This window comes from Equus quagga, chromosome 13 (assembly GCF_021613505.1).
Source record: "Equus quagga isolate Etosha38 chromosome 13, UCLA_HA_Equagga_1.0, whole genome shotgun sequence".
In the NCBI taxonomy this organism is placed as follows: Eukaryota; Metazoa; Chordata; class Mammalia; order Perissodactyla; family Equidae; genus Equus; species Equus quagga.
Window position 1 is genome coordinate 27370000 of NC_060279.1, and position 144179 is coordinate 27514178.

At 45.9% G+C, this 144179-nt stretch overlaps 1 protein-coding gene across 2 annotated transcripts; it reads left to right on the forward strand.

Annotated features, from left to right (window-relative positions):
* The first annotated feature begins 40289 nt into the window (after positions 1 to 40289).
* Positions 40290 to 63071, forward strand: CD34 (CD34 molecule). 2 transcript variants are annotated; one of them, XM_046683289.1, is made up of 8 exons: positions 40290 to 40447; positions 50261 to 50431; positions 51076 to 51329; positions 52369 to 52449; positions 59867 to 60017; positions 60267 to 60319; positions 60657 to 60821; positions 61525 to 63071. In XM_046683289.1, the coding sequence occupies exons 1-8, from the start codon at positions 40369 to 40371 to the stop codon at positions 61708 to 61710; spliced, it is 1140 nt and encodes a 379-aa protein (XP_046539245.1). In that variant the 5' UTR covers positions 40290 to 40368; the 3' UTR covers positions 61711 to 63071. The 2 variants fall into 2 exon arrangements, with proteins under 2 accessions (XP_046539245.1, XP_046539246.1); XM_046683290.1 differs by having other exon boundaries at positions 61380 to 61667.
* The last annotated feature ends 81108 nt before the right edge of the window (positions 63072 to 144179 follow it).

Here is a 144179-nt window from a genome sequence, read left to right on the forward strand (position 1 = left end):
ATGCAGCACATGACTGTAATGAGACTAGACTCTCACTGGAATACACAAGCAGAAACAAAAGTCCACTTGGGCATCAGGAGGAGTCAAAAGGAGGCCATTTGGAATCCAACAATTCCAAGAGTTGGATTGTCTTGTCTCCCACATCTGTCTCGGGAGTTCCCAGTTCCACCACTACTGTGGCTTTGTTTCTCTCTTCCTGTCTGCTCCTTTTCTGTGTCTGCTGTTTTCTCTTTCTACCAACTAGCTGGTACTCTCTGTAACTTCCAGTTCAAGTTTTCAGGAATGAGAACCTGATTGGCCTAGTTAACTCCCACAGCTTCTGATAGAGAAGAGCTCCTCATGCCAGGCCACCTCATGGGTGGCTGGTCAGTCTATGGATTGGCTGTCCTTGTCTAATCAGCCATGCTAAGGAGGGTGGATACGGAACATGGCCAGCCTCACTCAGACTGAGGAGAGGCCGTGGGCTGGGCACACTCCCTTAGAAGGAAACAATGCTCTTGCCAGGTACTGAGACTGACTTGCCAGCACGGCCTTCATGGCCACCCATGGGTGCTGAGCCACCCAGGATCAGAGCAAAGGAACCCACTCCCATCGCACTCCCTCTCTGCTGTAGATCTGTCGCACACCCGAGAGTAAGGGGTACTTGGCCAGCGTGTGTGCCTGGGTGCCTAGATCCGCCCCAAACACCCAGTCTTACTGCTCAGAAAATATCCCCACCCAGGAGCACCCACCCATGTGTCCACACAGGAAGCAGACACACGGCTGGCTGCTGTCCAAAATGCTCACAGCACACATGATTTTTCCATATGGCACCTTAATGGCTGCTGTTTAAAGAGTTGTTTTGTTGTTTCAGTCACTGTGAAGCCCTCACGGCAGAGCATTGTGCTGGGGTGTGCGAGCAGCAGCCACCCTGACGGAACTGGAAGCAGCCGTGACGGCACCGACCGCAGCAGAATGTTTCCTAAATGAAAGCTGGAGAAAACAAGTGTGATACAAGCAAGAGGAGCCGAAGTGTGAGAAAGCGACACGGCTTCCACGGCTTTCACTGTGTCGTGGCATTCTGATCGTACGTGTGTTATTCTTTCCTTAAGAACAAGGAATCACAGCGGTGGAGGAGGTGCAACCTGAGGTGTTTCTGTCACTTATTCGTTCTGTTCCCTTAGGCAAATTGTTTGAACTTCCCGAGCCTCACTGTCTTCACTGGTAAAATGTGTCTAATAGTACTTGCCTTGTAGGATTGCTGTAATCCTTATATACAGTAAGGCGCCTGAGAAAATGCTGAGCACATAATATTATAACATTTAAGAGCTGTCATTCTAAAAGACCCCTTCCCTGGGGCAAGTGGGCTATTGGATTATTCTGGAAGAATGGTAGTCTGAAGCTCCAGACCGTGGTATTGACTGGGTCCTGTGGTGTTGTCACCCAGCTCAACAAATGAGCTTGAAATTCAATCTGGTCATCAGATCAGAAATGAGAAATGGCTGAAAGGTGCCAAGTGGGTGGTAGGATATTGGCAAGAAGACACTTTCATGAATGTTAATCTCACTAGGAAATGGAGAGGAAGCCAGAGTAGCTTCCAGAGCTGAGCCCAGGTGTAACTCATCATTTTATGCTACATGAGGAGTGGAATAGGACTCAGACCTGATACTGGCTGTGACCCTGGGGGAAGAAGCTCGGAGGCACTGTTATCAGTCGGTGAATGATGCTGACGCAAGTCACCCAGGGCACTAAGAGATGGGTCAGGAATGAAAATGGGATTTTCAGGATTTGGGAGCCAAAGGGAGGTGGTAAAAGGTATTTAGGAATTCTTGGGACTAGAGTCTGGGAAGTGCTATTAAACATCTGAAGGCACTCAGAAGTCAGGTATAGCTGACTGAGGCCACACTAGGAAAAGAAATCAACAATTAGTGTTGGAGACGTTTTAGGGATCCCCAAAGGCCTCACAACAGGAGTACCACCCAGACTGTGGTGTTATTTAAGATGGTGGGGAGGAAAAGGGCCTGTGTGCTTGGAAAACAATATTTTTTCCAGAAAGCAGGATTCTAAGATTTTTTATCCCCTTGGTGTACACATCCTGCATCATCCTCAGAACTGTGAAGAGGATGGATTTTACTGCTGTCATTAGGTTGTGTTAAACGGCACAGTTGGCCTTAAGATAGGAAGATTATCCAGATGGGCCCAACCTAATCAGATGAGGCTTTTCAAAGCAAAGAGCTTCCTCCAGCTGGTGCCAGAGAGGAAGATGGGGATATGAAGCAGGAAAAGGATTCGAGGCAACATTGCGGGCTAGACGATGGAGGGGGCCACTTGTTATAAAATTTGGGTGGCCTCTAGATTCTTCACAAGAACCTCCAGATAAAAGCCCAGCCTGGTCACCACCTTGATTTTGGCCTTGTAATACCCTGAACGCAAACCTAGCCACTCACCAGATTCACGACCTGAATTGTGAGATAGTAAGTGGATGCTGTAAGCCGCTAAATGTGTGATGATTTCTTATGAAGCGATAGAAAACTAATACAGACCAGTGAAGAGATGTGTGATTCAGACTTAGGACTTAGAACTGTGTCCATCTTCATCTGATTTATACTTTGGTTCTTCCCATCTTTCTTTTTTGTTTTCCATTAGCTTCTTTATGATTTTTTTTTTTTGAAAATTCACAATCCGATTACTAGGAACCACAAAGAATTTGACTATACCTAAGGACTGATAAAATATTTTAAAAATATGAGAAAAATGTAAAGTCTGCATCCTGCTTCTGCCCCTTAGTTTGTGAGGCTTGGGGAAAGTTTCTTAACCTTCTTACATCTTAGTTTCTCATCTATAAAATAGGGGTTATAGTGCTTACTTATTGCCGTTAAGTCACATAATGTATTCCAATGTGCTTTATGAAACATAAAACTGTATACAAATGTGAGCTACTATTTTTATGAAGCCAGAACAACCAGCAGCCTGCCTGGGGCAGCCAGATGTGCCAGCGACAGAGAGAGTCCCGGCTAGAAAATCTAGAAACCTAACAGAGAGGAGAAAATTAATAAGGAGAGCCCCTTGGAAAAGGCATTGGGGCATAGCTGCAAGGGCTATTTCTCCTCTTGAGCGTGCTTTCATTATGCAAGTAAAAACAGCAGACTGAGAAACACACTAGCCTAATTCTCAGTATCACCAAGAACAGGGTTTTAAATCCTAGGTAGAAAAAAAGGAATATGACCCCAAAAATGGCCAACCAAGTTGCTTAGAGAGCTAAAGAAAAAAGGAAGCTACGCTGCAATACATTATGTAATGAGGATATTAAACAGAACAAATGAATGAAATCAAAGACCTGTAAAGCAGAGGAGAAGCAGAAGGAAATTTCTTGGAGGAAATGTTATCATTGGCTAAAGCCAGAACACGCCTGTGCTTAACAATGGTGTGCGAAACATCTAACACAGGAAAGAGATTGCTGGAAAGAAAGGCTACCAGCACTGTGCAGCAGCACGTGGAAATTCAATCTGTAAGAAGGAAAATCAGACAAGAGATGGGTGATAAGCACGCCCAAGAAGGACAAAAAGACAGATGTGAAATCAGATGAGTTCTCCCAGGGACTCACAGCATCCGAGCAGCAGAATGTTTACTGAGGGTCAGATTACAGTAGTCTTCCAGAGAAACACTTTGGAGAAGATTCGGAAAAGGAAAAGCTATATTTACCCAACAATAACAACAGAATGTTTTGTTTCCTGCCTATTCCATTGTTCATTGACAATGAAGCCGCCTATGAAAAAAATACACAAAAACCGTAAATGCCTGATAAATTTAAAGAAGTAATTAAAAGCTTTCACAGGCACACAAAATTTTATACTCAGTTGACAGATGGACAAAGCTGAGAACCATTTCCAGGAAGTAAATCCAGGTAACCCCACGCCACAGAGAAGATCCATGTTTAGGATCTTGAGTTCAAAGCTCAGCTCTACCATGTATCATTTGTGAGATGCTGAGCATATTATTTAGCCTATCTGAGCATTAGTTTCTTATCTGTAAAACTAAGATAATAAACAGTTTATAGGGGTTTGGAGAGGGCTAGATGGAATGATATATATAAACTGGCTGGCACCTAGTCAGTGCTCAAAAATGGTAACTAATTTTTAAACTACTAATGTCTCCCCAGCTGTAAAGGAAGGGAGCTAACTAAATACACTTGGGGATGCTGTCCACCTTAAAAGTCTTAAGGATACTACCATTGTACACTGTTGGTGGGAATATAAAATAGTGCAGTCACTGTGGAAAATAGTTTGGGAGTTCAGATAGCTAAATACAGAATCATCATGCAACCCAGCAGTTCCACTCCCAGGTATTTACTCAAAAGAAATTGGAAGTGGGAACTTAAAACAGAGACTTGTACACCAACGTTCATTACAGCATTATTTACAGTAGCCAAAAGGTGGAAACAACTCAAGTGTCCATCAGCAAATGAGTGGATAAAATGTGTTGTGTATATACAATAGAATATTATTCAGCCACAAAAAGGAATGAAGTTCTGATACATGTTACAACATGGATGAAACAAAGATCTTGTGTTAGGTGAAATAAGCCAGGCACAAAAAGCACAAATATTCTATGATTCCATTTATTTAAAATATATAGAACAGAAAATTTCATGGCGACAGAAAGTAGAGATTACCTTTGGCTGGGGGAAAGGAGAAGGACAAGTTATTGCTTAAAGAGTACTGAGTTTCTACTGGGATGATGGAAATGTTTTGGAAAAAGATCGTGGTAATGGTTGCACAACAGTATGAAATGTAATTGATGCCACTGAATTGTACACTTAAAAGTGGTAAAGTGGCGGGGCTGGCCCTGTGGCCGAGTGGTCAAGTTCGCGCACTCTGCTGCAGGCGGCCCAGTGTTTCGTTGGTTCGAATCCTGGGCACGGACATGGCACTGCTCATCAAGCCACGCTGAGGCAGCATCCCACATGCTACAACTAGAAGGACACACAGCGAAGAATATACAACTATATACCAGGGGGCTTTGGGGAGAAAAAGGGAAAAATAAAATAAAATCTTTAAAAAAATGGTAAAGTGGCATATTTTATGTTATATAAATATTTTTCCCACAAAACAGTATGGTTATATCTTTTAGAATCTTCTCCTGTGATATAGTAACATCCAAATGAGAGAAATGAATGCTACCTGCATTTTCATATTCCTTATAGTCATGAACGTGGGCTTTAGAGTCACTTTGCCTGGGTTCGAATCCTCCTTCTGTCACTTACCACCTGTGCCATCTGGGGCAAAGTACTCAAATTTTTTGAACTTCAGTTTCCTCATCTGTATAATGGAGATAAAAATAATCCTTACCTCATAGGGTTGTTAATGAGGAAACTGTGACGTGCTTACATAGTGCCTTGTCTGAAGAAGGTGTTTAAGAAATAGAAGTTCTTATTATTCCTTGAGAAGCACCACTAAAGTGGTGGCGGAAGGTAGAGAGAGTCAGAGAGGGGAGTGCCCAGTGGTGCTGGGGCAGAAGCTCTTGACGCCCTCGATTCTGATTTCCCAAGATGCTCCCCATTGAGGTGGGAACTGAAGGGCTCGCTGCCCTTGGCTCTCATCCCCACAACGATCGGAAGACAACAAACTCCTCCTTGAAGCTCTGCTTCAAGCCTGCTCTTTCCTTCCCACTTTAGGCAGAGAGCTTGTTCTAACCCTTTGATAATAGCACCTCACTACTCTTAGAATCCAGTGGAAACTCTTGAATAAGGCTTACAAGGTGCCTCACAGTCTAGCCCGTTTAATTCCTCTTTCTCAACTCTCACCATACCTCACCTCACCCTTATGTTCCAACCATGTTGATCTGCTTACAGCTCTGCCCAATTGCTCCCCACCTCACCACCTCACCTGACTCTCCTCCCCATCCTTCTGGTCTACACTTGGACATCATCTCTTCCAGGCGAGTTTCTCTGACTCACCAAGGTTGAATTAGATGCTTCTCCTGTGAGCTCACATAATGCTCTTTCCTCTACTCCTGCCATTGCATACTCATTCTGATGTTACTGCCTTTTTTCTTATTGCCTCTCCAGTAAGACTATAAGCTTCCCGTGCTATTAACCTTTTCATCCCTAGTACCAAACACAGTGCATACAGTGCTGGGCTCTTAGAAACACTTGCTAGTTGAATACATGAATGAACTTGAGTGAATGGAAGAATAGATGGATGACCTGACATTGGTTCTATAAGATGCATCGGGTTGTAAGACGGCAACGTCAGGTCCTATATGTCTTTTGCCTCTTTCAGACCTTTATCAGACTGTTATGGACCCTTGACATTGTATCACTATTAATGGGAAAGAGTAAGTGACAGCGCAGGTCCCAAACAAGGGAGGTGGATTGACTATTAGTTTTTTAGAACCTTCACTGGCCCTGACCATCCAACTTCCAATAGATTTCTATGTGTGATCCCTGTCCCTTTACCATCCAAAGCTACCTGGTTCTTAACTTTCCTACTTCTGCTGATGGTGGCACCATCTTCTGAGCTACTAAAACTTAAAATCCTTGTCATCTTTGACTCATAGCCTCTTAAATCTCTACAGTCCCTCAGTCTACCAATTCGACCTTCCTTCTACTCCCACTTTCCCAGTCCTATTATGACTATAAAAAATGCTTTATAGAAGAACAAAGCTCTATTAAAGAATAAGTTTTCCTCCACACGGTGAAATCATCAAGGACACCTGGGCAACTCAACATCCTTTAGTACATACCACAAACTTCAGGCTAACCTCTGCTTCTCTAGCACCTCTAAAAAAACAGCACTATTAAAATAGTTAGATTCTCATGGCAGATACAGTACCAGTTTTAAATGGCGTCAAATGGGGCAATGACCTAGCACTGCTCCTTTTTCACTCTTTATAATACTAGGAAAATTAGGTGCATATCTCTCTGCCATAGGAAACAGGAAGTCTAGCCTTTCTCCTTCGAACCAATGGCATTGTTTTATTGTCTTTGACTGGGAAAGGTCTTGAGCAGCAATTGAATTCGCAGTTTAGCTTCAGCCAGAAGGAACATTAATCAATATTAATTACACCACATTGAAATCACAGAAACAAGTAAGCATGCATCAGAATTTAAAAGAGCAATTTTATACAATCTTCTCCAACTGGTTAAATTGAATCATCTTGCTATTTACGTTGCTTTTTCACACTCTTATGTATTTGTCGCACCCAATAGACGTCTTCTTCAGAAAAAAGTACAGAATAATAGAGAAGTTTGTTTTGAGAAGGCGTAGACAGATGATAACGTCCAGCCTAATCACTTGTCAAGCTAAAGTCTTGTTTTCCCAAGTAGTATGGACTAGGGTTCTTAAGTCTCTTGGATCAGAATTGCACTCTGAGAGCAGAGTTTCCACAGTCAAAGATGCTTATATCTGATCTTTGATTTCTCTGAGCCTCAGTTTCCTCATCTGAAGAATGTAAATAATAGTATTAGGCAGCCTGTCTGAGAGCCTGTCCAGCTCTGAATATTGCAACATAGGATGACACATTTCTTTCTTTCCCATCTTATGTCTAAAGTTATAGCTCTCATTTTAATAAACAGTTAAGAAAAATCTATGTTGTTTAGAGGATGTGGTCCTTATTTATAGGTACTTGGCATGTGCCCAGATATTGTTTAGGCATCTGGTATTGAGGAGAGTCAGAGCATATAAATCCCCCATCAGGGATTCTCTGAGTTCTAATCATGTTATGTTAGCCCTGCAGGAAGCACAGCATCACATTTTTTCAGCCTATGGAGATGCTTTAACAAGTAAAGGTTAATAGGTAAGGGCGTCTGCTCTTATTTAAAAACAATATGACAACCAGCTACCTGAATGACTCTTCTGTGTCTCATAAAACCAAGGTTAGATATCTTCCACGTTGCTGCCTAATTCCCTTCATTTCAAGGCTCATACGTTCATTCCTACTTGAGTTGTCTGCAGCTGAATTTTATTCTTCTTACTGTAAGGAAACGAAAACTATGCCATCTAATGTCTTTAGCTTTTGCTTTTGCTGCCAGAAAGCTTATAGCCAGCTTATTGCCTGTGTGTGCCAATCAGATCAATGTAAAAGCCTAATTGTCTGCTTTCTCTGCCTCCCTCAAGTGTACTCTGCAGGACTTTACTGTTAGTTATCTTGTTTTGCACTATTTTTTAATCTTGAGTCCTTTCTGAAATAAAAGGCAGTACAATATTCAACCTTAAATGAAAAAAATTAAATAGTTCATCCAATTCAACAATAGCAATATCAGCAAAAATACTGGGTAGGTATTATAAGGAAATGTGAGTAAATCACATATAGATATTTAAGATTCTGTTCCAAAAGGATTAAATAGAAGTGATAAGTAAAAAAAAAAACATTAGGGATGTTTTATATAGATACATATCATATATATAGATATATATCATAGATATAGACACATCATATATATGTCATATGTATCATATATATTTTTATATAGAAACATATTATATATATATGTGTGTGTGTGTGAAAAGATGTCAAATTCTGGAGTCAGACTCTCTAGGTTTGAATCCTAGCTTCACCTGTTACCAGCTTTGTGTTCTTGAGCCAGTTATTTATCATCTCATTGCCTCAGGTTCGTCATCTCAAATTTGCAGGTAAAAACAGTTCCAACTAATGTTGCTTGGAAGATTAATGAAATACTTAGGATATGGCAAGCTCTCGATAAATACTAGCTTTTACTCTTACAACTCCTCTTTTCTAATTTATGATAACAACATTCCTGACAATGTTTGAAAGTCCAATATTCAGAAGCTTACATGTTTTAAGGCCAGATGGGATATGTCCCTAAAATGCTAAAGATTGGAAAGTTCTTAATTTTGCTTCCCGGAGACATTGCCTCACTCAGACTCCAGTAATCTAGGACTTATGAAAACCTTTAACAGGCACAACTGGCCAGGGCAGAAGCAGCTGTGACTGTGGGAGGGGGGCTCAAGGCTTGGTAACCCATAGGACCAGCACAGTAAAGCCAGGCAGCCCCATCCTTGACCCCTCTGCAGGACATTCGGGATACACAAGGACCAGGGTGGGGGAAGGGAGATGTCTTTCCTTGCTTCCAAAACAATAGCTGAATGAAAGCTTGGTCTGCTGTGTCCCACAAGCCCTTCTTTGAATCAGGTCCTCCACTCGCGGCCAGCCATCCCTGTACAGGTGGTCAGAGAGGAGGGAGCCTAGCAAGATACTAGCTTGAGATGACGAGTTCATGCGGTGAGCAAGGTCCACATCCTGGGTGTCAGGGATGGGGTCACCAGTTGGGGAAGGGGATGGTGTGAGGACAGCTGCTCCCTTAGAAGCCCAGCCACAGCATCCAACCATCACCCTTGGCCCTGCCCCCACCCCCAGCAGCAGCAGCAAATGGACAACAGCACCAAACTCCTTGGGCTCAAAATCATCAGCAATCAGATGACTCAGGGAAAAAAAAACCAAGGGTATCACTTATTATGCTCCAGAAATTGTGTTAAATAGTTTACATGGAATATCCTATTTAATATAATATGTAATTAAGAAAAATGTGGAACATGTGAAAGCTAGATTTCTGAAAGTTGAGATTTTTTTATTCTTAATTTATATTTTTATTTCATTATGTCCTTATTTAGAAGAGTCACAATGAATTGTAGCATAATCATATTTTTAAAATATCTGTGAATGTGTTTTTAAATATTCACTTAAGGAGATGGAATCAAAAATCCCTTTATGGAGGTTTTTAGATTCAGCTAGGTGTCTACCGGGTCTACTTACTACCTAATCTGAGGCTGCACTATTCAAAACAGTAACCAGGAGCCACATATGGCCACTGAGCGCTTGAAATGTGGCTAGTGCTACTGTTGCACTGCATTTTTTATTTTACTGAATTGTAATAATTTACATTTAAAAACCAAAGTAATGTAAAATATTTTTCCAATAACACAACTTGATCATTCAGTTAGGACTACACTTCACCTTAGCCGTTTCTCACTGTATTGTATTATGGTATACTTGTCAAGCATGTACACTATTTCTAGTATTACGTGTAAACTGATCTAGTTGATGGCCAAATATTGATTCAGTTCAAATGATTTTTTTTCTATACACCAATATAACATTATAATGTGTTTATTTGAATATTTTATAGAGTTACAATGATAGCTATATAAATCATAATTGGTAATTAAAATTATTGTTTTAATTACAACAATTAAATTATTTTTCTAGTTTAAAAAAATGAGTATGGACAAATTTTTATTTTTTCTTATTGAGGAAGATTAGCCCTGAGCTAACTACTGCCAATCCTCCTCTTTTTGCTGAGGAAGCCTGGCCCTGAGCTAACCTCCATGCCCATCCTCTACTTTATACGTGGGACGCCTGCCACAGCATGGCTTTTGCCAAGCAGTGCCGTGTCTGCACCCGGGATCCGAACCGGCGAACCCTGGGCCGCCGAGAAGCGGAACGTGGGAACTTAACCACTGCGCCCCAGCGCTGGCCGCTGGACAAATTTTTAAATTCAAAATGAAGGCATACTATTGATGCAGAATTGTGTACAGGCGCAAAAGCTAGTACAGTGATGGGAACACTAAAAGACGGAGATTGGAAAAGACGTTGTAAATTTCACATGAATGGCAATTGCAATTTGCTGAAGTGGAGCAAAATCAGGAAGCTGCTTGTTGTATAAAAAGTTTTTAAAGATAAAGTGTACAATATTAAGAGACATTTTCAGCAAATGCATTGTGAATTTGATAAATTTCCTCTCAATGCTCAAAGAAGAATTGATGAAATTAGTTACCCCAAATCAGAATTAAATATCTAAAAAAAAAGGCTTTTTCCCCTTTGCAGACAATCTATTTTCTTTTTCAAAGCTTTATTGAAGTACAATTGAAACTTTAGAAGCCGCACATAATGTGTACACTTTGATGACTTTAGACATATGCATACACCTGTGATACTAACACTACAGTCAAGGTAGTAAACATATATATCACCTCCAAAAGTTTCCTTGTATCCCTTTGCTCTATGTGTGTGTGTGGGCGTGTGTGTGTTAAAAACACTTAACATGAGACCTACCCTCTTAACAATTTTGTGTGTGTTTGTGAGGAAGATTGGCCCTGAGCTAACGTCTGTGCCAATCTTCCTCTATTTTATGCAGGGTGCCGCCTCAGCATGGCTTGACGAGAAGTGCCAGGTCTGCACCCAGGATCCGAACCTGCAAACCCTGAGCTTCTGAAGCTGAGCGCACCAACTTAACCACTCTGCCACCGGGCCAGCTCCCTTAACAATTTTCTAAGTGCACCATACAATATGGTTAACTATAAGCACTATATGGTGCAGCGGATCTTTAGAACTTATTCATCTGGTATAACTGTAACTTTATACCCATTGAACAACTCCCCATTCCCCCCCCCCCCAGCAACAGACATTCTACTTTCTGCTTCTGTAAGTTTGACTAGTTTAGATACATCATATAAGTGGAGTCATGCAGCAGTTGCCCTTATATGACTGACTTATTTCACTCAACATAACGTCCTCTAGGTCCACCCATGTTGTCAAAAAATGTCAAGACTTTTAATAGGATCTGAGTTTGTCACTTTGGCCAGATATAAAATTGCTTTGATTCTCACATACAAACACAGACACATGTGTTTATAAATGGAGAGATGGTAAAAGAAACTATTATCTCAGCTATAGAAATTTTGTTAGAAAATTATGAGGAAAATACTAAAAGAAAGATATTTCACAAAAAATAAGAACTTCAATTAAGTGACCAAACAATCACTTATAAAATACAAGATATTTTTTTCACAATGTCAAAGATCAATTGATTCAAAATCTGAAAAATGGCAAGGCTCTTTTTTTTGTTTTTTGGGGGCTTTTTGGCTTTAAATGAGTCACAAGATATAAAAGATGCTGCCCAATTAGTGCTTTATGTTTTGACTCCAAAGACTTCTTAATTTACGGAGAAATATTGCCCATTCATGGCTTAAAATATCAAAATTGTGGCAGAGGTATTTTTCAATATTTTATATCTGTCAGAAAAGAATTTTGGCTAGATATTTAAAAAATTAGTTTCTAACACAACAAACAGTTTTCCAGCTATGTTAGGTTGAAAACCCAGATTAAAAACTGGAAGTTTTTAAAAGGAAGCTATGTTTCCTTTATATTTTTGTTTCACTGTATGATACATCTTACAAATATTTATACTCAGTTTTCTGAAGCAGACTCCATGAAATTTGTCCTGGATACAGTTGTTAAAATCTTTCAGAGTACATACGCAAATGCAGTGAATCATCACAAATGAATAAAACTGTTGAAAGCAATAGAAGACAGTGAATTTAATGGCCTCATGACTACTTTGCCAATGCTCTTTGGTTGAATTATGGAAGGGTTTTACAAAGATTTACTGTACTGTTAACTCCAATCCAAGATTTTCTTGAAAATAAAAGAATATTTGCCAAATATCCAATAGTCAAAGACCAAAAAATGGCAGTGTGGTTTACATTTTCACAACAATATCACACTTCATATGAATGAGCTAAATTTGAAGCTCCAAGGAAAGGAAAAGCTTACCAGGGACCTAGTTAGACAGATACAAGATTTTAAGTTGAAACTGAACCTTTTCATAATATATTCAGCAATAATGATTTTTACAGTATTCTTACATGAGTCAATATGCGGAAGATTTTAATTGTAATTGATAGCATTATGTAAAGTGGCTGCAAAAACTACAAGAAAATGCTAATGTGAAGAACTCGATACTGATAAAGCTTTTCAATCTGCCAATACCACATTAAGTTAAATGTAAATAATACTGAGTTCACACAAGAGTTAATAAATTTACTTAGACAGATGTAGATTGGAAACTAACATCTTTTGCTTTAAAGTTTAAGCAATTATTTTTAAAAAGATGAGTCAGTTTTGTCAATGAGGAAGCAGAGATTAAAGGAGAATGATTTTTTAGTTATGTGAAACCTTTTAGGTATGTTGGGAGCACCTTAGGTATGTAAATACACTTTTGCAACTGTAATTTATAGAAAATCATACACTTCAACTATTCCCCCATAAAAACTGAGCATCCGAATTTGGTGTGCTGTTAAGTGTAATAGTAAGAAGAAAAGAACCTAAAATATCTCATTAATATTTTTTGTATTGGTTTATGTTGAAAGATAATATTTTGAGTGCATTATATTATATAAAGTGTATTATTAAAATTAATATACCTATTTATTTTCTTAATGTGGCTGCAACAGAGTTTTAAATGCCTTAAGTGACTTACAATATATTTCTATCAGACAATGCTGGCCCAGGGTGGGGATGCAGGGGGAGGTAGTCTGTGCAAACTGCCTCCTCAATAAATTCTGCACTTAGGTGCTTTGAAGAGCAAGGAGGGGAGGAAGTCAGCCTGGGTGAGTGACAGAGAACTTTTTGCCCTGTTGGGTATGTAAGTGTTTGTCAGTGCTTGCCATTGTCTTCCTGCTCTTTCCTCTTCTAACCACAGAAAGAAAAGAAAGAGGAAAGTCACTTCTGGAAGCTTAAAGCCAGATTTCCTCTGGACATCTAGCTGGCTGGTTAAAATACATCAGAGTCTACTCAGAGAACCAACGAGTGAAATAGAATGCCCTTTCTCTAGTAAGTCTAAGTAAATAACTACAGGCTTTTGACCCCAGAACCATCAGAAGCCCTGAGGCAGAGAAATGGAGAAACTCTGAGCTACTGGAACCTTTGGAAGGGCTAGGATATTTTGACACGGGAAACTTCATCTAAGAAAGTAAAAGGTTGTTTTTACAAAATAAGAAAAGCAGAGTTAAGGAAGAAGTGATTGGGGCTAAAAGTAGAAGTCTAACAGGAGAAAGATTTAATTTGCCCTCATGTATTTTCATTTCTTTCTATTTTTTTCTCTAAAACATACAAGAATCACACACAATGGTTAGGAAATAATCATGATCTAATAATTCATGCTCTTACTTTAATAATCACATTTTGAAGGAATATCAGTATCAACAATTGGATCGTTTGGTACCTTGGCTTGCTGGTGTTGGTTATGGAAAGGTTTTGTTTGTTTGAGGAGGTGGGGTGCTATGGAGATATAACCCATTTACCTGGTGGCAGATACATGGAATCCAGACATGGAAACTGGGAAGAAACAAACACTTTCTGGAGCAAGCTTACAAACCCAGCTGAGGTGCTCGGTCTGTGTCATAAGCAGCTCTCTGCCTGGCGCAGTGCCTGCCACCACGTAGGCGGCCAGCATCATTTATTGGATTGAATTGTAAAATGAGGTCATTTCCACACAGAGATTTGTTGTCTAATCAGAAGATGGAATGCAAACCACAAGAAATTAAATATAGTTGGTTTTATTTTGTGTGTTTTTGTATTTATTTTTGCTAATGATACAAATGTTTTTCCAGTTTTTTTTTTTTTTTTTTTTTTTTTTAGAGAGAAGACAGGGATACACAGGACACCACAATATAGATATTGAATTTACTTCCTGAATTCTCTCTCTCCAAATATTCCCTGTAATGACTTGGAACCATTTTTACCCCACATGCATTACACTAATTGAAATCCTGCTATAAAGTATCTGCATGCCGGGGCCAGTGAAGATTCTTCATTTGAACGCAAGTCTGGGCAAGAGGATGAAGGGCACCCTGCTGTCTGTCTTAGCTATTTCCTCTGCGAGATGGCTTCTCTCTTGCTTGCACTGTTGATTGCATTGTTTAAACGTGTGTGTTATTGCCGTTATCTTCCTCACATTGTTAAGTGAAAATACCTTCTAAGAAAGTGTAGAAGCCTGTGGAAAAGTACCAAAGAGGCCTAGAAAAACTCAATCACTCAAAAGAGAGTTGAGAGTGACAAAGCACTTTGAGAGAGGAAAATGAGTAAAAAACACAAGCAGGTAGAAAGGACAACATAATTTGTGTTGGATACTGGACAACATGGTTGTACAGAGTTCTTGTCTGTGCTCACTAATGAGTTCATTCAATGCAATTAATTGGTGTTTTAAATCCTTTGTACTTCTCAGAAACCCTCCGAGGATTATTGTATGGATTTCTAAGAGGGTTTTAGTGATGTATGGGGAGATTGGTTGGGGTTTTAAGAAACGCTTTTTTCATTTTTCTCACTTAAAATAATGAAGTATGCCTCAAGCTGTTTGAAATTTTAATATCCAAAATATTTTCAGGAATAAATTGGACTTATACAACACAGGATGCCTGAGGTCACAAAGTGAAAGCAGAATTAGGTGGTGTTATGAACAAATCTGTTTTAGAGTTTCCATATCTAGAAAGGCCTTTAAACTACAAAGAACTTCATATTTTTATGTTACTTACAGATATTTGGTAAACATATGACTCTAGATAATGTTTCCTAACAAGAACTTCAAAGCAGCCGTGTGATGTTGAAATAAAGCTGGAATCCCAAATCAAAATTAAAACCAAAAAACAACTGAAATTTTTGAGATCTTGTAAACTCTTCTTGCCCCAAAAAAGAAAAAAAAATTAAGGGTGGAGCCATAGTCACTCCATGTTCCTAGCTGTTTTCTTTCTCTCTAGTCATCCTTAACCCTCCCTGTCCAGGAGTCAGCACTAAGCTCTCTCTGGTGAAACACACTATTGAATCTTAATAGCTTCTGGTTCTCATTTCTTTTTGTGTCAGATGGAAATGTCTCCCTCCCGTGATCAAGTTCTCCCCACGTTACCCAGCCTCCTTCAACAGTCAGCATTGCTCTGTCAGCTTGCCCTCTTTTGTATGTTCCTTTGTGGTTCTTCCAAACCTCCCAGGTTGGCAGACCCTCTTGTGCTCAGTTACGGACACAGCTCAGAACCGCTTTGTTCTGTTCAGTTCTCTACTCCTCTTGGGCACAAGTACAACAGAGACATATTCCCACGTAGCTTCAAGCACAGGCTAAAGTTTGTTAAAGGAAAGAATGAATATGACATTATCTGCTTAAGAAACCATCGCCAGTCTTGAGAGATTAAGAATCTAAAGGAGAATTCCACCTTTAATCATAGGGTGGACTGGATATCCTGAAATTGGTCCTGCTGTAAACAAACTAAAATATAATTGACATTGCTTTAAATGCAAAGCTTAGCTCACAAGAAAGTAAGAGAAATCCCTAAAGGAACAAGAAAACAGAGTCATAAACCTGTGTGCATCCCAACCTCTGGTCAAGCAGAGGTTTGGGTTAAAGGACCATATGGAAGAGAAGAAATAAGGCCCATTCCACATGGGACCTGGAACCAAAACCTCTGGAGATACTATTGGTGAAACCATAAAGGCTATTCACTTGGTGAACGAGGATCAGAAAAAAATGTACTGTACTCCCAGATATATGTGGAGGATGAACACATCATTTACTGCCGCCCTTTCTGAAGCCCCACTAAAATCAGAGCAGAGAGAATTTTTAATGAACAAACCACAAGAACAAAGAGTAAAGGAGAGAATTTGTAAGGGTAAAATATTGGAAGCTTGAAAACATACGGAAGACTGATAACTGACTCAGAAGATCCTTAGAAGACTGAATCCTAAACGTGCAGTTGGAAAAGATGAGAAACAACAGAATTTTTACTGCAAAATCCCCCCAAAAGCTCAGAATTGGCCTGAGAATGCAAGGGGCAAAGTTGAGGTTAAAAATGAAATGATTGCTTGAAGGTCAGTTTGGTGGAAGCAGTTAATCCTCAAATTTTCACCCTGCCTCCCCTTGTCCCATCCTGCCATACCATGGGTGACCGCCCCTTCTAAATCACAGCGAGATGACTGGAGACTTCGTGTCTGAAGGATATACAACAAAGAGTCTTTAGACGGTCAGACAGCCCTTGCTTAGGACAGGTGCATCATTCTGAAAACAGAGGCACAAATTGAATGCCAGGATTCCCAGACCACTTCTCCCACTAGCTCCCAGGTTACGGGCAACCAGGACTAAACACTCTAGGCTGGAGAGTGGAAAACCTTCTGGGGCCTCTGGAAAGCACAAGAGGAAAGATCTAAACGTACTGATGCCAGTGGCTCCCCAAAGATATATCCCAGCCAGAACACCCAACAGTGGAGACCACAGTTGACAAGCCAAACCCTCTCTCTGGGAGCTTCCGTTCAGCTTGCTAGTGCCCGACTCATATATACCAAGAGTCATCAGATGTCAAAGAAAGCCTCTATCAGGAAAGACATAGACCCAAACAAAAAAGCAAATAAACAGAAAGAAAGAAAGCAACATTGACGAAATGGAGACTGTACAGGAAGAAGAAAATTTTTTTAAAAGAAGGAAGAATAATTACCAATATCCTCAGAGAGACAAGGGAAGATATTATGTCCATAAAACAAAAACAGAATGCCAAAAAAATACAGAAAAGAAACAACTTAACATTTAGAAAACAAATTAACAAGCACTCTGGAAATAAAAAATATTCTAGTAGAAATTAAAAATGCAATAAAAGAGTCAAAAATCACCCAGAATGGAATAGAAACACAAGATGGATAATATTATTGAAAAGATCAAGCCAGAGGACGAGTTCAGAAAGTCCAACATCCAAACAACAAAATAACTCAAGATATTTTCCCTAAATGGGCAGATACGTGTTTCCAGAGAGAAAGAACTTATTGAGTGCCCAGCGTTACAGATGAGCATAACCCACACCAAGGCACATAACGGCTTCTCCGAATACTGAGGTACAAAGGAAATATCCTACAGGTTTCCAGAGAGAGGCAAACATATCACATCCAAAGATCAGGAATTAGAATAGCTTTGGACCTCCTAAGAGCAACAGTAGGCCGTAAAAGGCAATGGAGCAATGCTTTCAAAATTATAAAAGCAATTAGTTTATAATCAAGAATTCTATTCTTAGCTGTACTAAGTGTGAGAGTGGAATAAAGACAATTTCAAACATATAAGGTACGAAAAAGTTTGCCTCTCGAACATTGATCCTCAGAAAGCCAGTGAAGGATGTGCTTGTCGCAAGTGAGGGAGTAAGCTAAGAAAGAGGAAGACTGAGTACAGGAAACAGGGAATCCAACACAGGAGAGAAACAAAGAGAATCTCTGGGATGAGGGTAAAAGGGGAGCCCAGGGTGAGAACTGTGCTTCAGGCATAGAGGGCAGCTGGTCCAGACTGGAGCAGGTTCGAAGGCTCTAAGATATTTCTTTAAAAAGATGAAATTGATAGAATGACTGGTGTATCCGAATGTCTTGGAGAGTTTAAGACTGAATCCGTGATGAATGCACAGGAACCTAAGTAAATACAACTTAAGACTATGGTTATTTCCAGGGAAGATAAAAAGATAGGAAAGGAAAAAAATTTAAAAGTTATTTGGTTCACCTATAAATAGAGTTTGTATAGTTACAAAATAGCTAGCGCAGAATATAGATCACATAGGCCAACACTAGGATATAACTATGCAAAATGAGCCACTTACTGTCTTTCCTGGAGTTCACCTTGTGGGGACACTGAGAGTGAATGGAATGATGGAGGAGGTGAAGGGAAAGTCAACCGCGTCACCTGCCAACCTCGGGAATTTATGTGTGATGACTTAAATGAAAAATCTGGAGGTAGTAATGTAAACGTGTCACTTAGAAGTATGGAGGTAAATACCAAAAGAATTAGCTAAAAGAGAGGAAAGTGGCTGATCTGGAGAGGGGAAATAAGAGAAAAGGTATGCCTTTTTTTTTCTTTTTGTTCTTTTTTCTTTTCTGTCAATAAGCCCTATGAAATAACAGGAATCTTTAAACTATGTTGAGACGTATTTTGATAATATCTGTGTGTGTTTGTATATACATATATTATATACGTATATTTATAAATTTGTGTATGTGTGTGCAGTATAACTGATCTATTTTGACTTCTATTTCTATCAGCTTATATACAAAGGTAAATCATAAGTGGAATTTTATTATTTTTGCCTGGACTTTGGGTCTTGTAGGGGTGGAGGTAGGAGGGACCAAAATAAAGGTCCCCTAGAACTCTTAACTACAGGCCTGTCTTCATAAAGGTGTGAGATAAGAATTCTTATTTTGGAAAATTTTGCTTACTGATGTATCCCACACTACTAGCACACTGTTGTCACATATTAAGCACTCAATAAAAATTTGCTGAGTGAATGGATAAATGTACGAAGATAGAATTAAATTAGTGGACTATAATAACATGTAAGACAAAAGGGGAAATTCTTGTATGTAGACTTTGTCAAAATTAATATACTTGTTAAAAGTTTAAGGTTAACCTCTAAAATAATTGAAATAGAATGTAAAACTTCCAAATTAGTATAAGAAAAAAATTATGAGTCATGAAAAATGACCTATCTAAAAGAATTTTTAAAAAAGGAAAAAGAATACACAATGTAGGACCAAAAGAAAATGTGAAATTAGATGGTAGAAACAAATCCAAATGGATAAGTAATCACAGTAAATGCAAATGGACTGAAAACTTATTAATTAAAGGACAGAGATTATTAAAATGGATTTTAGAAAATTCAGCTTTATACTGTTTACAAAAGATCCATCTTAAATGTAAGCACACAGAATTGTCAAAAGTAAGAGGATGAAAAATGATATTTCAGGCAAATACTAATAGAAAGAAAGCTCATGTAACTATATTAATGTGAAACAAAATACGCTTTAGCGCAAAGGCATTACTAAAGATTGAAAAGATCATTAAATATTGATAAGTTTTCATTCACTGTGAAAATATAACAATTATTTTTCCATATCTACCAATACAGTTTCAAACATATAAAGCAAAAATTGATAGAACTACAAAAAGAAAATAGCAAAATCCACCTAGTCAGTGGAAGACTTTAATATAATTCCCTCCAAATATGATAGATCAAACAGGCAAAAAATTAGCTAGAAATAGAAGATTTGAATGACATAATTAACATACTTATTCCATTGGCTGTATAGGGAACTCTGAAACCAACAATTGGCAAGTACACATTGTGCTCAAGCACACATGGAACTCTTATGAAAATGAAACGTGTGTTATTAGGCCATTAAGCAAGTCTCTGTAAGTGGGAAAGCTGTCACATCATAGAACTGTCTTTTCTGACCAAAATGGAATTATGTTTTTTTAAAATAACATAACAAACCCAATAGGTTTGAAAATTTTAAAACATACTTCTAGAAAACCCGTGGATCAAAAAATAAATCAAGCGGGCCAGCTCCATGGCTTAGTGGTTAAGTTTGGCACACTCCACTTCAGTAGCCTGGGTTCAGTTCCTGGGTGCATACCTACACCACTCGGTGGCAGCCATGATGTGGTGATGACCCACATACAAATAGAGGAAAATTGACACTGATGTTAACTCAGGGAGAATCTTCCTCAGCAAAAAACAAAAAATACATCAATCAATCAATTGATCAATTAATCAATCAAGGTAGAAATTGGAAAATACATAAACCTGAAGGATAATAAAATAGTACTATCAAAATATGTGTGAAGAACAAAGGTGATATTAGTGGGAATTTTACAGACTTAAGTGTTTATGTCAGAAAATAAGAAGAATGGAAATTAATAAGGTAAATGTCTTTTAAAAATTACAGAAAGAACAACAGAATGCACACAAAGAACACAGCCAAAAGTTGATGTTTTGAAAATCTTAAAACTGATATCTTTGACTAGATTGATTTTTTTAAAAAGAAAGAAGGAAAGGGGCTGGCCCCGTGGCCGAGTGGTTAAGTTTGCGCGCTCCGCTGCAGGCGGCCCAGTGTTTCGTCAGTTCGAATCCTGGGCGCGGACATGGCACTGCTCATCAGACCACGCTGAGGCAGCGTCTCACATGCCACAACTAGAAGGACCCACAACAAAGAATATACAACTATGTACCAGGGGGCTTTGGGGAGAAAAAGGAAAAAATAAATAAATAAATAAAATCTTTAAAAAAAAAAAAAGAAGGAAAATAATATTAGGATTTAAAAATCATTCATAACTATAGATATAGGAGATCTTTTTAAATATTAAGAGAATAGTATGAACAATTGTATACATTTAAATTAAAAAACTTAGAAGAAAGGGAAAATATTACACACCAAAACTGACTCAAGAAGAAGTAGAAAATCTGAATATTACTATAACTATGAAAAAAATTGAATGAGTAGTTAAAAATTGACCCACACACATACTCACTCTCACCCAAGACTCAGACTTCCTAGCAGTTAGTTCTGTAAAACAGTCAAGGAACAAATAATTCCAATTTTATACCAACACTTCCAGATAACAGACAAAGAGGAAATACTAACCAACTCAACTTTACCAAGCTAATATAACTTTAAAGCAAAAGTACATTAAGACAGCAAGAGAAATAAAAATACATATCAACCTATTAATAAATAGAAGTACAAAATTCAAGACAAAATACTAGCAAACCAAAGCCAGCAATGTATTAAAACACACTCACACACACATACACACAGAAAAAATCTATTAACATCATTTTCTATATTAAACAATTAAAGAAAAAAAACAATATGATCACCTCAATAGATGCCATACATAATTTAATAAAAGTCAATACAGGTGCATGATGAAAAAACATGTGAATGATCTCAATCTAAAAAAGAGTATTGTATTAATTAGGATTAGAATCATCTGCACATAACACAAACCTGCCAAAATATCAAGAGAGAAGACAATTTCTCTCTTATGTAGATGACATTCAGAGACAAACACTACTGACGGTATGGCGGCTCTATGGGGTCACAAGGGACCTAGGCTTCTTTCTGCTTTGCCATCACAGTGCTTGGCTTCAACTTCATGGTCCAATGTGACCACCATGGTTCTGCCATTACATCTGCCTTGCATCCCTCCTGTCGCATTTTGTATATTCCTAAAATGGCCACAGCAATCCCAGATGCTCTTTTGCAATATGACCTTTCCACCCACCCCCCCACCCATCCCTCCAACACCAAAGAGTGGAGTTATTTCTCCACCCTCTTGAACATGGAAGGGTCCTATTACTGCTTTGACCAAGAGAATATGGCAGAAATAACACTGCCAGTTCCAGGCATATCCATTAACAGAACTGGCGACTGCTGCTTCCTGCCTCTTTTCTGAGACCACTATGCTATGATAGTCCCAAGCCATGTAGAAACGCCCTGGAGGAAGAGACGCCATGTGAAGAGACCAAGGAGCACAGGGATACCAGACAACGAGTGAAGACGCCATTTTGAAAGTGGACTCTCCAGCTCTAGCTAGGAAAACCACCCAGCCACACTCTTCCTGAATTCCTGACCCCAAAATTGTGAACAAAATAAAATGTTTGCATTATCCCACTACATTTGTGTGGGTTGCTTCACAGCAATATATAACCTGAACACCTCTCTTTTAAAGAGTCTTCCCAGACATCTCACACAACGCTTGGCTTTACACTCGTTGGCCCAAACTTAGTCGCATGGCCACGCCTAGCTTTAAGGAACTCTGGGAATTGTAGTCTTTTGGCTGGGCTGCAATGTTCACAACTAAAAATCAGAGTTCTGTTACTAAGGAGAAAGAGGGAAAAAAAATCACAGGATCGAAAATAGCAATCTCCGAAAAAAATTATGTCTAAACCAGTGATTCTCAGTGCCGTCCCTGGACAGCAGCCTCAGTATCACCCGGGAACTTGTTAGAAATGCAGATGCTCAGATGCCACCCCAGGCCGCCGGAATCAGAAACGCTGGGGATGGGGCCCAGCAATCTGTGATTACTATAATTGCTCCAGGCAATTCTGAAACACACTCAAGGTTGAGAACCATTGGTCTAAACGTAAAGAAAATGATTCTTACTCGTGAAATGTCAGAAGTATTTCCTTTAAAATCAGAAACAGAACCAAGATGTCCAGTATCACTGCTTCTGTTGAACATTGTACTTCCTGTTCTGGCCTGCATAGCAAGGAAAGAAAAAGAATTAAATATTATAAGAAATTTAAAGAAAGAGCTAAAACTGTCATATTCACAGTTGATATGATTGTTTATATAAAAAATATATATAATAAAAAACCCCAAAGGGTTTTTCTGGATAAGTGATTCTAAAATTCATATGGAAGAATGAAAGTTCAATAATAGTCAAGATGTTTTTTAAGAAAAAGAATGAGCTGAAGAGGATTAGCCCTACCATCTCTATATCAAAATTTATTTTGAAGCTATAGTAATTGAGGCAGTAATTAGGTAATTAAGGTAGTGGCACAAGGATAGAAATATAAGCGAATGGGATTGATTGAGAGCACAGAAATACACTTATACATACATGGAAAATATGTCTGAGGTTGAAATGGCATTCAAAATTGGTGAGGAAAAGATGAGACTATTAATTGATTAATTCTGGATCAGTTAACCTCATGCAAAATAACAATACTGGATCCCAATATCACTCCAATGCCAATATCAATTCCAATTGGATTAAAGACTCAATTTGAAAAGTAAAACAAGACTTTTGGACAAGGTCATAGAAAGATTTCTTTAAGGCTATAATGGAAGGAAGAATTTCTTATATAAGGTATAAAAGGCACAAATCATAAAGGAAAAGATAGATATGTTCAACTACATTAAAATTAAAACTTCTATACAACAAAAGAAACTATTAAAAAAAAAGACAAGTCACAGACTGGGAGAAGATGCTACAACATATGAGTAATAAATATTTAATATCCTGAAAAATAAAGATCTCTGGAAGCAATCCAATAGTTTTGTATTTTACAACATAAAAATAAAAGATTGAAATTTTCAAATGTACAAATCTATATAATTTTAATTGTATATATAATTTTAATTTTAATATATAAATCCATATCTATAGGATTTAAAATAAGATGCAACTAAAGAGAAAATTAGCGAAATTAGTTGAATGGTAAAATACAAATGAAGAAATTATCTAAAATGCAGCTCAGATGCTCAAAGAGGTAGAAAATATGAAAGAGAAATTAAGAGATATAGAGGATAGATTGAGAAGTTCTGATAAGTATCTAATCAAAGCTCCAGAAAGAAAGAACTGACCATTTGAGGCAGAGGACACATTTGAAGAGATAATAGCTGAGAGCTTCCCAGAACTGACTAATAAGAACAACCACAGTAGAAAAAATTTTGTCAATATTTACTAAAATTGAGCGTATTCGTTTCCCAATAATCCAGTAATCTTACCCCTAGGTATGTACGTACCATAAATAATTTCTTGCACATGTGTACAAGTTAACATGTACAAGAATGTTTATTATGTCAGTGTTTCTATTTGGAAAATACCGAAAATATTCATCAATAGCAGAGAAGAGAAATAAATTATGATACATCCATATAATGGAATGCCCTGCATCACTAAAAGTTAATAACCTGGAGCCACATGTATCAACACAAATCTCACAAAAATATTGAGGGATAAAATCAAGTTACAGAATACATGTGGTGTGATGCCATTTATTTAAAACATACAAATGTGTAAAACAATATATATCACTTAGAACTCAGTACAGGTGCATTGTAAGTATGAAGAAATGCTCAACAATAGTAAACAGCAAGCCCAGGATGACGATTTCCTTTGGAGGGAGCAGGGAGGGGAGGAGTTGTGATCAGAAAGGGGGTACAAAGGGGTCTTCAGCTGTATCGATAGTGTTGTGTTTCCTAACGTAAGTAGAAGGCTCACAAGTTTCTTACATTACACTTTATAATCTTTTTTTATGCCTGAAATGTTTCAAAATATATTTTTTAAGCAGCTGAAAGCCCTTTGCAATGGAACTGAGGATGTCCAAGAGTTGAGCTATTTTAAACTGAAATGTTAATATAATAGTTTCTGGAGACATTTGACGACTCATAAAATACAGTTTATCCACGTGTTTTTCTTGACTCTTAATCTTCCTTTCTCCTCTGGAATACACTGAATTTCCTCTGGGCTAGCAATATAATATATCTTCAATGGCATGTATGTTCTACTGTTTCCTCTCAACTTTCACCATCTCCCCAGCTTATAAACACACACAAGTCTCTACTATGTCTAATAAATAAGTAAGGAACTCCTGCTGCTTATACCTGCTGTGAATTCCTTGCCTCCCCCCTCGCCCAGAATTCTCGGGGGAGCAGCCCCTACTTTCCACCTCTAACCCATCACTTCCCCTCATTCTGTAAACCACTACAATCTGGTTCCTGTCTACTCTGCCGGAAGAGCTCACACTTAGGTCTCAACGACCACTTGAAAGTCAAATTCAAAGTAACTTTTCTGTTTAATAGACATCTGCTATATTTGATGCTGTTGGTCTTGCCCACCTTCCTGAAGCTCTTCCGTCCCTTGGTTCTATGGTACTCTTCCTTCCTTGTTCTCCTCACACCCCTCTACTATTCGTCTTCTGTAGTCTCCACAATCTCTGAGTTGTCACCTTTGTCATAAATCAGGTGACCAAATGCAGGTGGGTGTATTTCTGAACTTTCTATTCTGTCCTGGTCATCAGTTTGTCTATCCTTGTTCGAAAACTACGCTATCTTAATTACTATATTTTTATAATTGATCTTGATATAGAATAAGATAAGATCACCAGCTTTGTTTCTCTTCAAGATTGTCTTGGCTATTATTGGCTCTTTGAATTTACATAAACATTTTACAAAATTGCTTTTTTGAAGTCTTTTTTCCCCCTTAGATCTGTCCCCAAATTTTTTTGGAAATTTTTGAAATTCTACAGTCTGAGAATATCTAACCTAGTTATTCTCACTCTTTTTTTTCTTTTTTTTGAGGAAGATTAGCCCTGAGCTAACGACTGCCAATCTTTCCTTTTTTGCTGAGGAAGACTGGCCCTGAGCTAACATCCATGCCCATCTCCCTCTACCTTTATACACGGACGCCTGCCACAGCATGGCTTTTGCCAAGTGGTACCGTGTCCACACCCGGGATCCGAGCTGGGGAATCCCAGGCCTCCAAGAAACGGAACGTGCGAACTTAACCACTGTGCCACCCGCCTGGCCCCTCTTCTCACTCATTTAGAAGATGAACTTAGTGGAGACCTTCTTCAGAAACTTTCCCATCTTCCCCACCACAGCCATTTTATATGCACTTGTAATTCTCGGTGCACATTTTTCTCCAGAGATCTTTTCAGAAATAATAACAATAACTATTATTTATGTGGCATAATTATTTTTATTCAATGCCTCCATGGCCCCTATTCAGTAGATATTATTCTCTCATTTAATAGATTAGAAAACTGAGATATAGAAAAGTAAACCTACTTGCCTTTCACACAACCGGTAAGTTTTAAAGTTGGAATTCAAACCTGGGTCTGTGATTCCAAAGCCTGATTTTTTTTTTCACCATTTACTCTTCTTCTTCTAAAGATATAATATTTAATCATTTAAATTTAATTTTAGTTTGTTAAATTTAAATTTAATTTAAATTTAATTTGCTAGAGATTTGGTGTTTACTTTTTAGAGCCTAATGGATTATTAACTTTATAACAAATGATATTGACTATCTGTAAATAAGGGTTCAAGATAAATTTTAATTTTTGAGGTACCATATCCATATTTTCTTATTCTAAATTAAAAATGTTGCTTATGTTTGAATTATTTATTGCTGAGTAACAAATTGCCCGGAACGTATTGGCATAAAACAACAAGCATTTCATGAATTCTGTGCGTCAGGGCCCAGCAGGAAGGGCTTGTCTGCTCCCCCACGTCTGGGACCTCAGCTGGAAAACTGTAATGGCTGGAGGCCCCTTCACTTGATGCCTGGTGCCTGATCTGGGATGACTAAAAGGCTGGGCTCGGCTGAGGCTGTCAACCAAGTGCCTAGTGGGGCCTCTCCATGTGGCAGCTGGGTTCCAAGAGACGGGGCACGTCAGGAGAGTAAGCATTCCAAGAAAAACAGGAGGAAGCTGCAAGGCCTCTTCTGATCTAGTCTCTGAAGTCACACAGCAGCACTTCTGTCATACTCTGTTAGTCAAGGCAGTCACAACCTAGCTCAGATTTAAGGGGAAGGGAGATAGAGTCTGCTTCTCAATTGTAGGGGTATCGACAAATTTGGGACCATATCTTAAAACCACCAAAGTTTATAAAAATATCTAGACTTTCATCATGTTTTTGATAGCTGCACCCTTGTTTCTCTCTTTACTGTTAGCATTGGGTCTGAGAGCGATGCCTTCATGAGATCTTTAGTTAGACATACTCTGCGGGAGAGACGTGACATTTCAACAAGACGTCCCATCACACATCACATCAGGAGGATTTTTGGGTGGTATTAGAAACATGTTCTAAATTTTCCATTCCTCTGTTCTGGAATTTTCCCATTGTCATGGACTTTGAAAAGGAATGGCCTCGTGTGGTACCCAAGAGATGTAACAAGGAGTGTTTCTCTGACTTAAAAGTTTTCTCCTACATTATGATAGTAATATATGGGGAGATAATTAAATGAAAGTTTTAATATTTTGTTTAAATAGCAACAGGGTACATTTATTGAGCACTTGACTCACCATGTGTCAGCAGGGTGATCAGCACTAATTTGGGATCTTTTAACATGCTGTCCCCTTGTTACTCAAAGTGTGGTCCTCAGACCAGCAGCATGAACATCATCTGGGAGATTTTAAAAATGCAGAATTTTGGGCCCCAGCCCAGACGTCTTGAATCAGAATCTGCATTTTAACAAGATGCCCAGGTGATTCGTGTGCACATTAAATTTTAGACATACTGCTTTACGAAGTAGGCACTATGACTATCTGCCTTAAGAAATTTGCTGAAGAATGCACAATTTGTGAGTTCACAGAGCCAGGATCCAAATCCAGGTCTGACTGATTCCAAAACCTACACTCCTAAGAAATAGTCCAGAATGCCTCTCAGGAAATTTCATCATCATTTTAGCAAGGGTTTTGCTGTATGGACAACTGTCTTCTGTTTAAAGGGAGGTTGTGAAAGCCTTCAATGATTCTGGAAAATGAGGCCCCGGAACAGGTTTCTCCGCCAAAGCAGCATTGCTCCATCACTCCGCAAATTGTTTAGTCTGTTTCCCCTGCTAGACTGAGAGTTGCTGAAGAGGTGGGACCGTTGCCCCATTTGTTTTCACATCTCCAGAAATTAACACAGAAGCTGGCACCGTAACATACTATCTGTTCCTTACATGCTCATTCATGAATCAACAATGGACCTCTTTGTTCAAGCAAGCTGTATAGATTGTGGACAGTTAACTGGGAGCTGATGTTATTTTGCAATAAAAGAAGGTACAGGGGTTCTCTCTGGGGTTTGCAACAAGCCCAGGATTCCAGCTGCAGAAAACCAATGAAACGAAGCTGCTGCTCTTGGCTTGTCAGCGTAGCTTATCTCTCCATCCAGGCAGCCCCCACACCCCAGACAAGCAAAGGAACTTCCTGAGAAAGTTCTCCTTTCTTTCCCAGCCCTGGAGCACAACGCTTCTGTGGCTATAATTAACCTCCACTCGATTTATGGACAGGACCTGTGAAACGCAGGGCAGCTTAATCATAATCCCCAGATTTCTGTAGTGCCTCAATTTCTAAAGCTCGTTTTTATCTATCACATCTTATCTCTTCTTTTTTTCTTTCAAACAGAAGCAACAAGGTGCTTTGTTTTTCCTTTTTTTGAAGATTGGCCCTGAGCTAGCATCCATTGCCAATCTTTTTTCTTCTTCTTCTCCCCAGAGCCCCCCAGTACACAGTTGTATATTCTAGTTGTAGGTCCTTCTGGTTGTGTTACGTGGGGCACTGCCTCAGCATGGCCTGATGAGCGGTGCTAGGTGCGTGCCCAGGATCCCAACCAGTGAATCCCTGGGCCACCGAAGCCAAATGCAGGAACTGAACCACTCAGCCACGGGGCCAGCCCCTCATCTCTTCTTTTTGAGATATCTAGGGAGAGAGAAACCTGGACACCCAGCAATACTAAATGTTTAGAACAACCAGACGTCCTGATTTTCCCGAGACAATCTCCGTTTACGCCTGCTGCCCTGGCATCGTTATTAACGATGTCCTCTTTCACTGTCAAAAACATCCATTTGGACGATAATTATATGGTCACCCTAGTCACTGGGGCCTAGTGATAGTCCTAAAGCCACCTCAGGAGCCAGAATGGGGCCAGTCGCCTGCAAGGATCTACCTTCTGCACTGCTAAATCATCCATCATCTCTTGTTTCTTAAGGTCCACTGCTTCAGGCAGCTGTGGTGCGGGGCAGGTAACCACGCGGGTGCTCACGCCCCACCTTGCTCCTACCCCATCAGAACCAGGAGCTTCTTTTCCCTCAAGGCCTTACTCTGACACTCTCAGCTGTAACCTTAGCTTACTTTGAAGAGCCCTGGTAACCTTCTCTTCCCCCAAGCACACATCCTCCCAACCCTTGGCACCCAGAATCGTTAGTTTTCAGTTTCCAGGCTTCCAGCTTCCCACTACCTTTCAGCGGGGGACTGAATGCCACCCTTCCCCACACACCGTAGCGCTATTATTAGCGGTAGCGCCAGAAACCAGAACTGCCATCCCTGGTGGCCCTTTGATCCCCAGAGCGGAGGAGAGAATCGCCGGAAGGGCCAGCCCAGCCAGAGGTTAGACAGTCCAGCTCTCTTTCCTCTGGGCTCTGGAGGACTGCAGGCCAGCAGGAAGGAGCTGAGTTATTCTTAGCCAAGATGTGGGAGCCTGGCAGAAGCTGCAGGCACTGCCCCAAGGGTCAGAGACGGGAATTGGCCACCCACTCTGGCTGCTTCCCCTCTCTCCCTTGGCTGCTCCTCACATGAGGAAATGACCACCACACTCCCCTGACCCAGCAGCAGCTTATGGCTCAGACCATGGGCTACCCCCCTCGGTCCCCTCGGCAGTAAGCAGGGCTCTGCCTCCCTCTTACATATCAGTTTGTAGGTGCAGTTAGAGCTGGGAGTCACCTTAGCAACCGTCTCAGCTTCTTCCTAGAAGCCTATCGTTCTATAGACACAAGGACGGAACCCCAGGGAGGGCAGGGGATCTGTCTAGGTCCACCAGGATGGTTAGGGTCTGACTCAGAACTCTAACCAGTGCAGGGTGGGCTCATAGATTACAGGAGCTGTAAGACGGGGCTAAGGTTTCCAAGAGCCAGTGAGAGGACACGGGCTACCTCTGGCCACCTTTTCACAAGTCCTCAGTAAAATGAAGAGAATTAGGAGCTCTCCAATTGTGCTTTTGTGGAAATTGCTTTCTTCTGAGTTTATGCTCTTCTTACCCTAAGGTTGTAAAAATCTCCTTGTTTCTGTGAAATTGCTACAATAGTATATGATAATCCTATGTCAATCCCTAACATTAAAACATTTTCTTTTACTGATGAGTGAAAAATAAAAAAATAAAAGGAACCAACAGAATGGTGAATCCTCAAAAGAAAATAAAGACACAGTTCATGGCTTCATTCAGTAAATATTCAGAGTGTCTATTATTGGCCTGCACTGTGCCCGGGCACAAAAGACACAGCTTCTGTCCTCAAGTTACTTACAGCCAAAGGAAAACGACAAGGTAACAAACAAATGAATGTATGGCTGTAAAGTGTGATCTGCGCCATGAATGAGTTTTTCCAAGGCGGGTGCTGTGAGACAGAACAGAAGGGACTGGGGGAAGACCAGACCAGGAGGAGCCAGTTTACAGAAAGTGAGCAGGGGAGAAGAGGAGTCAGGCAAAGGGCCAGCTTGAGGAAAGACCTGAGGTTGTAAAAGACCTGGGCAAGTCTTGGGAACCTCAAACAGCCAGCATGGTGGAGAGACTGGGCAGGGAGGCGAGTCTAAGAGAGAAGGTCGAGAGGCCAGCTGGAGTCCAGCCCCTTCAGGTCGTGTGGGCCATGGCGAGGAGTTTGGATTTTATTGTGATAGAAAGGGAAGTCATCGAAGGGTTTTCAGCAGGGGAATGGAGTGGCCCAGTTGTAACTTGAAATACATTATCTCTGCCTGCTGTGAGAAGAATGAAAAGGAGAACCTCAAGAATGGTCATAGGGAGACCAGATTAGAGGCCACTGATGCCAGGTGAAAAATGCAGGCACAGAGCAGTGGAGATGCAGGGGAGGGGTGGAGTCAACCTCCCTGGAGAAAGCTATGTTCTACTTGTCAAGCAAACACACACACACACGAAATGAGTCAGGTTCTCTGGCAAATGTAGTAAAGTCATTTGTTTGGACACTGGTTTTTGGAGAGAAGAGCTGAGAACATTCCAGGAGCTTCCTACTCCCTCTCCAGTTCTACCCCTCTGGCTTTACTCTGGGGTCTTCAGATGATCACCGTGCTTGCTCTGCTTCCCTAGGTCAATACATCATCAGAGGAATCTCCCAGGCCCTGTCCCTACTGTCCCCAGTCAATCCTTCTAAAGCTCCCTGGTTTGGATGTGGCCATCTCTGGAGAAAACACACATCTGGGAAGCAGCTGCCTGGCCACTCTCACAAAATCATCTCCAACTAATCCAATTGAAGCTGGAGTGGAGAGGAGGCGTGGAGGACTAAGGAAAAATGTGAAGTCTGTCCAAGATGGGATCTGGGTAGAATGTTAGGGGCACCACCCCAAATCTTTGGAGACATGCCTCCAGGGTACCCACTGGGATTTCAACTGGCCTTTGTGCCTTCCTCTGATCCTTGCAAGAGCAGATGTGTCCCACAGCTGTGTACCATCTGCTACCCTCTACCCCAAAAGAAGCTGTAGTTTGAAGGTTAAAGAAGTGAGGGGGAAGAGAGCAACTCTTCCTTGGCTCTGGAGGGTGAGTTATGGGAATAAGGAGTCTAGACTTCCCATGAAGTAGGCAAATGGCGTGGCATCCATCTGCACGGTGGCTCCCCCAAAACTCTCCTGGCATGGGGAAAATTTTCAAAAGAATTCAGTGTTCTGGGATTTCCAAACTCCTCCCCTACTAAATGTTTCACAGACTCTAGCTTAGCAGCCTCATCTTTCCCAGCTACTCTACTCCCTGCCCCTCTCTCTTCCTCTACACCCCAAACACTTGCACCCTGAGTTCCCATCCTGAATCATCATGAATCTAATAGCATCTACTCCAGCTGACATCTACTCCTCCCCAAAGAAAGAGAACTGTACTCCCATCCAACAGATGATGTTATCGGCCCCCTCCCTGAGCTCAGAAGTTTGGTGCAGCCCAGACATATGGATCTTTTTAGAGACTCATGCAATTTGGCAACTTTGTTTCACACCCTCCAAACCCTGCAGCTCTGACACTGCTCTGCCGCAACTGCACCAGGAGAAGGAATGAGTGAATGCATGCAGGCTCTTTTATTCTTCTTTCCGTGTCATTTCTCCTGGCAACTCTCTACTCAATCTGGAAAACAAAAATTGTTTCTCTTCTGGCCCAATCTTTGGCTGAAAGCAGGAAGGAGTTAAGAAATATGCAGAGAGAGAAAGGGAGGGAGAGAAATAAGAGGAAAAAAGAACACAGAACTATTCCAGTGAGTTTTCCAAGACAAAGACTGGGAGCCCCTCAACCAACTACACATTCTGTCTTGCTCCTCCTCCTCTTCTCCACCTGTAGCCACTCCAGAGAGATCTATTTACATCCCCAAAGGCTGTGTGAATGGTGCTCCTGGATCTGTGCAGTGCACAGCCTGAGCACAATCTGCTGCAACCCTGCCTCCTCCATCAGTTAATCCATCTTGAGCCACTGATAGGGAAATTCAGTCTCACTCTGTATGGTTGGAGAGTATGGAGAATGCTTCTTCTAAGGCAAAAAGATGTCTCTGAAACTTTGCAGGCTCACACTTGCCCCCTTTTTTTTCCAGCCAGACACGTAGGAGACCAGCATGTCTTGTAGGAAAGGGAATTTCTTGCTGTCCCTAAAAGAAAGAAGGACTTCTCTGCTCAGAGACCAGCAGCCAAAACGGCCAAGGAAAGCGTTCTAGCACTCAAGGGTCTTATTCTTCCAGCATGAGATCTCTGGCGACCCCCAAGTGGAGAGTCTGCAAAATTAGAACCACAAAGGGCGGGGCCATCTTGGATGAAGATGCTAAACTAGGAGGGGTCCAAAAACTTCATACGTCTTGGGCTGTCCTTGAGCCATTCTCCCACCCTCTGCCTCCGAGGTGGTCTCTTCCAGGCTGTAGGCCTAACTCAGAAGATGAGAAGTAGAAGTGAGAAGTGAGGAATGCTTTTCCTTTTCCTTCCAGAACCAGGCCTGGATCAACCACCTTCCTTTATTTTTGATGGTTTCATGACAGAAAATACCTCTGTATATATAAAGTGCAAGAGTCAATAGCTTGGGACAGATGTTTCCTTTCCAGCCACGTTTTCCTACCCCAAGTTAAAAATAGCTACTCTCTTTGCTTTGGCTTCCATAAAATGTATGTCATTAAAGCACTCCCTTTGGGTTTCCAGAGACAAAAACTGATAGGCCCCTGGATTTTACAGCCTGTTGGCCCATGAACTAGATGTCGGATTGGGTGCAAGATGATCTAGCTCCGTAAGGTGGATTCCTGGACCCTCTAGTGAGGGAAATCACTTCCCTAACACCTACCTTTAGACAGCACCAGACCAAGAATTTCCAAGTGAGGAAGGACAGTTTGCCAAGTAGTTCCACTTTTGTTTCTCTGAATAAATCCTTCATCTTGGAATTTTCTTGAGTCAGTTACACCCCTCTCCCCCAGGGTAACCTGGCCCCCTTTGATAGTCTGGCTTTAATGGAAATATATATGCTGTCTGGTAGCACTCATAAGCAATGCTGAGATACGCCTGTGCCATCAGGAAGATTTATGGAAAGCCTAGTAAAGACACAAGGGAAATGAGCAGAGACAGTGTCCAAAGTACAGACACACTCATGTTCACAAACAATGAATTTCTGACCTATTCTCAGAGAGCCACTTCCCAGGGCTTAAAGGTTCTTTACCCAAGTTGCCCTCATCACTGACATATTTAGCCAAGCTATTTTTAGCAATCACATAGCTGCTCCTATAGACAACCCAAGTCCTGACAAATCCAAAGAAAAGAACTATAATAATTAATAATCACTGCACCTTATTCCTTTTCAAAATGAAAATAGCTCTATTTATCATTTCTGTTTGTAAAAGTGACACACAGTTATTATAAAGAACAAATGTAGATGCTGCATATAGAAGTAAAGAAGAGGAGCCGGCCCCGCGGCCGAGTGGTGACGTTTGCCCGCTCCACTTTGGCAGTCTGGAGTTCACCAGTTCGGATCCTAGGCACAGATCTACACACCCCTCATCAAGCCATGCTATGGCAGCATTCCCACATGGAAGAACCAGAATGACCTACAACTAGAATATACAACTAGGTACTGGGGCTTTGGGGAGAAGAAAAAAAAAAGAAGAAGATTGGCAACAGATGTTAGCTCAGGGGCAATCTCCATCACCGAAAACAAAAAGATGTTTATTAAAAAAAGTGAAGAAAATGAAATTTACCCATAACACCACCACCCAGAGATAATAATCATGTATGTATCTGATGCATATTATCACTTCATGCGTCCACCTTTTCCCCCTCCCATAACAAAATAGCATCAACTGTGACACACTTTTTTCCCACTTACATGTCATAGCACTAGCTCTTAATAGCTGTAGCAATGCACAGAAAAGCTGTGGATTATGTGTACGTCTAGCTGAAACGCCACATCCTTCTCTCTTACTCAGAAGCTTGTCCCTTCGGAGGCAAAACTGGGATGGGAGCCCTACGCCAATGCTTGCAAGGGAGGGGGTAAATGAGGCATTGCATTTTACGCCTGTTTTCTGAAAATTGTTACATTTTTCTTTTAATGATATCTCCAGGGGCCTATGAAAGATGCCAACAGATTATCTCTGGCGTCTGCTCTGGTTATCAGCCCAAGTTCACTCCTTTCTAAGGAACAGCCCCACCCACTCAAGCGGAAGAGAGGGATGTCATCCCAACACATGAATAATCTCCAACCCACTTGATGTCTATACATGTCTATTTTAATATATGTATATATACATATATATCTATAAGAAATTTGAAAACTTTTGTAACAAATATTTGTAACAAATTAAGACAAATTATTCACAAACAAGTAATGATATGGACGAAAAAAGGGACATACTCCAGATAAAACACAGATTAATGAGATTAAAGGAATGTTAACAACAATTTGAAAACTTTGATAAGTACATAATTTCCTAGGAAAATAACAAAATACACAAGAGGAAATTTTTTTTAAACTGTGAACTCTTAACAATTACAGAAGTGGAAAACAGTATTTTAAAATAGTCCCACACTAAATACTAAACCCAAATGATTCACAGGCAAGTCCTAACAAATCTTTAAGGAAGTGATCATCCCAATCTTATAAAAACTCTTGTTGAGAACAGAAAAAAAGGAAACACTCTCCAACTCATTTTATAAGGACTTCATAACCCCAATACTAAAATCAGACAATGACATAATGATGAAGGAAAAAATACAGGCTCATTTCATCTATGAATATAGAAGCAAAAATGACAAATAGAAGATGGTATTAGCAAATTAAATTCTACAGTGTATAAAAATGATAAAAAAATGACAAAGTCGAGTTTAATGCAAAGTTGGTTTAATGTTAGAAAAATCATAAATGTAATTCACTACACTGCCATATTAAAAGACAAAAACCATATATCATTTCAATAGGTATAGATATGACATTTTAAAACTCATTATAAGTTCATTATTAAAGAAAGAAATCTTTTAGTAAATTAGGAATAAAACAGAATTTCTTTAGCATGATAAAAAGCACATATAAAAAAATTAAGCAAATGTGGTCCTAAATGGGGAAATATTATAACATTACCCTTTAAAATCCAGAATGAGGCAACGCTCTCCACATCTTTCATCCTTGTAGTGGATGTTCTTGCCAGTACATTAACTTAAAAAAAACAATTCAGAGGGAGAAGGATTGGAAAGAAAAAACAAAATTATCACTATTGTGTAGTTGACATGATCATTTACATAGAAAATCCAAAAGAATCTACAAACACTTAGAAATAATAAGACAATTTAACAAAGTAGCTCATAGAAAATTAATATAAAACAATGACCTGTATTATCATACGCCAGCAACAAAAATAATTAAAAAGAAGATACCGTTTACCATAGTATTAGAGGACATCAATTACCTAGGAATAAATCTAATACAAGGTGAATTAAAACCACTACAGGGAAAACCATAAACTTTCAAGAAGACCCAAATAATGGAGAGCTATGCCAAGTTCACTGAATGAAAGATTTAATTCTCTCCAAATTAATCTACAGAGAAATTTTGATCAAAATCCAAAAGGCTATTTTGGGGAGGAAGCTGATAAGAAGATTCTAGTATATACTGAAGACAAAAGAGCTAAGAATAGTCAGGCCACTTTTCTGAAGAAAGTTAGAGTCTTTACTTGGCCTGCCCATATCAGGACTTATTTGAAGCTGAAGTAAATAAGGCCCTGGGATACACATGGTGACCAACGGACAGAGAGCTCTGAAACAGGCCCAACATACACGAAATATTGGCCTATGACAGAAACGGTATTTCATATCAGTAGGGAAAGGAGAGACTACTCAGCAAACAGAGCTAGGAAAGTGGTCATCTGTGTGAAAAATATGTGAAACCAGATTAATACCAGTGATTTACCCTGCCTCTCTCAGTCCCGACCCCATGCTTCTGTACCCTTCTCTGTAATGCTAGGTATAATGCGTCTTTTGCTCTATTATGTGAGAATATTCAGTTCAGCTACAGAGGACAAGAAAAGAAAACAGGATGGGTGATACTCATCAGATGCATTAAGTAAGCAAGTAGCTTGGGAGACATAGGCAGAACTCAGATGTGCTAAAAATAGGTAGCAAGTTTGTAATCTGTAAGACATGTAAAAATAGAATGAATGGAATATATTATAAAAAGAATGGAACAAACAAGAGTGTTGCTTACAGACAAAAAGGTAAAGTCATCAGTCACTAGGTATAGAGGATGCCACCTTGGGGCTGACAGCCAGGTCATCCCTGAGTTGTCTACCTATAGCGACCCCATCCTGGCCTCTGTTGACTCTTCCCCAGAAATGCTGACAAAAGGGATGGCTGCCCAGAACATTAACGAGTAGTGTGAGTAAACCTGTGGCCAGGCCTGCTTGCCCTTGCATCTCTGAACAGAGCCAGTATACATTGATTCCAAGCATCTTCCATCTACTGATCCTTTACTTAACCTCAGTTCTGGTCCTCATAACTACACTATCAGAGTATAACACAATATTCAGAGAGTGTGGTCCTTTCACCCTGCTTGCACCCTGTCCCAAGTGGGTTAACCTACCCCAGCTCTTTCCTCTTGGTTCTGGCTGAATGTTTGAAATAGATTCAATAACCTCTGAGATTTGTTCATCAGAATTTGGTCTGAGCCTTCTTCATCTGTGGCCCCTGTAGCCTGCCTATAGTGTACTTGAAGGCTACCACTGCATGGAGCTAATTTCCCACAGGACACTGTGGGGCACTGGGGCTGGGAATCTACAGGCCACATTTCCCAGGCTCCCTTGTCAGCTGATTTCTGCTTAGATTCTGCCAAGATTGGAAGGCAGGAAGAGGAAAGAAGAGACTCACTTCTAACTTTAGGTTCTCGTCGTCTCTCTCTAGCATCTGAACACCTCCACCACCAAGGATCCCTTCCTTCCAAACTGGGACCCAAACCTTGAGAGTCTTCAAAGACCCAAAACAAGTGTGCACCATGGGAGAAAAAGCCTCAGTTCCAAAATATGAAATTGGAAAATCAAAATGGACAAAAGTTTTATTATTTATTATTAAATACTTATAAAAGGTAAACAGTCATGTAAACTGCAATTCAACAGTTTTATAGAAATGTAATAAGGTTTGAATTATAAGAACAAAATGAAGAATATGTTTTAAAGCAAAAAATTTTAAAACCATTTCCTTTTTTTTTTTTTACGTCAAAGAAGTTATATTTAACGTGGCATGAGGGACTGTTTTAAATTGAGTGGTATGACATGTGTGTGTTTTGGGGCTGGAGTAGGGGGATGTTCAATGGTAAGGGTGGTCATGACCTAGAAGTCTAAAAAGGACCTGACAGAGCGTCTCCCTCTATTTCTGTTGCACGCTCCACTATGTACAGTATAGTGAACATCCTCTTCTAGTAACAGCTTATGTGATGCAGTAGGGGAGCAGGGATGCTGAAGAGCAGTGAAGGAAAGCTAGAGCTTTGAAGAGACTTGATAACTCAACTCTATACAGGCTGTGAAGAAACACAGAGCTGAGGTCCCAGGGTGAACGTGTGTTCAGTGGCCAGAACCTGAGTTTGTGGGTGGAGGGGGCAAGCTTGTGTGCGCTTGGAGTGAGTCTCAGTGACCCTGGAACATAGGGAGAGCAGCTGGTTATCATCTAGTATCATAGTTCTGGTACCATCTACAGCCTTGCAGGCCAGAGAAGAAACAGCTCTGGTTTCTCAGAGGAAGGAATTTGTCAGCCTCCCACGCCCCCTAGTCCTATCTTCCCTCCCTGCAGTCTGACATCCACTTTGTACCTAGCATGTCTTCTCTCCAAACTGGGGTTTCTTAAACTTTAGTGTGTATAAGAGTCACACAGAATGCCTATGAAAAGTAGAAAGCACCCATGATTCCGTGTAGACCATGCTTTGAGAAGCTCTGCTCCATAGCATTATTCCCTCTCCCCTCCGGCCCCAAAGCTAGTTAAGAAGTTCAGGTGCTAGAGACAAATTCTTTCTTGTTTCCCATGGTCCAGCTAAGGGAGACAAATGGCATTTGAAGTAACCGGAAGAAATTATTGGGAAGGAAGAGCCAAGTGGGTCAAATTGGTTCTCGTATCTAGCAAGGATTGCAACCCCACATTTTGTTCACAGCCTCTCACTGGGTGTGAAGCAGACCCAGCTCCTGGAGCTGAGAGAGTTGGGGTGGAGGTGGGAGGAGCTATCTCCTTTGTTAATTGGGAGTCCCAAAGACAAAAGCCTGATTTAAATATGTATTTTGTAGCCCTTTCTGTCCTCAGCTGCAGGCCCTTGAGATCACATTGTGGTCAGATCAATCACCATTTGCACTTTGGAACAGATTCATACCATACAGTGTGTTTTATCAAATTTGCATCTTAAGCCTTTGGTTTTATTATGTGATGAAAGGCTTTGTTTCCTATTTAAAGGAAAGTTAGACAACAAGATCAGAAGAGGGAGTTTGGGGGTTTGTTTTTAGACCTGGACACCCTTCTCTTGTGCAAACCAAACTTATAGTAGGTCAGAGAAGGGCCATAAAGATAAACCTATATTCATAATGCTAGAGGGTCTGCAGAGAAGTAAATCAGAAAGGATCAGAGGGTGCTGGTCTGACCTTCCTCTCCCTCTCTGAGCTACGTGGCACAGACGTCATGGAAGAGCTGGGCCTGGGTATTCGCCATCCTGTGATTCCACCGAAGATCTCAGTGCATCTTCTCCCAGATTGCACCTTATCTTATCGCCTCCCTGGTGCCGTCATCGTCTCCTCCTGGCTCCTCTCTCCTCCAGTCTCTACCTCCCCAATTCAGTCTGTGAGCAGGCTGACTGCCCAGCTCAGAATCTCTGCAGTCAGTTTACCAACATCCAGAACAACCGGTGAGGACTAGGAGTTCCAGGATCCATCAGGTAGTTCAGGGTGGAGTCAGGAGAAGCCCTTTTTCTGATGGCGGGGGGGGGGGGGGGGGGCAAGATGAAGCCCTGAGAATCTCAGATTCAGGGCTGGAGAGAGCATGGCCGGAGAGAAGGCATCCCAGGAGCTGGGGGAGTCCTTTGTCTTATGATGATGGTGACAACTAGGATCAAACTATGTGGGAAAATGGGGATGGTCACAGGAAAAACCCCTCCAAATTAACACAAATTGACAGATCTTGCCAGAAAAAAAGTGAAAAGAAAAATCGACAAGGATGCTTAGGACGGGTGAAATGAATAATTACAGCCATTTATGTGTCCTGCTCACTCTTTATGCTTCATTAACATGCAGCACAATCTCTGTATGACTCGAATTAAATGCATCCGATTGGACACGTGGTAAGTTTCACCTGAGTAGCAAAATGCTCACACTTGTAAACTCAGGTCCTCACGGTAGATTTCTGTTTCAAACTTAAAAATCAAGAAAAACAAAAAGGAAAGGACAGGGAAAAAAAAATCAGAGGAATCTTGCCCCTGCCTTGGCGACCAGCAAGGCTGACACAAAGAGGTTAAAAGTTAAGTGGAAGTTGAACTCGAAGAAGTAAGATGGGGCCTCAATTATAAAGTTGAACAAGATGTCTGGGACCGCACAAACCTCCACCTTTTTTGGCCTCGACGGCGGCAACCCCAGCCTCCCTCCGAACGTCCTCCGCCTTTGGGACTAAACGGGGAAGCTCACGTTAGTCGCAGCCAAGAAGAGGGGCCGGCCTTGCCAGGACTAGAGAGGGAGGGGTGGGGAAAAAGCAAGAATCGCCCACCCTGCTCCCGGGCGGAGGGGCGGGAGCAGCGCGTCCCGCTCGGGCGGAGCAGAGTCTTGGGCTTGTGCATCTCTTCGGGAGCAGCTCGAGAAGGATGCTGGTCCGCAGGGGCGCGCGCGTGGGGCGCGGGATGCCGCGGGGCTGGACCGCGCTCTGCTTGCTGAGTTTGCTGCGTGAGTATCGGCCGCGCGTCGCGGCCCGCCCCACCGGCAGCGGGGAGGGTCGACGCTCTCCCCGAGACGTAGCGCGCAGAGCAGAATTACGCGGAGGGAAGGGACCCCTGCCCCAACCCACGCCCCCACGCCCACGACTGCTCCTGGCTTTGGTGGGACGAGGGCCGTTTGAACCGAGCCCAACTGGGACCAGCGCCTCACCTGGGAATCGGTGGGGGTGGGACGGAAAGGGAAGGCGACCACGCTGTGAGAGGGAGCCAGCCGTGGTGTCAGCCAGGCAGCGCGACTTCGGCTTCCCAGAGTCGGACAGGGCGACTCGCTCGAGTTGTTTCTAAAATAAAGTGCTTTGAAGATGCCAGTGTCTCTTCGCGTTGCCAAAGGTGCGGAGCGCAAAGTTGGAGTTTGAACCAGGAGAGAGGAGAGGAGAGAAGCAGGAAAGTTTTGCGGCTGATGGTTGATTCAGAAAGCTGTGGCCTGAAGGGTTGCTGGGAAAAGAGCACAGGCGCCCACCGACCACCAAGACAGGGGGAGCCAGAACTGGACATTTAAGAAATGAGAGTGAAGCCAACCTGGGACAGGGCCCCAGGTCCAATGCCCAGGAGGCCGGCTGAGTCAGGTGACCAGGGGAGTTTAGACTGAAGAACAGTCCGTGAGAAAGTTATTTCATTTAAGATGGGAAAGCTAAGTTACATCTCCCTCTTCCGACATCCACACTCATTCCACTGGAGAGAAAGTGGTGGTAGATGCAGTTCACTCTGCGCCCTGCCTCCCATTCCCCACCACAACCCCTCACCCTGGCACAAACTCAAACTTGTTACATTTGGGAGTTTTCTTCCCCTACCCCTGTCCAAGTTCTAAAACTAGTAGACAGGTCAGCAGACTAGTGGACTCTCTCCTCCACTCATCTGCACATGCCCTTACTTCTTAAGCTCTTGCTCTCACTTTGGTAAAAAAAAAAAAAAAAAAAGGCATTCAATAAATATTTATTCTTAATTGCTTTCATTTGGGTATAACCTTCTCCATCTCATTTCATTGCAGTTAGAAGGTTTCAAACATTGTAAGTTGTTCTCCCTTTTGCTCAAAATTCTGCTTCCAGCTCTAGGGCTCCCAAATCCTTGCTCTTACTACATCCTAAAGGCCACCCACCATGGCCCCACAAAGTGACCTGAGCCAGCCAGCTTGGCCTCTTTGCTCTCAGTCTCCTCTGCTATCCCACTTTGGGTCCACCCAGTTGGAGAGGGACCCCCAGCTGGAGGAAGCTCTAAGTTAGGCTCTGGATGGACCTGTTTGGCGACCCCAGACATGCCCTTGGAGGCAGGGAAAAAGCTGTTGCTGGAGGTGTTGAAGCCCTAGTCTAGAAAACTCCCCTGGGTGCTAGATTGCACCCTCATAACAGGGGTGAGTTGCCCAGCGGCTCAGATTTCCATCAGATGCTCCACTCTCCTTTGGCTACACAACTTGGTGATGACCTGGTCCTGGGCCCAGTGAGGCCCACCCTTTTCTTATTTCCTTAGCTGGCCAGTCTCAGTCTCGCCTTGGCTGCAGTACTGGGGGTGAGGGAAGCAACTTAACCTCTGCAAAACCTTGGGCTGATAGGCTGAGAATGTCAGTGTCTCAGCTTTGGGGGTGAGGGGTGGAGCATGGGTCCCTATTCTCAATCTTGCCAGACTACTTGGGCCAATTTGTAGCTTTATGCCTTCCCTGAGAGCTTTCTAGGGTTTTTGTTTTTTGTTTTGGTTTTTAATATTAGGAGTCATTTTCTGTCCTGCAATACACTGTGGGATAAATGAAATGAGTGACCGTATCTTGAAATGCTAACAAAGGGACTTTGCAGAAATTCTGTGCTATTGTTACTGTGAAAATTTAGGGCAGAGGGGGATTCCATGGTTCTCTCATCACTTACCCCGACAAAGAACTTTGTTCTGGGAAGGTCCTTTTTCTGTCCCTGTGAGAAGTTGTCACGGGGATGGGCACAGCAGCCAACCAAAAGTTGACTCTCTTTGTTGGAGATGGAGTGCCTTTGGGTGGTGACCAGAGTCAGGGTGGGGGCTAAGAGGTCATCAGGGAGCACTGCCACACCACCAGCTGGGAAGAGAAGCCTTCGAGGTCATTAGGGAACCCCATTTGTCAGGCCCAGGGTATCTGTTTCTTCCAAGCTCTCCCTTGCCTGTCCTTGCGCTCTCCATGGCAACACCCCTAGTCCCGCCTCTTCACATTCCTCTTCTTCCTTTGGGTCCTTCGTGCCTGCTGACCCCACACCCATATCCTGTCTGGGGCTCCATATAAGAGGGGAAAATAAAATAGAAAAGGGAAAAGAATTTTATCAGATATTTTCCAGAGGAGAGAGGACTCCACCCTTTGAATCTCTGCCACATGGCGACCGAGGAGGAGCAGCCTTGGGGACCTCTGACTAATTCAGTGGTCCCCAGTGCTCCCCCTTGTAAGGCCTACCCAGCTGGCACAACCTTTGCAAATGCAAGCCTTCAGCAGCATTCCTGTTTGACTGATAAAACACAAACACGCCTGGGCGTCTTTTTCTTATCCCTTTGGCTCCACCTCCTGGGCCTCCTCATTCACTTGTCCTCCTTCCTTCTGAGTTTTTGTCTCCAAAAGCTGAGGGCAAGAAGTGCCAAACTGCAGCAGATAAACCCAGGCGCAGAGTCTTACAAAAACAAAAAGGAGGAACCGATTCCACTTCTTAAGGTCTCACTGCCCGATTTCCTTTAGACCCTGGGCTGGAGCGCCTGGGCTTAGTTTCAGGGCTGCATTGATTACCCAGCTCCACCCTCAGGGTGCCCGGCCTCCCCTTCTCCTTGCATTTGCTTGATCTAATTAAATAGCCCCGAGTGTGGAGAAAATGTGAAGGTATGGAAAACAAACTAAAACACCGCCCTCCAAAAGAAAGTGTTCAGAGTTGCCAGAGCAGAATTTCCCTATTTTTCTGGGCTTTGACTTCTCTATTGAGAACAATCTCTTCCCTTCTCAGCTAAGAAGTAAAAACATATTATCTGTGATTTTTAGTCCCAAGGGCTGCTGACTTTGCTCAGGAGGAGGATGCTTGCTTCTTGGGAGAAGGAGATACAAACGGATGGGGATGTCTATCAGGTGTACTTGCCAGGACCTACACTCCGGAGCCCACCAGGGAATGAATCACTTCCCTTTGGACTAAAGGAAAAGGCCTTTTAGCTTGATTGGGAAGTCTGTTCCTTCCTGATTCAAGGGGGAAAAAAACCAACCGGGAACCCACAACTGGTACCTTCTAGGGGAGGGGCATCTTTAGGTAGCTTGTTCCATTGTTTACAAAAAGGCCTTGATGAGTCTTTGGGTGAGAAAGCCTAGACCCCTGGACAAGCCTCAGCTGTGCAGAGGCAGAGAGGAGGGTGAATTGCTGAGCATGATAAAACAAAGTGAAACTTTATATTTGATGGGCCCAAGAAACAAAAGGCTAAAGGACTCCAGAGCCTAGAAAGAGTCTGGAGAGAGGAGGGAAGGTATCTGGAGCAATAGAGGAACAGTGGTGAGTGGAGGGTGGACAAGACGTGGCTAGGAGACATTCCTTGTGGTACGGCATGATGTTTAGCACAGTAATGTCTAGAATTCAAGGTTATGCTGTTGTCTTCTCTGGGACGTGCTGTAATCTCATTCCATGTTCTCAAACCTGCAGTAAACACAGGCTAGCCTTATGTTAGTGGTGCTCTGGTGGGGATAAAGGAACGGGGGCCTGGCTAGCCCAGGGTGAAGTAGTGCAGAATGAGAAGTGCTGCAGCCTGAGGACAGGGAGGCACAGAGCTGCAAAACAGGAGTCAGTGGCAATTAGGAAAATGGAAGGAAGAGGTGACTGGGAGAAACGCAGGCCCCCAGAGAAAGCTCAGGATACTGGGGTTCGCCATAAGTGGTGCTGTTTGAGTATGAAAGGGAAGTGTCAGTACGCGGGGAACTCTCAGGCCACAGACACCTGGTTTGTGCTCACACCTCAGCTGAGCCTCTGAAGCGTGGGAAAGCATCAGCCGAGTTCTTTGTTCTAGTCCAGCAGGGCCCACACTCACGGCGACGCATAACAAGGATGCTTCCTGAATGCTCCCAGGAAAGTTGGGTGGTTCACTATCTCGCAGAATAGTTCATTCCATTAAAAAAAAAACTCCATTATTCTAAACTTTGTTTGTAATGCTGTGAAATTAGCCTTCCTGTAACTTCTCATCATTAATTCTAATTCTATTCTTTGAGCTGTCACAGAGTTAATCTGATCATTCTTCCTGAACAATTCTTAATGACCTTTCTAGTCAGCCCCGCTAGATTATAAACTCCTGGAGGACAGGGATTTATTGAAATTCAGATGACACTAACACCTAAGGAATCTTCTCTTCTCTTGTAGTCCGCACAGCGCTGAGCACCATCCTTTGCACATCACTGGTGCTTGTGAAAAATAAGAATGCATAAATAAGTGAAATGAATCTTGAAGAAAGTCATTTATTTTCCCTCCCCCAAGTTCTTCTTTTCTGCGTCAGAGGTCAGCAAGCTTTTACTGTAAAGGGCCAGATAGTAAATATTTTAGGCTCTGGAGGCCCTATGTGGTCTCTGATACATATTCTACTGTGTTTTATTTTACAACAGTTTAAACATGTAAAAGCCATTCTTAGCTCACTGGCCATACAACAAACAGCCCATGGGTGGGATTTGGTTCACCAGCTGTAGTTGACAACCCTTAATCTAGATGAAATAATACTAGGCCCTCAACCATACGACTTGGTTTCTAGAACTCTCCTAATTCTGATTTTCCTCCCATAGACACTCCTAATGTAATAAATTCCCTTTTAAAATATAGCATTGAATGAGACCATCCACCTGGAGGTGGTTGGTGTGAACCCACCTGACACGGTGGTCATTTTCTCCAAGTGCTTACTCTGACCTCAGGCAATTATGCTAAGCATTCTGAGTAAAACAAATGAGTATGACAGATGGCTCTGGCATTCAAGGCATTTATAATGTAACTGAGGTGACAAGAGCTGTACTCAGGAAACAGTGTGTGTGATTTTGTGCCAGATAAGTGATGGAAATACGTATCTTAAGGTCTCCGAGAAGCAGAAGGAAGGGGGCCTATACTAAAGATAACCACTGTTTCTTGAGCATTTACCAGACACGCTAACTGCTTTAAATTTCTTATGTCCTTTCTTCCTCCAAACAACTAGGAGCCATTTTTATCCCCATTTTACAGATGAGGTTTAGAGAGTTGACAAAGTATCCCCAGGCCACACAGCCAGAACATGGTAGAGAAGCCTTCGAGCATGGTCTGATGGCAGAGCCCAAGCTCTTGGTTTTGAGGCTCTGCTGTCTTCTCATCAATGCAGGCTGTGAGCTCCAGCAGAGGCCAGCGTGTCCCTTCCTCCTAGTACTGTATCTCGATGGGCTGAAACATGCAGGAACTCCTCCAAGAAACTCCTCTTGGGCCAGGTGCTAGAATTTGAAAGGTTGGGCAGAATGGGGCTGGCCGGCTAGGAGATCAGGAAAGAGCACCAGCAAAAACCTGAAACTAAGAGGGTCTGTGAAAAACAATACCAAGTACAGGAAAACACAGTCTCCTAAAGTACGAGAATTTAGTTATTTAGGTAGCAGAGCTTTCTGGATCTCTGAGAATTTGTAACCTCCCTTTAAAGACTAACAGAATCTTCAACTTACTAATTGTAGGTAGAAATCTTTTTTGAATGTGTTATATTGACCTCTGCTTCCTTAGTGTACCAAAAAAGAGGACTTAACCTTCATGGATTCAGCTGTATCATGAAAATAATTTGGTTATGGTGCAACTAAGTGACATTGTTAACGCTTATTAAGATGTATATATTTATTTACTCCTACCATAAATGATTCCAGACTAGTGTGGGTTTTGATACTTATGTCTGTTTCTCATTTATTTGTTTCTTCATTTTTAGCTGTTGTTTCTCCTTATTTTTTGCTTCTAATAGTCTCTTTCTAATTTTTAGCTTTAGCTAGGATATCAGATAACCAAGCTTGTTAGAATTGTGTATAAAACAAGAATAATTGCCTCTGAATAAGTTCCTGTAAGTTAAATGCATGACTTTTACTACGTGAATTCTGTGACATCTATTTGGCTTCTCAGAATCTTCATTTAGCTAATTTCCTAACACCTTGTCTCCTCCTCTTGTTCCCAGTTCTTGAGTTGAGATTAAAAAGAGACCTAGGGTCAAATAGGGTACTTAGGGAGACAGTTAATAAAGATGGAATGAGAAGTAAACAACAGAAGACAGCCTTTCAGTCTGTTTTAAATTGCACTATAATCCTCTGCTGGGTTGGGTGTAAGGACTATTCCTTCAGTCTAGAGTGGAATGCAGTGGAGGCTTCATTAATTGTCTCAGAATCTGACTGGTAAGCTGCTATTACTCCCATACAGAGTTGGGGATCAGAAGCTCCGATAAAGAAAGGTCAGCATTTGATGGTTTAATGCCATGGCTATGTGTGTGGGAAGACAGGATAAAAAGAGACATGTGGTCAGCCTTGATTCTTACAAATGTCCTTCCTCCAAGACCCAGTCTCTTCATGGGAGCTCCATAAAGGGAGCCCTAGAGCCTGTGACACTGAGACTCGCTCACTGATGGTCCCTGCACTGCAGCACCTAGGTTAGGATTGGCACCCAGGGTCCTCCCGAGGTGTCCCTTGCTCTACGGTGGCTCATCATACCCCATTGCTCAGCCTTGCCTTTCTGCCCTCCCTCTTTGTCCTGTTTCTCCAGGGTCTCAGAGGCTTCCCTGCCCACCCTAGGTTCAGGGACGTGAATCTGAGGTTGGGGTCCCATCCTCATTTGCAGATGGACCCTGCTACCTGTTCCTCAGTGCTTGGCCCAGTGGTGGGTGGGAGGAGGCTGCTGCAGCCAGGAGCCCAGTCTCAGTGGGTCGGTAGCTGGCCTGGGTCCAGGGTTGCTTCATTCATCTGGCACAGGCACCTCTTTTCTCAGAACTAGCAGCAGGTCTCTCTTCACATCTGGAAAAGTTCAAAACTGTTTGTCTGGGTGAAGGAGGCTCTTGGGGAGGGGGTTCAAAAGCATGACATCACCTCAGCCAGGCCCAGTTTCCTTTGCGGAGAGAAAAGGGCTAGGCTAGGTTAAGCCAGATGGGATTCCCAGAAGTTGGTTTATTGGGGGAAGAACAGGAAAGGATGGGCAGGAAGAGCAATGCCAAGGGGGAGTTCCAGTGGCACTTTGGAACGATACCTTGAGAGGATTGATCCTTCATGTCAGTGTCGAAATGTTCCTGCCACCTGCCCCCTACAATGAACTCATACCTTAGGGCCAGATTGCTCAGAGGGGTCTATTTAAGCACACAAAAAGACTAGATATGCTTCCCCATCTATTTTATTTTGATAAATGCACCCCCCCACCTAAGCCAGACAGGGGTGCATCCTTTTGTCTGCAGAGGTGCGGAGATTGCATCCTGATCCTTAGCAGTTTAGACCCCCTAACCCTTTTGCTACTCTTTTTTTTTTTGAGAATGATTAGCCCTGAGCTAACATCTGCCGCCAATCCTCCTCTCCTTTGCTAACATCCATGCCCTTCTTCCTCTGCTTTATACGTGGGACGCCTGTCACAGCATGGCTTGCCAAGTGATGCCATGTCCACCCCCAGGATCGGGACCAGTGAACCCCGTGCTGCTGAAGCGGAACGTGCGAACTTAACCACTACGCCACCGGGCCAGCCCCACTTTTGCTACTTTTACACAAGAGTCTGCTCAACCTCAGTGACCTCATTGCTTCTTGCCCCCACATGAACTATGGCCTTCCCTCTTGGCCAAAACCTTGGTAATTCAAGTTCTCATCTCTCAAAGGGAGATAGTAATATCACTTTTTCCTCCTGCTCATTTGCCACATAATATTAAGATATGATTGTTGTGCTCACCATTAACATCAGTCTACTTGCAGAAGGTTAGGGAGGGAGACAGACGTGGGAGAGTGAGACTTGTCACTACCTTCAAGGGAGACATTCCTGGCCCAGGTTAATTGCCTTGAAACTAAAGCCTAACTTCCCTCTTGATGCTGAATGAAAGAAGAGGTGTCATTCTACATTGCTGTTTACCTGGAAATCTTTGAAAAATACAGAGCTATATTTCAATCAGGACAATTTATAGATAAGCTTTAGGGTGGCCTGGGTCTAACATTTATAGGACCCAAGCCAGGAGCATGATAGACACCCACATACTATATGTCTAAATACTTCAGAGTTATAAATGAGGCCAACTAACTGATAAATAAAATATCTTCTATCCTCTTACCTTGAAGATCATACCTTCATGGCCACCTGGAAAGCCAGGTGTGAATTTGAGATTCTGATAGTCTTGGAATTCAGTGCCACAATGTGGCTAAGCGGGAAGAGACAGCCCTTGGTCCCAGCCCACCCGTCCTGTCTTACCCATGAACTGGCCCACACTGTAGGGAATCTTGCATGCATGTAAGGGACAGCCCCCCGCCCCCGCCATGCTTAAGTTCTAACGCTTCTCCCTACAAACAGCCACCCTTTGACCACTGTTAGGGCTTAGAGGTGCACACCCTGGTGTTGCCATTCACCCTCATAAGGATGGACTGGGAGAAAAGGCCCCTGCGGGTCCTCAAGTGAGGAAAGAGCCATTTGTGCAAGTTCTAGGACTTCTGGTCTCCAAAGTATGATCTAGAAGAGAAGGTATATCCCTGTTGGCCCCATGGACTCCTCATGGTTTGGGGAAGGGCAGGGCAGGAGAAGGAACACAGTGTGGGCTCTGAAGCGCAGGGTCCAGACAGGAAGCTTCTCCTCCCTGGGTCTAAGGATGGCACTGCTGGGAATCCCAGGAAACATGGAAGGGCGAGGACCCTCAGGAAGATCTTCAGAGAATAACTAGATCCAGTAACATTATACTATAGCAATTTAGCATTTCTCATCTCCTTGATTCTCCCAACAATCCATGTAAGGTAAATAGGAAAGACCTTCACTTTAGAGATTAGTAAACTCACACACACACACACACATTAAATTACAGAGTTGTGGCAGAGCCAGAACTAAGCTCTCTATCTTCCTGCTACATTTGGCGAGAAACCAGGCCTCATGTTCTTTAGTCCACCAGTTGGATTCCTAGGTCAGAGCTCCCTAAAAGAAATCTTGGGGTTGTTTGCTGCAGTTCCTCAGCCAGAGGAAGGGAGAATTGATTTGAAGGCCATGAGGGAAAGAATGAGGGGAGTTTGAGAATGGGGAACTCTGGGAAGGATAGAAGATTTTTAAGGAGACCACATAGAGATGGCGTGAATCTAGCAATGATTCCAAGAGTGAATATATTGGATGGAGAGTGACAAAAAGAGAGAAAGGGTACATTAAAAAGGAAATAGAGGCTGATCCTCCCTCACATTTTAGATCTTTGCAATATTTATTCAGGTGTAATTTTATATTTTAATGTTTTACTTAACATATTATGAACATTGTCTCATATTCTCATGTTGCTATAGTTTTCATAGTTTTTTATTTGTAATGATTATGGTGCATTAAGTGCATATGACATTTATCCTACTGTAGTTCATTTAGTTGCTCCAAGTTATCCCTCCTATAAATAATACTATACCAGATACTTGGTGCATACAAGCTTTTCCTTCTCTATTTCCCTAGGAAAAATCTAGTAGTGGGAAATTAGTCGTCTGCACACAAGGATGTTCTTTTTGCTGCTACATTGCCAGGGGCAGCAAGGGATTGTTCCAGATGGATTCTGCCTGAAGTCAAGAAATTGAATCAGGTGATGTCATGAGACTCCAGGACAATTTAGGCTCTGACTTTCCCTCCTTGTTTCCCTATAGCCTCTGGATTCACAGAGGAAAACTCGACTGCTGTTGCCACAAGGTCACCTGCTATTTCAGTTGTTCATACGAATGCATCCACCCAGGAAACCATAACAACAAGTACTCTTGGAAGTACAAGTGTCCACCCTTCCTCTCAGGACAGCAGTGGGACCACAGCAGCCATCTCAGGTAGAGTGTTTGTCTCAGGCCCCAGAAGGATGTTGCTGGTGCTTGGGGAGAGCATTAGAATGTTTGCAGACTACTACCCCTCACTTCCCCCAAAGATGGAAACATACGAGCCCCTTGTATTAATGGCATCATGCTTAGGGTACACTGAAGTAAGTTCTAGATAATTCTCCCTATAGTGACAGCTTCCTCAGGCCAAACGCCATGGCAGCTGATCCTGATCAGTAATACTCCTTGTCCTCTGCTCTCATGCTGAGTTCAGCTTAGTAATAAAATAAGGATCATATGAGGACTCTCTAGAGATCTCTGATCTATTCTAAGTGAAGGAGGTTGCGCATGGGTTCTAATTGAGGTTCTTCGACTTCTCTAGTGCAGACCAGCATCCAGCTCAGTCTTGAAATCTTGAGGGCACCTCTAATACATTCTAGATTATAGCAATGGTTCCAACAGCTGGCTTGAAGTGAGTTTGATAAGGGTTAGGACATGAAGTAACTCTTACTACCCCAAATTCCCTTTTCTGGCTTGAAGTCCATGCCTATGTCATTATTTATAAGGTCTTCATTCAAGACAGTGAACTGAGATGTGTGTGTGTATGTGTGTTTATGCAAACGTGCACACATGCACACTTGTGTTTTGGTCTATTCCAGAGTCAACAGTCAACTTCACATCTACCTCTGCGATCACTTCAGTCCCTGAAACCATGACCTCTTCGATCCAGTCACAGAGCTCTTTAACCATCACAGTGTCTTCCACTCCATTCACCTTTTCAACTTCAGTGATGACATCGAAGACCAGCATGTCACCTGGAAATGTTTCAGATCCCCTAGACAATAGCACCAGCCCCGTGTCATACTCCACTAAACCCTCTACATCATTTTCTCCTACCCAAACTAAAATCAAGGTGGGTGAATTGGGCCAAAAATGGCAGATTGCCCCCTCATTTCATATGTATTCAAGCTCTGTCTTCCCCTCAACCTCTCTTCATCCCAACCAATGAGATTTGGATCATGGAGGAATTAGCATGGAAAATATGTAGTTTAATATTGCTGGAAGGGATAGAAAGGGGAGGAGGAGTCAGGTGGCAAGGCTGATCTGTGCCATGGGTATTGCATTTCTAGGGAGTGGATAGTAAAAGGGATCCTTGGAGATCCATCCAATCCTCTGTGGTTCTTTCTAGCACCTCTTGGTCTGGGCTTTGATTAGAGTCATTCTTCTTTGGGCATATTTGGAAACCATCCTCCACTTAATGGGGCTACTTTTCCCAAAATGTTTAAGATAAATACCATTTCCTCTATGTGAGAGGGTTTGGCAGTTGTGCCAGGCATAGAGAGGCAGTGAGGAACTGAGTAGACCAGGGAGGTGAGGTCAACCTGCACTTCTCAGCCTTGGGGCCTGTGGCTGTCAAGAGCTTTCAACAAACACGAAGAAGGCATGGAAGCTGGGGGCAGGCATGGTGGGGGCGGGGGGAGCTGCCTGGTTTCTGTTTTTATAAGAGCCAGAATAGGATCTGGAATATCCTAGGGGCCAGGAGGAAAATGAATGTCACCGGCATCTGCCTGGCCATCTCATTATCTATTTGCCTGTATAGCCTTACTGCAAGTTTATAATTCACTGGAGGGAAAACAGCCCAAATGGGTAAAGATCCTCCTCTTTTCCACTTCTGCATCATCCAAGCCAACGTTTACCAAGATTGCAAATAGCTACTTGCCTATAGGTCCAGGCTAGTAACAAAAGTTTCAAGTATCTGAGAGGGATAGAGGATGAGATGGAGGAACAGAGCGTGATTATTATAAACTTCTAGTCCCCTAACAAATTTTAAATTTTCTTTTCTCTAAAACCTCTTAAAAGAGTAGCTTACAGAAATCAAACTGAAAAAGAGGCGGAGGAGAAATGAGGAGCAAAGACACTGGCTTATTTACTTTGTTTTTGTTTTAATACAGGGAGAAATCAAATGTTTAACCGTCACAGACGTGAAATTGACTCAAGGTATCTGCCTGCTGCGGAATGAGACCTCCAGCTGTGTAAGTGAAACGCCTACCCCGCCCCCCAATTCCTTCCCCTCCCTCTCCTCCCACAATCCCTTCTGAACATCCTTAAGCCGTCTTGGACTGGACCGGACTTTGGTGGCGGTGAGGGGAGCTTGGCATAGTCTGGCTACTTCCAATACTGAGCTTTCGGTTTATGGAGTAAGAGGCCCCATCTGGTGGACACACAAGGCAAAGACAATTTTATTTAAATTTAGTTTTTACTTTTTCCCTTCTCTACAGTACATTTAATACATATGGTCAGATTTAAGTTTGCTGCTATGTTAAGAAAGTTCTTTGAGAAATATAAACTAGCCACCTAAAATACCAATTCATTTATTATTGTTATTTACATGTAACTCTTTAATCTATATAGAATTTCTATTGCTGTAATTCTGTATATTCAATATAACCTTTTTTCCTAACATTATTCATTGAATGACCCCCTCCTTTGTTGACTGGAATGCTTCCTTTAGCTTATATTAAGTTTTCATATATCCCAAGTCATATTCTTCAGAGATATTGTACTCGTTCAGTTTGTCTTTTTTTGCCCGTTTTAAATTTTTAAAAATTATTATACTTCTACGTTACAGTACTTTTAGTGTCCAACCAGACAGGTCTTTGCTTATTGCAATGTAAAAATGGAAAGCATTTTCATCTATTCTTTTAGAAAAACTTTAGAAACATCTTGTCAAGATCAAAAAAAAAAAAGCCATTAAAATTTTAATTAAAACTGCTCTGAAATCCCTCTAATTTTTCTGGTCTTTTCTTCAGCATCTTGTTTTTTAGTTTAAAAATTTTTTTCCTGTAGGTTTTTTGGATTTCCTAAGATTATTTATAGTACAGATTTTCCATTATATATTCCAACTGATTATTTCTGGTCTATTAGAAAGTTAATTGAGTTTTGAATGTTTATCTTGGGTTTAGCCATTTTCTTTAACTTGCTTATTAATTCCAGGAGTTTTTTAGTTGATTCTTTTTTTTGTTTTTAAGGTAAGCTAGCGTGTTATCTACTACCATGTATTGTTTTTCTCCTTTTTAGTAGTTATGCCTCTTGTTTCAGTGTCATGTCTTATTGCATTGGTAAGACTGTACAGCAGAGTGTTAATTTTTAATGATGATAGCAGACCTCCTTGCTTTGTTTCAGTAAATCCAATTTCCTCACAGCAACAAGGCTCCGGATGAAGGATGGGATGACAGGAAGAGCGATATTTACTTATAGAAAAAAACATTTTCCTACAAGTTGTGAATCTATTTAAGGGAACTATAAATGTGATGTGTGACATATGTAGATTGGGAAGGGCCTGGGTAAACACTGTGGTCTGTAGAGGGGATTAAGTCACTTATTTTGTCCATTCTGACTACCGATATCTTACCTGTGATTATAGTTGGGTCGCTCTGACTTACAGATCTTTTAAAATTATACCTAAGAGAATTATTTAACTCAGCATTTGTAAAGACAACAGGAATTGTGAACACATAAGTTTACACAATGGAATAACTAGATGCAATTTGCAAAACAGTTAACTTAAACATGAATATACAGTATACTAGTAACACTCTGTGTGTTTCTAGTGCTGGATTTTCTAGATTTCCAATTCTATTCATTAAAAAAAAAAATTACCAAGCCCTTTGCTGATTATAGCTAGGGAAAAGGACCATCTCCTTTTTTTTTTTCCTATCGTCTTGATTGAGCACTCATTTTCCTATCATCACACAGGTCTGTGCCAGAATGCTAATTCTTTGTACCAACAATTTAGAAATAACTGGAGAGCGTTCTGTCTGCCCGTTGCTCTTCAAAGTTCACATCTAACTGGGGTCATCATACAAGACAAGTGCCAGAAACTTGCTGCTACTCCAGAAATAACTCCTCTTACTGTGCTGTGGTCACTTTCTCTCTCTTATCTGTTTTGTGCCCCAGCTGAGAAGGCCTGCCTCCCCCCCCCCAGATTTGGGGAGTATCTGTGAGTAGCAATGTGGAAAGAGAGCAGCCCCTCCAATATCCTAAGAAGGCTCTGTACTGCCCGCCATGAATCCACTCTGTGGTAACACCTAGGTAGTGCTCTTGTTTCCCTAGTCTTTCTACCCCTGTTGATTTCCTTTTCTTCCTGAGGGCTTCTCTTCCCCAGCCCCCAAGCAGCAGTGCCTCCCCAAGGTAATTTTTCCTCAGTCAGCAATCCTCATTCCAGAATTTTTAGCCACAGCTTCTGAATGTGTCCCAGATTCCTTTTCCTTGAGTCTTATTGCATGCTTGTCTGATAATCAAGCTGTTCCAAAGGCTGGGAGGAGTGTAGAGCCTGCTAATTTTCCTTAAATTGCATTTGTACTTTTGGTATCAGAGGGCCTTAAGGTACTGGTTCTAACCGTGGGAAACTCAGGCCCTACTCACAGCCTAATGAGAAGCATGAAGGATTTAGATTCCCCTAACATCACATCCTTGAGTACTTATGTTACTTAGCATACTCCTGCATCTAGTATATTCCCATAACAGATATTCGCATGCACTGTTAGCTCTCCAGACACTTGTTCTGCGCTGCTACCTACTGAGCATCCAACATGTTAGCTCTCGCTATGTGGATTATTTTGGCCTCCCTTCTGTACGTGCATTCTGTAGACATTTATATCCCAACCCCTCTCCTTTTGCTTTCCATCCTTGACCTCTAGGCAGAAATTCCCTGTATCAGCAAGGAGGAGGGAAGGTGATCCCACACTCTTCTCAAGCACCTGTTACGACATCTCTGAACCCTCATTAGCAGAACCAATCACTCCAAGTTTGACTTTTCTTCTCTCTGCTGCAGTGTCAGGTTAATTTACTTTTTTTGATTATGGTTTCCCAAATAATTTCCAAAATGTGAGATCACTTTACTCTCTAATGCTATACCCATCTGTCTAGGGGAATCCACCAAAAATAAAAATTTTTTAAATGGCAGTAAAATACATGTAACAGAAAATTTATCACCTTAACCATTTTTAAGTGTACAGTTTGGTAGTATTAAGTGCATTCATATTATTGGGCAACAAATCTCCAGAACACTTTTCATCTTCTAAAACTGAAACTCTACATCCACTAAACAATTGCCCATTCCTCCGTCCTCCCAGCCCTTGGCAACCACAATTCTGCTTTCTGTCTCTATGAATTTGACTACTCTAGGTATCTCATATAAGTAGAATCATACAGTATTTATCTTTTTGTGTCCGGCTTATATCGCTTAGCATAAAGCATTCAAGGTCCATCCAGGTTGTAGCGTGTGTCAGAATTTCCTTCCTTTTCAAGGCCAAATAATCTTCCATTGTATGTATATAACCCGTTTTGTTTTTCCATTCTTCCATGGATGGTCACTTGGGCTGCTTCTACCTCTTGGTTGTTGTGAATAATGCTGTTATGAATGTGGGTATACAAGTCTCTCTTCAACACTCTGATTTCATTTCTTTTCGGTATGTACCCACAAGCTGGATCATATGGTAATTCTATTTTAAATTTTTGAGGAAGCACCATACTGTTTTCCATAGTGGCTGCCCCATTTTGTATTCCCAACACTGCACAAGGGCTCCAATTTCTCGATGTCCTTACCAATACTTGTTATTTTCTGGGTTTTTTGATAGTAGCCATCCTAATGGGCATGAGGTGGTTTCTCATGGTTTTGATTGGTATTTACTAATTATTAGTGATGTTGAACATCTTTTCGTGTGTTTATTGGCCATTTGTGTATCTTTTTTGGAGAAATTTCTGTTCAAGTCCTTTGCCCGCCAATTTTTCTTTTAGAACTACCTTTCTTTAGAGCCACATGTGTTTATATGCAGAGGTTGTGTTTACTCAGCTAGCTCCCATCACCGTTATTCTGTCACACTGACTTCGTTTGAGACAGACTGCCTCCCGCCTCCTGATCATATCCCCAGCCCACAGCTTCCTTGCCCTCTGCGCAAACACTAAAGGTCAGTTTCCATGCAGAAAAAAATAGCTTACAGATGGAGGACTGATGAGGACAATATGTCTCCTGGAAAGATCCTGAGATCTAGAGTCAGCCTAACTTCTTGTCCTTGGTCAGCTGCCCACTTGTTGTGTGACTTGTAGCAAGTTCTTTAACTACTCTAGTCTTTCTATGAAATTAGGGGTTTTACCTGCACTGTCAAACTCACACCCAAAAAGTAAATAAAATTATTGAGAGAGAGAGGTGATTGGTCCTAGAATCTCAGCATGGGAAATATCTTAAAGTTCATTTAGAAAAATACCTGTTCCCCTCAACGCTCCAATGCTTACATGCTTCTTTAATGTGCAAAGAGTCTTTGCAAAGTTTGAAGATGCTATTCTAGAAAGGTTAGTTGGTTTTATTATTGTGGTTATTATTTTTGTAAAGTAACATGTGTGAGCACATGTAGTTAGGGGCTCGCAAGTCTGATTCTCATGAGCAAAATGGCCAGGCTGTGGCTTCCTCCTGCCCACTCTCCCATGATGTCTGCCCACAGCCTCTCTTGGGGGAGGATGTTTATTTCAAGCATCCGGAGAAGCATTGTGCTTTGTTCAGGATCCACCTGCTCCTCTCCAGGCCGAAACACAATTCACCGATGCTGTTAGATTCCAGAGTGGGAGGTTGGCTGCTGTTATTCCCTTGAATTTAGTCCAAGAAACTAAGCAAGGGGTGGAGGGACCCTGTGTGGAGGACAAACCAGTTGGGATGTTAAGTAGAACAACAGTTCAAGGAGTTCTTTTGTTTCTTTGGTACTATGCTTAGCGTAGTCTGGGTTTAAAATTATGTAAATTACACCTGCTTCTCACACTAAGGAGTCTTACGGTCTAGTCAGAGAGAAATGACAATAACAGCAAGGCAGAATATGGTGAAACATCAAAAAGTGGATTCTAGATGATATAGTTTATAAGGCATTTCAATTATTAACAGTAATAGTAATAGCTGCCATTTATCCAGTGCCCATGAGGTTCCAAACACCTTGCTGGGCACTCCTCATACAACACCTCTTTAATCACCGCAGTAACTCAGTCATCAGCTGAGGAACCTGGCGTTCAGACTAGTTGCACAACATGCAAAGAATCTAGTAAATAGCAGAGCAAAGGTCGCTGCCCAATCTGATGGCAGATAAGACTGGCTTCATTGAGGAGGTTAGATTTGAGTTGAGTGTTGAAGGATAGGGAATCCAAAGGAGAAGGTGGTGTTCTTCATTGTCTTTGCAACCAGGGTTGTGAAAGTCACGTGCTCTCACATGCCTGGGCTCCCTCAGGGTGGTACCTCCGGTCCAAAGGCCTTTCCCCACGAGCTTCTCCTGCACACATTGTACCCATTCTTCTAGGCCTATTTTGGGATGTTTCTGAAAACCCCAAACCGGATGTGCACTCACTCCTTTGAATGTCTAAAGCACTTTAATTGTACCTTTCTTTGATACTTACCATGTAACTAACTCTGTGACCTCTTTGTCTCTGTGCCTCAGTTTCTTCATCTATAAAATAGGAAGGATAATAATACCTAGCTCATAGGGCTGTGTGAGGCCTAAGTGAGTCAATAGGTGGAAAGCAGTTAGAACAGTGCCTAAGACATAGGAAGTGTCATTTCTTTTAATTGCCATGCATCCAAACTGAGAGCTTTGACCATGTAGAATTCATGGCTACCTCACATCCCCCCGCCCCACCACACACACACACCCATGACATATGCAGAGAGGTTTTCACGCAGTGTCTTATAGTCAGGGCTTGATAAATGTCAGAACAGCTGAATCTGGTTGAAGTGCAGCTTCTTAGGATCAGCAGGTTGAGGAGGGTGCCGTTTTGTTTGGCTCATTTAGTTACGCAGGAGCCCTGTCTCTCCCCCTCTCTTAGAAAGGAGATATATTTCAACCAGAGATACTTCGGAAGCCCGGAGCCATCCAGGCAGGGACTGCCCTCCTCCTCATCCAGAAGGCACGGTGCTAGGGAGGGTGTGGTGCCCAGGAGGAAACCATGTAAGGCTGTCTGAAGAGGAGTGGGCCAAGAGAGGAAGGAGACTGCTGATCAGATCCAATGTGGTACCCAGATTACCTACAGCAAATGCTGTTTTAAAGTGCCAGATTTTTCCAGAAGCAAAGTCTCTATCCAAGGACTTACTGGGAGACCTACAAAATTGATCCTTTTCCTGAGAGGTGAAACAGCAGTGGCCTGAGAATTCATTTCACTGTGACCTTGACTCTTGGTGGCCTTCTGAGGCTGCTGTTGGACTCATCTCTCTGTGACCTGGAGGTTAGCTAGCCCTGCTCTCCCGGCCTCACCCAAGCCCAGTGAGTTTCACTGAGCTCCTTCAAATTCCAACTGATAGAAGAAAGCTGGGGCCTGAGGCCAGTCTTGACCTTGCCTTGTGCAGGAGCAAAGGAGCCTGGGTTTTCCTGCCTTAAAGCAGTAGGAAAATACCCAGGCTGCTTTCCAAGCTGGGAGGGCCCTCTGGCCTTGCCATGAGGAGCAGTCCTGCCCCACAAACAGGAAGCTTTCTCCTCCACAGAGGCTCAGTTCTGATGGCCCTCACACGCCCCAGCAGTTTTCTCCTAACAAGAAGGTTGTCAGAGCTGTTCAGGCATTTCCTCCTCCACCATCTGCCATCCGGACAGAGGAGAGAGTCTTGGTTTCACTTCCTTTCCTGTGCAGGGGAGGCCTCTCCGATCGGAGGCTGCTGGAACAAATTCTGGGGGGTACAAGAACAGGATGTTGGAAGGGCACAGCCAGCGCTTCCAATTCATCCCTTTCGTGGAACTCATCTTGTTGAAGAATTATCAGAATTTATCTTCTGAGTCTGAGTTCCGGATTCCTATGGGCCAGTCACCATCCTGGGGAAAGATCTATGAGCCTCATGTAAAACTGAGTTTCATGGTTTTAATGGGAAAGGGGTATGGAAAACTAGACAGAAACACCATTTCAGTTTGAGCTATGCTCTCTGTGGGACCCCTTTGAAAGTAAGAGGGAAGGGACTGAGGATCCCGTTGTGTGTATAGTCATAGATTTGGTCTCCTCTCCTTGCTTCTCTGGGCTTTTCCTCCAAGGGGCCATTGTAACCTTGAAACAAAGAATTTTCCTCTTCCTTATTATTGCAATATTACTATTTTCTGTTATTGGCAATTTCTTTTGAATTTAATTTGAATAGTATGTGTGTACATAGACAATCCTTAAATAAGATGATGTTTCTTAAATTTGTTCTCTGACATCTTACAGTGCAACCTAAGACACTGGTAGATATATGTTTGGGTACTGGGAAATTTTTGAGTTTTTTCTTATTGTGTTTTTGCACATATATAGTTCTCAGTATTTTTTTTTCCAGTTGGAATTTTAGGGAAAAAGAGGATCTCTTTGGTTTAGAGGGTAATAGTGTGACTTGAATCAGAATTATTGCCTGAGACTCTAGATGCAGTTCAGGAAATCCTAGTAATTTCATCTCTCTCTTCCCAGGAGGACTTTAAAAAGGACCATGACGAGGCACTGATTCGAATCCTCTGTGAGAAAGAACAGGCTGAGAATGGGACTAGGGTGTGCTCCTTGCTCCTTGCCCAGTCTGAGGTTACGCCTCGCTGCCTGCTGCTGTTCTTGGCCAACAAAACAGGTGAGGGGCACGTCTGTCTCGGAGGCTAGGGAGGGAGCGGGGCCGAGGTGAGAGGAGCCTGGGTAGAAATCAGGCATCTCAGCTCAGAGAGTGCAGATGCTGGAGAGAAGGGCAGGGCTGACTTTGGGAGAGGCTCTCCCGAGATGGACCACCCTGGTCATCAGAGCATCTTCTGGAATAGTGTAGGAGGGTAGAGCAGGATGAGTTGGTCCAGCTTCTAGATTCAGCAACCCCTGTTTCTAATTCTAGAAATTCCCAGCAAGCTCCAGCTTTTGGAAAAGCACAAGTCTGACCTGAGCAGGGTAAGTTGTCTGAGATGGTGAGTCTCAGAGGGAGTACTGGGTCAAGGGAGTATTATAATTAGAGTAGGGAGAAAGTAATTATATTCTCCAGACCTGCACTTCCTATCTATCCATCCTTTGATGTCTTCACCTTTCTATGCTTGAACCAAAATTTCACAGTATGGCTTAATTGAGAGATATCAGTTTTCAATCCTGTTTAGAAAATCCCTGAGGTGAATGTCTTCTTGTGTTTATTCACTATTGGGTCCCACATAGGGGTCTAGTGTGGGCTGGGCTTCTCTTTTAGAACCCACGTTCCACAAGTAGCAGGCTGTCTTTTCTGCATCTTCTCTTCAAGATGGGGATCCAGAACTTCACTGAACAACATATTGGGAGCCACCAGCACTATTCCCGCAAGACCCTGATTGCACTGGTCACCTCGGGGATCCTGCTGGCTGTCTTGGGCCTCATTTGCTATTTCCTGATGAATCGCCGTAGTTGGAGCCCCACAGGAGAAAGGCTGGTCAGTTCTGGGGTCCAGGGCAAAGGAAATGAGGAAGACAGTGGTCCTCTGGGAGGTCCATGAATGTTATGGAGGGGGAGGAAAAATACCAGAAAAGGCACTTCTGTGCTCTTACACAGTGATATGTGTGCATGCACATATTGTACCCATGCAAGAGTCAAAACAATATATAGCAGGTTGGGGAAAGGGCACTAACTAGGCCCAGACCACCTGCTCACTGTGGTAGCAGATGGTTCATGTCATCTATTTATTATTTTCCCTGGGATAGTTCAGCTGGGTACAACCAGAACAGGCTGCTAAATCAGCCACTTATTTGCAAGCATATTAAACACTCACAGTGCCAACTTCCTCACAAGAAGAGGACATGTGGAAGGAAAATCTGGTCTTGAAGTGATCTTGATAAGAAAGGACAAGGCTGGGGTTTAACTCTTGGCCTCTGGCCTATTACCCGCTCTAGGGACTAGTTTCACCCTGGGGTCTGCCTGGTTTCGTGTGGGAGCTGGCTATGGAGCTGCAATGGCATGGTGTGGTTCCTCTCCTCTGTCCTTTCTCCTCTAGGAGCTGGAGCCCTGACCACTCTTCAGGAAGAAAGGAGTCTGCACATGCAGCTGCAACGCCCTATCTCCCTCCTCCTTTCCTTCCCCCACTAGTGTCTCACTCCCCTGCTTACCAGATAATGCTCCTTTATTTATGCACTGTCTAGGGGGAAGAGCCTTGTTACACGGAGAACGGTGGAGGCCAGGGCTATAGCTCAGGCCCTGGGGCCTCCTCTGAGGCTCAGGGAAAGGCCAATGTGAACCGAGGGGCTCAGGAGAACGGGACCGGCCAGGCCACATCCAGAAACGGCCATTCAGCGAGACAACCCGTGGTGGCTGATACAGAATTGTGACTCGGCTGGGTGGGGCAAGGCTGGGCAATGTCCAGGGAAGCAGCCCCTCCTTGCATCTGACCACGTGCTGCCTCCATCCCGGAGGTGCCATCTCTTACCTTCTACCCTTTCCCACTGCACACACCCTCCGAGGCCATTCCTGGGGCCCTGCACTGCACCAGGCTGAGGGGTTCTCTTCACCTTGGGAAGAGGCAGATCACCCCTGCCCTTTACACACTCAGCTTCCTGAACCCAGACTCCGGGTCTTCTTTGAGTAGAGGAGTGATAGGGAAAAGGCAAGATGCAGAGAAGCTCCCGGTGGGGGTGGGGGGGGGGGGGTTTGATGATCTTGCAGCATTCGCACATGGGCCCCTTCCTCTCCCTCCTCCTCTGCCTCTCTGCAGGAACTCCCAGGGGAAAGCATGGGCTTTTCTGGGCTACAATTTCCTCCCAGGAGGCTTTGCCTTTTTACTGCCTCTTCCTTGTATTTTCTTTTTCTACTCAAGGGAAGCCAAAGCAACCTTTTATACATGCTCCCTTGTAATGATATAGCCAGAAGAACTTGTTGTCTTAAACGTCCTCCCTTACCCCTCCTCCAAGTCACTGTGGATTCCGTTTCCAGCTTCCCTCCTGCCCTCTGAGTTCCTGGAACGCCTCATATCATCGTCTCCAGTCCCCGCCCCCACTCCCCCATCTGTGTACAGAGGCCTGCACAGTTTTCTGGCTGTTTCTGGAACTGGGCTCCAAGTTTCAGAACAATGTCCTGTGTCTGTGTGTGCGGGAGACAGGGTGGGGATGCGTGGACACACCTGTCCCCACATGTGGGGGCCGACGGGTGAGAGCAAACAGCTCAGTCAGTCCTGGTCTCTCTGGGGCTGCATAAGTCCTCTGCTTGGGCTCTTGTTTCTCCATGTGGGTCAGAGTGGACAGGACTGTGGGACCAGATCTTTGAGCTAAGCCTCTTGACCTGTCTGCTTCTGAGGAATCCCCTTGCTCTCACGTTAAGACCTGGCCAGACTGGGCCTTATCCTCAGCTCTCAATGGCTTCCACCTCCCTCCCCTGACTCCTGGGTTGAGCTGTGGCCTCAGTCCCCCAGCAGACTGCTTTCTGTCTCATCCTCCCCCCCCCTGCCCCCCTTCACTGCTCTGTACCCCCATCTGGTCAGGACTCTCCAGAGGACCCTCACCACAAGCCACCTCCTCTGTGAGTGACCTAGGTCCTTGTTTTTATTTTTGTTTTTTTTTCAGAGGGGTGAGCAAGGATCCTGATTTCAATGACGGTTGGAAAGAGAGCTTTCCAGAGATAGGAAGATTGGGTGGATTTTTTTCTTAATAAAAAATGGTGTGTGTAAATACTGTAATTAAAGTGATACCAAAACACATCTGTTCTGTGGCTCTGTCCCAGCTGGGTGTGTCTGAATGCCAGAGGGGTCTCCACATCAGACGTGGCTGGACTGTGTAGTGATGTGGTGGGGAGGGGCTAGCCAGGGAGAGGTGGGACCATCTCAGGGACACAGCTACCAAACAGGATGCTGCCCTTTGGCTAAATCTGCCAACTACTCCCCTTCTTGGGGGGACGGGGAGACTCACGGGAAGCTGGATGTTCCTAGGTATAGGGAGAAAGGCAGACCAGAATGCAGCAGGGGCCTTCAGGATGGAGGGTAATGTGCTGAGGTCTTAGGAGCTGTGCCCTTCGTGAATGCCTTTCTGAGAAGTGGCACATTTGGTCACTGTATGCAAAATATGCAAAACCAAAGGAAGGGGCCATGTCCTCTGCACCCTCTGTTATCACACCCCTCACCACCCCCACCCCTAGCTGGGAGCAGAAGAGTGAAGGACAACATGGGGAACTTCTGCTCTGGAGATCTGGCTGCCAACTGCAGGAGGGGCTGGTTTCCACCCTCAGCATTAAGACAACAGCCTAACTGCAAAAACGGCTCTAAGTTCACACCCCCCTGCAGCTCCCAGACACCCCACCCCCCAAACAGGCCATAGGAAGTGGGGGAGGGAGTGTCACCGACATTACTGAGTAGCTTCAGGAAACTCCCAAGTGTGTCAACAGGGGCAGAGGCAGCTGGGGTCAAACACAGGCTCCTTCCATGCTTATCTGGCCAAAGCCAGACCTTCCCTTTAGCACTCCCACCCTCTCCCCAGGCTTCTCCCCAACTGCTCTAACCAGGGCTTGCCCCCAGGACTCAGGGGAGGTGAAGGAACGAGAGCTAAAGCTTCCCCTAGAAGGCCATGACTGATTTTGGGGGTTGGAGAAAGGGGGAAAAAATGGTAATCCAGAAAGAGAAGTCAGGTTGGCCTCCATCTTCACACAGCCATGAGAGTGACCAGATGAGGATCTGGCCTGTTAGGAGTGGCAGGGAGAAGGGGTAGATGCAGGGTACAAACTCTGAGAAACATGGGAGGAGGAGAAAAAGCAATTGGGTCTTTGAAACGTTTCCAGCCTCAGGACCAGCAATGTATAATAGAATTTACCCTAAGTTGGAGTGTGTAGGCTTTGGGAGGAAGGAGTGTGTGTGTGTGTGTGTGTGTGTGTGTGTGTGTGTGTGTGTGTGTGTTTTGGGGAGTGGGATGGGTGGCATCTAGTTCTCTGATGACTGGACAGCTTGCCCTGAGGACTGATTGCTTTCTAGAAAATCACTTTCCCACCTTTGGCTTGAGCATCCTAGTGCAGCAATGGCTCCACCTGCTGGCCATGCTGGGTCCCTACCACTCAGCTTCAGTCAGTTGCCTCCATGTTGGGTTTCTCTCCGTTGCTGCCCCACGCTTAAACCACCTACTCCAAATGATCTCATACAGGAAACTTGTATAACTGTGGAAAGTCACTGCTGGAGAGGACTTGAAAGATACATCCAACTCAATTCCTTTATGGCATAGTTAAAGAAAAAAGACAAACTAAGGCCCAGAGAGGGGATGTGGCTTGCCCAAATCACCTGGAATTCAGGTGTCCTGAATCTAAAGCTCTCCCCTTCATTGGATCACCCACTCTTCTGCTGGGGCCTCGGGGTTCCTCCAGTTGGATGTCCTGAAGCTGGTGAGAGCAGTGTCAGGATAGGTCTGGAGCTTCACCTCTGGAGCATTTCATTAACATGTACTATTCCAGGCCTGGCCAGAGGAGCAGATCCCAGGACCTTGGGACAAAGGAGAGGCTGAAGATTCGGTGAGGCTCTGCTCCCTCTGCTGGGCCTGCAGTCAGCACCAGAGAATTAACTCTGGGGTATTACATGGTTCATTGTGGAAAACATACCTGGAAGTGTCTTCTGCCAGATTTTCATCTGAAAGGATTAATAGGAGTGTCCACTAAGTCTGGATGAATAGGTCACCTTCTTCCACCCCCTCCAGCTAGCTCAATCCCACACTTCCTCTTCACACAAACCCAGTAGCAGGTAAGCAATTTTGTACAACAAAATCCAAGGAGTTCACAGCCACCATTCGGTCATTTGACAAGTCTTACGGAAAACCTACTATGTAGCAGACACTGTTCTAGAGGCTGAGGGTGGAGCAGAGAATGAATCCTCATGGAGCTTACAATACTAGTGGAAGAGAAAGACAATAAACAAATACACTTACTGAAGTAAATATATGCATATATTTTCGGGTCATATTCAGAGCTATGAAAAATATAAAATAGATTGAGAGGAATGGTTGGTATTTTGCATACCTTATCTCTCGAGGATACTCTCGAGGAGGTAAGAGTTGAGAGCATAGGTTGACTTGAAGGAAGGGAGGGAGAGATCATGCCATGCAGGGGAAACAGCAAATGCAGAGTTCTGTGATGCAGACCTTGGCAAGTGCACAAGGCTATAGGTGAAGGAGGGCAAGAAGGCCGTGAAGCCACATCAGAGTGAGTGAGGGGAGAGGGACGGCAGACCAGATCCCATCAGGTCCTTTAGGCCTCAGTAGGGAGTTTGGGTTTTATGAGCAGATCAGGAAACATTGGAGGGTTTTGAGCAGGGAAGTAATATGATCTGATTTATGTTTTAAAAGGATCGTGCTGGCTGCTGAGTAGAGAATAGAGGTGAAGACGTGAGAGAGTAGAAGGAAGGAGACCAGGTAGGTTATGGTGATAGTGGCAAGAGGAATGGTCCTGGCTGGGAGCAGGGTGATGATGGTGGAAGTGATGAGATGAAACAGAATTCAAAGGATGTTTCGAAGGTAGACCTCACAGGCCTTGCTCTATCTGTTTATTCCTTCAAATAATGATCATAATAACAGTAATAGTAGCTAACATTTATATGAGTACTTACTGTATCAAAGTTGAGACGTTATACCAAAATTTAAATAGCATATTTTATTTAATATTTACGGAAACCCTATAAAGTAGGTACTATTGTCTCAGAAAGAGAAACTGGAACTCAGAGATTAATAAGAGTCCATGCCAGAGGCTCAGTGGCAGAGGCAAAGATGTGTAAGATATGGGTATATGTGAAGCTCCAGATTTTTAAATCTTGGAGAGAATACTACAAGTGCCTTAAAACAAACAAAAACAAATGCAAGGCAGAAAGTGAGAAAAAACACAAGAAAAGACTAACTGAAGTGCCGTGTGTCCAGGAAGGCAAGACTCCTTCCAGCTTGGGGGATTAGGGGCTGGGTCATGGAGGGCTGGCATCTGAGTGGGGCTGCAAGAATGGATAAGATTTTAATGGCAAAAATGGGTGAGGACACTTGAGGCTGATAGAAGAGCATATATGCTATGTAAAGATGGGAAAGTACCTTTCTGGAAAGCGGTACTTGCAAAAAACAATGTGTTTTCTGATATGGCAGGGTAGGATATATGAAGGGAGGCCAAGCACCAAAAAGATGTATGTCACAGTTTGTGCAGGGCATTTAGTGCCAGACCACAGAGTTTAATTTTATTTAATAGAAAAGAGAGAGCCTCTGAAGTTTCCATTTATTCATTGATTTATTCATTTATTCAGCAAATATTTTTTGAGTGCTTATTATAAGCCAGGTACTATGCCAGGCACCTGGGATAAGACACCGTCCCTTATGTCAAGTCTTTACACTGGTGGACGTGGGAGGAATGGATGACAGAACAATTAGCACTGAGTATGAGTGTTATGGTGTAGGAAGCTTTGAGTAGGAGGGGCATGGAAGCCATGGAAGGCTTCCCAGAAGAGGTGATGTGGGTTGACCCTGAGGAACAAGCAGGATTTAAAAAGAAGAGGATAGAGACTGGTGTTCCAGGGAAAGAAAGGAGCCTTGGCCTAGGAGCAAAGTGAGTGTGGTTGTTCCAAAAATGTGAGTGGTTCTTTTAAGGCCCAAGCAAAGGATACAATTCTTCTTTATATCTTCTATTTCTGTGCCGAGGCTTTCTATTTGTTCTTTTATTTCAAGCATGTTATAATTGCTCATTGAAGCATTTTTATGACAGTTGTTTTAAAATCCTTGTCAGATAATTCCAAAATCTCTGTCATCTCACTGTTGGCATCTGTTGATTATCTTTTCTCATTCAAGTTGAGATTTTCCTGGTTCTTGGTATTACAAGTGATTTTAAATTGTATCCTGGACATTTTGGGTTTTATGTTATGAGACTCTGGATCTTATTTAAATCTTCTGCTTTAGCAGTCTCCCTTTGATACTGCCCTGATGGGATGTCTTCTCATTACCACCAGGTGGGGGTAGAATTCCAGGCTCCCCTTTTGGCTGTTGACATCTTGGGAGGGGGGCAGGATTGAAAATGCGGGCTCCGCACTAAGTATCTGCTGATACCACCCTATGACATGTCATTCCTTGAGTCTTCGGGTCCCTAGCCTTCTTCTCTTTACCTTTCAGAGTCTTTTTATGTTTGTTTTTTATGTAATGTCCAGGGCTTTTAGAAGTACTTGGCCAGAATAGGGAGAAGTGCATCTGCTTCATCTTGTCCGGAACTGGAAGTTCATGCAAAAAATATGAGAGAGGAAAGGAATCACCGGCCATGAGTGTGGAAAGTTTTGCAGGTCTGAGACCAATTGTTTTTGAAGCCCTCTTACACCATTAAAAGCTATTGAGAACTTCAAAGAGCTTTTGATTTTGAGAGTTATATCTATCCATCACTACTGTATCAGAAATCCACTGAGAACATTTTAAATTATCTATTAATTCATTTTGAAACAATAATGATCTCATTATGTGAGAACATACGTAGCACATAGTTTAATGAAAAATAATGATATTTTCCAAAACGGAAGCAATTAGGGAGAAGAGTGGCTTTGTTTTACGTTTTGGCAAATCTGTTCAATATCTGGCTTAATGGGAGACTGCTGATTCTCTTACATGTTTCTGTGTTCCATCTGTTGTCATAGTGCATGCCATGTAGGCTCTAGAACACTCCACTGACTTATGAGAGAATGAAAATGAAAAAGGTAAATAACATTTTAAGATTATTTTGAAGATAGTTTTGACCTTAGAGACCCCTGGAAATGTTTTGGGGATACCCCGGGTCACACTTTGAGAACTGCTGTGCTAGAATTGCACTTGCCACATGCGGCTACTGAGCACTTAAGATGTGGTTAATGTGAATGAGGAACAGAACTCTTAATTTTATTTAATTTTAATTAATTCAAATTTTAAAACTGGAGCAGTATAAACTTCTTATTTTTTGGGGGGGAGATATAACATTATTGCTTTGGTGGGAACACATTTCACTTTAACCCTTGAAAATTTAGCATCTGAATTAAGATGTGCTGTATGTGTTAAATACACACCAGATTTTGAGAACTTAGAAAAAAGGAATATAAGACACCTCATTAATAATTTTTATACTGGGTTTGTGTTGCTATGATATTTTTAATATATTGGGTTAAATAAAATGTATTTTTTAAACTAACTTCACCTCTAATTTAAAAAAAATTTTTTAAATGTGGCTATTATAAATTTAGAGCTACATATATAGCTCATGTATTTCTACTGGGCAATGCTGCTCTAGATGAATCTGGACGATGAAGGCTCTGTCTGCTGTGTGAAGTTTATTCTTTATTTTGAAGGTAATGCAAAACCATTGGAAAGTCTGAAGTAGGGAAGTGACATAATCAGATCTCCACTGTAGAAAGTTCACTTTGCAGCAGCGTGGAGCATGGATTGAAGGAGGAACCGTTAGGAGATGATTGCACTCTTGAAGATACAGGAAACTTGTGGCCTGAAGAAAAGCGGCTAAATTGGAGACATATTGGGGAGATGTAATCAACAGGCTTTGGTTCTTAGGCATAATAACGGCATTGTGGTCATACAGGAGAATGTCCATATTTGTAGGAGATGCATGCAGAAATCTTTAGGGTTGAAGTGTCATAATATCCACAACTTACTTTGAAATCCAGCAGATTCACATAGAAACTTTGCACACATACATCCGCTGTACTTCTGTGAGAGAAAGATAATAAAAAAGCAAAAAGCATCATAATATTATTATGAAAAAAATATATGTATACGGAGAGCAGAGGAGGGGAGAGAAAGTGGACATGACACAAAATATTAGCAGTGGTGAATCTAGATGAAGCAATGTAGTAAATCGGGGATCATTTTACTCTTCTTTCAACCTTTCCATAGGTTTGAAAATGTTCAAAATAAAAAGATGGGGAAAATAATGAAAAAACAAAGAACCTCAACACACTGATTGGATATGAGAGAAAGGGGAAAGGGCAGCCAAGAATGATTTCCTGGTTTCTTGCTTGACAACAGAGTAGACAGTGTTGTTATTCTTGAGATGGAAACCAGATTGTGGGTACGATGATGAGTTCAGTGGGAAATATGTGGGCTTTGAGATGCCTTTGGGATACAGCAGGCAGTGTACAAACTGAAGTTTCTGAGAGGGAAGCCTGCTAGGGATGCAGACTTGGGTGTCTTTAGAATCTAGATAGTAACTGAAGGTTCTGGAGAGCCCTATTATATCAAAGGTATGTGTAGAGAATGAGAAGAAATGAGGTATGAAGAGGGAACCCTGGGAAATGCTGACTTTTAAGGATCAGCAAAGAAGGATGCTATGGTAGACGGTCTCCAAGATGGCCCGCAGTACTGCCTCCTTGTATTTGTACCCTTACGTAATTCTCCCCAACACTGTACCAGCATGGGTCTGAGTGACAAGGGCAGAAGTGATGGTATGTCACTCCTGAGATTAAATTATAAAAGACACTGTTGCTTTCATCTTGACTACACATGCTCATTCTTCTTGTATCACTCGCTCAGGGGGAAGCCATTTGTCATGTCGTGAGCAGCCCTATGGAAAGGTCCATGTGATAAAGAAACGAAACCTCTGTCAACAGCCATGTGAGGGAGCTTGAAAGAAGATCTTCATGAATGAATGAATGAATGAATGGATGGATGAAAGACTAAATAAGTAAAGAAATAAATAAGACTGCAATCTCACAAGAGATCCTGAGCCAGAACAGCCCAGCTAAACTATTCCACCCAGCTAAACTGAGCCCAAATTCCTGACCTGGTGAGATATGTGTGATAATCAACGCTGTTTTAAGCTGCTAAGTTTTGGGGTAACTGTCATGCAGCAACAGATAACTAATACAGATGCCGCAAAGTAGACTTAGAAGGGTAGTCAAGGAGCTATGAAATCTTTGAGACTGGCGTCTTGAGAAAACCAGGAAGAGAATATTTCATGGAGGAAGATATGGTATACAGTATCAAGTGCTATCAAGTGGTAGAGGAATGAAATTTTCAACAAAGGGGTGGTTGCTGACCTTGGTGAAAGCAATCAGTAGAGTATGGGAGGGCAGAAACCAGATTATAGTAGACTGAAGAGTTAGTAATAATAAAAGCTATAATTTTTACATTATCACACTTAATTGTGGGGGGAATACCTTGCGATAAGTATCATAACCCCCATTTTAGAGATGAGAAAGCCAAGGTCACACTGCTACTATGTGGTAAAATCGGCCCCCTCCCATCACCAACGGTCTATTGAAAAATTCTGAGAAGAGTCCTGATAAATTCCCTTTTGGTAATTTCATTCCATTTCCAGATGTTCCTGCATCCCTTATAATTTTGGTGCCCTAGGCAGTTGCCCAGCTGGGATGGGCAGCTCCTTTGTCTGGTTCTGCCTAAGTCACCCCCCCACCCCCACCCCGTGCTTTAGGTGAGTCTTTGGGGAGAGAAATAAAAAATTAAAGGGAGTGAAGAGCCACCCTTTCATTCCTTCCATAGCTATTTACTGAGCTCTTTGTAAGAGCCCCAGCTACCTGGCCAGCTTTCTTAGACATGGATGGGCTACCAACGTGATGTTTTACACTCTACAAGCAAAAGAAAATCGGCCTTACCTTTCTAGAGAAGGGGCTCCTACCCAAGGTTGAATAAAGCACAGCAAAATTCAGCAACTGCAGCATCAACAGATGAAGCAATCAGAGCAATCACTCAGCGGTGATTAATAGCAACAACTCCTTTGGGTCTCATACATGAAGCTATAGATATGTAGCTATTTCTAGCTCTATCTCTGTTTTAATGTCTTTGGTCTTCAGTCAATCAATTCACCTTCCTATGACCCACACCGCCTCCCCCACAGGAAGATTTCGTGATCAAGGTTTGCCCTATGAGTGGAAGCTACCTCAGACCTGCTTGAGCTGCATTAAGTGACCACATGGTGTCATGGTCAATCTCCGTGGGTTTGGAATCAGACAGGCTTGCACTTGGAGTCCAGCTCTGACATGAGCTGTGTGACTTTGAGCAGGCTATTTCTTTTAACCTTTTTCAATGCTCAGGCTCCTCATCTGGAAAAAATGGGCATAGTAATATCTGCCTCATAGCATCAGCACAAGTGTAACAGGAAGAAAAAATTTATGTAAAAATACAACTGCCATTTTTCCTCATTTGAGGGTAGGGCAGGATTCATCTCAGAGGTACTTGGCTCGTTTGTTGAGGAAAACACTTTGGTAAACTTTTGTGGCTAAGAAAAGCAGCTGAGCACCCTCACAGTCATCCACTTCCTTAGCTCCTTCTCTGACTCCAGATTGAGAACAGCCCAGAGTGCAGACATTTGTCCAAAAGAGCTGAATTTCTTTGTGTAATAAAGTAATAGGGCTCTGATGTTTTCAGGGAGAGGTGGGGAATGGTAGAGAGATGGAGAAGGATCTTGAGAGGGGAAAATGGCCGCAGGCAGGGCTCTGAGCAGCAGAACAGCCAGGGGCAAGGGCACTGGGGTGAGGGAGGGTGGGGAGCTTTAGTATGGTGATTTCCAGTGATTGCTTGCTCTACGTGGGGCTATAACTACCCTATATTGCCTCAGACCTTCAGGAAAAGTCTTCCACACAAAATGGCCCTACGTTCTGGGGGCTTTAGGCATAGAAGGAAGGATGGAAGGGGCTCAGCATGCAATGACTGACAGTGATGGGACAAAAGGATGATGTTGTCAGAAAGTAGGTGAAAGAGCTTGAATTCAGCTGGAGCAGGAATTCATAGGAAAAAATGATCATGAAAATGTCAGCCTCTCTCTCAAGAGTCCTTGGAAGTCTTGGAGAGAATACAGACATCCCACAAAATTTGGTATGGGGACTTGGGCTATTTAAGGAAAATATGATCCAAGAAGGTGGGTAAAAATCAGGTTGCATAAGGCTTAAATGAGAGAAGGTACATAAAGCAATTAGCTCAGAGCCCAGCCTGTGATAAGCACTCAACTAAAGGCAGCTTCTTGTTATGATTTAGTGTGCAATTTCCTCTCTTCTTCACCCTTTTGAATTTCAAGGGCTCATAATCTACTTGAAAGTTATGATACAGTCATTCGTTCATTCTACAAACATTTGTCAAATTCCTTCCATGTATCAGGTACGTTACATAACTTCAGACAGCAATCACTATCACAGCTGACGTTACTGAGAGCATAGTCTGTGTACTGTGCTCGGTACCATGCTAAGTGCTTTCCCTGGCTTGTTTCCTTTAATCTTCACAACAATCCTAGGCCGGAACAATTATATTCCCATTTTACCAATGAGGAGACTGAAGGCACAGTGAGGTTAAGTAATCTGCCCAGACCACATACCTAGCCAGTGGGAGAGCCAAGGTTTGAATCCAGGCAGTCAGATTTCAGTGCACGCTTTTAAGCTCCATACTACGCTGTTTTTGAACACAGCCGATACGCGTGTGAGATGTGGCCTCAAAGGGGGAGGGATCACGAGGGAAGGGTCACAGGGAGGTAAACCTACACATATGGGTAGGAGTTTCTTGCCTTATTTTTTCCCTACCTCTTACTCTCTTTGTAGCTCTGAACTGTCAAGATGGGGGTGGCACCAGGATCCCAACACTTAGATCTGGTCTGAGCTGGTTTGAGTTCTCCCATTCTGCCAGTGCCTACCATTAGCAAGAGGAAGGAGGAGAAGGAAGGGAAGGAAAAGGCCCATGGAACCAACCAATAGATCATTAGAAGCTGACTATTTTGCCATAATGCAGCACAACAGCAATAAATTTAAATCAATCACTTGGGGTGGGGTGGGGAATGACTTTCCTATAATCAGCAATTAAAGGCTTGTACCACTAATTAGTCTATTAATTAGAAGGACTGTTCTCTCCTTCCACATGTTATCAACCTGCCAAGGCAGAGAAAATGCAGCCCCGGGGCAGGAGATAAGAGAAGAAAGACCGAAGTAGCAGATTCAAACAGCTGGGCATGTGTGTGTTTTAAAAGCACAGTTCTTAGTGCCCCCGGCAAATCCACCTGCTAGTAGGAAAGGAACGTTTATCAAAAACCAAAGTGCTGTTGTCTTTGTTGAGCAGAAAGGGAAAAAACGATTTAATCTTTAAAGAGAAAAACCACCATAACCACACACAGGGATCTGTGAAGGGCAGTTCCACTGGGTGTTCCCTGGGGCACTGGACACAGTGAGAAACAAACATGCTTAGTGCAAAGGCAGCATTGTCAGAAGGCTCAGGAGCATGGGGACTCTACAAGCTGATGCTGAAGTGCATACATCTTAGGGAACTAACGCATATTGAGTTCCTACTACGTACCAGGCACCACCTCCATTCTTTATGCTCGTAACATCTTATTGATGATTTCATCAACATTCTTAGAGTGCCCTGTTATTCTGGGAGTTCTCAAAAAGAAACCTCATATGAGCCCTTGTAGCTGTGATCACCAAAAGATGGTTGCTCTGTTCTTCTCCTCCTGTTCTGGCTCTCAGTGGTCCATGCCTCCCGCCCACCAAGATCTTGGAAAAGCCTCTCATCACTGTGGCTGAGTGTGTCATGCCAACTCAAAGGGCCCAGAAACTCACAAGTCCTTCCTGAACAGTTCAGACAGGCTCGGAGCTCCACAGCTCTCTCCACGTCCCTGGGAGGGGCACAAGAGGGAGGACTGTTGCCTTCATATTCTTTTCCTGTTTTCCAGCCCCTCTGCTCCCCTCCATCCTCCCCCAGTTACCAAACAGACGTTCCCATGCATTTAAATGAAAAATAGCAGACAGGGTGGGGTGTTGGAGGCAGGTGTCGCCACTAGCAACAGCCCACCAGCAGCTGTTAGGTTATCTCGTTTAATCCTCACAATAGCCATGTGACTATCATCAATACCATTTTGCAGAATGGGGAAACTGTGGCTCAGAGAGGTTAAGTCATTTGGCCAGGCTTCCAGAGGCAGTAACAAAGCACTTAGCAAGAGCTCAGGAAATATTTGCTGAAAGACAGACTTGGAAATATGGAGGCAATGGAAAATCTCCAGCTTCTGGGAACCTCCGAGCCTGCAGGGGTCCAACTATATCAGAAAGAGTGGCTGTCGATCGAGGTAACCCCTGTAGGGTGGGAGAAGGGGGAGAGATGGGGAGTATAGGGTCAGCCTCAAGGTCAATTCCTCCTGACCCCACTCCTTCCTGCCCTGATACCTGTTGTTATATAGTTCACTTTCTACCAACAACACATCACCCCTCCCCCAAAAAAAACCTCCTTCAGAAATGGTAAGTGGTGACATTTTTGAGCTGTATGATCCTCAGGATGTTAACATGTATGTATCCCAACATTGCTTCCCATGTTGGGGATGGGAGGGAGGGGCATTGGCGTTGTGTGGAGAGAGCCTGGGTTGGGACCCAGTGACAGGCCTCTGTTCCCTGGCAACTAGCTAGGTGACCTTAGGCAAATTGTTTTTCATTGTCCACCTTCAGTTGCCTCATATGCAAAATGGGAAATGTCAGCTGCCTACCTCAAAATGCTATTGTGAGGTTCTAGTGAAGTAATACAATACTGTTATTATAGAGAGAGAGAACTTCAAAATCACAGACTGCTTCCACATACCTCTCTGGCCACCTTCAGAGCAACCTTGAGTAGTATTGTCGCCATTTTTCAGTCAAAGAAATTGAAGACTCAGAAAGATTGAAATTCACCTGAAAACAGCGAATGGTGCTATTATTCAAAAGCAGAAGGACTGGCCCCACCATATCTGACTTCCAGATTATGCAGGCCCACCACATCTGCCCCAAAGTCGCTCATCTGGGGCATGTGTCATGTTCAAAGCTCTCATTCTCTCAATAAATATTTGTTGCATTCCTACGAGGCACCAGGTTATTGTGCTAGGCATTGAGGATACTACCGCAGAGCTCCTGGTGTGGTAGGGCAAGCAGACATCATATAATTGAGGAACAACACTGTGTGATGGATGTTACAGAGGGGAAGGACAGGGTCGCGTAGGAGAAGACAGTAGGGAAGCCTGAAGAGTGAGTAGGGCACAGCCTCATAAAAATCGGGGAAGGGTGTTCTCACCTAAGGTGGGAAAGAGCTTGGTGTTTAGTATGAATGAAGCATAGAGGGTAAGAAGGAATGTGGCAAGGCAGGAGGCTGGAGGGTTAGCTGAGAGCTAGAACTTGGAGGCCAAGTGAGCCAGCTGAAGGCGTTTGGACCTCATCCTTAGTAAATGTGGAGCTACCTAAAGATTTTAAGCAGGGAAGTGATCGATATTGTTGGGAGATGCTTCTGGCTTGGATGCAGAGACAGGATCTGAGCTTGGTGAGGCTAGAGGCAGGTAGGCCAGTTAGAATGGAGACAGATGCAGGAAGTCAGGCATGAAATAATGGTAGTCTGAGTTCGGGATGGGACCATGGGGATGCAGAGAAGGGCAATCTTAGAAATAGATTTAGGAAGTAAAATCAGGACGTGGTGATTGATGGGGAATGTGCATGGGTTGGGGGAATGAGAGGGACGAATCGAGGAAGGCAGCTTGTTTCTGGCACATGCAACTGGTGGGTGGTAGTGTCCCTTATGGAACAAGGGGACACTGGGCATGGAATATCTGCCTTCTGGCAGGTGTATCCTGCATGAACTTGTATCCTAATTTAGTCCACGGGCTTCTAAATTATGACAGTCTTGCCCAGAGGAGGAGAAATGAATGGAAAGACCCTGTCGGCTTGAGAGTTCTGTTTTCCAGGTGCTGAGCTGTGCATGTGGTGGATATATGTTGGTAGTGGAGCACCTGGAGCAAAGGCATTCATCTCCCTGGGCCTCCTATGGGCCTTCTGTTCCCTCAACTCAACTTCCCTTTGATGATTTAAGAGCTATTTGTCGAGGGCATACCATGTAAGGCACCTTAGTAGTTGCAGAGGGGGAAATTTATCTTAAAAGAGTTCATAATCTAGAAGGAGTGATAAGACAACCAACCACAAAATATAACTACAGGTCCACAAGTAGAGTCTTAATAGCCATAAATGGCATAAAGAACATGCTCCCAGGAAACCAAGGTCATAGATGGCACGTCTAAATAGGAAAATCAGGGAGGAAGAGGCATTCGAGCTGCTCTTAAAGGAGAGGTGGAATTTCTACAGGCAGAAATGTGGGTTGGGGTATGGAGATGTTCCTGAAGAATGAAACAGCGTGAACAAAGATGGCGGCGAATTCAGGTAATCATCTGCTCAGTCTCCTGGGGTCTTAGGGTATCTGCAAAGAGTGAGTTCTTAAGCTGGGGTCCATGGAGCTGTGAGAAGTTTGAGACTTACCTAACTATGCAAAATTGTGTTTATGTATGCAGGTGCACTTTTCTGGAGAGAGGGCCCATAGCTCTTCTCCAATTCTCAAAGGGGTCTACATGGGGGAAAAGCTTAAAAATCAGTGCTCTAAATCTCCCGAATTAGAATTTACAGGTGGGCTGGGGCATCTGTGTTTTTCTTTTTTAAACAATCTCAGTCGGGAAGTGACCGGGAGCACACCGTATCTCTAGACAGGCCCAAGGAGGACTTGGAATGCTAGCCTCAGGAGCTTCCTGCCTTTTACCCACCCCTGATCCCCCACCCTCATTTTATGAGTAGTCACCAACCTCACCACAGTCTCCATTGCCCTGAGACAAATACGAGACGCAAGGTCAGAGGAACGGGGGGAAGGGGGGAGAATCAGGGAATCATGCAAAGACTCTGGAATCTCTTTCAGAGATAGGTGAGTGGGAGCCATTCTGCCCTAAGGCTGAAGACGGTCAGGAAGACCAGTCGGGTCCCCCGCTGCAAACCGACAGTCAAATTCTGAGAATTTTCAAGTCAATCGTCAGGGCTGCGGCAATTTTCCCGGACGCCAGCGTGCAGTGCCAGCCGCGGCCGCTGGGTGGCGCGGCGCCGGGCGCCGAGCGTGGGAAGCGCGGGCGCGCGGGCGGGCTGAGCTCACACGCCCGGGAAGCGGCCGCGGCGGAGCCGGCGTCCGCAGCGGCTGCGCATCTCGCGCCTCCCGCGGGGCGCTCGGGGGGCGGCGAGGCAGGTTGCGCAGTCCCCCGGGAGGGAGGCGGCCGCGGGAGGTAAGACTAGGGCTCTGGCCGGGGGGGAGGGGGCAGCGCGGGCCAGGCCTGCAGGCGGGCTCCGAGAGCCCGGGGCAGGGGTGGGCCCCCTGGGGGCGATGCCCGGGGCCCGGTCGCGCCCCACCCCCCGCTGCGGCGCGGCCTCCCGGGGCAGCTGCCCTGGCCGCGTGGGTGGGAGCGGATCAGGGCCGGGAGCGGACCGGGCGGTCCCCGGGCTCGGGGGCCGGGGCCGGCTGGGCGGGGGAGGTGGCTGAGTAGCCCCCTCGGCCCGGCCCGGAAGTCCCTGCCCACTCCCCACCTTCCATTTCTGCGCTCCGCAGTGGGCGTGGTGCCCCTTTGCTGCAGAGGGGGCGCCCAGAGTTGAGGAAGGCTGTGGGGGAGGGAGAGCGCAGAGACAGGTGGTTGAGGGGGCGAGGAATGGTGCGCGAAGGCTCGTGATGTTAACGCGTATTTCTTTCTCCCCCCTAATTCAGGGGGCGCGGAGGTGCGTGTGGAGGAGGAGGCGGGAAGGCCAGAGGCATTGCTCGGGGGAGCGCGGGCGCTGCCCGAGATGCCACTGGGCTCTGTCTTTGTTTGGTACCCCCAGCCCCCCGTCCTCCCCAAATTAATAAAGTGGATGAGGTGGGGAGGGTGGAGGAGTTTGATCAAGACATGGCCCAGAACTGCCCTGAGCTGCCCCACGCTGGCCGCTTGGCTCCCGCGTGCATATCCGGGAGCCGCATACTCTGAGCACTCTGCAGAGGCTGGGGGCGGTGGGGGTGGGAATGCCCGCGATTGAAGAAGCTCCAGCAACAGGCTGCTCCAGAGATGGTGGCAGGGGTCGGGGGTGGGGGTCGGAGCGGGCGTCGGGAGGTAAGGGGGAGGCTCCAGGCCTACAGCCCAAGTTCATAGGTGTTGGGTTGGCCAGAATATGGTGGGAGTTGGGGGCTGTAGGGAAATAAGGTGATGTCCTTAGGATGCTCTCCTTCCAGCTTTGTTTGCAGCCATAGACCAAAATTTGGGATTCGACATTTGCCAAATGTGCTTAATTTTTTTTTTCCTTTCCCTTTCGGTTTGTTTTGTTTTTTAGAGGAACGGCAAATGACAGAGCAGAGGGATGGCTGGCCCAGCCAATCCTGGAGCTGCTGCAGCACTTGTTCACCAAACACACACATTCTGGTGCAAGGACAGAGAGGAGGGGGCTACTGGCTCACACTCCCTCCCCCACACATGGCTCCCTTGCTGTTCCCCTGTGGGAAGGGCAGCCTGGCCACCTTAGGCTGCATGGACAGAGGCTGCCATGGGCCAGGGTGGTGATGGTGCTGCGGCCCCTCCCTGCTGCCCAGCGTGGGAAGAAGAATGCAGAGCCAGGCAAGTCTCTCTCTGCGTCCTCTGGGGTGGAAAGAGCAGGTATAGACAGGGCTGGGGCAGCCAGGGCCTCGGGTTGCTTTGGCTTTAGTCGTGAGAGGGCTGTACCTCCAGCCGCATGGGTTTGGTTCCACCCCTGGCCTGTCCCTGCCACTTGACAACCGTGTCTATGTGCTTATTGGTGCCACCATGTTATATAACACTTATATAATCTCCTAGGGCGAGCCCTGTGTCTCCGCTCTCAGGGCACGCAGACACTGTGTCCGTGTGGGAGGCAGGATCTGTGGAAGGTTGTGGGTGGACCTACTCCCCTGTGCTCACTCTGGCTCCTGCTCCTGGGCATAGGAGGGAGAATGGGAGAACAGGGGCCCACTCCTGTCAGCTGTCTAGGGCTAGGAAAGGGGTTGGCTGGGCAGCCTTCCTCACCTTCTTGTTCCTCTAGTCCCCCTTAGCCATGGACTGCCTGGTGGAGTGGATGCCATTCTTTGCTTTGAAGCCAGCTCTTTGTTCTTGAGGCCCCCTGGTGTGGCAGATGGGTGAGATGACCCCCAGAATTTTGCACTGGGAGACTACATGTACGTAGGGTTGGATAAAGAGAGGGAGAAATGAGCTCTGCCTTTGAGGTTTTGCGCAAGAATGACTAGAAGGATGATGGTGCCTTTGTAAGAAATTTGGAGCAGGCCTAAGGGGCTAGGGGCTGGTCAGGGAAGGGTGTACAGGGAAGTGGATCAGACAGCAAAGATAAACATGGTGTTCTTTTACTGTACTCTCCACTGGGCTGTCCCTGGTTACCAGGGCAACAGAAGCAGTGATGAAAATCATGCCTTTCGTTCGGTGGAAAAATCTGGCTCCTCCTCCCACCTCTTCCTTCTCTGATCGCCTGCGATCCATTGGGAGGGTGATGCCTCCAGGGATCAGGGACCCCAGCATATCCCCGTCAGGCCCCCCTCTTCCCCAATTTTTTTTTTATCATCTCCCAGCTTCCTGCATCCCATATGTCCCCCAGAGCTAGGCAATTGGTAGTTGCGTAGGAGTTGGAGTGGTTGGAGGGGGAAGGGCACGGACGTCATTGCGGGGCAGGGTGAGCAGAGCGTGGGCAGAGATGTGGATGCAGGAATGACTGGCACACGAGGAGGGTCAGGCATTGGTCAGCTGGATGGAGCTTGTTTCTGGGATGGTAGGAGCTGGGGGTGGAAGGGGTGGGTGAGATGATGGAGGGCCTGCAGAGCCTGGCAGTCTGGGCTGGCGGTAGTGGGAAATAGGATGGCCCTGAGGTTTCTTGTGTGGTCACGGTTCCTGATTCATTCATTCAGCATTTATTGGCTACCTCCCATGTTAGGTAAGGTTCTGGGAGCTGGGAAGACAGAGATAAGTAAGACTGGGCCTTGACCTTAGAGAGATTGTGGTGGATAGGAGGAGGATGCGTATATGGGGGAAGATCTGCCTGGCTTTGTTACAATCCTGGAATCTGGGGCCCCAGGCAGAAGATTGGCAGTATTCCAGGCTGGAGGTGATAGATTAGGGTGGAGCCTGTGGGAACACAGAGGAAGAGGTAGTTCCGAGAGCCACTTTGGCTTGGGGACAGGACAAGGGGAACAGAAAGTGCTGAAATTTCGAGCCTTAGTGATGGACAGAAATAGAAAAATCAGGATTCAAAGTTGTTTTGGGGTGTCATGTTTGATTTTCTTGTAGACATTGCTTTCAAGACGATGGCAGGGTGTCCAGATAGGAGTGTTTGTGGTCAGGCAAATAATGTTTGCAAAGGAAGTCAATTCTGGGAAGAGATTTGAAGGAAATTGTATTATGAAGTCTTGAAGGTGTGTAGAGAGAGATCCCAGGGCCTGGGGCATCAGCCTAGAATTGGGTGAGGCTGTGTGTCTTCTGCTTGTTTATTATCCCAGGGCCCGCCCAGACTGCTGGACCAGTTTCTCCTAATGAACACCCACGTCTTCTACCAAACCACACCCCTTTTTGAAGTTCAGGTTTCTGTTTAAGTTTTCTTCTCCCTGGTAACTATGTCCAGGAGGATATGTCCTGGAAAGATAGGTATATACACTTACCTCTCTAAGCTCTCTTCTTGACTTGCTGTACCATTCACTTATAAGTTACTGAGAGGCCCTGGGTGTGCTATAGAGATATGCCGTAGATACTTAGCCTCCACCAGCAAGGCTGTTTGTTCCAGTTCCTTTCCACTCATCACTCTAGAGGAATAAGAGCACTGGATGGAGAGTCTGGAGGCCTTTGCCAGCTACATGATCTTGGGCAAGTCACTCCTTTTGCAGGCCTTAGTGCCTAGTCTAAGGGGTCTAGTCTCTTCCAGCTCTAGAAGCCATCAGAATTGATGTCCAAAGCTTTTCCTATATTTACCCAGGTTTCTGGTACAGGCCATGCTTTTCAAATAAGCAGTTTATTCAATTTCTTTGGTGCCTCATCTGAGGGAGTAACAGGGTGGAAGCCTGCTCCCCAAGGAGGCCCCTGTCTCCAGAGTGGGTGGGAGCCCTCTGTGTGGAGGGTAGCCCCTGATTCTCTTGGCAGCGTGCAAATGCTGGAAGAGTAGGTTTTCCCAGTGACCAGGAGTTGACAAGCTACAGCCTGTGGGCCGGATGCCTGCTTTTGTAAATAAAGTTTTATTGGAACATAGACATGCCCGTTGTTTATGTATCGTCTATGGCTGCTTTCATGGTATGTTGGTGTAGTTGAGTGCTAGTTGCAACAGAGACCGTATGACTCGCAAGCCTGAAATCTTGCCTTTTAAGAAAAAGCTTGCCAAGCCGTGTCCTAGACCACCGGAAAAGTGCTTGGGTCTCCGCTTGGGGTGCTTACTATGGCCGCTTCAGATTTCTAGGGTTCTTGAAGATTCTGCATTAGGCCTTCCTTTGTGATCCCATGAGAGGATGATGTAGCAATTGAGATAGTACATTATTGAAATTAACCCAAAGATGGTAGTCCTGTATCTGGGAAACCGCTTTCATTTCCAGTTCTTTCCCTGGAGTGTGTTGTCATTGTCCCTGTCACTCCCCGGCCTTCTTTGAGTCTGGAGGCTTGAATTTCTCAGCACGGGTGGATTGTGGCCTTGGTTTGACAAGCTACCCTCCCTTCCATTCTGATTTCCCAGGCCCATGCAGAGGAGAATGGATCAATCCAAACCCAGCGTCTCGTAAGGAGAAGGATAGGCTCATTGGCTCTACCAAATCTTGCAGCATATTTCCCTTGATATCTGTGCTTTGTCACTTCCAGCCTCACTATCCCCTTTAGTGCCAAGGCCCTGGAGATGCATCTGCAGGGAGAGCCTGCAGCCCAGCCTGGTTTGTCTGCCTGAACCTGGCACTCATCCACTCTGTCAGAACAAGGCCCTGTGGCTTGGTGTTTTTTGGGGGGTGTGTCTATGTTGGCTTGGGACCAGAATCAGTACTCAGTATTCTTGTACCCAACCCTTGCAGAGTCCCCTAGTGTCCTAGTTTCCACCTTTTTTGACTTGATCCTCAAACCAGAGCCTTGGGGAAACTCCTGCCTAAGAACAGAACTCATTTAAAGTTCTTGCTTTTGCAAAACAGCCGCAGCACCTCAGTTGGGTCACTTCTGCTCAGGGCTGAGATAGGAAGTGAGACACTTGGGTGGCAAGAGGAAACCGCGTCCCTCGGAGCAGTGGGGGAACCAGGGCGGGGGGGAGGGGAGAGTGGCTGAGGTTTATTCCCATTGCAGCTGGAAGGGAGGAGGCTGGCAGTGGGAGGAGGGAGCAGACAACCCAGAATAGCAAAGAAGACAGAAGCTAAGCACACCCAGAGCTGCTTTTAACTGGTAATGGTAAGCCTGGCTCTAGGAGCCTTACTTCACCCCCCCTACACACACACACTTCCCCCAGAAGTTAGTCTCTGTTCTTATCAAAAAAAGAAAAAAAGGTCCTCATTAAAAATCCTCTCTAGATACCTTTCATTTGTAGAGCTTAGGGTGACCCCATACCACATGGGCTTAAACTAATGTTGAGACTAGTGTCATGATGTGGAGAAACATTCATTTACCAGATATTTATTAAGGATCTGTTATGTGTGGGGCACTGTGTGAAGTTCAGGGGATACAGAGGAAAATAAAGGGTTCACAGTCTGATCAAGGAGGTATGTGGGCAGTTGAACCACTTTTATTTACTTATTTATTTATTTTTTATTTTTTGTGAGGGAGATTGGCCCTGAGCTAACATTTGTTGCCAGTCTTCCTTTTTTTGCTTGAGGAAGATTTCCCCTGAACTAACATCTGTGCCAGTTTTCCTCTATTTTTTGTATGTGGGTTGCTCCCACAGCATGGCTTGATGAGTGCTGTGTAGGTCTGTGCCCGGGATCCAAACCCATGAACCCTGAGTCGCCAAAGCAGAGTGGGTGAACTTAACTGCTACACCACTGGGCCGGCCCCTGAACCAATTTTAATATGATCTGCACTAGATCATAAGCTTCAAGAGAGCATATCTGCATCTGTCTTGTTCATTGCTGTCACCCCTATGTGGGGTATTGTGCTTGGGTATTGTGGTAGGCACACAGATCTTTAACTGGCTGACCCATCCTTATGTGATCTGTTCTGGAAATGTACAGGAGGGATCTGAATAAGTAGCTGGAGGAAGAGAGGAGCTCGTGGCAGCAAGTGCGGCAAATTTGGGGGAAGATGGACGTACCTGGACCTACTGGTGATGTGATTGCTGTTAAGAATAAAAGGATCTAGAAGGGTTCATGCCCTGTGGGAATGAGAGAAGACTGGCATTAGGACCATGAGAAGGGAGGACAATGACCTGGTACAAAGAGGTGGTTTAGCAGCAGCCCACATGGTTGGATAAAGCAGAGGGCTGGGGGTGAAGGAAGCACCAGCCAGTGGTGGGGAAGGTAAGATGGGGGGGAGAGCAGAAACCAGTGTGGAGGAAACGTAGGGGCATCTCCAAGCCCAGTGTGAAAGCAGAGCTGAAGCAGGTGAGGCCCAGATGAAGATGATGGCAGTGACGAGGAAAAGACAGGACTCTCGGCTCCGTTCTGCAGGTCTCCTTAGAAATGACCGTGTCTAGGTAGGACTCAGAATGCCTGGCAGTGGGCCAGATGCAACGAAATTAACTGTGGCTTGAGATTATGGTTACTCTTCTTCTAAAAATTCTCACTATGGAAGTTTTCACATATATATATGTGAAGGGAGAGAGAATTAGTATAAGAAACTTCAGGATTCCTGTCACCCAGTTTCAACATGTAATCAACGCATGGCCCCTCTCATTTCATTTATACCCCCACACACCCTATTCTTTACTCTCTTCTTGAATTATTTTACAGCAAATACCAGACATCATATTTCATCCATAAATACTCCATCCATAATCTCTCAAAGATACTGCCTTTTCAAAACACAGCCCCAGCAGTACTGTCACCCCTTGCAAAAGCACAGTCATTCCTAAATATCATCAGTCATCCAATTAGGATTTAAATTTCCCTGCTTGTCTGTTTTTTTAATAGTTGGTTTTGTTTGAATCAGCCTCCAAACAAGATTCACATGTTTCATTTAGTAGATGATTAGTCTTAAAGGCTCTGTTCGTAAAGGTTATGCTCATTCTTAAAAGAAGTTATGTTTTGCAAGTCTGCCTGTTAGATTTACTTAGCTCTCCTGCTCCCTCCAATAGGCTGCCATCAACAGCTTTCCTGAGTTTTGTTGAACCATTCTGTGAGCATTCTTCATTTTCCTCTTGTCTTTGTGGTTTAATGCAACTAGTCATTTATTCCTTCTTTCAACAAATCTCTCTTGACAACTCACTCTGTGCCAGGCGCTGTACTGGGCTCCAGGCATAGAGCTGTGAAAAGGCAGGCAGGACCCTGGTCTCCTGGAGCTTACAGTCTGACCACGAGAGCTGTTCTGAGTTTGCTTGTTATCTCTTTCCCCCAGTGGTCACCCCAGCGGAGTTGGGTGACCATGACCATCCCCTCTGTGCTGACAGATCTGCATGTGCTAGGGCTTGGTATCCATGTTGTCGGGCTGTCATTTTGTGCGGTTGATAAGAGGTGCCCCTACAACTCTTAAAGAAGCCTGGGGTAGCTTCTGTGGTTATCCTCTGTTTCATAGCCATGCAACTGGGATTCTAGCAGTGGTACCGACTGACTTACCCTGTGCCCATTTACTCAAGCCAGCCTTGGGCTTGGGTCTTTATGGCTAAGCAAGTTAAGATGGAGAGCGAGCTTACCTGGCGGATGGTAGAGGGGCTGAATGAGAATGTCCAGAAGTGCTCTGAACTGATACAGGGCTCAGTGAATGCCCGGTGGTGCTGATATCTTCTTTGAGCAGGTTGGATGTTTCTGTAACTGTGGACTTCAGGTTGGCTTGGGGCTTTTGCCTATTCTGATTAGGCTGCCTACCTAATTAGGCCCACTTTCTCCATTTGCTCTTCTTTGCTGAGAAGTGTGGGATTGCGTAGACATGCCTCGGTAGCAGAATCCGATGGTACTATTCAGACCTCTTGCTAATAAGACTTTTAGGTGATTTGCATTTCTCTGTGTAAATAAAATTAGACTTTTGTTTGGACCCTGTGACACACTGATTTTGAGAATGGTCCATGATTCCTGTGTTTTTTCCCTTTGCAGTTCAAATGCAACTATATTGCAGTTCCTGGATTATAGCGTCTGAGCCTTTTAAAAACTCTTAGTTAATAAAAATAAATACATTCTTAGGTACAAAGACTAGTATTCTTTCTTTTTTCATAGATCTGTTATTGTATACTTAATACAGAATACATTAAATATGCCATGATATACATCTCCTGTCACGTAGTTTAGAATTTGATACATTTTGTTTTCGTCTAATTAAGTGGCCTTTAAGTGTTTTGATGATGTACCCATATTGGTTAAAACTTCTCAGCAAATCCCCTTGTGTGTGTATTTATAATTTATATCCAGCTCTGCTGTACTGATGCATTATCTACATTATAAAACACAAAATGAAAAAATGAAAAGCATTTTTGATACCGTGTATGCTCTGCCTTCTTCCAGCATGAACTGTTTGTGGTCCTGTCTGAGGGCACCCCCTCTCTTTGCACTAAGTTTCAACCCCTCTTACATATCCAGGACATTGCCCCAGCACTGCCTTCTCCTCGCATCACTGGTTTCCCCCTCTATGGATTGTTTCCATATGCTGCTACTGTTCTTATCTTAAAAAAAAAAAAAACCTTTGGCCCCACCTCTCCCAGCTGCTGCCCCGTCTCTCTGCCCCTCAGAGAGTTTTCAGTCCTTGCTCTCATCACTTTTTCTCTTGAATTCTTCCAGTGAGGCTTGTCCCCAGCACTCCAGGTGAAAGTGCTCTTGGCAAGGCCGGTCGTGACCTCCATGTTACTTAATCTAGTGGTCACTTCTTAGTGTTCATCCTAGTAGCTTCAGTGGTATTTGGCACAGCTGCTCAAACCCTTTTCCTTGAATCTCTTTCTTCACTTGGCTTCTAGGACATGTATTTCTGGTTGTCTAGCTGTCTCTTTGGCTTTTCCTTCTCAGCATCTTATTTCCTGAACTTCTAAACATTAGAAGGCCCCAGGGTACCTTCTCTCCATTTTCTCTCTTTTTCTTTGTGATCCTTTCCTGACTTATGGCTTTAAATACCATCTATATGAATGTCTAGAATTTGCTTCGAAGTAATCCTGGGAGATAAACAAGATTGGCCATGAGTTGATAATGGTTGAAACTGGGTATCGAGTACCTAGGGGGTTATTATTACTATTCTCTCTAGTTTTATTTTTGTTTGAAATTTTCAATAATGAGACCTTGAAAAAATTTATATGCTGATGACCCTCAATTATTTGTCTCAAGCCCAGCCTCTCTCTTGAACTACAGACCTGTGTATCCATCTGCCTACTGAACTCCTGATTTTCCCAGGCAAATATGTTCTTCCTGCAGTCTCCCATCTCTGTTTTGGGAATGCCATCCTTCCAGTTGCTCATTCAAAGTAACTGTGGTCATGCTTGACTTCTCTCTTTCTCTTATGTGTTTTAATCCAGTCTGTCAGCAAATCTTGTTGACTCTACCTGCAAAATATATCTAGAATGTGACCAGTCAGAACTACTTCCACTGCCAACATCCTAGTCCAAGACACTGTCCTCTCTCACCTGCTTCTCCTTTGCCCCTTACAAGCTGTAGACCTCACAGTTACCAGAAGGATCCCGTGAGCCATAAGTCACATCATGCCCTGCCATACTCAAAACCCGGCAGTGGCTACTTTTCTCAGTGAAAGCCCTGGTCCTTAGGATGGTCCATAAGACCCTTTGGCATATAAACACTATCCAGTAGAAACATAGTGAGAGTTACACATGGGGGCCACATCTGTAGTTTAACATTTTCTGGTAGCTGAATTAAAAAAGGAAAATGAAACAGGTGAAGTTAATTTTAATAATATATTTTATTTAACCCAGTATGTAAAACATATTTTCATTTCTGATATATAGTACATTTTTTTCTTTTCTTTTTTTTTTTTTTTGCTGAGTCACACTCATAGCATGTCTCGGTTTGGACTGGCTACGTTTCGTGTGTTCAATAGCCTCATGTGGCTGGTGGCTACCATATTGGAAATTTAGGTCTATGTGATCTGTCTCAACTTTACTTATGTGTTCTTATCTCCTACTCCTCTTCCCGTCTTTCATTTTGCTCCAGCCGCTCTGGCCTCCTTGCTCTTCCTCAGATAAACTAGGCATTTCCTGTTTTAGGGCTTTGCACCGCCTGTTCCCTCCATTTGGAATGCTTTCCCCCAAATAGCCCCATATTGGACTCTTACTTCCTTTGGGTCTGTGCTCGGATATTACCTTCTCAGTGCCCCACCCCATCCCACACCTTTGCTAGCGTTTCCTGCATCCCTTCCCCACAGTGTTTTTTCTCCATGGCACCATTAGCATTTAACATAACATGTATTTCTGTGATGTAGTCTGTATTGTCCTTCTCTCTAGTGAAGTGTGAACTCCTTGAGAGCAGGGATTTTTGTCACTTTTGTTTCCTGAGCATGGAACAGTGCTTGGCACATATAAGAGATAGGTCAATGTCGCTGAAGAATTAAATGGAATGAATTATTAAGAAGAATTCTTTTTTGGTATGAAATGTACAGTTGAATATACTTTATTTCAGAATATCTTAGTGTCCTGTTTTGCAATATAGCAGTTTGAAGGTCTGGTCAAGTCACAGTATTTTGAAAAAGACGTTTTTATAAAGGTGTTATTATGGGTTCAATTTATAATATAAATGGATTCAAGGCCCTTGAAACACTGCATTTCATTCATTTCATTGAGAGATTTTAAAACAGGTTCGGTATTCTGTTTTAAATGTGTGCATAAATAGAAGATTTTAGAGATGATGTCCTTACATCGAATTTGGTGACATCATCACATAATGGTGGAAATGATTTCCAAATGCCTGGTTTTAAAATGCTCTTTCTGTGACATAAGTCTCTTTCAAAAACTAAAGGCTTTCTTCCCCTTTTTTTAATATGTCATCTTTACCTTAAAGGGACAGATTAAATATTTATTTGTTAAAATGTTCATTAAGTCACATCCTACTGACAGGCACTCGTTACAGAAGAGATCAACAAATTTCAGAACCTTGTTTTCTGGTTTAAAAACCAAGTGTAATTCTCTGTAAGTTGAGCAGCTCAGGTACTCTGCCACAAGATAGTCAGTGACACGGTGGTCAAATGATTGGCAGGTCTCACCCTCTCATTACAAAGGACTGTTTATCATATTAAGGATAGTATCCTTAAATTTGGTTAACTGGGCATATGTAAACTGTACGAAAGTACACAGACAGCTGGAGGTGCCACTGTCCATCCTTCTTTATTTGGGATCTCCTACTCACAAGTATTTGGGATACTTTTTGTACCTTAAATGATGGTGACCACCCAACACCTAAACGTAAGGAGTACACCAGTGTCAGTTCATATATTAAATAATAGTAAAGTTTAGCTTCTTATTTTTAAATAGGTATTAAATGTAAATAGACATTCTAATATTTTCTTCTTTATCCTAATGGATCTTGTCCATACCACATCAGAGTTGATTGCTCTCATTGGTTCCCTGTTAACTTTGCCTCCCTAACTAACCTTTAACCCACTTGAGGATTGGGTATTTTCTTTTCTGTTGCTCATAGTACCCACCAGTGCCGAGGTTCACCAGTATTTGTTGACTGAATAGTGTTGGGGAATAGATCCATTCTCTGACCCCAATACCATAAAATTATGTTTACTGGACAACAAAGTCTGGCGGCCAGATTTCTCTGGTGGCTGCTCGAGCCGTTTCTTGGACAGTATTGAAAGCATCCGTGACCTTAGGGAGAACAGCATTGCCTTCTTGATGCTTGATGAGTCTTGATGTCTCATTCTGGATCTGACAGGTAGCAAAGATGGCAGCTACTTGAGGCACCGACATGTTGTGATTTAGGAGGTAGATGGTTGTGCTCAGATGCTGCTCTCAAGTGAGTGGGCGGAGGTTTCTGGAAGAGATGGCTGAGGTAGCTAGAGTAGCCAGCTGTCTTCTTAAAGAGAGAGGTGGTATGTCTGTGAAGCATTGCGGCATGTCTTCCATCAGCTCACCTACATGCTGAAAGCTCTCATGTGCAAGTCTGCTTCTCCTCCGCCTTGATAGTCTGGTGGGGCTTTGTCAGCTAGATACATGTACTCGGAGTTGTTTTTCCAACTGCTGTGACCAGAAGCGCAATTTAAAAGATGAGCACTTGGGGTGAGACTGCAGGCTGTGGCCGGGGAACAGAGGTCTTGTTTGCTTTGTGCTGCAGTGGAGACCATCTCCCACATGCCTTGGACCCTGCATCCATGAGCAAGGCTGGTCCCCGCTGGGCCTGTCTTCACTGCTTAGAGCACTAGCTAACCCATCAGCATCTGCTCATTGATGCACATTGTACAGCCCTGTGCGAAAGGCTCTGTGTCCCTTTCTCTTTCTGGATGGAGTGGGGTGGGGATGGGGAGGAAGGAATATGACCACATGAATGAGACATGGTCTCTGTCCTCAGGGAGCTAATGGTTAGCGTCAAATACCCACACTGAGACACAAGGCAAAGCATAAAAGAGATGCCCATGGAGTGTAAGAGAGTGTTATATTAGCGAGAAGGGGTAGTCGGGACTTTGAGGATGTCTCTTGGACCACGAGGAAGAAGATTCCATCCATCTTATTCATGGTTGAGTCCTCAGAGTCTAGCACAGTGCTTCATCCCTATCAGTGCTCAATACTCAAGTATTTTTTGATAGTTGGATGTTGAAGGGTGAGTGGGGCTTCACCCAAAAGTGCAGCGCAAAGACCCGGGGATGAAGGAGGAAATGACTTGCTGGGAGAAGGTGGTGGCGTACCCTGAGTGGGGGTGTATGCCATAGAAGAGGGGCTGTGGATGGCACTGTCAGGGGTAGTCCTGGGAGGGCCTTGACCAACTTTCTAAGAATTTGATTTTGGTGGTTCTTCTTTTCATGCCAGTTCTCATTAGGAATTGCATGGAAAGTATAGTCTCTCTCTCTAGGCGAAAAAAAAAATCACAAGAGCACGTGATTTGACATATACCCTGAGAGGACTCACAGATCCCAAATTATCCCCTGCTGTAGGCCGGGGGAGCCATCAGTGCTTACTGAGCTCTTAAAACAGGGATAAGACACTTTTTTCCCTAGAGTCTTGGGGAATTGACTTAGACAAGTGTGTTCTATGCAGGCATTCTGGGTTTTACGGGCATCAATAAGTGGCAGGCACCATAGTGTCCCTGATGAGCATGGGGAAGCATTGGAGAATGGTAGGGGGTGGAGGGAGGTTGGTCTCTGTGAGCTGACATGAGTGGAGAGGTCCAGTGCTTGTCTCATTTAGCAGGGGACAAAAAATTTTACCTGGGAAAAAATAGAAAAAAAAAAACCCCGAACCTTTTAAACTTACTAATTCAGAATAGGGAATGCTTATGCTAACTTTTTTTCTGTGACGTGGTTTCCAACTCAGATACCCAACCAAGCAGTAATTACAGATATAGAGAGGCAGTGTGTTGCCCTTCTGGGAACAGTGATTGTGGAAAGGAGTCATTAGAGTTTTGTGTCACCATGGTGTAGAGTTCAGAGATCTCCTTAGCTGTCCTGATCCATTAGGGAGGGCTGCCTGGAGGAGGAGGCAGTGAGATTTCACAGGCTGCTTGGAAAAGCAGAAAGACTGGCTGAGGCTAGTTTAAAATTGGATTGTTTTTGTTCCTGTTGTCATGAAAATTCCTCTAAAGAGTATCTGAGTACCTTCAGCTTAAAAACCAAAAACCAAAAACAAACTTCCTGCTCTCTGGGAGTTTGTAGTGTATCTGATATATCAATAGGCTGTTTGGAGATTTAAAGAAAAACAATGTGGGCAGCACAGTGTTGCTGTTTCTGCCTTTGTGTGTCCTAGGTATGTTGGTTCAGTGGAGAGATGAGGTTGAGGGGTGGCGAGGCAGAGCTTTACCCCGGGGACCAGCCCTGATTGAAATTCAGCCCTGCACTAAGCAGGCACCGTTGGAGGTGGAAGGGGAGAGCTCGGAGCTCCTGCACTGCACGCAAAGCAGGGGACCGACCGGGGACTCTAGGGAGCAGTCACTGTTGACGCGTGTTGCTGAGAAAGGACTTGGTGCTTGAGGTGCAGGCTCCTCCCTGTGCTGAAGTTCCCCACTCATGAGCTTAGTGGGATTTTGCTTTGTGGGGTGGTTCGTGTGGGAGGGAGTTTTAAGAGTTCTTTCGAGGAGGAGAGACCTTCCTATTCTCCCCAGAGTGGTTTTCAGACTGCAAGTCCAGACACCTTAATGGGTGGTGGAATCAATTTAGTGGGTTGAGACCAACATTGAAAAAGAAAAGGAATGTAATAGAAAATGTTAGATTGCATAGTACGTAGTAGAGATGATTTGTACACAGTAAAGATGATAGTGCATGCGTATGTCTGTGCCTGGTCACCTTGTAAACTTGCCTTCTTACTGGGGGTCAGGGTCCAAAAAGTTTGAGGAACATGGTCCTGGAAAGATTTCTTTCCTCTTTGAGTAGACAGTGGGTTCTAGCCACTTCCCCAGAGGCCATCTCTATGGAGACAGATGTAGTGGGAGGGTGTGTTTTTTTAAAGAGCAGCAGAATCAGGCTCTCACAGCGTGATCTGAGTTTGTCTGCAGCTGCTCACCCACTCCTGTGCCCAGAGTTTCCTGCTGCAGAGAGCTGCGGTAGAGGCCGGGGAAACCTCACCAGGGGCTGGGAGCAGAGGTCGCCCTCCTCCCCCGTGTCACCAGGTGAGATGCCCTGGAGTGCAGCGTATCCAGCCGTCTAGCCTCTTGCCGCCTCTCATTTCCTGACTTCATTAGCTATTTCCATACCAAGGTCAGGGCAGGGAGAGGAAGGCCATTCCTTCTTATTATTTTGCCCTGTCATTCTCTGTTTCTCGGGTTCACTGGATAGGGATGTTGGAGTTCACATGATCTGGGGGAGGTTCCTGGTACTTTGGAAGGAGCCAGCTTCCCCCTCGTTGATTCCACTTAGATCCATGATTCTCTGGCTCCATCTTTCCCCCAAAGGAGAGGAGTCTTTTTCGGATTCTGGTTGCTTCTCCTTCCACCAACTGTGCTGACCGGCCTGCAGAGCGTTGATCCACTTGTAGTACCTCAAATAGAGGTTTAAATTAGGACCTTTAATCTGTAAGAGGCTTATAGCCTGTTGGGTGGCCAGCTGCTCTGGACTCCCATGTGGACAGAGCTGGGCTTTGCCTGGCTGTTGTTGGGTTTAGGGGGAGCGTGAAGATTGGTGGCTTGGTGGCAGGAGCGACCAGACATGTGGACTCACTCATCGAGGCAAGGGAATAGAGAGGTCCTGGGGAAGCAGAGTTGTTTGCCCAACATTCCTTGTGCTGTTGGCACTTACATACACAGGCGCCAGGAGTGGGTGGCTGAAGTCTCTTAGGATGGAATGGGGTGGTGGTGGTCTGTCCTTGCCGTGATGGGAGTGGGGAGCCCAGAATTCCATGGGTCTTGGGTGCTGGCCCTACTTCTCCTGGGCACTGAGCCTGGCTCCTTGCTGATGTGTGGTTAGCTCTGCTGGCTCAACATGTGTTTTCATTCCTCAAATATTTATTAACCAAGAGCTGTGTCCAGTATGGTGCTGGGTGATATAGGGGATACACAGAAGCTTGAGAATTGGGGCCTCCCCCAAATTGCTCATTGTCTTTTTAAGGAGACCAGACTAGTACCTATGAAAGTGTTCATTCATCCCACAGGCGGATACTCTTCAGGGTAATACATTATAAAGTTTCAAAGTAATAGGCACGGAGGAAGTACTGTTGGACCTGAGAAGGGAGAGAGCCCTGGGTGGTGGGATTTAGAAGGATGGGGAGGCAGGGACAAGTGGGTGGTCCTCCTCCTCAGTGCGGGTCACTGTGAAGCCTCTTCCCCCTCCCACTTCTTGAGATAGTCCCAGTTTCAATCCTACAGACTCTTACTTCTTGGACGACATAGGCAGCTCTTGTGTTCCCTCTCTTTTCTCTTCCTCTTTATCATTATAACAACAGTGATAGAGTCCTAACTTTTATTGAGCACTTCCTGCAAACCACTCTTCTCTGGTTTGCGTGGATTATCTCGTGTAGTCTTCACAGCCAAGCTCTGACAGAGGTGTTAATGTCTTATTCTGTGCATTTTACAGTTGATGGAACTGAGGCATAGAAAGGTTAAATAACTGGCCCACGGTCACAGAGCAAGAAAGTGGTGGGGTCAGGAGTCCACCTGGGGCAGCCTGAACGCGGGAGTCTTAACCCACTGATTCCCGGAACTTGTCTGAACATTGCAATCACCAGGGGTTCTTTTGGAATTTCCAAAGCCCAGGCCAGTTACATTACACCCCTGACCAGTTACATCACAGCTCCTGGGGGTGGGACTCAGGCATCAGTAGTTTTTGAAGCTTCCCAGGTGATTTCAGTGTGCAGCCAGGTTTAGAAACCACTGTCTTAACCTCTGAGTTTTATGACCCGTGAGTATTTGATTGAATACATTTTTATCTCCAAGGCAGAGGGGCCTTCCCCTGGGCCTGTCCTGAGGGTTTGTCTTCGTATTACCCACCATTCCACAGGGTGCAACTCCAGCCTCTTGTCTGGGAGCAGGACCCCAAGAGTGAAACGTGATGGGCTGAAGTTGGCAGAGAGAGGGGTGTTCTGGAATCATGCCCCCTTTTTCTGCCGTGTGCCACCTTGGGGCAGAGACTGCTTTCAGAGCCCCGGAGACCTCTGACTGGTTTCTCACGTCTTCTGCTCCCCTGGGCCCCTGACTTCAGCGGGGAAAGTAGAGGGTCACACGAGGGCAGATCTCTTCTCAACAAGTCCCGCTCCTCTCTGCCTGTCCCCGGGTGAACCTGAAATGGACACGAAGAGCAGAGTCGTTTGGGTGGCTGGGAACAGCACTAAATTTAGCAAAACTTAGCTGGTAGGGGGCTGGCCTGTAGTGAGCCAAACCCAGCCCCAAGTGGACTAGATTTATAGTCAGCAACGCGGCCAGCGTCCTCTCTGCTTGGGCAAGTCTGTGATTACACAGGATCTTTCCGTTTCTAAAGCCCGGAAGCTCGTCAGCCTGTCCCGCAGGATCTCCCGGGCTCTGCCCCTGTGACACTTGACTCCACCCACAACACCCCTTGGGATTTGGTCTTCCTTCCATCCATCCCTCCCTCACGTGTCTGCAGTCTCGCTTCACCTTCACCTTGGCCTGCAAATTCTTCCTTGCCTCTTGGCCGGGGTTGGCAGCCTTGATTCCCAAAGCCTTGGAGAGCAAAATATAAGCTTTGGTAGATTTTTCCTAGGGTGTCTGGCACGCTAGGACACCTTTTGGTCAACGTTGTTGAATGGAGGAAAGGGAAAAGCTGGGTGGTGAGTTGAACAAGGTTTTCAGGGACTAACATGTATGTTCCCTCCTCCCAGAAACTTAGTCAAGTGCATGGTGTTTGGATCCCCAACACCGGAAGTGAATTATGATGTAGGGCAGCTGTGGGTGGACTGTGAGACTCATAGATAGTAAGAGATTTCTTTGGTCGGCTCAGTCTTCTGCCCTCATGTGGATGATGTCTGGGAGGAGGTTGGTTTTGTGGGATTGGAGAGTGGAGGCCTGCTGGTGACAGAACATCTTTCCTTCCTGGGCCTCCTTCTCCCACTTCTCTGATCTGAGGGGGCGGCTTGCCCGGGGAGGGTCTCTGTTGCTGTAATGCCCTAGGAGATAATGACCAGGCTACGTCTTCTCAGCCCTTTCCAAAGTGCACGATTACATTTTAGTCAGGGCTGGGGGCTTATCTATGTGACATGACTTGTTAGTTTAAGGCAGTGGTTCTCAACCGGGGGTGCTTTTGCCCCCAGGGGGCATTTGGCAATGTCTGGAGACACTTTTGGTTGTCACAGTAGAGGAGCAGGCGGGGCGTAATTGGCATCTAGTGGATAGAGGCCAGGGATAATGCTAAACATCGTACAGTGCACGGGGCAGCCCTCTCCACGGCAGAGTTATCCAGTCCAAATACCAGTAGTGCTGAGGTTGAGAAACCCGGGTAAAGGGGGATGGTCTTGTAGAGATGGCCCTGAGAGGTCCTTTTGTCCAGATCCCTGCTTTTGTTGGAAATGACTTGAGACCAGGAGCTGTCTAGCCATGGCCTTCTCCTTTGTCCCTGTTTCCCCCTCTCCTCAGCGTTTAGAGTGTCTTAGAATAATTGTGTTCAGGGTTTCCAGGGAGCTGCCTAAACCTCGTATGGTACAGTTTCCCAAGAATGCCACCATGTAAGAACACATGTATTCCAGGTCGGTCGTATAGGTGACTTGGTGCAGCTATGTCGCTGGCACACCTAAATAAGCCATGATGTTGGCATCTTTAGAGGCTGATGCCTTCGAGATGAACTGTAAGGGCAATAGGGAAGCCATTCCAAGCAAACACCATGTGGGAATGATAGGAGTCTAGCCTGGAGCTGTTTTCCTTCCCTCTGCCTGTTGCTCAGGTGTTTGCTCTGCCCTGCAGAACTGAGTTCCACATGCTAAGTTCTCTTAAATGCAAGAAACACTCATTGTCCTGGAGAACATGATGTTGCTTCCCGGGTAAAACATCCAACCTTTTGTCAGATACTGCAGCAGCCCAGTGCATCTCTCATCTCCCAACCTCTCTCCTCCGGTTGGCAAGGCTGCTTTGAGGCCAGAACAGGGAAATGAGAAGTCTCCCAAAATGAGGACCTTAGGTTACTCCACATGGTGGAGGGAGGGTAGCTGTTTGTGGATTCTAGAACACGCTGGCTTTTTATATTTCAGGACAAGCTTCAAGGATCTTCCCATGTGACCTCACTACCTGGATTCCTTAGTCATGATGTCAGAGAGTGAAGATGTGAGCAGAACTTTATGATGTGGGAAAAGAAGAGGTGTGGTGGGAGAGGTGGCAGAGGAGACTGGCAGGGCAGAAGCCAAGGTAAGTCCAGGCCACCTGGGAGATGTGCAGATGCTCTCCTGGGTTTGATGTCCTCTTCCCCTGGTCACTTGTCAGTGTTGTTCTCCTGCCCCCAAAACAGTCACTCAATTTCCATGCGTTGAAGTGAGACCAAATATTTTGGGTTGGGCCCAAGCCAAACTGTTCGGAAGGTTATTCTTCTTAGGGGAGTAAATATAAATGATGTTGGGGTTACCTTTTTAAACATTTTTTTATTTTGAGTTTTCGGTCTCCCTTTGTTGATTGAAATCACCAGGGAATGGATTATATGGCAGATCCTGATGTTTTGGAGCTCAGGTTGACTGCTTTCCTTATTCTCATGTAAAGGTCTAAGATGATGATGGTGGGCTCAGGAACCAGGTTCTAGATTACTGCTATCTTAGCTGGCAACTAGGGCAGTCAACCAAAAGCCTTCGAAGTCCTGTTCAGTGATGGTAAACATTTGAATGGAATGAATAGATGAGTGTGTGTATATTTAGAAAGTCACGCCCAACAGAGAAAGAACCTCCGGGCAAGCCTGGCTTGCTCATCCCAGCCGCAGGTCTGAGCACACCCAGGGTCACATCCTCTTATTCCACGATGGGCTGAAGTCACTTCCTTATGTACCCAAGGCTGCCCACACCCAGCCACTATTTCCTGCACTAGGTCAGGAAGTGCAGATCACCCCTCTCGTAACCTTTTGGTAGCTCATGGTCATCTACCAGCCTTCTGTGTTCTTTTGCCTCTGTCCCTGAGCCTCCTTAGAATTTAGCTACCATCTTGCTTCCAAATCCTGAGCTTGTCTTTGAGTCTTTGCTTCCAGGCCCAGAGTTACTTTAGTGCTCTGGCAGCCACTGGAAATTGAAGCCCCGGTTTACTGATTTGGAGCTGTGTCGTCTCCCCAGTCTTTTTTGGTTTTCACTCCCTTCACCCCGACCCCCACCACTTCTGTCTCATTAAAAAAATCTTGTTTCTCATAAAAATTATTCCATATTTCAACATCCATCTATAAAACCCAAATACATTTTCAAACTCAGTCTCCTAGAACGTAAAGCTTGAAAAATTAATTGGGAGTTTTAAGAACATGTTTATTATATATGGTTTTGAAGTTTTGTAGAGTAATGTCTCTGCCATTTATTAAAAGGCAATAGGAAATCAGAAATGTATATGTATCTTTTAACTTTTGTAATCGAAGATAGATGGCACCGAAATCTCTTGGTGTTGAGGCAGCAATCCATTTGGATAAAACTCCATTTTTCCTAGTGTTTTTTAAAAATCTTTTTCATTAGCTGTATTTTTAAGTAAATTTTTAATTGACGCATGGCACACATACTGAAAAGTGAACAAATCCTAAGTGTTTAGCACAAAGTGTACACAGCCTGTAACGAGCACCCACGTCAAGCAAACAAACAGAATGTTACCAACCCCCCCCGGAAAACACCTTGTGTTCTTTCCAGCTACTAACCGCCCTTCCAGGCTAACCGCTATTTTGACTGCTAAAATTACAGATTGGTTTTGCCTGCTTGTCACCTTTATATAAATGGAATGACATAGTATGTTCTCTTTTGTGTCTGGCTTCTTTCACTCATCATCTTGTTTGTGACATTCTTCATGTTGTGTGCCGTCGTAATGTCCCATTCTCATGGCTGTGTAGTATTCCATTTTATTAATAGACCACAATTTTTATCCATTATATGATTGGTGGACATTTGAACTGTGTACAGACTTTGGCTATTACAAACAGTGCTACTATGAATATGTTTGAATATGTCTTTTGGTGAATGAATATACATACATATACATAAACATGCATATATATGTATATGTATTTATTTGCACATTTTTATATATATTATATATAAATTGTTATATATATATGTTTTTTTTCTGTTGGGTAGATACCTAGATGCAGAACTGGTGGATCATAGTTTTAGGAGATAGCACCAAAGCAGTTGTACCAATTATACTCCCACTGGCACAGTAGGAAAGTTCTGGTTGCTCCATGTCCACATGATGAGTGTTTGGTATTATCTTCCTTTGTCATTGTATTCATTCTGGTGGATAGGAAGTAGTATAGGAGTGTGGTCTGAATTTGCCTGTTCCTGAGATTGATCATTTGGGTATGCTCTTTTCGGAAGTGTCTGTTCAGGTCTTTTGCTCATATTTCTCTTGAGTTACCTGTCTTTTTCTTATTGGTTTCTAGGAAGCTCTTCGTATGTTGTTGAATACGTGTATTGCAAATATTTTCTCTGTCCAATGGCTTTTGGTATTCATATCTTTATTGATATCCCCAAGGTTGACCCATGTGGAAGCGTTAGGATTATATATAGTACTTCGTACTGGGATTTTTTATTCTTTGTTAGTCATGTTGAAATTGGGGCTCCCTTTTGTCCATACTCACCTACAAAGACACCGTTGCGGTATTGGTTGTGTAGGGTGGGACAGGGACTTTGAAAGTTTTTGGCATATATAGGTGCTGGCACCTTTGGGGTCACATAAAAATAAAAATTGTTAATATTCAAGTGCCTCCCATGTGCCATATACCGTTCTAAGCGTGTTACATGGACTATCTCATTTATTCCTCAGACATACTCATCAGTTACTATCATTACCCCCATTTTCAAGTGAGGAAACTGAGGCTCAGAGAGGTTTTGGAATTACTGAAGATCACACAACCGAATTCTGGCTGCAGAGCTTATGCTCTCTAACCGTTGTGCTATATAGAGAGTTGCGTTCCTGAAATTGAAGTTTCATTAGACCTGGAATACTGCCTAGCACATAGTAAGTGTTGAGTAAATGCCTGCTGAGTGAAAGACTTTGACACTGGTGAGTTGGCTAAAGTCTTCATTGATTTGAGGGAAGTTTGTCCTGGCAATGGGATATGTTGACAGGAGAAGCAATTACGTTCTATCCTGATGTATCTCTTGCCTAGAGCAGTGCCTGTCATGGAGACATCGTAGTGGATATTTGTGGAGTGAAGGACTCAGTCACAGACAGATTGTAAACCCTGCTTAGCAGAAGGAGTGAACTCAGAGGATGCTGCAGGGACCAGGGCCAAGGCAGATACGTCAGTAGGGGCCATAGTGATGGCCCAGGGAGAATCCAGAGTCCGGCTAACAGCATCCCAGTTGTACAGCCACAGGGCAGCCCAGTTTGTGGTAGCAGAACAGGGTCCAGTATCAACAGGCGAGGCTGTCCCAGTTACAGGCAGTCAGGTCAGGAGAGGTCCCAGCAGCAGTACAGGGCTGGCAGGATCCAAGGTCAGGTAATCCAAAGTCACAAGGTTGCAAGCAGTAAAAGTTCAGGCTGGTAGGAACGAGAGCCAACAAGCGCTTGGAGGGAGCCGTCCCTTGGGCCGGGTTCCCCTTTTGAATGAGGCCTTTCTTCTCAGGCTGCTGAGTGCCTGTGAGGAATACACCAGACCTCAGGCTGGGCTGGGTAGGGTGAACCAGAGACTAACCCTGTGCTGGAGCCAGGAGGAGCCTTCGTGAATGCCCTGTCAGACTCTTCATTTAACGGGTGAGGAAATTAAAGCTTAAGTGTGAGGTTATTCAGAGGCAGTGGTAGAGCCAGCATTGGAACCAGGCGCTGCAAAGTTTTTTTTCCCACTTCTTCATGTTTTCTATCAAAAATTAAGAGGTGGTGGGAATTGTGAATCTGGGAAGGAGGGAGAACTAAGGTGAAAGCCTTAAAGAGGAATGATGGAGAGCACTTGGATATGGGGAGAAGGAGGAGTCAAGTGACTACAGCACAAGCCTAGAGGATGGCAGTGCCAGTGATAGGAATTCAGGAGGGAAGCTGCTTGGATGACAGTCATAGTCTTGACTCTAGAATGTAAGTTCCGTGAGGACAGAGTCTTATTTATTAGTGTAAAGAGAGCAAGGACCTTTTTTTATTATGGCAATACATGTAACATAAAATTTACCTTCTTAACCCCTTTTTAAGTGTACAGTTCAGTGGTATTAACTATATTCATATTGTGCAACCGTCATCACTATCCACCTCCAGAACTCTTTTCATCTGGCAAAACTGAAACTCTGTACTCATTAAACAATAACTCCCCATTCCCCTCCTCCCAGCCCCTGGAACCTGCCATTCTTCTTTTTGTGTTTATGAATATGACTAGTCACCTCGTGAAAGTGGAATCATACAGTATTTGCCTTCTTGTGACTGGTTTATTTCACTTAACATAGTGTCTTCAGGTTTATCCGTGTTGTAGCATTTGTCAGAATTTCCTTCTTTTTAAAGGCTGAATAATATTCCATTATATTGATATATCACATTTTATTTATCCATTAATCCGTTGATGGACACTTAGGGCAAGAACTTTTATATGATTTCCTTACCAATGACTGGAACAGATCCTGGCCTTAGTAGGTGCTCAATAAGTAATTGTTGAACGAATTTTAGTGTTGTTGAACATGAGGTGACAGTAGCATACCCAACTGGGCTGTGTAGCAGGTGTTCCAAGATGACTCAGGACTAAAGATGAGGTGAGGGAGGAAGCCAGTGGTGTGAAGGAACTCCCAGGGCATAGGGACCTGGGCTCAGTACAGGTGGGAGCAGTCATGAAAGATGCAGGAAAGGTGGTCTCAGGGTAGTGCCGTGTACTTTAAAAACAGGACGAGAGATTTAAGAAGGGAGTACTGAGCAACATCCAAGTCAAGAAAGATGAGGTCTAAGGAAGGAACACTGGAATTGGCAACAGTGGTGGAGCCAGAACTTGACTCTGTCTGACGTCATTGTTGACCTCACAAGGAAATGTCTACAGCATGATGGTGGAGGTACAGGCCAGAGCATGAGATCAGGGGAAACACAGCTGAAACAGCCAGAGCTGTTAAATGCTAGCCACTAGGTGAGGCCCCAGGACTAGTAAGAGGTAAAGTAGCAGCAGAGAAAAATTCGTGAAGCACAGACCATTCTAAGGCTTCATGGAAGTCTTGAACTTGAGTGTGGCCTTGAAATAGAGTTGGGCTCTATTCTGTATAGAGGAGAGAGAAGGGAACTTTAAGTAGAGGAAGTAGTGAGAAAAAGAGTTTGGTAGAAAGAACGGGGATGTGCATGGGGACAATAAAGAGACCAGATTGGTGGGGCAAAGGATATGTGGGAGAAAGTAGGAAATATGGTTGACACTTCTCTTATTTCCTCTTTTTTAAAGTTGGTTAGCCAGCCCTGGTGCTCTAGTGGTTAAGATTTGGCACTCTCACTCCCGCGGCCCGGGTTTGTTTCCCTGTCAGGGAACCACACCACCATCTGTTAGTTGTCATACTGTGATGGCCTCGTGTTGTTGTGATGCTGAAAGCTATGCCACCAACATTTCACATACCAGCAGGGTCACCCATCGTGGACAGGGCAGTGGAACTTCTAGAGTAAGACAGACTGGTAAGAAGGACCTGGCCACCCACTTCCAAAAAAATTGGCCATGAAGACCCTTTGAATAGCAGCGTAGCATTGTCTAATATAGCGCTGGAAGGTGAGAAGATGGCACAAAAAGACCGGGAAGGGTTTCGCTCTGCTGTACACAGGGTTGCTAGGAGTTGGAATTGACTTGATGGCACTAACAACAAAAAGTTGATTAAGAGATGGCGATTGGAAAGCTTGAGTAATCTACATCTAAACAACACATCTAACGTAACTCAGGAGTCATAATTACTGGACACCGAAGAATCCTCAGGACAACCCTGTTGCCCTATCAGTAAATCTATCATGGATGCTGGTAGTTGTAAGACTTGGTTGCATGTGCTGGACACACCTGGCTTGAATGAGTGCGGCTGTTTCTGAGTTGTGTGGTAGAGAATCAGAGCCTCCATTCAGTGTAACTGGTATTCCCTGAGCTCCGCTGAGAGCCGTGCCTATCGCCAAATGCTGGGGTATAGAGACAAAAAGATAAAGATCTAAAAAGTAAGACTTGAGCCTGGACTGTTCCTAGACTTCTCTGAGTCTTAAAGACCTTCCTTTCCACAGAAGCCAGGGAGATGTTGGGCTGAAGACTGAGAAAGTGGATGCCACGTCTGCCCCCATCTCACTCTCGGCAGCTTGCACACAAACACTGAGCTGCCGATGCTCCAGCCAGGCAGAAGTCTACACTCTCGGACATACCCCCTTCTGAGAAAGCAGTTTCGTAAATCTTAGGTAAACCTACAACGTTGGCCCCAGATCTCAAGGAAATATTCAGAAATGGCTTTTAAAGATAATACCCAGCTAATTCTCCCAAATCCAGGATGCCTGAAAGCTATTTATCTTAAGGAAAATGCCTAGAGCATTCCCATAGGATGTAAATGAAGGATCCAAGCGTGTGGAACAGGAGTCCTCTGTATGAGGAACTAGTCAGGTGCCGCCCCCAGTGCAGGAACCAAGGCAGAGAGCATGAGGTGGGCGAGGGCAGAGTCCTTACCTGCTTCTGAGTACCAAGGTTTTCCTGGCAGAGCTGGGGAGCATGAAGCATCACAGGCCTGCCTCCAGCTATGAAATGCTGAAAGGGAAGCCAGGACCCTAAAGGAGGCTTTGCATCTCTGTGGGCTCTGCCTGTATTGTCTCTGGCACCGCTGTTTACTCCAGCCCCACAGCAGGTTTCCTTAGCATCCAGCCTGGTCTGGCCCAGCACCTAAGAGACTGGGTTTCAGGGAGGCTTATGTCCAAACAGTAAAATAATTATGATAGCTACATTTATTGAGGATTTACTGCGTTCTAGGTGTTGATCTATGTGTTTCTTATGTATTAACTCCTTAAAACCTTAGAATAACTCTGAAATCATGGTTATGTTTGACAGATAAGGAAACTGAGTCACAGAGAAGTATAGTATCTTCCCTGAGATCACTCTGCTAATAACAGGTGGAGGCAGAAATTGAACCAGTCTGCCTGCAGAGCCTGTGCTCTTCAGGGACGGGGGCCCCAGTGGGATGTGTAGGAGCCTCCAGAGGCCAGAGCAGAGAGGCCAGCTGCTGAGCAGTCAGACTCCTAGATCCAGTTTCTCCCTGTTGGAGCCAGCTGCCCCCGCCGCTCCAGGGAAGGAACTGCTGCCCTGTTGTATTACCCAAGTTTGCCAGAAGGATTAGCCTCTTCCTCATGTCAAAATAAGCCAAGCAGGAAAAAACCCAATAAACAACTTATGACTTCCAGCAGAAAAAGCTCTGCAGCTTCTCCAGCAGGATCTCTGCTGCGGAGGCCCGAATGTCCCAGGTTATGTACCAGTCGTAGGTAGATACTGCCAAGAGGGACACTGAGATCCGTGTTGTACAGGTCAGGACACTGAGGCCCAGCCCAGTGGCGCTCAGTCTCTGCAGCAGCCCACCTTCTCTGCTGCCCCCATTGTATCACATGAGACACAACTCGTAGGCAGCCCAGAGCCCTGGGGTTGTCCTCAGTTTTGCCACGAGCTCTGGGACCACAGGCAGTTCAGTTTCCCATCTTTAGGATAACGAGAATGAATTTGAGCAGTGGTTTTCAAAAGTAGATTTTTTTATTGCAGTGGAACATTTTGTTCAAATAAAACATTACCGACAGGTGTGTAAAATATGAAACAATTAAAAGCAGAGGTGTAAATTTTCAAAAAATGAACAAGGGAAGAAACCTTCGGCCAGTCAGACTTCTCTACAAATTGTTCCCTGAGCCTGCAGGGCTCTGCTTCCGTGCTCTTCCGCACGTCATTCCTGCCCCTTCAGTTGCCTTTGCTCCTGCTGTTTTTATCGCAAGTTTTGGATTCCTCAGAGCCCCCTTCAACTTCTACCTCCTTCCTGGAACCCCTTTGCCTCCAGTGAGTCCTGACCCTTCCAGGTTCCTATTGCATTTATTAACTATTTTAATCATTGGGCTCCCCCATACTGCCTAGTGGTAGCTTGAAAGAATTTGTGTGTATGAGATATTTGCATGCACACAATATTTACGTTTGCATATGTATTTACATATATGTATGTATACTTGCATCTACGTATATATGTATATATACGTATGTGTATACACAAACAGCTTTTAAAGAAAGGCCATGTCTTTGTACCCCCCCAGCACTTTATAGGCCCCAAATAAAGTTTTAATTGTGAGGATCATCTTTGTCCTCCCGAGCGTCGTGCCCATGTCAGGTACTCAGTAAATACTACTCAAATGAGTTCATGATATGAGATTGTACCTGGAAAGTCCTGGATATGAATCTTGGTTCTACCGTATACTAGCTATATAACCTTGGATAACTTTTCTTATCTGTCAGGTGGGCATGACAATGCAAGCCTTCCACAAATATTTATTGAGTACCTACTATATTCCAAGCACCATTCTGGGCCCAGAGGATTCAGCAGTTTACAAAGCAGACAGAAATCTCTGTCCTTATGGAGCTTGCATTCCAGCCAGTTTCAGGAAGAGCCCCCCAGAATTGCCAGGAGAAGAGGAGGAGGAAAGAGTCCCTTATGCTTGGTCAGAGGCTGAGCTGCAACCTGAGTGGGGCTGCCGCACGATGGAGGCTCCCCTGTGGCCTGCATGGGGCACAGGGACTCCCTGGGTAGGATTTCTGCTGTGAGAGAAGAGAAGAGAACGACGGGGAAAGGCCACCTGGGCTGGACGGAAGGGGCAGCAAGTCTCTCACCTCCCTCCTCAGCCATATTGCTGTGCCTGACCCTGAGGCCACACACCCTCCTCCCCACACACACAGACCCGGTGGGCAGGAGGAACTGCACCAGGTGGAGATGCCCCAGTGTGAGGGCCCTTTGCCCCCCTGTGCCTCAGACTTGCATCAACTTCCCCCCTCCACCCCTGCCATATGGTGGTGAAGTCTTACCTGGCACAGGTGCAGAGGCAGCCTGGCTGGCAGGGGCAGGTGGAGTCTCCTGGCCGTGCAGAGGCTCACAGCCACACAGGAACAGAAAGAAAAGAGCATTCAAGACACCGCAGAGATCTTCCTCCCAGCTCGTGGCAGAGGCAGGATGCTGGAGTCACTGAGCTCCCAAGAGATCTGGGGTTAAGTTCCCCCACCAGGTGGCCTCGAGTAAATGTAGGTGCTGAGTGGATTTGCTGTGGACTTGCATTTCCCATCGTCTCAGGCTGTGACAGTTGGCTGTTGCTTGTACACAGGTCCCCTTCCTGCCTTCTTCCTAGAATGAGGGAGGGCAGCCTTGGGTGATGTTTTACCTGCCCTCTCTACCCATCTCTTTTCCTTGTGCAAAGTACCCACTTCCAGGGTGTCTCTTTGGGAAGTGGAGAGATGGTGCTGTGACCATCCTTGTGTTTGGCTCTGTCCATGACTGTGGTCAGCCCCGACAGCCCTCCTGGGCCTCAGAGTCCACACCAGCCTCTCTGCCTGGGATGCCCAGTGTCCATGGAAGTCTGTCTCTCACTTAACGTGATTTTGAGTAAGTTTTACTTGACCTTTGCTATGCTTCCCTTCTCTCTTCTATGGATTGGGACTGGTCACAATTGCACTTACCTCCCAGCGTTATTGAAAGGGTTAAATGAGCCTGTAAAGTGCTTAAAATAGTGTCTGGCTCATGGTAAGTGCTCTGTGTCTATTAATCCTAGTTTACTTGCCGTATTTGTATAGCGTTGGTGGGCTTGTTTGGTTGGCCCAATGGCTACTAGCTCACTGTGGGTAGGCTGTGTCTTAGCATATTCCTGTAGTCTCCATGCCTAGCCCAGTGTCTGGCACATGGTAGACATTCACCAAATATGTGTCCGTGGAGCAGTGACCAGGTTTGGGCCACTGAGGGGACGAGTCATCATATGTGGAGACATATAGGTGGGAGGCATTGAGAAGGGGCAGTAAGTCAGGATCAGAGGGTGCAGTGTGGGAGAATGTGAAAACTGAGCTTGGAAGGGTAGACAGGGACCAGATGCCAGGGGGCCTTGAATGCCAGGGAAATGCCTGGGTGAGGCATTTGGGAACCATGGAAGGTTTCAGAGCAGGAGAGGGACATGATGGTCCAAGATTTCAGGGAAGACACTGGTAGAGGAATCTAGACTGGACTGGAGAAGAGAGAGCCTGGAGCCAGCAGGGTGACCAGTTAGGAGGTGTTGGGGACACATGGCTGGGAGTCACGAGCTGTGTGGGCAGGCGGCGTGCTATCTGCCCTTCCTCCTGCCTTCCCAGCACCCGGAGGAACCAGGCCAGCCCGGCGTGACCTTCCTGCGTCCAGCCCTGACTGTTCCCAGCCCTGGGTCCTTGTCTATTTGCGTCCTGCTCACTCCAACACACCTTTCGCAGGTTGCCAGGTTACCGCAGCCCTGGGCTGCGTGAGGCCTCGTGCTGCGGCTCCGATGCTGCTTCGTTTCCCCCTCACTCTCCAGCCTCTATGTCTGTGTGTTTATTATTTTAATCTTCAAGTGAGAAACAGCGAGGTTGCTGGAAGTAGGCCATGCGCTTTTATTTGCTCTTCTCACCAAGGACAGGCATGTTCCCCAGCCCTGGGAGCAGAGATCTGGAGCCCCAGGGGAGGGAGGTGTGAGGCAGAAAGTGGAGGAAACGTGGCCGCCACCGGGGAGGCCCGAGTGTGCCGGGCTGCCCACGCCCCGCTGGCGGCCATCTTGTGGGTGGCCTGTGGCCGTGGCCTCCTTGGGCCCGGAACGTGTTCATCAAGGGCAGATTCACAGATGCCACTTGGTCCCAGCCCCCCCGGCCATTGTGACCCGGTGTAGCAGTCCCACCCTGCCTCTGGCACTGGGCTTATTCTCGTCGCCTGTGGCTGTGAATCTCGGCCACGGCTGTTTGGGAGGTGGGGTAGCTGGATAGAAGGAAGTTGCTCTTCCCCAACCTGTGTTAAGCACCTGCTGCATACAGAGTTTTGTATCTCGTGGCCACTATACAGGCAAGTAGAGAGCTCAGAAGACACAGATGTCCCTGCCTGGGCAGTGGAGTGTAATAAAAACAACTGCCATTTCGTGAGTGTTGACTGTGTGTTGGCCAGTGAGCAGAGTGCTTTGCATATACCTTCTCTCCTTTAATCCTCACGGTAACCGTGTGTCACAGTTGTTATTAGCACTGTTTTATGGATGAAGAAACTGAGACGAGATGAGGATAATTAACTCACCCTGGGTCACACAGCCAGTAAAGGTGAGTGTTGGTGACTCCCAGGTCCCCACTGTCAGTCCCGATGCTCAGCTGCCACTCCTGCTGCAGACACCCCAGAGCACAGGCCGTAGCATTTGGAAGTCCTGGGGTCAGTTTATTCCTCTGCCGCTTGCTGGCTGGGCGATCTTGGCCAACTCACCCTTACTTTTCTCATTTGCTTGTCTGTAAAAGGGAAATAATTGTGTATCCTTCACAAGGCTTCGAGGGAGGATGAAATAAGATAATTTGTCATAAAACTACTTTGTAAACTAGAGGGAGTTATACATACATTACACCTCATTTAAATGAGTCAATAGTAAAAGCTTATTTTAAAAATACTTATTTACAAAAAAGGCACGTGCGTGTTTGGCTTTCTTTTGTTTAAAAGGAAATATGGTTAGTCTCACCTTTATACCAGAGGTGGTCAAGTGTGAAAATAGGAAGTAGTTCATTAGTGAAGGACCGGAGTTGGGAGGAAGTCTCCTAAGAGAGAGGGATGTTGCTAGCATGGCTGGCATAGTGGTTAAGAGACTGGGCTTGGGAGTCTGCTTACTGGCTGTGTGTCCTTGAACAAGCTCCTCAGTTCCTAACCTGTGAAGTGGAGGTAATAGTAGTTCTGGCTTCATAGTGCCATTGTGAGCTGCGAGGCATGCAGAGGGCTGAGGACCAGGCCTGATGTGTGGCAAGTGTTGATGGATGTTGAGGTCCATGTTGGTGATGAGGGGGACGCTGTTTGGGCAGTTAAAAGGCAAGGGCATCCTAGTTTGGGGGCTTGGCCTTATTTGAAGGCTGTCTCAGAAAAGGGGGTTGAGGGGGAACATCCTCATCTGGTGGGACTGAGGGCTGAGGCCACAGGGCAGCCTTGGTCGGAAGCCAGACCCATGTTAAGGGCTCTAAGCTAAATGGAGGCTCTGCTGCTGTTTCTCATCTGGGGATTAGTGGGGGTCAGGGCTGCAGAAGAGGGGGAGGTAGCCTTTGCCTGCTTGGTTCTGAGCAGGTTACAAAGCAGGAAGAGGAATACATTCCATGGGGTAACTTGGCTTCGTCATCCTGGCCAAGGAGCAAAGTTTACTCACAAAGACTTCCTGTGATTTTTTAGAGGCTGGCCTGGTGGCATAGTGGTTAAGTTCTCACGCTCTGCTTTGGCAGCCTGGGGTTCGCAAGTTTGGATCCTGGGTGTGGGCCTACACACTGCTCATCAAGCCATGCTGTGGCAGCGTTCTACATACAAAATGGAGGAAGATTGGCACAGATGTTAGCTCAGGGACAATATTGCTCAAGCAAAAAAAGTGAAAGAAGATTGGCAACATATGTTAGCTCAGGTCCAGTCTTCCTCATACACACACAAAAGAGTTCCTGCAATTTCTTAACTTGTTACTTGGTTCTGTATGTGAGAGGAAAAAAGGAGACTGGGGAGCCAAGAGTTGTGGGAGGCGGGTGGGAATATTTAATCAAATGTTGGGAGTGGCTTGCTGGGATGCATTTATCAATTTCTTGCAGAAAGGTGATCTATAATAATTCTGAGTATAGCCCGATGGTAAGAAGTGGTCAATCAGTAGTGTCTGGGCGTTTCACGATTCTGAAGATGAGAGGTAAACATGGATATTTAGAATGTTTAGAAGTAGGCCCCAAAGAAGTTGTACTGTGTTTCCCTTTCTGGGTTCGTTGTCCATTCAGCCAGCAGACGAGTACTGGAAATGGATGTGCCATCTGTGATGGCATAAAGGGCTGTGAGACGCAGTCCAGGTCCACGAGAAGCTTCCTTGCAGTTAGGCTGTTTTATAACTGTTCCCAAATCATGTTAGCTCTGGAAGCTATTTTAGGAACTCCTTTGGTTATGAACCATATCTTATATTTAATTTTGATTCTCTTTCTCCTCTTGTCCTGGATTCAGTAGCAGCATCAACAAACATCGTGTGCCTGGCATTGTCTTAGGTGTTGGAAGTATTTAGAAGAATCAGAGATTCTTGGTAAGAGCTCGTTAATTAACTAGAGCTGGTACCAAGAACAGCCTCCCAAGGTCTTTCGGCCTCCTCTGTGTAGTCAACACTTTTCATGTCTCGGAGGACCCTGAGCTTCTATCTGGAGCGTATCAGTATCTGTGAAATGCCTGGAGCGAGGCAACAAGGTAGAGAGCTTTGCCCCCACTTTTCCTCCGTTGCTGCCTGTTCATAATAACAGCAAGTATTTCAGCCCACCCCAGGAGGTGCCTGAAGGTGGGCGAAGCTCCATCTTCCCGCCTACCTCCTGAGGCCCGTGATGGCGCTCCTTTGCTCCTTTCTCTTCATCTGCTGCCGTATCTGGTGAGGATGGCATTCTGTTTTTTCCTTAGCCAAAATCCACAGTTAGTCACTGTGGGGAGCTATTCAAGTCTCTGGTCTTTGATTCCCTGGGAGAGGGTGGGTTTGACAGTGCCTTCCTACCTATGAGATGAAGACAGCTGATTTCTGTGTCCATTCTCAGCCTCACACGGGGCCACATAGAAATGGAAACCTCATAACTGATCCCCAAAGTTCAGAGATGACCTTGCACTGTTTTCAGCCCATAACAAGCCCCACTTAGTGTCCTCCATTCCGAGGGTGAGGTCATTGCTGGTGTTTGTGAGGTTGGGTGTCCCTTTGATGCTTGGGGACCCTTTCCAGAAGCTGGAGTAAGATGAGTAAATTCATGTTTACAAGTGTGGATCAAAGGAAGGAGAGAGTAGCTGAAACCCAGAGGACCAGTGTATGCAGGGAAAGAACTGGGATCAAGTGAGCCCTTTTCTGGTGTATTGGTCGGGGCCTTGGGGGTGGTCATGTTCACAGGCCTAATCTAGCCTGATCAGCCAGTCAACAAGTATTGATTGAGTGCTGCTGGGAGTTTAGCTTTGGGAAGAATGAAAGAGAATCCTAAGCTTGCCTGGGCCCTCTATTTGAAAAGTTCAGACTCTAGTTGGAGGCACGAGATGAGCACATGAGACGAGACATGACAGCATATTATCAGGCTCTAAATTGTAACGTGGGGTTACATGTGTTGTTGGCATTTGGAGAAGGGAAACAATCATTGTGGCGAACATGTGGCCTGCACTATTGCCACCTATCTGCCTAGGAAAGAATGGAGAATAAAGGTAGAATATGTTGCTTTGTCTAGTAGAGACCATGGGTCTCAGGTTCTAGTCCAGCATCAGCAGTGTTAGAGCATCTTCTCCTTGCAGGAGCGTGGCCGGGTGGAAAGGACCCATCCAGTGAGCACTCAGGAAAGGAGCAGGTGCGTGCTGGGATCAGCGAACAGGGTTTGATTCCCAGCTAAGGGACGTGGAGCAGATTAATGAAGATAAGAAAGCGTCTGGCTTAATGTTTTTCAGATAGGAATAATTCAGCGCAGGTTTATTGATATATTCTTAAGATCCCCACAGAGAGAGTCTTGAAGAAGACACCCTGGCAAGGTAGAAACACGGTGTGTGGAGAGTGAGGGTGGGAATGAAGAGGCAGCCCTGTGGGTGGACTAAGCAAGAGAGGGAGTGAGAATTCCAATAGGTTCTGCTGGCGGTCAGAGTCTGCTGGCCCCTGGCCTGCTCGGGCCACTTTCAGAGGGTTGTTCCGGTTCCTGATCCCAATTCGGAAGGAAAATGTCAGACGAGAACAAGTGCAGAGGAAGACTGCTGGCTGGTGTGGAGTATGGTTAAGAACACAGGAATATTTACCCCAGAGAGGGAAAGATTTCAGCAGAGGGGGTTTGCTGGGCACGGGTTTGTGTATTTAAAGGACTGTCATGTAGGGTGGGTGTCAGGCTTACTCCGTGTTGCTCCAGAGGGCAGCCCTGGGGCCAGCGGGTAACAGGGACAAGCAGGCAGATGTTGATGCATGGAACTGAATTATTTTTCCACTATTTGAACTGGGAAGGACGTGAGGGAAGGAAGATGGGTGACTCTGGGAGGTAGTGAGCTCCTTCAGTGGGGCCCATAGTGTTTAGAGGTAAGCTGAATGGCCACCACGCAGGGATGCTAATAATGAAAACAGTAGTGATGGGTACCACTTAGTGAACACCTGTGTACCAGGCAGTGTTACCAAGTGCTTTCCTTGTATGGCCTCACTTAGTCCTCACAACACCACTGGGAGGGGGTATGAATAGCTTATTGGCCCTACTTCATAGATAAGAAAATTTAGGTTGAAAAATGAAATAACCCACCCAAAGGTCTCACGCCTTGGCCTCAAACCCAAGGCTGATCTTGTATTGACCAAAGATGAGGCCGGATGACCTCTTGGGTTTCTTACAACACAAGGATTCTAAAGGCTCCATCTGATGGGTCATCCCAGGCCAGTTGGATGGGGTTGGGCAGCTCCACTCAGTTTGGGGCAGGAATGGTACTTACTGCTCTTATGGTGACTTCACTGTAGGTGCATTTGCCAGACCACGAGGTCAGTGGGAGAGGCTCTGCGTGCACTGGTGTTCCGTTGGCTGTTGGGAGCTGGCCTCTCGGGGGAAGTGCCTGGGGAGTCCCAGGCTTATCTGAGCTCCTCCTGTCCTGCGTCCTCCAACCCTCTGGTGACTTGGGGCTCTCAGAAGCACCAGTGGTGCTTTTTTCACATCAGCCTTCCCAGAAGCTTCTTGACTGTGCCGTTAGCACACAAGTGTCCTGAAGATATCCCCCTTCTCCCATGCCTTCCTAGCTCTGCCACTCTAGAAGGGCACAGGTGCCATGGTCTAGGTGCCATGACTTGGAGGGGTGGAAGGTCTCGATCTACCTTATTTTGGGGGGCCAGGGTGGGATTAAGGAGCTAGCTGTCCTCCTGGTTTCGTACTTCCCCAGTTCACCAGCCTCTGCTGGCCGAGGGTAGAGTTCTGCCAGGAACTGTGCCTGACACACGGCAGGCCCCAAGCACATTATTTTGTAATAAATAAATGGCCCATTCTTGTTGGAGGACTTTGCTGCTTTCTCAGTGCTCACCCTGGCCCCTGAAGGTTTTGAAGTTTTCAGAGGGACGGTGTTGGAGGGTCGGGGTGGGGGTTCTCTCACCCCACGTTACACAGCGTTGGGGGAAACTTCTCAGTGTAATCTTTTGTTTTTTAAGGCAGAGCTGTTATTGCTGTTCCTCTTTTGGGGAAAGAACATTGACCTCAGCAGCATGTGCCAGATCCTAACCTGAAAATAATGGCTGCCTGCCAGTCCAGAGGGCTTCGGAGAGCTGAACCCTCTAGAAGAGTGTTGTTCCAACACCCTCCCTCTGTAAATGAAACAATCACAGAGCTGCCTCTCACCCCCAGGATTCTAGTCAACAACCCCTGCCCACTCCCCAGCTCTCTGTATGCACAGGATGTATTCACATGGTCAAAGATTTTGTGGATCCTTACTTTTGTTAAGGTTTCATATTATGAAGACAGCATAAGATGCATCCCAAATATCTCTGAAATATATGCCGTTAAATATTTTGTTTTAGACTGCCTCAGCCTCTCTCCTACTTGGCAGATGAGAGCCTGGGCCCGGAGGCCATGTCCCTGCTCCAGCTCCTGACAAGGCTGGCACTTTGCTGAAAGCCCAGACTTGAGCCCTGGCATGCATAGCAGCCCTGGTGTCTTTCCTCTTCCGTCTTAGACTGTGGGTATAGGCATGGGCATGCCCCTTCATGGGGGAGAAGGCAGTATGGAAATTAAAGCTCAAGTCAGGGTTGTTTGGGGAACCCCCGTCCTACTTGTGTTTGTGACTTCTGCTGTCTAGATCTGACTCAGCCAAGCGAAGCACTAGTTTGTTCTGGGGCAGGAAAGAAACTCCATTTTTGAGTCACATGGTACTAAGACTGTGTGGTCACACAGAGGTCAGTACAGCCCCATGAGTCATCAGTTGCCCAGGTTCTGTGTACCCTAGAGACATCTCCTCTTGCCCAGAACTTCCCTACTTGATGAAGACAAAGAACCCCAAGAGCAGCAGTAACATCTAAAGGTCCCAGCCTGTGCCTGAGGGTATCTAGCCAAGACCCCTCCTTCCCTGCTGGCATGTCTGGCCTATAGCACAGACCACAGGTCCACCATGCAGGGATGGGGTAGAGCTCTCTTCAGTCTGACTCACGTGGCCCAGCCACACTACATCTCTCTGGAAATTATTTCCATCCGGTGACAGGGCCAGGATTTCAAGAGCAGCCAGCCAAGAGGCGCGTTGGGTTACTCCCTCAGTCCCAGAAAGACTTTGTCCCCCTGCATTTTGGGCAGTACTAGAAGCCCCTGGTCCATGGGCTTTGGCTCATAGGGTGACCATGTTCACTCAGCCCCAGCCCCTTGTCAGATAGCAGGTGCTGGTCCCATTGCCAGTCCCATTTGCTCTAGGCTGAGCCATGAGCCCTCTGGGGCAGGAGCTTAGATATAACGATCAGTGTCCTAGGACAAGATAGACATTTTCATTTTCTCGGGAAATGATGGGAGCCAGCTTGGGCAGGATACTTCAGAGCCTGGATTTTTGGCCTAAGAGGCAGACTGACTCAGTCTGCCCAGAAGAAAGCATCTACTTAGAAACAGGGCATGCTGGTCACAGTATCGGCCATCCTAGGCCTGACCTTCCCCCTAGACAAACATGCTTCGTCACTGTGCTGCCCTTGGGCGTATTCCACTTGGGAGTCTCTGTTGGTGCTGGGGCTCACGTCCGTTTGTGCAGTGAATTCAGGACTTGACTTGGCCTTCGCTCGTCTTCCTTCACCCTGCAGTCACGGGAGTCCCGTGTTCTCAGGGCCAGCGTCTGCCAGGCCACTTACTGTCTGCTGCTTGGCTCCAGCTCTCCGTCTGTGGCGGCATTCCTTGTCTGCATCTGCATCTCACCTCTGCCAGGACCTACCCTCCAGCACAGGCTGTCCCCAGCCCTCGTCTCTTGGATTTTTCACTTGGCACGTGGCACTGCATTGTGTCCTTGGAGTGTTTGTTGTCACTGCTGGGCCTTGTTTTGCTTCAGCTCAGCAGCCTAGGCAGAAGTGCTCTGGTACCTTGGGGCGGGAATTTGATGGGAAAAACTCCTCAGTGGTTCTGGGGTAGTTGCTCCAGGCAACTGACAAGATGCAGTCTTTAAGGCTGTAAGACTGACCACATCATGATCATTATTGTTGAACGAAGCTATTAACAGCACTGTTTCTTCAGGAACCTTCTAACCATGAATATCATCAGACTTCTAATCTACGAGTACCATTTCTAACAGCGCCCCCCAACCCAGCACATTTTCAGACTTGTTCTGATTATTAAAAAATGTATAGATTCTTGTTAAAGTTCCCTGACCTGAGATTAGAAATTTCCTTAGCAAGTATTTAATTATCCCAGCAATTTGGCTTTTACTTGGCATCTATAACCATTTTTCTCCAAGCCCCTCCTGTCTTCGACCTACCACCTGAGCATACTTGATCCTGTCTACTTAGTCTTGTCAATTGAAGCTAGGTGTGGTAGTGCCTGGTAAGTACTTGGATGGAGGACCAAGAATGCCAGGTACTGTAGGTCTTTTGGGGTCTTAGTAGGCCTTTTCTTCTAGTGCCTGCTATGGTACCAAGCACAAAATTATCATTATCCGTCAACATCGTCATCATCATAGTGATAGCTGGCATCAGTTGAGCATTTCCTTTGTTTTGGGCATTGTGCTCACTGCTTCTGTATCTCCTAACAGGCTCACCAAGAAAATCCCTAGGAAATATAGTGAAGCTGAAACTAGAAACTTGGAGAAGTCAAATAAGTTGTTCGTCTATATAACTAGTAAAGAGGCTGTAGTAGAGTTTAGAGTCAAACCTGTCTCATTTTAGTCTGAGTTTTTAACAACCGTATGTACTATCTTTGTTTAGGGGTATGTCCTCACTAAATGTCTGTTGAATGGCAAGATTGCTCCAGCTGTATCACTAACAATGAGGATAGCACCCAACATCGAAGACTGACATCGCTAGACTCCGTACTAAGTGATACACATCAATAATCCATTTAATCTGCACAGCTCGATGAGGAAGATTTCCCCATTTTGCAGGTTAGGAAACTGAGGCTCACAAAGGCTGAGTTAACTTGCCCAAGGTCACACAGCTAAATAGCATATAGTCAGTATTTGGATGCTTATTCTCTCTAATCAGTGTAAGTCTTTTCTCTTGATCGCTATGCCATTGTCTACAAAGAGCATGACTCATTTTTACCTCTGTCCCTTTCTTCTTGCTACCCCCATCCTTACCTTGGGGTGCTTCTCCTTTGTCTCTTCCTTCTCATCCTATTCTTTCTGAGAGGCCCAGGCTGGGGCCCTCTTCTCAGACTATGCCTGAGAACTTTGCAAAATTGGTTCTTTTATTTACTTTACTTGTAGACATATCCTCACGTTAAAATCACGTGATTTAAGATTAGTGCTCCATACTACAAGAGTAGACCTATTTGTCTATCTTATTTCTGACCAAAGGAATGGAGCAGAGAGCCCAGTACCAGACCCATGTGTATCCAGACACCTGATTTATGACAGAGGGGGCACTGCTGAGCAGTTGGGAATGGATGGTCCTTTTAGTGAGCAGTGCTGGGTCAGTTGGATATTCACAAGAAGAGTAATGAATCTTGACCACTACCTCTTGTCATACGCAAAAAATAAATTCCAGAGAGATCATCAATCTAAATGTGAAAGTTAATACAAAATAAAACTTCATCTACAAGATAATGTAGAATATTTTCATAACCTTGAGGTAGCCATACATTTTTTAAAGGAGACATTGAAAGCACTGACTATAAAGGAAAAGATTGATAAGTTGGATGACATTAAAATGAGGAACTTTTGATCATCAAAAGACAGCAACAAAAGAGAGAAAAGGCAAGCAGGGTGGAGAAGATATATGCAGGACCTATACCTGGCAAATGGATTTGTAACCAGGATATTTAAAGAATCTGACAAATCCATAAGAAAAAGAACTGCTTCCCCCATCATGGGCAAAAGAATGTCTCGTACTTAGAATTGTGAGTTGTATACAGTTTTCTTCTCCCAGTTCCAGGTTTTACCCAGTTTGTCCTGGATCATTGGCACAACCTGGTGGCTAGCCTTGGGAACTGTCTAGCCTGTGGCTCTTGGCATTTTCTTTTGTGTGTGGACTGTGGGCCCTTCTTTTCGTATGTCCTACTTCACATCAGCTGTTTATTCTGCCACAAGTGCCTCCTTCCTCATGAATACATAATACATATGTCTCTTCCTCTTTTCCTTTGGCTTGTTAACTTTTGATCAGCTATTTTAAGAATATTTCTCTCCGGCTTCTTTTCTCCCCACCCCTCCCCCCCGCCTCCTTTTTCGTTTCCCTTTTTGTACCTTCTCGTTTAGCCTAAAAGCTGGTGGTGGTAAAAGTTATCCTAAAATACCTGAAAGCCTTTGGGGGTGTAGCTTATTCTGTGGGCTCCAGAGGCAGAGCCCACATCCGAAGACTAGTAGTTAGTTACAAAGAGAGATTTCATCTCAGTTATGTTCCACTTGTCTGAGTCTTCCAAAGGTGGGATGGGAGTTACTGAGTCATGTAGAGACTGGATAGTGTGTTGGTCATAGTGTTGTTTATGGAGGGCCCTATGCCTTGGATGGGCAGCTGGATTATTATAATCTCTTCCAATGTTATCAACAAAGCCTTGATCAGACCCCTTGAGGATGTCTAGAAGCAGCAACTCTCAACTGGGAGAGAGGGCCAGTATATTGGAATGGTTCTTTTGTCCTTGTGGGTCAGGATGGGTCACGAATACTAGCACTTGAATGGTATCATGTATATTTAAAAATAATTCTCATGCACCCTTCCACCCACAGCCCTCAATAGAGAGCTGGTTGACAACCATTGGTCCGAAAGTTTAGGTTTCCCTTATTTTCCTCTGTGCCCATGTTTTCCTCCAATAGCAACATCTATCAGGGTAAAGCTTTTCTCTTCAGTTACAGTCTTGATTTATTTTATTTAAATCCTCACTCTGGCAGAGCTTCCTCCCATTTTTTAATGTAAATGTATTGTATTTTGGACACATTACTACTGCGGAAACAAACTGGAAGCTCTGCAGGTATGTTTTGACTTTTTAAAGTTTGTGGCAATGTTTAAAAATCAAGGGTTTAACATAATTAATCAGGATTTTCGCCTTCTTCTGAAAATCTGGACGATCTGGGCTCCTGGGGTCTCCGTTCCTAGATGGCCCCAAGCAGGCAGGTCTGGGGAGGGGCTGTCCACGAGGAGTGGCACGTTCCTTCCACTTGGCACAGTCCCTCCCCAGCCCGCTTCACTTCATTACCTGCCCGCCTGGCCCTCGGAGGCATTTGAATTTGTGACTTCCCGAAGTGGGTAAAATAGGCATTGTGGGCTAGCCTGGGAACCCAACCAGTAGTATGTTTAATATTATTTCAATGGGGAAGTAAATTTCAGCTTTTAAAGAGCAGAGTTTTGAAATATCAAAAATGCAAATTTGGGAATGCTTGTAGGGTCCTCAAGTAGAGTGTGTATGTCTGGAGGTGATGGCCTGTGTCTTCTACTTGTCCTGTGCTGGATGTTGGCTTAGCACCTAGTGGGACTTAATGAATGATTTCCCTCATGGGGTCACCGAGTGCCCGTCGTCTGCCCTCTCCCAGGCAGTAAGCTGAAACACCATCTCGCTGTGGACCTGGGCCTGTCAGTTCCGCCTGAGACCGGATCACTGCCGGATTTATCTAGAACACCTGCTGTAGCCTTAGGTACTTGTGTGGAGCTTGGGACCGTTCCCCTGCACAGCTCCCCTGGCCTGAGAGAAACGGTGTCTTTCCTGAGTAAAGATCCAGCGGGCCCTAATAAGGGAGGACAGAGGGGCCTGCAGTAAATAAGCCTGCCCTCCTGGCTGAGGCCCGCCAAACAGGAGTTGGTGGCAATTACACAGTGCTTGCATTCCAGACCCTGGACAAGGCAGGGTGAAAGTTCAGCTCATTCCCTTTAAAGAAAAAAAAAAAATCCTTCGTCTTTGGCATTTCGGAGTTTTGACCCAGATCAGTCAGAGGCCGCGGAGAGCTCTCGATGTGTGGAGAGTGTGTATAGTTTCCGAGGCCTGTCGCTGAAGAGAAGCCGAAGAGAGCTGGTGATAGTCCTGGGTTTGAGTTGAAGCCCTGCCTTTTCACTGTTGCCCTGGCTCAGGGTCCGCAGGCCTCACGGGGCGGACAGAAGGAGCCAGCACCTTCTCCTCACTCAGAAGTTATCTTTACCCTCTGAAATCAAGCACCGCATGCTGCACCCTGTAAAACTGCTTCCTTGTAGGCTCGAGCGTCCTTGCTGAGTAAACATCCTCCCATGTTTTTGGAACTGAATTCATTTCTGCTTCCTGGTCATCCCATTCGGGTTTTTCTGTTCTTGGCACTACGCAGAATCAGGTTAATAGAAGGAAGACCTAGAATTGGGCAGAGGCACCTAAAATGACTGTTGCAATCCTAGTAAAATTGTAAGAAGAGGAATGGGGTCGTGGGAAGAAAAAGAAAAGACGTAGATAAAGTGAAACGAAACAAAACCTTTCCAAACATAGTGCTGTTGTAATGCTCTGCAAGTCAGAGTTGGTCGCCACTGACCCCCTGCGATGGGGACCTTTCTTTGCACGGACTCAAGCTTAAGTTGTGCTGTGGCAGACCAGAGTCAGCCTTTCTCTGTAAATCCTGTGGCTGTGGATGGCCCACCTCTGACCCTAACTTCTTGCTCCGTCTCTCGTGATTTATTTGCCTCTTCTCTCTCACTTCCACCCACCCGTGACATCTCCATCGCCATGGCAGTGAGCAGCCACATCATTTACCAGGTTCACAGGGTGATGGGCCAGCTCTGTGCTGAGCCCTATTTCCCTCTAATTCTCCCTCCTGAAGCAGGAGGCTCCCTGGCAGAGCTCAAAGCCCTTTGTTTATTTGATCCTGGGCTCTTGGATAAATCAGGAATGTCCTGACATGAACTTAGTCATGTTTTTCTTCCATGGAAAAGGAAACTACGGCAAATGGTATTTAAGTAGGCAGAGGACCATTCCGGGGACTTGCTTTAGTGCCATCAAGGCCACATTCCTTTGGTCATCAGACCAGTAGGTGACTTCTTTATTGGCATGCTCTGCCCTGGAGCCCAGAAGGTGTGAATTTGAAGCACTTTCCCCCCTGCTGGGAGGCTGGCACAGATGATCTGGGCTTCTTTTAAAACCATGGAGTGCCATGGTTGTCTTCCAAGTGGTCTTCTTTCTCCTGGGTAGAACCTTGGCCCAGAGTAGTTCCTTGAAGAAGGCTGCTTGGGAAGCGGGGTATGGGATAAGGTGGCTGCCTGGCCTCTCATTCTCAAGCCATCTCCCTGAAAGTTGCAAGGTTGTCAGTGTGATAGGCTTTATGAGTCAGCCGCTCCAGGACCTGAGTATATCTCTCACTTCCGGTCAGGTCTAGGCTCATATGGTGCGACTGGTTGTGAGAAACCTTTGTGAGTCTGCATTCTTTGGATGGAGCGGAGTGGGCCTCTAAGACTCCTTGGATCTATCTAGGTATACAGGGTCCAGTGAGTTAGCATCTGAGCTGTTCTGGAAACATTTCTGGGTCTGGGGGCAGGGAAAGGTTGGGAGTTGTGTGCATTACTGCACTGGAGACCTGTCAGTATCCAAAAACACCCCAAGTCAGTCTCCAGAGCATTGGTGGGAAACCCCCCTCCCTGTGAGAGTTTCCAGGTGTGTGAATGCCCGTGCATCACCCTTGCAGGGGCAGTGGGGGTGGCCCGGTGGGTGCTCATCTCACTTGGCTGCCCACCCCAGAGAAAAGAACCCAGTTGTTGGCCACTGCAGGTCCAGGCTTGGCTGCCGCTCTGTTTTGCTGCTTTTCATGTTGTCAGAGGATCTTCTTGGGAACAAATGACTCAGCAACCTGAATCTCTGGGACTGAGTGGCCTAAGCGCCTTTTGAGAAGTGATTGGACGTATCCACCTAGACCCTAAAATTCTGAGTCCGGAAAGGATGGAGATCCAGCCTGGTTTACTCTAGATTCTTCATGCTGCGGTTCAGTTTGGTTTCTCCAATTCCTCCCCGATAGAAGGCTCTCACTCATGGGGTAAGCAGACAATGTTTTAATTATGCTTTTAGTCCTTAGGAAATTCCGGGGAGAAAAGTCCTGGTTTGTGGCCCAAAAAGCAAAAAGCAACAAAAATCAGCCACGGCTGTAATTCTGGACGTAACTGTGGCAGAAAGAGTTAATAGGACGGTGGTCTCAGGGTGAGGACCATTTTTTTTCTCATGTCTGGGAGAAGCTCATGTGGCTCAAGAAAAGATGACGCAACACTGAGCGTGGGACAGTCCTGTCTGGGTTCTGGGCGCTGTCACTCAAAGAGTTAAGCTAGTCTTGTGGCTGGGAAGCCCTCAGGGCAGGCATGAGCCTGCAGGGACCAGGCCCTCTATGCCCCAGAGCAGTGAGGTGGAGGGTAAAAAATGGGCTGAAAAGTGTGGCCAGAGAAGCGGAGTGTAGGCCCAACTTTTTTTTGCCTTGTTTGACCAGCCTTGGCACTGCCCTCCGGCTCTCCAGGGGAAAAGCTGCAGTTCTGCTCTTGCAACACAAGGAGCAGACTGGAGAATTTAGATCTGCGTCACAGAGCTCAGAGAGAGAGAGAGAGGAGAGAGAGAGAGAGCGCTCCGTGGATAGGTCTGCTAGCAACAGCCGTGCTGCAGCAGAGAGAGAGAGAGAAATCAAGAAACAAGTCATAGCAACACCGGGCACCAGGTTCTGCCAGCTCACTTGCCAAGCGTTCAGAATCTGTCGGGGGGCCGGAGGCCTCTGGGTAGCCTAGTCTAAGGAGATGACACGCAAGGTGGCACGGGCGGTTCCCGCGGGGAGGAGGTGGGGTGGTGGTGGGGGGCAGGGGTTGGAGCAAGAGGTTGCGGGGCGATGGTGGAAGGTTTAATGGGACCAATTTCTGGAACATTCGGGACTGCGGCACCTTACAGCCGGACCGAGATTTGGGTCTGCGCAGGCTACGATGGGTGGTCCGACGGGCTTCGGGACTCGATGGCGTAACCCCCTTCTTCACCCACGTACGTATTTGCTGGGATCGGGGGCGATGTCTCTGCGTATGTGGGTGCTCTGTCTTTCTCACCTTCTTTCTCGCTTTTTGCTATTTTTTCTCTGAGGGAGGGTTTTTTTCCACTTTAATTTCTTTTTCCTTAGTGTCAGCTGCTCAAGCCTGACCAGGGTAGAGGAGAGAGGAGCAAGCTGTCCCCGTCGTCCCACCTGACCTCCCAGCCTTTACCCCCATTTTCTTCTGTTGGACAGACAGACAGACTGCTTTTCCAGGTTGTTTGGGTGTCAGCGTCTGTCTGTCCATGCAGTTCTTAGGTGGAAGAGAGTGAGAAGGAGAAGTGCTGAGAGGAAGGCAAGGAGGACAGTTTTCCAAGGGGTGCCTTATTGAAGTGTTGGGCCCTGGGAATCTGGGGCTGGTGGGGAGCAGGTGGGCAGGATGGGGCGTGGGCTGGGAGAAGTGGGGTAAAGCTGGTAGGTTTGTCACTGCGTAGTTGGGAAAAGTGGGGAATGGTGACGCAGTCACTGTTGGATCTTGTTAGGAGCTCTTGGGGGACAGGTAGTGAGGCTCCCGGGGTCTATAGGGCCAGCTGAGAGGGGTTAAGGATGAGCTGAGAAGGGAAGCTAGCATTTAGAGATTAAATGTCATCCTTTTGGCGTTGGAAAGTTGTTTACCTTGCGCTCTCTGTGTCTCCATGTTGGCACCCTTCCAGTTCACATGTGATGGCCTTCCTTGTACTGCTGCATCATTAACTAAGTGACTGAGCTGGCCTTCCATTGGCCAGGGGAGGGCTCTCACTCCAGACACCTCCTCTGATTGGTGGGTGGGCCAATGGCAGGTGAAAACCTTTTTTTGATTGGCTGAGGGCAGGGTATCAAATCTGAATTTGCATTTCACTTGCTTAAAGGGGAGGGGGGGAGAAGCCCAGCAGCTTTCTAAAATCTGTTTAGGGGTGTGCGTATGTTCCTGTGTCTGTACCTGCTTTTGACTGACCAGTCGAAGCCTTTTTTATCTCATGCACTATAAGGAAGAGGAGCTGAGGGTTTCCCAAACTTTTGTTTGGAGGGGCAAGGGTTGGGGAGATGGGTGCGCAGAGGGTTGACCAAACTGGAAGAGAATATTTGTTCTTTAGTTTGTGTCGGAAAAGGGAATTTTCCAATCAGCCACACCTCAGTGTTGCGGCAAAATAATTCTTGGCTCCCCTGGAAACGCATGGGCAAGGTAGGGCAGAGCTGCTGCTGCTGATATTGCCACCACCCTGGGCTTCCTGCTGACTCTGGGCTACTCCCCGGGGACAAGAGATTTGCATTGACGTCCGGGGCTGTCCAAAGCTGAGCCCAGTATGGAAAGGACCTGCCTTCTGGAAGCTGCTGCTCCCTGGTGCTTGGAAAGGTGAGGATGGGGACTGACCCCAGGATGTTGCTCAGAAACTGCGTATTTGGTGGGATTTCCGGGAGGCCACAGGGCCATGAGAGATTTGGAGGTCCCAGGTTAGGAGGCAAGGTTTGTCATTCTGTGGAGTGAGGATAGTGAGAGCAGAACTAGGGCAGCAGGCTGTTCGCCTCTGGTAGGGGGAGGGGGACTTGGAAAAATCAGGGTCCTGGCTCTCCATCTGGTCCTGTTGCCGTTCTCACGTCTGTGGGGAGGGGGTTTCCTAGCCCTGCACCATTGCGCAGTGGCCCCCACCCATGACTGCGCATCTGGGAGCGCAGTGCGCCCTGGGTCTTCGGCCTAGGACAGCACCGCCCTTCTTATTACATAACGGAGGGCACGTCTGTGCTTTCTCGGCCCTTCCTCATAACCCTACCTCCTGGCTCCCCAGGGCCCGCAAAGCTGAGGAGGGTCTGATGGGGGAGCAATGAAAGACCTCACTCCCTTGGACGGCTAGCTCTTGTCCAGTTGGGTTTGAAGACAGAAGTGGACTGCTGTCCCCCATTTTGGGGTACAGAACGTAGAATGTCCTTCCGAATGCCCTGTGTCACCTATGGCCCCCAGGACCTCTCGGTGGGGGGGATGAGGTCATGCCCTTCTTTTCCTCTTTTGCTTTTTGATTTGAGAGGAAGTTAACGAAGGGAAAGATATGACAGTTGTGAGAGTAAGGAAGGGTGGGGGGGACCCAGTTGGGAGGTGATTGACAGTTCACTCCCCTTGTCTCACTGGCTTCCCTTTCCCTGGGTGGGTTGATAGTATTGTTGGACACCTTTCCTCATGAGGCTGCCATTTTGGAGGCATTTCTGCTGGTCTCCGACATGGTGGCGTTGGTTTTTCTGGTCCTGCTGTGCCAGTTCCGCAGAGTGGGCGGGGGGTGGGGGCTATGACGGAGGAGGGGAGGGGGGGCAAAAAGCGCAGCAGAGGCGGGCGCACTGGTGGCTGCCGCAGTAGAGGTGGCCCCAGGGGCAGGACCGCCCAGTCCCACCGTCAGACACAGCCCTGGGTGGGGGTTCCACTGCCTGGGGCCCCGGCTTTGCCAGAGCGTGGACGTTGCTGCCCGAAGGCCTGGGTCTCCCATGCCCTCATCAGCCTGAGGCTTAGAGCAGTTTGGGGGAAAGCTGAGTTTTGAGGGGAGAGTGGAGGCAGAGACATGGCAGCTCCTCTCAGATGTGTCAGACCTGTGGTTTGTGTTCCCCAAGTAGGCTGTGTCTCCGGCAGTCTCCCCACGGGGACGGGGGTGGGGTCGACGGCAGCTTCGAGGATTTGTCTGGATGGCCCTGCCTTTTTACCGTTTTTCTTGTCTTTCTCCTCATGCCCCCTGCCAGTGCCATGGTTCCAGCTGTAGTCCTCCAGTGAGGCTCCCTGCTGCCCGTCCCTCTCCTCTCCAGGCCCTTCTGCGTGCAGCGGCCATCTTGTCTTTCTGGCTCAGGGATTTAAAATGGTTTCTTGTCGTTTCCAGAAGAAAATCCCTTCCCTTTAGCATGATGCCGAAGGCTGTCTGGAACTAGCCTTAGCTCTCCTGTACAGCCTTACCTCTCTGAAGTTTCCCTAGGTGGAAACAAAACCAGGAGACTCACTTTTTCTTCCTTTTCCTTTCTCTCTGTTTTAACTGGAGATATTTTTCTTTGCCTCCTCTCCTCCGCACCCACCTGTGGCAGTCCCACCGTCCTCCGGGCACCTTTCCTGATTACCTTCACAAGAAGCAGTCCTCGTAACCACCCCTGCCACCTTCGGCCAGACTCCCATACGCTTCCTCCCTCTTTTAATGCTACTTGAGTTGTGTTACGGTTCTTTGTGTGTGAGTCTCATGTCGCCTATTAGATTGTGAGCTTTGAGAGGCTAGGGCAGGAAGAAGGGAAACACATACCTAGTTGCTGCCTCCTGTTTGCAGGTACCACGCAGGCTCTCTCACGACGGTTATTTCACTTATTCCTTACCACGCCCTGCGAGGAGAGTCCCGTGGCTGGTGAGTGTTCCAATCGTGATTAGAACCCTGGGCTCTCAAAGCCTTTGCATTTTTCCATTCTCAGTCCTCAGTGTCTGCAAAATGCCTCTTACGAGGTAGATCCCCAAAACGTGTCTATTTAAGGAATTTTGTAAGTGCCTGATGCCGTGTGGGAGTTTGAGTGGCCGATCTTCTTGAGCTCAAGGTCTGGGTCATTGAGCTGCTGTTCCATGCCACCCTCACTGCTACCTCGGGACCTTTCTCCGCTTCCTTTACAGCCAGGTTCACTCAAGATGATGGGTTTTTTTGGTAGCTGAAATTGATGGGTTAACAGACTTTAGTTATCCTGGTCACCTTCCTCGTAGAAGAGGAGTCAGAGGGTGGGGTGGGTTGTAGCTTCTTCAGAGAAGAATAAGCTCTCGATCCCCAAGTCAGTGGAGACTGTGGAAGGCAGGGAGCAGAGACACTGCTTTTGGACAGACCTCGGTGTGCATCTTGATCCTGTCTCATCTTAGCTGGGTGGTCTTATTTGACAGGTCATTTGATTTTTCTAAGTGTTAGTGTCCTTAGTCAGTGAGATGGAGCCATTGTAATGTACTACGCAGAAATGCCTAATATGTTGCCAAGCAAATAGATCCCCATTAGAAAGTGATGCAGCTCCCTTCCCCCTGCCCAGTTGTTTATCAAGAACTTAAGAAAGAAACACAGCAGGTGGCTCGAGAAGAAATGAGGGAGAAGGGAGCTTGCTTGCTTTCAGTGATCCCACATGCAGGGGCAGGGCAGGAGGTAACGGGGCAGTACGTACCTGAAGCCTGCCAGGTGATGCCTTTCCCCACCTGGAGTAAACACCACTTTAACTTCTGCATCAGGAAAACGCCGTGGGAACAGAGCCGTGAGAACTGGTGGTGGCAGAGTGAGGGTTAACCGGTGAGCCTTCCTGGGAGCCTTTCGATGCCAGGTTAGTTTCCCTTCCTTCCGAACCTCAGCAGTGGCTGTCTGCTTCCTGACGCTATTGCACCCCGTGGGAGGGAAGTCAGGCACCCTGAAGCCCCTCATCACCAATTCCGGGGCTGCAGAGCAGAGAGTGACGACAGCCCGTGAGTCGTCAGCCAACGGCAGTGGGGACCCTGGTGACGGCTGCTTTGTTGTTTTTTTCCTCTTTGGATGATGACTCAGTGTGTCGGGAGCCGGGAGATGGAGCGCTCAGCCGAGTGGCCAGGACGTTCTGTCAACATGAAAGCAGCAAAAACAGCTTGTCGGGGCTCGGAGCTGACCCTTAGGCTGGGGTCGTTTTCAGGAAGAGCTTGGCAGAGAAGAAGGCCACTGCTGGACATCAGGGTGGGGGCGACACCAGGTAACTCAACACGGCTCGGTGGACACTTGAATTTTAGAATCTGAAGGGAAAATACAGCTCTTTGTGTTGTTAGATGAGCTTGGCAAATAGGGTCACTTCTTGAGCTCCTCTCACTGGTCCCGAAGGAGAGACATCTTCCCAGGGCCAGAAAGCCCTTTGGGATTTCTCGCTGTGGCTTGTTGCCTTGCATAGAGGGTGAGTCCCTTCTTGGGATAGGGGTGGACCTGGTGGTTCTTAGTGAACACGGGTCCTCCAGGACCCCAGGAGCAAGTGCCCGTCATGGGGATATGGCGTTTTAGGTTTCCTCTGCTGGCATCATGTGAAGATGGTAGATTCACGTCACTGGCCTTAAACTGAAGGCCAGCTCTTGGACAGCCTTTCCTCATTGTCCCAAATCAAAGCTTATTGTCTATCCTGCTCTTCTTTCCTTCCCTCTTAGGTGAAATAGTGGGCCTTGAGTTCTTGACCGTTTTGCGTGTGTGTGTCATCATGGCGGCTCAGGGTTCTAGACTTTTCTTGAATCTGCAGCATTGCGCTACGTGCGCGTGACATCCCCCTCTGCCCCGCCCGTCTGGCCCCGCCCAGCCCGCCATGCCTTCTTGGGAGCAAGAGAGAAGATGGGCCTCCATTGCCACTGAATCATGGCCAAACCCTCATCCCTAGCGTACGGCTTCCCTTTCTCTCCTCTCTCTCCCTTGGCCAGTGTTTGGGGGCAGAGAAGCAAACAACTTGTCGTGGGAAATGAGGGACAGCCTGGCCTGGAAGCTCCTGGCCTCCTTTCTCCATGTACCATTTTTCAGTCTCATGCTTTCCCATAGATGATGCTAGCACTGACGTTTGTCACTGAGCGCCCTATCCTCTCCCCAAGGACCTCCCGCGGTGACTCATTTGGGATCACTGGAAGGATTGGCTTTGGGGTCTTGGGAGCCTAAGGGAGCAGGGAGACCTGGCCCAGGTCACAGCAGAGAGTTAGGCAGGGCAAGGGACGGAAGCCAGCTGTCCCCACCCAGAGTGCAAAGGCACCCCCAGCCCTTTGCATCATGTCTTTTTGAGCCTGAGTAGAGAGCAACTTGACCTAAAAAAATTATATATATGTGGGTGTTGAAGCCTTTGCATCTCATATTTCTTTGTCCAGAAGCTGTGCATAAAGAGAGCCCAGGTTCTATACTGCAGAGAGCTCTGTTGTCCTTCAGGTTTGTTTTCTGAAAGAGGTGATGGACAGGCCCTCCTTGATGAGACCCCTGTGCCCACTGGTACTGGCCTTTCTGCAGGACGATGGGCCCAGTGTTGTCTTGCTTGTGTCATTGGATGGTGAGCAGCAGCTGAGGACCATGGTCCCAGGGCTACATATTAACCCCAGATGCGACCTTGATTGGGGCCTACACAATTCATTGCTTGGTTGGCTCTGTGAGCTGAGCCCACCTGTCTTCCCTTCACTTCTTCCCTACAGAGAACTCAGAGGACTTCAGCTCCATGAGTAGGTGACAGCCTCCTGGAGACTCAGGCTCAGCTGAGGATGGTGGTATGCAGAAGACAGCATCATACTGTCGGATAGAAGGGCCCGTTTGCATTTATTTGGAGCAAAAAAAAGGGGACGCCTGGCAGCCTGGTTCTCTGCAGTAAGTATTCGTTTGCGTTCTTTTATTCCTTCAAACACTGGAAGTGGATAGATGTTTATCGAACCCAGACAGCTGCTGTGTCTTCTCCATTTTTTTTCCTGCCCACCCCCGCCCTTGGTCCTCCATAAGAGAGGACAAGATCGATTTTCTAGTGCTGCTGGAGGGCTGCAGAGAGGCTAGAACTCAGCGTTCAGTCCCCACACATCCCCCTCACATTCAGGAGCAGTTGATTTTTCCTAAAACGGAGCCAAAAGCCAGTGTCCCTCAGTGCAGGGTGTTAATGGGCCGAGGGGGAGGACCCTGCTTGCCCTCACTGCCCCAGCAGGGAGGTGAGGCTCACAGTTGGCTGCCTGGGGGAGGCTGGTTCTTGCCAGCATCTAGCATGGTTCTCTGCCAAGTTCTAGCTCCAAATCTCTAGGCCGGTAGGAACCTAGACTATATATAGCATTGTGCTAAGCAATTCTTATCGGCCGTGTCCGCCCTCCCCAGTGGGAGAGGAGCACTTCTATCAGAGAGCCGGAACCTCGAGAGTGTGAGCTGTCTCTGAGGGGCCTTTCATTCTGGGAAGGGGTGCATGTGTGTGCGTCTGTGTCTGGTTCAGCCTTGCCAAGCTTGCTTTCCTTTCTCTTATTTCAGATGGCAATAGATTCAAAAGTCATGTGGATGAGGGTACTGATGTGGGATGAGGGCCAGGAGGGGCTGATGGTTCTCGATGGATTTTGGGTTTGGAGGAGGAGAGGCTGGGGCACACAGTGTGGCTGAAGTCACGGTGTGGCCTACGGTGAAGACCAGTCCCGTATGTCTTCTTGGTTTCCTGTCTGCCTTGCTTCTCCCAAGGATGTCTATTAACCTCTCTCTTCCTTCTTATGGACCTGTTGTCTTCCCTGCCTTCCTCCACCTCTTCCTTCTCCTTCCTTTGATTTTTTAAGGATATGTGAGGGCAAACTCAGCTACAGGCATCCGGGAGCTATCTGTTCTCCGCCCTCACTCCCGTTGGGAGTTTCTGGAAATCTGGCTTAGATCAGGCAGAAAAGGGTCAGCCGTCCTCAGGAGGAGTTGGGTAGTGAATGAGCGTGTTACGCTGGTGGTATAGGGTAGAGGGGGCTGGATATTTGCCTCCTCCCTCTCATAGGTGCCGTTGAGCCACCAGTTTATGTGGTTTTGTGACTGCAAATGCTGGTTGATAGGACATGATCCTGGTCTTGTCATGAATCATCACCAGGCTGGTTATTGGAAACCACATGCAGCAAGGAAAATAGGATTTAACCCCTTCTCTGCCTCCCAGGTAAGTCAGATGTGGGCTGCCTCCTTCTGCCCTAACCCCAACCCCCTTCCCTTCCCACAGAGACCATTTTCCTTACTCAGTGGGCAATCCTGAAACTTCTCCATTCAGAATCTTCCAAACAATTGCTCTCTTCTTTCCATTCTCCTACTCCTGGCTTTTCTGTGAATGGGGTTAGTAACCAGCAAATGCCTGGGGGAAGGGCAGCGAGCCGAAGTGATCGGGCTGCTAGGATGTCTGGGAGAAAGCTGGGGGGCATTGCTGGGCGTGGCAGTTGGAGAGCACTTGGGCCTCCCACAGTGACTGACTGGGAACTCTCCTTGGCCCCCAGCATTTGGTGCGAGATTCTGAGTTTAACCCCTCAGAGGTGCCAGGCACCTGCCTGGGGCTCAGGCATTCTCTGCCCCATGTTGTCCCAGTGGATATTCTCTCTGACTCTAGATACTTTTAGCCTTGCTGGGCCTTAGTCTAGGGCTCTGGTCTGGAGTTTAGACTGTAGGCTGGGCAGTGGACTTTGGGGTTCTTTCCCCACTTTGGGTTTTTTTTTTTTTTTTTGAGTGAATCACTTCTTCTAGGCCCTGATTGCCTTTGCCTTAAAAAAAAAAAATCGCTGGCCCAGTAAGCCATTACAAAGTATCTCTAGGCAGTTGACACAGAAGTGTTTTTTTTCTCTGCCGCACCTGGTGCTGGTCACAGTAATAGTGACCTGCAGAATTGGGCAGGTCTCTCGCATTATAGAGTCAGTTCAGAAAGTGGACTGTGGGCGCTCGCCTCGTCACCAGGAAATCTCTCTCCTATCAAGTAGATTTCTGCCATGTTCTGGACAAGGAGGGCTGGTTGGAATTAGCTGACAGCAGATTTGTCTGGAATCTAAAGATAAAAGGAATGGTGCTGGGTACCTTGGCTCCTATCAGGGGCTCCTGTGGGGTCCCACTTCTCTGCTCGTGTCTCAGGGATCTGGGTGTTGTGTCCTCGGCCCCAGCCTTCGCCCACCGCTGTCCAGGGAAGACTGGCAAATTCTGCCTCTCGGTGTTTCATCTTCTCTTCTTCCCATTGGAGATGAGTCTCTGAGTTGGCTGCGAGCGACCAGGGATCCTCGCTGAGTGAGGAGTCCAGGGCTGTTTGGAAGAGTCCCGTGTCTCTTCCTTCAAGGAATTTGACAATTCCCAGCCCCTCTAGCAGCGATCAGTGGGGGATGGCTGCGGGTGTTGGACCTGGAACACGAATAAAGTGAAGAGATCAGCTTTGGTGCAGCTGGGAGATGAAGAGGAGCGGGCCAAGTCCCTCAAGATGTGTTGGCTAGAGTCTGTCCAGCCCTGGCTGTAGGGCTGGGGCCAGATGGAGCTGCTGGCCATGCTCGGGAGCCTCTGCTCCCATGTGTGGTACGTCCCTGGGCCTGGCAGTGGGTGACTACCCTGTCCTTGGCTAGATTGGGATAATTAGAGTGGGCAGCAAAGGGGAAGTTGGTTTTGCTCCCTGGGACCCAATTGTCCCTGTGTCCTCTGGTGTTTCCAGAATTGGGGTTGGTACTTCCCTGGTGATTTTCCTGTCTTTGTCCCTCATCTAGTTCTTTCCTCCCTGCTCAGCAACCTGGCTTCTGCTGCTGTGACGTGGGGCACTGTGTGTCACAAGTCAGACTAGCAGAACCGTTGGCATCCCCTGAGAGGGGGACCAGGCATATCTGGCACTTCTTTCTTGACCTTTGAGTCCCTACGGTCTGGGAACCAGGAGGCCGCATTGGGGCCTTTCCATCTGGGGTCCAGCAGAGGTTAACAGAGCTGGTGGCGCTGGAGCTGTGGTGGTGGTGTGGCTTGGCCAGGAGGTGAGCGGGAGGGGCCCTGCCAGGCGACCTGATTGGTCAGCACCTTCTCTGTTCCAGTGAATCCTGGTCTGGTCAGGGCTGTGAATTGTTTAATGCATATCTTGGCTCTGTCCCCTGGCACAAGTGCCCCCAAGGCTGCAGCCGCAGCTTTAGAGAGGATCTGTACCTCGTGCTGGTCACTTTTTTGGGCATGTTGCCTCCCTCTGAGATATGTGAGAGATACTGTCCTTTTCCACTAGCCAGCTGTCTGTGGGAGGCCTTCATTTTGCTTTCCTTTACTGGGACTTGGAGTGACTGTGAAGAAAGCACAGACTGGGTTTGGTTTCTTGCTGGCTCCTTCTACAGGAGCTGTTCAAGGGCTGATAAAGCCAGTGAACACCTGCAGGCCCCAAGGCCTGTGCAGAGCCTGATGCAATAGTGTCGACCCTGGGCAGGGGAGGAATGGGGGGACGAGGATGGAAAGAACCATGTGGGGAGATGGTTGTGCATCGTCTGACCACAGGCTCAAGGCCAGGAGCGGGTGGGAGGATGTGTCCAGTGTTCAACCAGGGCTGCCTGCTGCAGCCCTGAATGGATATGTGTATGCATGGAGCCCAGATCAGGGAATGTAATGAGGCATGAAGGTATGAGACGGCATCAGAGTTCTTGGTCTCAGCATGCAGTCAGAAACTGACCTTTGTTAAGGGTCCTCCTTGGCTGATTTCATCCTCAGAACAACCATTTGAAGTAGGTATAACTCCTCTTTTACAGTTAAAGAAACTGTGGTTATTAAGTGATGTCACCAAGGTCACACACTTGGGAAGTGCCATTGTTGAGATGTAAACCCAGGCACTTCTGATTCCAAAGCCTGTACTTTTTCTTCCTCCTCTTGGGCTGAAGTCAGACACTTTTGGGAGCTAAGACCCTCAGAGGATAGGCAGCCAGGAGAACTGATGTGAACCAGAATGAAAGGCTGGATACCCAAGGGAACTTTGCAGTCGCCGGGGATGGCTATGCTACATGCTTTTTGGGGGAGGCAGGGCAGCGGCAGATACCCTTTGGTTATCCATGGACAGGCAGGGCTGAGCATGGCCAGTGCATCCCTTCTGCAAATATGTATTCAGCCTCTGCTATATGCCAGGGACTGTACTAGATGCTGGGGATGCAGAACTCAACAAAACCAAGTTTCCTTCCTCATGGGGTATACCTTCTAGTGTGGGGAGAGGCCATTATTAATTTTTTTAAAAAAAGAATTAAAAAATATATCAGGTAGAACTCAGCCATAATAAAAGACAAAATGGTCCCATTAGCAACAACATGGATGGACCTTGAGGGTATTACGTTAAGCGAAATAAGCCAGACAGAGAAAGGCAAATACCATGTGATTTCACTCATGTGTGGAAGATAAACTCACAAAGGAACAGTTTAGTGGTTACCAGAGGGAAAGGGGATTGGATGCAGGGGCACAAGGGGTGAAGGGGCACATTTATATGGTGACTGAAAAATAATAATATCCAACTGAAATTTCACAATGTTATAAACTATCATGACCTCAATAAAATTTTAAAAAAAGGAAAAAGAATATATCAAGTAGACATATATGGAAAAGCAGGATGCCCATACGTAAGAAGAGGGAATCCAGTGTTAGTCAAGGAGGGAATTTAAGAGACTGAAGGACCTCAGCCATCTGGGGAAGCCATATTGATCGAGCCTTCAAAGAGTTAGAATTGGTATGGATGCTAACCCCTCTCTTTTCCTAACAGCTAGGAGAATCATCCAAGGTCCCCAAAGCTTACAGGAACATGCGGTGAGTCAGCGATCAAGGTGGCCGTAGACGTCAAGTCTTCGGTCACCAGCAGACTAGGGTTTTTTCCATTAGCCGTGGCTGCTCTTGGCCTTCCGTCTCCTACCCTCACCAGGCGCCAGCTGGCGTCTCTACCTCAGCCTGGTCACCATGCCCCTCTCCTGTCCACGAAGCACAGGGGAACACTCGGGTTAAGTCTTTGCTGAGTCACTGGTAAAATATGTGCCTGTAGAGGCAGAACTCTGAGCTCAGCCTCTCCTGGCAGAACACGTGGTTCCGAGATTATCGCGATAGGGAAGGGACAGGCAGAGGGTCAGGGAGGAGAAGTCACCTTGTGTCAGATGCTTGGCTGAGCTTTGTGTCTTGAGAGGTTGAGGCAATTTGGTGGCTGGAGATGGGGGAGGCGGTGTTCCCAGTGTGTTTCGGCTCCAGGGCTCAGGACTTGTTTACGTGGCAGAAGCAGCGGCCAGGCCCATGGTGAGTCAGGTCATGTGATTCTTCCCTCCTTGGCCCCGTAGTTGTACACCTGGCCCACCTGGACCGCGGAAGCTGCCACCTGCTGCTAGGGGGCTGATGTTGCCCAAGGATGCGGTGTGGGTCTTGGTGGTGTGGTTGTGGGGGGATCCGGGAAAGAGGGGCTTACGTTGCTTGCGTAGGAGAATCAGCAGGCCTGGATTCTGGCCCTGGCTCCATTGGTAAAAACTCACTTGCTCTCTTACCTCTTTGGGACTCAATTTCATTATTTATAAAATGAAGGGGTTGAACCAGAATCTTTTTAGGGGCTCCCTGGATGTTGATGGAAGTATTTCTCAGCCAGAAACTCAGGACAAGGAAAACTAGAGCTGAGTTACAAGAGAAGGGGGGATGTTGAAGGACCTGTCCCTGAAAGCAACTGCAATTCTGTTTTCTGAAGAGATGCTGTGGCATCAAGTAGGGCAGGTGGGTGGCGAGAGTGTTTGAAGGACCCCCTAGAAGTAAGTGGGAAGGGGCTGGTGATTGCGTGAAGGTGGCTGATGAGGGTCGTCCACGACGGAGGATATGGACTCTGGCTCCCACCAAGAGGCTTGTCTGGAGATGGGTTGTGTGGGAGTTGCTGTGGGGCTTGCTGTGCTGCAGGGGGTGGCTTGAGATGCCGTGCTCCAGGAAAGATGCTCCGTCCTTTCTGGCCCTAAATCCTGGAGAGAAAATGGAACCGCAGGTCCAGTGCGTCCTGTGCCTTCCCTGAGACATCTATTCAGGGTCCATGCCCCTTGCTGTCAGGAAGTTTTCCTTTATATTTAGCCTTCTTTACTCATTTGGTTGTTGAAGCCCTTCTATTAAAAAAAAAAAGAAAGAAAAAGAAAAGAAAATGAGAAAAGAAAAAAAAACCCAAAAATATCTCAGAGCCACCAGTTCCATTTTGGCTTTTTACTCTTGAGTCACTCTTTAAAAGAGAGCAAAAATAAAACACATGCCGGAAAGCCCAGGGTCTCAGGCCTTCTCAAGCTGTTGTGCAAGGCCAGGCCAGGGCCAGGGGTGGCTGGGGCCCTGGCTGAGCTTCTCCATGGCAGCCTCAGTCCCCAGCGTCCACTACTTCTCCAAGGCTGCGTGGGTAGGAGCCCCCGGGGCTGAGGGCACACATTGTGCAATCCGCTGAACAGAATGCCGAGTTTTAAAAATAGCTCCATTTCTCCAAGACACCGTCTGCTTGCCGCTTTGCTGGACACTTACCTGGGACTCATAATCATGAGCCCACGCCCCTCGCACCCCCAGGAATGTGTAACAAACAGGGACTTGGGCTAGGACTCAGGCAGGAGGGAAACTGATGAGTAACCATCGTCTCGCATGCACTCTGTGATGTTGCTCTGCTCCTTTCACATTTGCTAGCTCATTTGTTCCTCAAACAACCCTGTAAGGTAGGTGGTATTACCCCGCTAGTTGATGAAACTGAGCCAGAGAGAGTCCTGCTAAGATCTGACTGCTTCTACCTGCTTAATTTGGGTCACCCACCCAGGTCCCCTGACTCCAGTTGTCATTTGGGTTCTAGTTGTGCTCTTCTACTGACCAGTGGGATGGGGGCAGCGATGGACAGTTGGTCAGTTGACTTGATTTCTGTTAGCTGTAGGTCCCCCCTTGATATGTATTGAAGGGGGAAGGAAACCTCAGAATATCCAGATTCTCCTAGTCACTGATTCTTTCAACTTGTTGGTGCTCTTGTGAAAACTGTCTTGCTCTTCTTGGCTAGAAAGCCAGCCATTCACCATGTGTTTCTAGTGAGGTTTCCTCCGTACGGAAGCTTCTGGAATATGTGGTCCTTCAAACCGTTCTGACACATCTGTATCACACTTCAAGCATGTGCATATAGTCATGTTTCTGCTAAGTAGCTCTCTTAGAGATGAGGCCTCCTTGTGGGATCTCTGAGATTTTTCCAACAGATATATAAGGTACGCACAGAGCTTTGCCCCAGCATGCACGTTGTGTGTGTGTTACCTGTTGGCTAATTAGTGTACAGCACCTGCCTGAAGAATTGGCTAACGTACGATGTAAAGTAAGATACTAGTAATGCTGGCTTCAGCTCTGAATGTTCGCTTCATGATTGACTTGAAAAAGTAGGCCTTACCCATGGAGAGGAAGGTAGGTGAGAGAATTCTCTGGTGTCGGTGTTCTCTGAATGCTGAGCACAGCACCCGCTCTTTCTAAGGGGTGCTGAGGCGGGGCGTGCACTGCATGCCTTCTTGGCCGTGCGGCCCTCTGACTGATCTTCATTCGGATAGACCAGCACGGGTATGAAGGAGAAGAGAAGTCTTTATCTTTATGTACAGCACATTTAGCAAAGATGGTTTAGGCTTTATCCAGTGGTGTGCCTTGAGGAGGGATTGCATTTGGATAGGGGGCAGCCTGCAGATGTCTGTCCACTTGTATCCCTGAATGCAGCTCAGCCTGCAGAGAAACTGTGTGATGGGGAATCCACAGGGGAGGTGTTTTGGTGGATGATGCCTTCAGTCACTACATGTGAAGGTGTGTCTTATCGGACCCAGTTCTTTCCGTTTGCCTGGAGTGTGGGAAGGTGATTCTGGGAGGGTGATTCTGCTAGACTTCAGGGAGAACCATGGCATCCTCTTTGCTGAGGGCTCCTGGGGAAAGACAAAGTCGTCTTTATTATTTTTTTTAATTTTATTTATTTTTTGTATTTTTTCTATATATTATTTTTTATTGACGTTATGATAGTCTACAACCTTGTAACATTTCAGTTGTACATTATTATTTGTCAGTCATAAGACGAAGCCTCTTTATCTGAGAGGGGGAGGCTGGGTGTCTTTGACAGGGTCTTTCCAGTCCCGAGCCCATGGGACTCTGATCGTTCCTAGAACACCCTGAGGTTTGGGTGCCAGCATCTAGAGCGGCCCTGTGGCTGCATTCTCCATCTTTCCCTTCTGCCTTTGACGCAAGCCTAAGCTGGGTTGGGGCAGGGGGGCACGTGAGTGTTGGGGCTGGAGCTCTAACCTTGTTCCCCTTGTAGAGAGAACTTCTGGAACTGACCCTATAGGACTGATATTATTTGTAAATAAACAAAGGAGAGAGGCATGTTGTCTGTCATCCTTTCCAGGAAGGAGCCCTGAGCCGCTCTTAACCTGTATTTGTACCACTGCCACTACCCACCCTGCTGATGCCCCCAGCCCTAGGGACCTTTGATAGGCACTGGAGACGTGAATGAGTTTGTGTGCGTGTGTGTGTGCGTGTGTATGTGTGTGGCAGCACGGGAGGCAGGGCCAGACACGGTTTGCTAAAAAGGTAGAGATGGGAGAGGAATGTCTCAGGGCAGGTCCAGAGCTCGGGGACCACCAGCGTTGCCTGCTATGCTGAAGACTCAGGTGTCTGTTCAAATGGGCATGCTATTTAGAGATAACTAGAGTCTGAAATAAACTGGTTAATGGCTAAATGAAGGTTGTATTAAATATGGAGAATCATATAGCCTTTTGTGTTATTCCTGCCTGCAGATTTAGCATCAAAAGGCCTGACAGGTCTGGGACCTTTCAGTGGGCACTGCTGTCTGTAAGATTGTGCTCATTTTATATGGACTTTTTGTCTCCTTTTTCCCTCGTTTCCCACTCTTACTCATTTCTTAGGTATCCAAGATTATTTGTTGGTGCATTTGTGTTATTATTTCCTTGGGGTACAGTTCTTCCTGTGTCTCTGTCTCTGACGTTGTTGAATGTACGACCTTTATTTCAAATGCGAACAACCACAAGCTCATGAACCTATCTCTGAGACAGGGCAGCTGCCCACAGAGCCCTCCTCCCCACCTAAGGCCTGCAGTGGGTCATCCAGACCCCAGGGGACGAGGGTCGAGGGTGTCCTTGCCAGGACTAGCTTGGCTCCATAGCATGCTTCCTATTTGGGGTGGGGGTTGCTCAGGCACAAACCTTCCAGACACTGTTAGCTGTTTCTTCTTTTCGGCTTGAACCCTGAGTAGTGGCTTTGAAAGTCTGAGACCACATGCCACCCTGCTAGGCGAGGAGAGGTACAGAGAGGAAGGGAACACGGGCTTCTGGCCACTAGCCTCTCTCTAAGACAGGTGAATTCTGTGATCAAAAAGGAACTCATTTAATCTTTTGGCCCTGATGGAAGTTATTTGTATTTTCTCTCTCTTTTTCCCTCCTCGCCCTCCCTCCCTCCCCCCAGCCTCCAAAAGAATTTAATCTGCTGGACAACAAACAATACTGTTATAAAACTTTGAAAACAAGAGGGCGAGGCCTCCCTGACAAGAAGAAGGGCATGCCGGGTAACGGCCGAGAGAGCCTGCCAGGCTGAGATGGAGCCGGGCGAGAGCCCAGTTGGCTGGGTACCTGAGTGCCTGCCCCTGCCCAGCCCGCCATCCGCGCCATCCCCAGTCCAGATGGGAAGGAACCGAAATGAAAGCGGGCAGAGAAGCGCTTGAAAAAGGGAAGTTCATACGTGTTCCCCTCTCTCTGATCTGATGAGAATGCACTAGACTGTGAAACTTCCTCCCCTCCCTCCCTCACACTCCCTCCCTCTTCTCTCCTCCTTCCTCCTCCTGCCTCCTCGCACCACTCACTGTTCCACGTCCTGAGACTGGCAGACAGAGGGCCTGATAACAGAATAAGACTGGCATAGCAGTGTAGGTACAGCTACTAGCCAGGCCAGCTGCTGGGGAAGCAGGAGAGAAAGGTGCTCTAAGTTGGCTTTGGACTCTGGACCTACCCTCTGTCTACCCAGCCTCCCTCCCCCAACTAGGGAAGTGGAACCATGTCACGAGGTGTGCCCCAGTCCATGTGCTCTGCCAGGTGTGTGCCCAGGTACTGGGTAGAACCGCCACTTGGAGGTTCGTGGGTATGCCCCAGGCTTACTGGTAGCCCGCTGGGGGCCATGCTCTGGGGAGGATGTCTGACTTGTGGAGATGCTCTCCTCTCCCTCCAGGAGGAGTGAGGGCTGTGCTGCAGAGGCCGGGGCCCACCTCTGGCGGGGCTCCTGGGGACAGGAACGTGCTTCTCCCAGCAAGCAGGCACGAGGTCCTGTGAGTGGGGTGCCTGCTGGGATACTGCATCCGCTAGTTACTTCTTGGCGCCTGAAGGAGGGGGCAACCCAGCTCTGCCTGGGGAGATGGGGAAGCTGGGCTCTGGGGCATGTCTCCCCCAACCTGCAGAGTTAGATTTCACTTGAGACTGAAGTTTCACTTCTGATCCATCTTTACTGAGTTGAGTAAATGATTTGGGAGTGACAGGGGAGCAACATTGGTGGTTTTCCTTTGGATCCACGTTGGTTTGGACCTGTGAACTGTGTGGTAGGCATTGTGTTTGTGTAATAGACCGTAGGCATGCTCGCTTTTCCTCTTGGGGAAAGCACTGGCTTCCTTGAAAGCACTTCACGGCTGCGCCCGTCCTCCTCCACTGGGGCTAAGCCATTCTCTGGGGGAACATGCAGACATCCATGCTCCTGTCTTTACTGCGTCCCTTCTCCTTCCCTTCACTCCCCACTGTCTCTTGCTGCTCCCCACACCCCATGACATCCCAAGGGCAGAGTAGCCATGGTGTGCCAGCCTGCCAGCCACTCCCACCAAGGGCTTCTGTGCCCTCTACTGGGTCTGGGAGATCGCCAGGCCCAGGTTTTTGCCAGTGATGTTGAGGAAGGGACAGAGAACCTAACTTTGTGGAAAGCGGCTCCCTGGGAACATAGGCCTCCGTACCCCTGCCCCAAGGGAAACCAGAAGAGCTGATGCTGGGCCCACGTCACTGAGAAAGCTGTGACTTCTGGCCCTCTTACCTCAATGGGCATTTGAGGGGCTCACTGGGTCTGGAGTGTGTTATTCCCACTTTGGGATCCAGGGTCTGGGAAGTGTGGTGGTCCCTGGATGCTGATCCTGCCTTTTGGGGGCCACACTGCCGGAGAGAGCGAGCCAGCTCCATGTTCCCCTTCACTCCAGCCCCCCATACACATACCCTTCATTTTATCACCCTTTCCTCTGATTCGGTAACCACAGCTAGTTGGCAACAGGCCCCACCCTGACAACTCAAGACAAAATGTCCAGGACACTGGGCCTGGGCCAGAGCCAGAGTGACAGGAAGCTGGGTTGGGCCTCTCAGTTCATACACACAATGGTGTGGGACTGTTTGGAGGGCAGAACGTTCCCCTTTTTCAAAAGGGCCTTCCCCAGGCTCCTCTCTCACCAAGACGACTCTTCCTCCCTGCCAGGAGCCCTGAAACCAGCATTTCCAGTGGCAGGAAGATGGATGATCTGGGCTCTGCTTCCGGCACCCCTCCCCCGCTCTGGCTGGAACTTGCGTCAGTCATGTAAGTAGCTGTGACTCAGCACCCAGCCGGGCCGGGAGGGAGAAGCTGCTGCCTGGCAGGAAGCTTCCCAGCATTCTGGATTTGAACACACTGTGGTAGCACTGAACAAGCCAGCAGCATGAGGCTCCTGGGGGCGAATATCTGTTTGTTCTGGGGGTTTGCTTCTGGATTTCTTAAACAAGTATTTCTCTCCTTCCCGTTTGCCTCCCATGTTATTTTTGGGGTACCATGCTGGGCATAGATAGGGTTCTTAGGACTTTAAAAAGACAGCATCCTTTATAAAATGAAGTGGCAGCTCTCTTTTCCATCTCCAGCCTGCTCTTTAGCTGATGGCCCGTGAATTGTATTTAACCCTCAGATCTTTTTGTTTGGCTGGCACAGGGTTGTTTTGGTTTTTGTTAATGTATCTGATTTTGCATGCCTTTAGACAAAACACAGCCTCTCCAGGTCACTGTACTTCTTTCTGCTGCATGCTGTCACTGCTTCTCTGTCTTAAGTTTCTGGCCCGATATTTGAGCATGCAGTGACCAGTCTTCCAGCCCCCTTTCTGTTCAGGTGAACACTCCGAGGCCATTCCCCGGAGGTGCAGGCCGCTGTTCTGAGAGTCTTGGCTGAGCAGGAATTAAAGCCCCTGTATTCTGATTCACTCTGTGGTGACCTTTCCTCCACTGTAAGGTCCCTGCCCAGGCAGAGGAGTGTCCTAGGCATGAGCGGGTAGGAAAACCTCCAGATCAGATGTGGGCCCAGAGATGGACCGGGGCTGCAGTGGGGCTCCCCAAGCCCTCTTCCTGCATGGTGGCACCTCCCAGGGCTGACATGCCCACCCCTCTGGGTGGGTGGTTTTCCTTCCCAGCAACCTACCAAGCCCTTTTCCACTGGCCGGTTTGCATGGGGCCATTAGGTCAGGGTGGGAGGATCGCACCACCTGCCTTTGACAGTGAACCCTCAGCAGCCTGGGGCTTTCCCAGGCTGCCTTCTTACCCATCTGGGTGCCTTGGGCTCGGTGCTGGGGAGAGCAGGCCCCGCCCAGCCCCCATCAAAACACCCAGCTACATCCAACTCGGGAACAAAAACGCCAGCCTGTTTCAGGTAAGTGAGTCATTGCCCAGCTGACTTGGAGAGAGAAGCCTGGTTCTGTTGGGAGGGCTGAGATCTGAACAGAGCCTTTTATCCAGTGGGATTGAAAGGGCAGAAGGTTTTGGTACTAAGATTACTTTCTTCCTCCTCTTCTTTTAGAGTATTGACAGCGATGCATTGTTAATGATTTCTTATCTCTTTTTCCAGAGAGCTAAGAGTATTTTACAACTCAGGAGCTGGGAGCCCGCGTGCTGGTTCGAGTCCCTTAGTTCTCTCAGTGACAGTTGCTCCTCTGCCCTGTGCAGCCCCTCTCAGCTCTGGGCTGAGGCTTCCTGGGTCACAGGCAAGACATTAACTAATCACTTGGATGACCAAATGGCATAAGTGTGTTCTGAAGGAAAAGAACTTGAGGGTGTGAGAGGGCCACCAACCGGAAGCCGGGCTAGCCCGGGGGAAGCTCTCCTGAGGAAGGGGGTGCTGAGCTGAGAGCTCAGGGAGGACTTCCGACGACCTGGGTTACTTGGGGTGGGAGTGGGAGGGTCACAGTTATGGGAGAGTGGATGGGGGGTGTTCCAGAAAGAGGGACCAGCGTGTGCAGGAGCCTTCTGGTGGGAGGAGGGATGCTGTCTGCGTGACTGAAGGAGACCTGCGTGACACCTTAGGAAAGGGTTTTGTGGATACTGGCAGTTGGAAGTTGCTAAGGAAGAAGGGTTTGACGGAAATAAGAAGCAGAAAAGCTCAGAATTACCAAATGTAGATCTCCTTGAACCCCTTTGTTTTATAGGATTCGAACCCCACAGTAATGACATTTAACACTCACTCCTCACCTTAAAACCCTAGCAGTTACCTGGTTAACAGGGCCCAGCTGTTGGCTGCAGGTGTCCTCACTCACAGCCCCTGCAGGCAGAACTGACCCCCAGCTCTCCCACCTGTGGCTGAGGCCTTGCAAAGCCCCACAGGCTCCCGCGCCTGGGGCCAGTGTCAGAATCACTGAGGAGTCCAGCACAGGCCTTGCGGGGCGGTTCATCTCAGCATCTTCCCCACTCCCACAGCCACGCTATGGAGACCGCAAGCCACCAGAGGTGCAGGACAACAAAACAAGTCACCCCAAACCACCCGGCCCCTTGGAATTGCAGTCATGCTCTCATCTCCGCCCCAGTTTAATGTGTGTGCAGTGAGTAACATCCCACGTCCACGAAGAAATATTGCCTAGGATGCCCCCGCCCCCAGCAGCCTTGCTCTTAGTGAAGTTCAAGAACAGAAAGAGATGAGAGTACAGCTGTGGAGCAGGTGGCAGTGGGCAGAGGGGCAGGAACACAGACTTTGGAGTTAGATCTAAGATCTTCCCCATTCATTAGTCCTGAGACTCTGGACAAGGTTTTGAACCATGTTAAGGATCAGTTTCTTCTGCAAAAATTGGGAATAATACCCGCCTCACAGGACTCTTGTGAGAATTAAAGAGCACAGCTTGGTATTCAGAGTTTATTTCCTTCTCTTCCCTAGACAGCACATGCTGTCACTTCCAGGAGCCATGAAAAATATAAGCCTGTATCTGGAGGCCTAAGGAATTGGTAGGAAACGTGAGAGATACAGACTCTACTGTGTGGCTCTTGTTTGTCTTGGTTGTGGTATCAGAGGACAGACAGCCATGTTTCCTTAGCTTCAAACAACCAAAAGAGATGGGAAATCAAACTTAAACACAGTTTGCAAATCCTATTTTTAGGAAATTTTGAAAACAAAACTCAGTTCTTGTGTTAGAGGATGATCTGCTTAATGCAGTTTTAGGACACCGGATTTTTGTGTCACACCAGAGGTGAAATAAGATTGCCAGTGTTCTGACACTCATATGGCTGGAAGGAGGAGTCCATGCTCTTCCTGAATTGGGCACATGGAAGAGTTGCTCTGGCCAGGTGAAACTCACCTTTGTGGAGTGGCTGGAGCCTCATAGGCAGACAGGGTGCTGGTTTCTGATGAAGTGAGTAAAATCGGAAAACGCTTTGCATTTGTGAACTATTTTACAAAGTAGGCAACACTAATGTAAATATTCACACATTTTAATTCAGCTTTGGCCATTTTATTTCACCATCATATATATAATAGTTTGTAGGGACTGGTGGTGGCATTAAACAGAATTAACTAGGATTCATGAGTTTTGTATTGCTATTGTCTATGTGAAGCATCAGCCGTGACTTCCCTTTTCCTTGAGCATCACTGTGTAACTCTCCTCTTTGCCTTTCTAACGGATCGTTATGTTATCACGTCACAAGTAGAACTGCAAGAAGACATTTCTCCTCAGGGCAGAGGCTGGGTCTTCCGATCGCATCTCCTTTCTTCAGTGAGATCCTCTTCTTCTGGAAGCTGGTTTCACATGGTGGCTTAGATTTTTCCATCTTTGTATCTAGCACCATTTGAAATCAGTGTTTTAGGAGTAAGAATTGCAGCACAGCAAAGGGCCAACCGCAGAGGAGCTGCTGCTTGTGGGACTGGCTCCCCTCCTCCTGCCACCTGAGCTGGTTCAAGAAAGGAAGAACTTGAAAAGCAGAATACACTGTTGAGTGTGTCGGGTTGTGGAGAGGTGACAGTGCAGGGAGGGGTTTGTATTTGAAAGACATCCAGTGGTTGGAGCAGGGGCAGAGGTTGCAATACTCTTTTCTGTTGACAGGTGGCAGCAGCCACCAGTAGTAACCTGTTGGTAGGGCCTTTGAGCACAGCGATGGGGAAATGCTGGATTGAGTACTTGATTGTACTAGGGAGGGGGAGAGGGCTGTGTACCTGCAGGACTGTTTCATCCACATCAGAACTGTCAGCCTGCTCCTAGATGCCCTGGAACATTGAGCTGCCGTTGCAGCCCAGCTGAAATCAGACTTGCCACCTGCACTGTCAAGTGCGGCCCCCCAGGAGCACCACTGGACCCATCTCTTACACAGGCTGACCGATTTCTCCTGGTGTTCAGAGTCTGTTTTTGTCTAGCACCATTTGAAATCGGTTATGATGTAGGGGGAAAAGCAGCAGCCTCGAAGCCTCGTGCCAAGTCTGGTCAGCAACCCCCTGTGGTTTCCTGGAAGATGGATGGGCAGAGAGGGGGAAGGAAGATCACATGTTTTCCTACTAACTTCTTTAACTGCATTTATGATACTTTATTGCAGAGGTAAGACAGAATTTAACGGATTTTTAAAAACAAATCACTAGAGTGTGTCTGATGTCCTCAGTTGCATTTTGCTGAAATGTGGTGGTGCTGTAAATTCTATAAATTCATTGGCTGTTGAGTTATCTTTCTGTGAAGAAGAGTCTCTTCATGCATCCTGACCTTAATAAATGTTTTGCTGTATTCAACTTATTGTGTCTGTTTTTCATCTCTTATTTTCCATTTATAATTCTATGCTGATGAGAAAGGTCCTGAAAAGTTAATTTGCTATGCAGATCTTACCTACTTCATAACGAATTTGAGGTAGTTTACAGCAGACAGACATTAAAAATGAAGCCCGTTAAGACAAGAACGAATTTATAGGAGCCAAGAAACAAAAGGAGAGAACAGAGTACAGGAGAGAGGAACGTGGAAGACCTGGGCCGAGGGATGCTCCTTACTGAATGGGAAAACTGACGTTGGTCCAGACGGGCCGCAGCCCTGGCCCCTCTGCAGTCAGGGTTCCCTCGAGAAACTTGCTTAACTGAACCTACAGTCACGGGGCCCTTGAATGGGAGCAGCCTGAGGATTCCAGTTGCGTTATGAGACGCAGTTCTACTTTCGGCTGTTCGTTTCTATCGCCCCTTGAAGACAGGGCGGACCCGTTCTCTAGGGGTGTTCAGAGATGAGCCAGATTTGACGTTAGAGGGGATTGAACTTGGGGAATCTTCAGGGAGGACGGCCGTGGCCCTTGACTGAGCTTTTGGCACAGGAGCTGCATGGCCAGCTGTGAACTACCTGCAGTACTTTTATTTCACTCACACGGTTCTCAACAGGTGGTGGCAACTCAACCACCGGGGAAGC

Excerpts from the sequence above, each read along its gene's own strand:
- CD34 (XM_046683289.1), top strand. The coding sequence starts at position 40,369 with ATGCTGGTCCGCAGGGGCGCGCGCGTGGGGCGCGGGATGCCGCGGGGC. Across the intron at positions 50,432-51,075 it reads GACCACAGCAGCCATCTCAG|AGTCAACAGTCAACTTCACA; the intron begins GTAGAGTGTTTG and ends GGTCTATTCCAG. Across the intron at positions 51,330-52,368 it reads CTACCCAAACTAAAATCAAG|GGAGAAATCAAATGTTTAAC; the intron begins GTGGGTGAATTG and ends GTTTTAATACAG.